General features: G+C 40.7%; 3 protein-coding genes and 1 long non-coding RNA gene across 4 annotated transcripts; 1 reads left to right on the forward strand and 3 right to left on the reverse strand.

Annotated features, from left to right (window-relative positions):
- Window positions 1-13,515: 13,515 nt before the first annotated feature.
- TMEM81 (transmembrane protein 81) lies at window positions 13,516-23,663 on the reverse strand. Its single transcript, XM_044005141.1, has 3 exons — window positions 23,623-23,663; window positions 22,485-22,562; window positions 13,516-14,851 (listed from the first exon to the last, which is right to left on the reverse strand). The coding sequence occupies exon 3, from the start codon at window positions 14,672-14,674 to the stop codon at window positions 13,889-13,891; it is 786 nt and encodes a 261-aa protein (XP_043861076.1). The 5' UTR covers window positions 14,675-14,851; window positions 22,485-22,562; window positions 23,623-23,663; the 3' UTR covers window positions 13,516-13,888.
- Window positions 15,372-56,155, reverse strand: RBBP5 (RB binding protein 5, histone lysine methyltransferase complex subunit). The gene is given in 16 exon segments (XM_044005142.1): window positions 15,372-18,820; window positions 22,485-22,562; window positions 23,623-23,852; window positions 24,350-24,419; window positions 33,026-33,067; window positions 33,070-33,142; window positions 37,714-37,785; window positions 37,882-37,997; window positions 38,000-38,034; window positions 38,271-38,390; window positions 44,026-44,135; window positions 46,751-46,913; window positions 47,297-47,437; window positions 50,908-51,080; window positions 51,341-51,366; window positions 55,995-56,155. Coding segments are annotated over 16 exon segments (1,497 nt in total). The 5' UTR covers window positions 56,014-56,155; the 3' UTR covers window positions 15,372-18,791.
- A 358-nt stretch (window positions 56,156-56,513) lies between these two features.
- Window positions 56,514-68,770, forward strand: LOC122725605. Its single transcript, XR_006352746.1, has 3 exons — window positions 56,514-56,707; window positions 63,524-63,630; window positions 67,512-68,770. It is a non-coding gene; the product is annotated as an uncharacterized LOC122725605 (long non-coding RNA).
- A 986-nt stretch (window positions 68,771-69,756) lies between these two features.
- On the reverse strand, window positions 69,757-127,980 carry DSTYK (dual serine/threonine and tyrosine protein kinase). Its single transcript, XM_044001896.1, has 13 exons — window positions 127,573-127,980; window positions 101,172-101,560; window positions 90,030-90,708; window positions 88,238-88,470; window positions 87,731-87,814; window positions 86,636-86,812; window positions 85,398-85,527; window positions 84,770-84,926; window positions 84,254-84,386; window positions 80,948-81,061; window positions 78,765-78,879; window positions 74,857-74,991; window positions 69,757-74,424 (listed from the first exon to the last, which is right to left on the reverse strand). Exons 1-13 carry the CDS (start codon window positions 127,886-127,888, stop codon window positions 74,237-74,239), a joined length of 2,850 nt encoding a protein of 949 aa, XP_043857831.1. The 5' UTR covers window positions 127,889-127,980; the 3' UTR covers window positions 69,757-74,236.
- Between the last annotated feature and the right edge of the window lie 8,982 nt (window positions 127,981-136,962).

Here is a 136,962-nt window from a genome sequence, read left to right on the forward strand (position 1 = left end):
TTTTGCTTTTCTCAATTAATAAACATTTATTTTTCTTTCCCTCTTTCTTCATCTCACCTCCTCACCACTGGAAAAAATTGGAAAAAAAAAACAACAAAGTAAAACCTTGTTAAAAAAAAAAAACATGCAGAGTCAAATTTTTTAAAAATCTGCCAGTGGCCATGCCTGAAAATGTATTTCTCTTCTTGAACCATGATTCCATCATCTTTTTGTGAGGAGGTTTGAAGCATGCTTCATCACAGGTCCTTTGTACAAAGTTCCCCATTTTTTTCTGAAACTATCCCTTTCATCATTTCTTCCATTATATTCACATTTGTTCAGGCATTTCCCAATATGGACACTCTAGTCCTCCCTTTTCCACTTCAGATCCTTTACAAGTTGTCTGTCCTCCCATGAGTAAATAAATACCCTATCTTTCCCTCTCTGCTAATCTTGGTCCCTTCAAGATAAAGCACAAAAATCTGAAATTGTCAGGAAGTCTTTCCTTATTAGTTTAGGACAGTTTACCATCCTAGAAGACAGTATTTTTAGAAATTGCTGATGACTTTTTATTTTTTTTAATAATTAACATTTTTATTTAAAGTTTTGAGTTCCAAATTTTATCCTTCCTCCCCTCCCCCTCCTCCCTGAGATGTTAAGTAGATATAGGTTATACATGTGCAATTATGTAAAACATTACCATATTAGTCGTTTCGTATAAGCAAATGAATAAAAGAAAAAAATGAAAGTGTTCAGTCTGTGTTCCATCAATATCAGTTCTTTCTTTGGAGGTGGATAGTATGCTTCATCATTAGTCCTTTGGAAGTGTCTTAAATCATTGTATTGCTGTAGTTAAGTCATTCACAATTCTTCATCAAACAATATTGCTGTCACTATGCCTAATGTTCTTGGCTCTGCTCACTTCACTACACATCAGTTCATACAAGTCTTTTCAGGCCGGTCTGAAATCGTCGGGCTTGTCATTTTTTATAGCACAATAATATTCCATCAATATCATATAACACAGTTTGTTTAGCCATTCCCCAGTTGATGAGCAATTTGATTTCCAATTCATGGGGGTGACACAGGGGTGTAGAGGAGGAAAGGAACATTTTGGATAAGAGGAAAAATCCTCCTGTCTGTTACCTTTTTCTCCAAGAGAAAAGAAAGACACCCCACCCCCGCCCCCCATACACTCAAAATACAGTTTTGGCAGAGGGGATTGTAGCTGAGTTGAGTGAGTGAGTGTGTGTGTGTGTGTGTGTGTGTGTGTGTGTCCCTGTGTTAGTGGGAAGGGGGTGGGGGAGAGAGGAGGGGGGGAGGGAGAAAGAGAGAGAGAGAGTTCTTCTCTTGGGAGGGGGTGGGAGTGTGCCGCCTCAGGTAGCAAGAAAGTCTTGGCCAGGGCAAAGGAGGAAGTTAGGCGGTAGGTCACAACCTTGCCACAGCTTACTCCCAGGGTCCCCAACACCAGTCCCAACGGCTCCCTACTCCAGCCTACCACCAATGACAGCTTTCAGCAGCCTGAATTGAAATAAACAGAATTCGGTCTTATCCGCTTGGTTTCACCCCGTAAGTCCCTAGACTGCAGCTTGCCACTCCGACATCTCCCTCCGCCTTTCTTTAGTTTTGTTGTGCTGCCTCAGACTCCTCGCCCAACGTCAGCAGCGGTGGCGGCGGAGGCAGCTGTAGGGGCAGCAGCAGGGTCAGAGGCAGGAGCAGCTGCAGGAGTAGTAGACCGAAGCCGCAGGAGTGCCAGAGGAAGGAGGAGCAGCAGTCCCAGCCACCACCTGCCATGGCTGCTCCACTTCCTACTCCCGGGCACGCTCCGCTCACCGCTCCCAAGGGCTTCCTTTTTTTTTTTTTTTGGTGAGGCAATTGGGGTTAAGTGACATGCCCAGGGTCAAACAGCTAGTAAGTGTCAAGTGTCTGAGGACGGATTTGAACTCAGGTCCTCCTGACTCCAGGGCTGGTGCTCTATCCACTGCACCATCTAGCTGCCCCCCTACTCTTTCTAAACTCAGAAAACACCACCCCCACCCAGAGCCTCCCCCTTCCCCACCCCAAATTATCAATAGCCCTAGAAATTCTCCTCAGAATACAACGGATGTTTGACAACTACCGGAGTAGAAGTTTTGGCCCTCTTCCTTTCTTCTCTCCCCCCCCCCCCAAGCCTAGACGTCTCCTCTCACGGACCCCCACCCTTCTCTCTCCCTTGTATCTTTTAGTTATTGGGGGGGGGGAGTGGATAGCCCTGCTTTCACCAGAAGAACGGCAGAGAGGGGAAACTTCAACATCAAGAAGGGAGGAGAATAGATAGATAGATAGATAGATAGATAGATAGATAGATAGATAGATAGATAGATAGATAGATAGATAGATAGATAGATAGATAGATAGATAGATAGATAGGTAGATAGGTAGATAGATAGATAGATAGATAGATAGATAGATAGATAGATAGATAGATAGACGGATAGATAGACAGATAGACAGATGATAAGTAGGTAGGTAGATAAATGAGTGCGTGAATAGATTAATAAATACAGAAATGAATAAATAATTAAATGGATGAATAAACAAACAAATAAATAAATAAATTCCCATGCACTCTTTATATAGATGGATCAGAGGCTTAAAAAAAAGTTTAAAATTGTGACTGTCGGGGTACCAGCAGGGTGAGTATTCCATCTTCCTAGTTCCCCTAAAATTCCGCCAAAATTTTGCTTTTTGGCTCATTGTTCGTCTCTTGTGATTAGTCCTTGATTCTCCCTGAGGAAATGTGCCTGTCTCAGGCTGAAAGCTGCCATTGGGGGAGGGAGGACTGGAAGGGGGGAGGGGAGACAAAGACAAAGAAAAATAGAGAGACATAGAGAGAGACAGAGCGACACAGAGAGAGAAGGAGGGAGCGAGGGAGGGAGAGAGAGAAAGCCCGGTTAGAGTTGGGGAAGAAGGAAGGAGGATGAATGGGGATGGGGATGGTTCGTGAACTATGTCCTAGCGACCCGCCTGAAACCTGTTTTCCCCGTACCTTGTGGACTTTGAACACTGGTGTGCGTACCCGGGCAGCTTCTCCCCTGCCAAACTTTCTGCTCCCGTTCAGGTGATGTCTCTTTCTCGCTTGCTCAGAATTCTTTGTGTTTCGCCACTTCCCTGGAAGTCTTCTTACAGGGGATCAGGGAAACCCTTTGCGAACCCTAACCTAGGTCCTCACTGCCAGTTCATTGTTCCTTCCTCCTTTACTTACTTGTCCTTGTCTCCCCAGTCCAACAATAACAGTAATAACAAATCCTCGTGGATGAACTTTCGTCAGGTTTGCTACCTTTCCCTGCCTGTTTTAAATTTCTATTTTGAGCATACACTTAAACTGTGCAGGAGTAAAGATGATGACCCATAGATGTGCCTAGAGATGTAGGAACCTTGGGGTCTATTTGTTTGAGTGTTTGTTTGTTGGGTGCATGAACAAATCCAGCAGTTCCCTTTTAAACTGGAGGCACGAAGAGTTTCCAATGACTTTTAGAGCACGTCCACCACGGCATTCCGTATTTAATAATTTTAATGTGCCACGGAGCGAACAACTTGTGGAGTTTGCCAGAATCCGTAAAATTAGCCTGGCATTGTCAGAAGAATTATACTGGCTCTCTATGGATGCAGTGGAAAAGTTACAGTTCACCCTTCCCACCCCACAACAAACACAGCGTGACTACAGAAGAGAGAGACCGTTCTTGGAAACAGTCTTCCTTCCATACTAAACGAGGGGGCTAAGACTTGACTTTTTTCTTTTTCGCGGTTTAGTTGTATTTGCAAGTTGACGGTTTGCATGATTGTTTAATCTGCATTTTAAGGCATCCAGAAATTTTTACTTAGTAGCGCTTAAATATTATCCTTTCTTTGTATACAGAACTCAGAGCAGCTTGGAGTTACTAGGAGAGTTTACTGAAGGCCGAGCAGATGGGCAAAACAGTAAGGGAGAGTTTAATTTTTGCAGATTATCACAGAGTAGATTCTCGATGCGTTTTCCCTATCTCCTTGCCCTAAGGGAAGAAAGTTTGTGCTTCACAATGATTGCGTGGGTTTGCCTCCATTCAAACATTCTTTCTTTGCCTCCTTCCTCCTTGAGGTGTGCGAGAAGATACTCAAACCGTTCAAGAATACTAATCCGAGGACAGCTGAGGAAGGTGTAGTTTCTTGCCTGGTGCAGTACAGAAGTGCAGAGACATGTGTTTTGGTTTCAAGACAGTTCCACGTGGAGGATCTCTCTGTCTGTCTTTCTCTGTTTCTCTCTCTGTGTCTCTCTCTCCCTCTCTGTCTCTGTCTGTCTTCTCTCTCCTCCCTCCCTCCCCTCTCTCTCTGTGTCTCTCTCTCTCTCCCCCCTCTTTTCTCTCTCTTCTGTCTCTCTCTCTATTTCTCTCTTCCCTTCTCTCTCTCCTCTTCTCTTCTGTCTCTGTCTCTCCTCTTCTCTTCTTCTTCTCTCTCCTCTTCTCTTCTCTCTATCTCTCTCTGTCTCTGTTTCTCTCTGTCTCTCAATCTCTCTCTGTCTCTCAATCTCTCTGTCTCTCAATCTCTCTCTGTCTCTCTCTGTCTCTCTCTGTCTCTGTCTCTCTGTCTCTCTCTCTCTCTCTCTCTCTCTCTCTCTCTGTCTCTCTCTCTCTCTCTCTCTCTCTCTCTCTCTCTCTCTCTCTCTCTCTCTCTCTCTCTCTCTCTCTCTCTCTCTCTCTCTCTGTTGTATACTTGTTCTATGTAAGGAGGTAACTGGATTCTCTGTGTTCAGACCCAGTGAGCTGTTGGCCATTAATTTGCCTTTCTGGCTGTCAATATAGACACTTCTAAAATCGGACACCTAAGAGAACCAACAGGTTAGATTTCACATTTAGGGCTCATATTTAACAGTTGTCTTTTCCCTTTACCTCTATCTGGCTCGCACCCAGTAATGAATGTAATTGACTGAGAGAAAATTATCTTCGAGAATGCGGCACTCTTATCAACTGCAACTGTTTGCATTCTCCATAGGTATTTGTAAATTTGAGCGTCAAACTCCAGCGGAATTTAGGTGGGAGCTTTAATAACGTTTAACACAACAGTGTAATGCCAATCCTAGGCTTCTGAAGTTTCATTTGAATTTAGGAGACTGACAATATTAAAGGGCGTTGGTACTGTTGTTTTTTAACCTATACGACTCAAGGGGTCGCTAACAAAGATTGTCTTATAATGCCTGATATTGAACAACAAAAAATACGTTCTTGATTTTTGTAGGAAGTTACCTCAAGCCCTAAGCGCCCCAAACGCGGTAATCAGAGACAGCCTTAAAAAAGAAAAATAGGGAAAATATTAAATAAATCTTTAATATTTGCCATAAACGATTTTAAGGAATAAATGTGTTCTTAATTATTCATGTATCTATTTTAGGTAAAAATTAAATATCCCAAGTAAGTGATAGAAAATTAAACTAAAAGGAAATGTGCAGTTTTATGAGGGATGGAATGACAGAAACCGTTGTGTATGTAACCAGGATACTAATTTTTATGGCGGCAAGAGAAAAAAAATTTAATGAGTGCCCTATGTTTATTATGGATTATATACCATAGAAATAGTTTGTACCAGATGCTTGAAAGGTTTAAGTTAATCATTCACAATTAAACTGCTAGACATTGTTGCACATGAAAGTTTATCTCAGTTTAGTCTTTACAACTAATACAATAATATTATTCTTTTTTTTAAAAAAAAAAAAAAGACCTATTTGTGGAGTGCCTTGAATGTCAGGCAAATTAGTCTGAACTTTGCTCAGGAGGTAATAGTCATTCAAGATTTTTGAACAGTTGAGTAGCACAAGATCTATTTCTTCCTTCCTTCCTTCTTTCCTTTCTTTTTTCTTTTTCTTTCTTTCTTTCTTTTTTTTTTTTTTTGGTGGGGCAATGAGGGTTCAGTGCCTTGCTGGGGTCACACAGATAGGGTCAAATGTCTAAGGCTGGATTTGAACTCAGGTCTTCCAGGGCTGTTGCTTTATCCACATAATATCTATTTCTAAAATAGATTATTCTTCTGAGACAGACAGATTACAAGGAGGAAAAAAGACTCATGAATTCAGAGGCTATTAAAATATTTCAGGCAAGTGGCAAGGGATCTATGTGTACTAGAATGGGGACAGTGAAAATAGGATGGTCAAATGTAGAGATTTTGTGGAAGTATAATTGTCAGAATTTGACAACTTATTATATGTGAGGACAAAAAAGTCAGAGATATGAACATGGTAGACTGGGGAAATGGTGGCACTATGGACAGAAATTGTGAAATCCAAATGGAGAGCAGTTTGAGGGGTAAAGAGAAGCTGGGTATTGTACATGTTGAATTTAAGGTGTCAATAGGACATCTAGTCAACAATGCCTTGAAGGGAAATGAAGATGTGCAGTCTAGCATTTCAATAAGAGGTCAGTGCTACACACACACACATATATATGTATGTATATGAGTAATCTGATTAAGATGATAGCTAAATTCTTGGGACAGAGTGAGATTTCCATGGTTATCTAGTAGAACACGGCTAATTATCAAAAGCAACAGAGAAAGGAAGATGAGGACTTGAAAAAAGGTCACTGAATTTGACAATGAGATCATCAGTGACTTTTTTTTTGTAAGGCAATTGGGGTTAAGTGACTTGCCTAGGGTCACACAGCTAGTAAGTGTGTAAAGTATCTGAGGCCGGATTTAAACTCAGGTCCTCCTGAATCCAGGGCCAGTGCTCTATCCACTGTGCCACCTAGCTGCCCCCATCAGTGACTTTTGAGAAAATAATGAGAAGGGAAAATTATTCTTTCCTCCAGGTAAACCTGTAATGGTGTTAATTTATGAGAAGGGAAGGGATAGGAAATGGGGAAAAGTGAGCAATCACTTTAAGATAGCATATGGTTATATTGTATAGAAAAGATTCAAAATGCTGTCCAAATTTAGAGCAAAGAATTAAAACTGCCAGTGATGGCTTTATGGAAGATGTGGATCATGAGTTGAGTCTTGAAGGAGAACAAGTCAGACTAGGTGGAAGCCCATTCCATTTCTGATATTCTATAGTTCTATGGTTGTAAGCTCAGACAACAGAAACAAAATAGTGGTTCTATTGGTCATTTTAGATTACAAGGCAAATAAAGCAATGACTTGCATATAACAAGATCAAATGCATCTCTGTCCAATAAATAAAGGGAAGTTTTCAAGAGAAGCTGTTTGATGATGGAGGAGAGGCTATTGAAGTGATTTTGGCAAGATGTGATGAGTTTTGAAATTAATCTGGGGGGCAGTGAGCAAAGCAAAAGAGCCATAGACAAGAGATGTAATGGAGGTAGAAATGGCAAAATTTGGCAAATGGTTGCCAAATGTGGAGTTTGAAGAATGAGGAATTGAGTGTGATTCCAAGATTACATACCTAGGAGACTGGGAGAATAGTGTTAACTTTGACTATAACAGGGAAATTTGAAAAGGGCATAGATTTAGGGTTAAAGATAATAAGTCCTAGCAAGGTGAGTTGGAGAAGTCTCTGGAACATCAAGTACAACAAATAGCTACTAATGCGGGATTGATGCTCAAGAGAGAAGCTCAAACTTGATTTATAGATGTGAAAGTCATCTGGTAGAGATGATAATTAAAACATTGGGGGGCAGCTAGGTGGTGCAGTGGATAAAGTACCAGTCCTGGATTCAGGAGGACCTGAGTTCAAATTTGGGCTCAGAAGCTTGACACTCAGTTGCCCTGGGCAAATCACTTAACTCTCATTGCCCCACTAAATAAAATAAAATAAAATAAAAAACACTGGTAATAGATAATGTCACCAAGAGATGATCTGTAGAGAGATAAGAGAAGAGGACTCAAGACAACCTTGCAAAATGCTCGCACAAAGGAGAAATTGTTTGGATAATAAGCCAACAAGAAGATTAAGGAAGAACAGGGGTAGGAGATTGTGTATCCATTAGGGAAAACAACAAGTAGAACAATTTTGTTGGAATGTAGAGAGGACAGCAAGCCTGAAAAGCTAGGCTGGAGCCAGACTGTGAAGTGATTTTAATGCCGAGCTGAGGAGTTTGAATTTTATTCTAAATACAACAGGGATGCACTCAAATTTCCTTATGTGGTTGAGTGAGGGGAATAGGGTGACATCATCAGATTTGTGCTTTTACATACATTATTTGGTCAACCAAATGGAGAACAAACTGGAGAAACTAGAAGCAAAAGAGCTAATGATAAGGCTGTTGGGATAGTCCGTGCAAGAAATTATAAGGGCCTGACCTTGGGCTGTCATTATGTAAGTGGAGAGAAGGGGACAGCTGTAAGAAATTTATGGAGGAATGATTTGATTTCTGCTTACTTAAACCTATAATACATGAATAGAATGCTTTCTGTTCACAGAGAAAACCTGTACATATATGCTACCTTAATATTAACACATAATTATACAAATGAAGTGATTTAGTTGTATGACTTGCATAGAAATTGGCCAGTTAAACTTCCTGAGCCTGACTTTTTTTTTTTTGGTGAGGCAATTGGGGTTAAGTGACTTGCCCAGGGTCACACAGCTAGTAATTGTTAACTGAGTCCAGATTTGAACTCAAGCCCTCCTGAATCCAGGGCCAGTGCTCTCTCCACTGTGCTACCAAGCTGCCCCTTTGAGCCTGACTTTTATATTAAATCTAAATTACTTCTAAGTGTTTGTTAAAATAGTTGGAATATGTAGTGTGGGGAACCCATCCTACTCATTTGGTCTTTCTCCTGATAATAGCCAAGTAACTAGAGAACAGAGCCAGGAGACCCATGATCTATTTCTGGTTTGGCTACTAGCACAACGTGTGATCGGAGGCAAACCAATAAAGTTCTTGTTAAGGAATGCAAAATGAGGTATATGCAATCCTCAATCACCTAGGCTAATGGATGGGGACAGAATGGATAAAATAATTCTATTTCCTTCCAGTTTATAAAAACTGTAAATATTTCTATTTTTTTTTTTTAGTGAGGCAATTGGGGTTAAGTGACTTGCCCAGGGTCACACAGCTAGTAAGTGTTAAATGTCTGAGGCCAAATTTGAACTCAGGTACTGCTGACTCCAGGGCCAGTGCTCTATCCATTGCGCCACCTAGCTGCCCCTCAAATATTTTCTTAATTCCCCTTTTCCCAATGAGTCAATCACATCTGTAACCCAAGTATTTTTTTTTCCAAAAAGGAACAAAGGCCAAACAAGACAAAGAATTTACTGATACACATGTCACTCCAAGAATTCTCCTAACAAAGTTCCCACACCCAATTTAATTACTTCCCTACTGTAAAAACACTTTCCATGTGCATTTATTCTAATAGTTTCAAATCCAAAACCAACACACTATAAAGCTAGCTAAATAAATGTATGAGATTAGCCTTAGGTTCCAGTGCAGGTGCCACTTTTTAAGGCAGTGTATCTACTTCATTTTATGCTGGTATTCCATTTTGTGTTCAGTTTTCACTTAAAACTTGTTTAGAAAAGAATTATTTGGTTGAGGCTGTGTTAGTATCTGTATGTGTGTGTGTGTGTGTGTGTGTGTGTGTGTGTGTGAGAGAGAGAGAGAGAGAGAGAGAGAGAGAGAGACAGACAGAGACAGAGACAGAGACAGAAACATGTTTCCATAAATGTGGCTTTCTAGTGTGATGAAATAATGAGATTTAGCAGACCCACCGGGAGATTAATCTAGACTGATTGAATCAAGTGAGAGTGATTAACTGCTGATTAGCCTACTTCAAGTTAACTGGATTGTAATCACGACTTGAGAACACCTTCAGAACCAATGGATTTGGATGACACCAACCAATCAGCTTGAAGCAGTGTATAAGGACCGCCTCTGTTCCAGACCTATAAAAAGCTTCCACAATCAGTTTGCTGGAGAGAGTTCGTGATTGAAGCAGAGGACTTGAGGAAGAACCAGACCAGGCTGGAACTCTAGGCTAAATAGGTTTTTTTCTTAACTTTCTGCGCTCCATGGGAATATCTGTATGCTTTAATAAATGTTTAATGCCCAAGGACTGGTGCTAAAGCTTCTAATTTAGGGTGACCACAATTTAGATTTTAAACATCACACTAGGTGTATTTGTGCTTTTCTATTCCTGTATGAAAGACAGGTACCTGCACACACACACACACACACACACACACACACACAAGTCATCCCTCCACCCCATCTTGCCTTTGTTTTTCATCTTAAATTCACAGGTTTCTGAATTAACAGATTTTCCCTCTACTTAAGGTCAGCTACAAATTCAGAAATCACATAATTCATTAATTTTGTTACTTTTTTGGTTGAAGTGCTAAATTATTTAAACAATATTGTTTGATTTTTAAAATCATGATTTTTTTAATTTTTTATTTTTTATCATAAAAGTATTTTATTATTTTCCAGTTACATATAAAGACAGTTTTCAACATTTGTTTCCGTGAGATTTTTAGTTCCAAATTCTTCTCCCTCCTTCCCTTCCCATCTCACTCCCCAAGAGAGAAAGCAATCTGATATAGGTTATATATGTACAATCACATTAAACATCTTTCTGCATTAGTCAAATTGTGAAAGAAGAAAGGGAAAAAACTCAAAAAAGAAAAAGAAAACAGCCAAAAAGTAGAAACAGTATGGTTCAATCTACATTCAGATTCCACAGTTCTTTTTTCTGGATGTGGAGGACATTTTCTATCATGAGTCCTTTGGAATTGTCTTGGATCATTGCACTGCTGAGAAGAGCCAAGTCTATCACAGTTGATCATCACACAATGTTGTTGATACTGTGTACAATATTCTCCTGGTTCTGCTCACTTCACTCAACATTAGTCCACTTAAGTCTTTCCAGGTTTTTCTGAAATCTGCCTACTCATCATTTCTTACAGCACAATAGTATTCCATTACATTCATATACCACAACTTGTTCAGCCATTCTCTATTCTTTGCCACCACAAAGAGAGCAGCTATAAATAGTATTGTATATGTTGGTCCTTTTCCCTTTTGTATGATCTCTTTGAGATACAGACCTAGTAGTGGTATTACTCAGTCAAAGGGTATGCACAGTTCCAAATTGCTCTCCAGAATGGTTGGATCAGTTTACAATTCCACCAACAATGCATTAGTGTTCCACTTTTTCCACAAATTCTCCAATATTTATTAAAAAATCATGATTTCTAAAATGAAAGATTCTTCTGTTCAGAATGATAAATCAATAGGGTAGATTATTAAATACCTCTATCATCACCACCACCACCACCATCACCACCATCATCATCAGGAAATGTTCCCCCACTTTTCCAAATCCATCTCTTCCTTTATGGCTCAATTTAGGTACTACTATCTATGAGCAGCCTTCCCTGATCCTCCCATCTTATTTTCTCCTTCTTCAAAATTCCTAGGATATTCTATGGATTGTATCTTTATTGTTACCTTCTGTTATGTTCATTTGGGTACATATCTAGACAGTTGGATGGTACAGTGGATAGAATATTGGAGTTGGAGTCAAGAAGAACTCAGTTACTTCCTTCTTCAGACTTACTAGCTTTATGACCTTGGGTAAGTAACCTACTCTCTGAAAATGGGCATAAAAATAGCACTTACCTTCCAGAGTTGTTGGTCAGCTAGGTGGTGCAGTGGATAGGGTACCACCAGGTCTGGAGTCAGGAAGACTCATCTTCCTGAGTTCAAATGTGGCCTCAGCCACTTACTGTGTGACCCTGAGCAAGTCACTTCACTTTGTGAGCCTCAGTTTTCTCATCTGCCAAATGAGCTGAAGAAGAAAATGGCAAACCACTTCGGTATCTTTGCCAAGAAAACCCCAAATGAGGTCAGAGAGATGGATCAAGATGGGGGCTGCACTAGCCTCAAGGGCTATGCCTGCTAAAAAGAAACCAATTTATTTGTTTTCTTACAGCAGCACAAGCCCTTTTCTGGATAAAAAAGTTAAAGCTAAAGGGATTAAGTATTGAGGAAAGCAAATCAGGGCAATTTGAATGGTCACAGGACATCTATGCCACAGGAAGTGTTTGCCCTTGGGTAAAAATTCACCTTAACACCAAACAGGTAAAGGTCATGGGCATGGAAGCTCTATGTCTGAGCCAGCCTTTCCTTGGTACTTGGTAGTCCCTACAATGGCACTAAACCCCAGTGATTTCCCTTAGATGTCTCCAACTCAACATGTCCACAAGAGAACTCATCATCTTTCCCTCCAAACCCTCTTCTCTTTCCTATTATTGTCCAGGGCACCACCAAGTGTACAGTCACCCAGGTTGACAGTCTGTCATCCTCAATTCCTCACTCTCACTCAGTTATACCAATCAGTTGTCCAATTTTCTACTTCCCTTCTACAGTATATTCCCTTGCCTTCACTCACAGAGCCACCACCCTAATTCGGGCCCTCATCACCTCTAGACTATTGTAACCCTTCTAAGTGGCCTAATCTCAATCTCAATCTCAATTTCAATTTCAAGCGCTCTCTGTCTCTGTCTGTCTGTCTCTCTTGCATCCTCCATTCAATTGCCAAAATCATTTTCCTTAAGTTCAGGCTTGCACCCTCTCTCCCCCACCAAACTCCAGTGGCTCACTATTATCTCTAAGATCAAATATAAACTGTAAGGTCTTCACAACTTGCTCCCTTGTCTTTTGTCTTCTTGTACACTATTCCCCTCCTACTCTCCTAGCACTCTGCAATCCTGGCTGTTGCATCTTGTCTTCGCTTTTGCAGTGGCTGACACAACCCCCCCCCCCCCCATCTTGGAATGCTCTTCTCTCCTCTCCTCTGCCCGGAAGAAGCAGGTTAAGTGGTTTTAGTGGATAGAGCGATAGACCCAGAGTCAGGAAGATCCTAGTTCAAATGGGGCCTCAGATACAAGCTGTGTGAGCCTGGGCAAGTTTACACTGCCCCAACTGTAAAATGGGAATAGCACCTTACCTCCCAGAGGATTATGCTTAGCATGGTGCCTGGCATGTAGTAGATTGTTCAGGCTTTTTTTCAGTCATATCCAATTCTTCATGACCCTATTTGGGGTTTTCTTGGCAAAGATACTGGAGAGGTTTGTCATTTCCTTCTCCAGCTCATTTTACAGATGAAGAAATGGAGGCAAACAGGGTTAAGTGACTTGCCCTGGGTCACACAGCTAGTCAGAGGCTGAATTTGAACTCAGGTCTTCCTGACTAGGTGCCCCTGAATGTAGTAATACTTGTTTCCTTTCTTTGAATTCCTGACTTGCTTCATGTCAAATGTTTCTGCCTTCAGGAGGCTTTTTCCAGTTCTCCAGCTGCTAAGGCTTTCTACCTCAGATCTAGCCTACGTATCTGGTTTGCTCCTATGTCTGTATAGTCATCTCTCTTTCCCCTACCCCCAGAATGTAATATCCTTGAAGGCCAGTATTGTTGTACATCTTGCCTTGGAATCTCCAGTGCCTGGCACGAGACAAGCACTTAATAAATGCTTGTGGACTGATCTAAGTGATCAGGGACACCACCTCCAAACTGTGGAGTAGGAAAGAAAAATTTAAACCCACAGTATAGATGCATATGAGGCAGAAACTTTTTATTAAGGTGGAGACAGAATTTCTAGCTAAAAAAAATATCAACGTACAATCATTCTGTTCAAACATCTAACAACGGGAAGAAGCATTAATGCTGGAAACAATTACAGCAAATTTTAACAGGTGCAGAACCAAAGCAACTTTGGTGATGATCTGGGCTTTCCCCTGGAGCACAGGGCACTGGGGCTCCCAAGCGCTCATGTAAAACTGGGAAGATGGGTGAGACAGGGCAAGTTTGGCAGGAAACAAAGCACATCGGATTTCTCTTCCCCACAGATTCTATGGGGATCCCATGGTTGGAGGCAGGAGTCTCTCCCAAGAAGGTTAGCATTGCTGTCAGGCTTGCAGACTTCAAGGAATGGTGCCAGACTATTATATTTCTGCCCCGATCTCTCTTTTGGAAGTTTTCAGCAAACAGTAAACAGCTATCCTCATCAGCACAGCTACAATTACCCCCCCTGAAATCCCCATCCCCAGTGCTACCCAAACCTTTCTATTCAGCAATGACTGTTGGGGATGGATATGTGTATCGAGATCCAGCTCCATCCCCTTATCTATTAATTTCTGCCCCTCGGTCAGGGACCGATCAAAGTTGAGGTTCACCAAGTTGGCCGGAATGACCCTCAGTGCAAAGTAGACTCTCTTGACAAACCTCAAGTTCTTCAGCAGTTGGACATCACACTTATAGGTGCCTGAATCACCCTCTCGGGCAGGATTGAGCATCACAGAATGGATGTTGCGCCGAAAAGGTTTAAACAACTCATCGTTGGTGGAGATGATGCCACGGGCAAACATCCAAGTGAAACGGAAAGCTTCATGCCCATACAGGAGGATGTCTGAACTCAGACAGGTCAGCGCAAATTCCTTCCCAACAGCAACGGTGAAGTGGACCATCCCACAAATCCAATTGGTCAAGCATTCAGTCTGGTGAGTCTCACATTTCCTCCTGACACCATCAGGGCCCACCTCACAGGTGCTCTCCTTCTTATAACCCAGGCCACAAGTGACTGTGCAGGGTGTAGCATTGACGATCACTCTCCCATGAGCCAATGTCAAGTTTTCAGGGATTCTCAATACTTGGCGGGATGTCACTATTATAGGTTGGGAGAAAACAAATGCCAGTGTTCCAAGGATGAAACCAGTGTCTAATGTCTTCATGCTTAAGTGAGAACCTTCACTGACCTTCAGTCAACAGCCCACGAGGCCATTTTGGGTAAACATTAATTAAAAACCTTTCTGAACTTCCTGCTAAATTCTCTTCATTTTCACATTCTAAATTTCGATGACATATCTTCCAGAGTCAAAAGAGGTGTTTTTCCAAAAGTAGAATGTGACCTAATAAACAAAATTCCAAGCTTTAACAACAAGAGAGCATGCAATGCAAAACAAACCATATGAAATATTAATACTTATTGTTACTGACCATTTTACCATGCTTCAGATATCCCTTTCATATCCTTGCAACTAAATGGGGTTTCTTTGGAAGAAAAGCAACAAAAGACTTCATAATTTGAAGTGAATTTTAAATTACTATGACTGCTGGGACAGCTAGGTGGCGCAGTGGACAAAGCACATGCCCTGAATTCAGGAAGACCTGAGTTCAAATCCATCCTCAGACACTTGACACTTACTAGCTATGCGTCCCTGGGCAAGTCACTTAACCCTCATTGCCCGCCCCCCAAATTACTATGACTGTAATAGAAAGCAGTGTTGGGGCAGCTAGGTGGCACAGTAGATAAGAGCACTGGCCCTGGATTCAGGAAGACCCGAGTTCAAATGCGGCCTTAGACACTTGACACTTACTAGCTGTGTGATCCTGGGCAAGTCACTTAACCCTCACTACCCCACCAAAAAAAAAAAAAAAAAAGGGCAGTGTACTTTCCCACTACTCCTGGAACTCTGAACAGGATCTATAAATAACAGTTTCTAGGTACCCAATTAGCTGCCCCAAAACAATTATTACTCCTTAAATTTGCAAGAAACACTAATGTGCCTTAAAATTAAAAAGATCCTAAAATTCTCTTGTATTGAATACTGGAATAGTCAGACTACCTAGGTTGTACATGTGGCTCTACTAACAAGCTATGAAACATTAGGCAAGTCACTTAAATCCATCAGTCTGTTTTCTCAAGTTTAAAAAAATACCATTTGCTCTGCCTGCCTAACAAGGTTGTTGAGGATCAAATCTCAAGTGGGAAAGGATTCGATAAATTTATTAGGAATACAGGCCCTTAACCAAGATTTTATAAGCCAATCCCTTCTTTTTTGCAGAGGCCCAGAGAGATGCAGTTTGCTCAAGGCTACAGTGAGGCTACTAGAAATAAAAGTAAAAATTGGTGGAGACAGAGGCTGAAATACCATTTAAGAATCAATGTTTATCAGCAAAACAAGGATATTTAATGTAATTACCATTTTCCTTTCTCTGTACTTTTATATCCCAAAAGTAATGAAGTTATTTTCTATTTGAAAGGAAACTTAATTCGCCCAGACTTTTTGCTGCTTTGCTTTAGTCCTTGAACAGCAGTGGACGGGGTATGCTTATGACAAGGTTGCTGTGAAACAGTTATGATGTCACAGAAGGATTCTCAGAGTCACAGTAATGGGAAAGGTTAAAGAGGAACATTTTAAAGTGAACATTCAGTTTGGAGAAGCCTTGAGGTATTTACAAAATGTGGGCTTTTTTATTTTAAATGAAGCATCCTATTCAGATGTGATGAGTTGTTTAGTTTATATAGCTTATTTAATTGAAAGAAAGGTGACAGTAGTGGCAGGAAGAGACCCAAGTTTATCTTCAAATTGATACTTTATATTTAGATAAGGATAAGATGTCCAAACCAGGAGACCTTTAGGACTGAAAAAGATGATTTGTTTTGGAAAACTGAAGTTCAGAGGTAGGAGAATGAACTATGTTACCTTCCAGACCTATAATTTCAACATCCCTTCATAAACCGAGGCCCATGTCTTCTGTACAGCAAAACAAAATGGCAGACACACTGAGGAGCAACTGCTGTTTGTAAACAACTATGAACAACTGTTCTTTAAGTAAAACAATTGTCTTTATTTACAAAGCATCAATCACTTTAGCAAGAACTATTCAAGTGACCAATTTTCATCTTTTACAAAACTACAGAGCATTTAAAACCTTAAAAAAAAGTGACGAGAGGGAAAACACACACACATATGGGGAGATGAAAGGAGGGAAAAATATACATATACTATACAAATGGAGAAGCAGTCAAATGAAACAGACATGAAAACAGACAAATGAAACGGACAGCAAGTGTGAAGAATGGAAGGAAACATTTGAGTCACAAAAACAAATCCTGAAGATGTTGTCAAGGGCCAACTTAAAGGAGCTTAGATTGGTACTCTCAGATTTGGATAGGGAAATACCTCAATACCCAAGTACCCAGGCAAGGAAATTCAAATTACAAGGTAGATGGTGACAGGGTGGAAAAGCATTTATGTGAACTGGCAGACTAATACAGAATACAATCCAAAGAAATGACAGTGTTCCTAATGATGTAAAACAGAAACGTGTCCAGTAGTCCACACAATTACCTCTACTACCGAGTAACTCATATAAAAGTAGTCTGGGTAACAAGAGTTTCTGGAAAGAATAGTTACATCAAAGAACATGGATTTTTTGTCACATACCTTGAAAAATGGACCTTTCTCTTACATGAACAAGTGAAATGGGAAGGAAGGCTCTTTCAGACTTTTTTTGTTTCTCCTACTGTCCCTCAAACATCCTATCAAATAACCAGGTTTATCTCTTTCTTGGATCATCTACAGGCTCAGGTGGGTTCCTCCTCATGCTATAGTGCAAACAGTTCTAAAGCTTTCCTCAAGAAGTTAACAGAAAATACTAACTTCAAATTAAAATAGATATATCTAGATGAATGCTACACCCAGGGCTATGGATCCTCATTCCACATTTTGCTTTCCTAAAATGAACTTTTGAGACAATAAGTGACAAGACATAAACAGAACAGGCAAGATGATGTACATGGGTTCACAAAGGACCAGAAATGGAAGTGGAAAGAACTCTGGGCAGTCTTCAGAAATCCAAAGGTTTCTCATGTGCACACATATTTAATGTGCCACTCTTGTTCAATGAATGGTGGTGAAGAAGCCGAGACAACTGAGAAGCCTTTCACAGAAATGAAGTGACCAAAAGAAAATGTTAATAGAGGAACTGTAGATAGGAAACTGAAACTGCTCACCAACACAGACACAGGCAGGGGCAACACTGATGTTTTTTTAAGGGAAGGGCAAATCCATGGACAGTGATGAAAAAAATTTCACTTTGAACTTTGATTTGAACTACATTGCTGCATCTGATTTTGGAAAGCTCCATTTTAGACCTTGCATAGCTACTTTTTCATAAAAGAAGGCTCAGAGACACCTCTGTTTGGTTTCTTCTCTAATAGTGCTATGTACACATGACGGCCAAAAAAAAAAAAAATCCCTCATGCGCTACTTTGCCCGGGACAGGTGAAACTACCTGTCTTCAGAAACATGATTTGGAGAGATTAAATCGATGCTGAGGGCTAAAATGGAAAAAACAAAAAGTTTTTTAGAAGAGAACATTTTACATCCCAACTTCTTGGGGAAAAGGTTCTATGACAGTCAAATTGGGTTTCTTATCTATGTCTTCCCTTTCTCATGGCTCTACATTTTCCTGAGCTTTTCAGATTAGAAGCACTTCGTTTTCTTGCCTGTTCTTAAAAAGAATGCTCTAACATGGAACACAGGCCTTTACATGCTGAGTGGGTTAGGAGACAAAGGAGAGAAAGTATGCAACAGATCCTTTTCTATGAGACAACAGCAGGGAGAGGAAAAGTTACGCAGAAGAACAATTCACTTGAGGACATGCGCTAAGGGATGAGAGGGAACAGGAGAGGGGAAAGGGCACATCAAAATGATGTTTAGTTAAGAAAGGTCATACAAAGGAAACGTAGGCGTTGTTCCCGCAGCATAACTAAGCAGAGAAGCATTCCATCTAAATGAGCCAGGAGTCCCGTTCACATCTTTGCAAGTCCTCTTTTCCTGAGTCTATTTGGAGTTATGCTTTGAGAGGGAGGAAGGGCTGGGGAGGGTCACTCTGCTTTCATAATTCACTTCATTCAAAAATAAGCATCACTCCTTCCACCTGCTGAAAGAGGCGGAGAACTTGGTTTTAAATCAAAGTCAGTCTCATCTGTCCGAGTGCAATGTCCGAGGCTGCATGACCACAGAGTGGGCAAAGAATGGAGAACTCCCAATGTCGTCTTCATAAGAGCTCTGAGATTGCTCCCCCTGCTGGAGAGATTAAGATGGAAAAGGTTCCATTAGTATCAATTCATCCCAGTTACTGGTAAGAATGGAGAGCTTGACAGATAAGATGTGGTACAAGCATAAGCATAAGTGGGCAAAATACTATTTTCCTGATCTAGAAAAAAAGATTTGTAAACTCTTGGTTACCCTTCAGAGACCCACCAATAACCAGAACCCCATTTTAGAAGTAAGAGTGCTCATTATGTTGACAAAGTGGGAAGAGCATCACTGGCTCTGGAGTCAGAGCCTGGCTCCAAATCCTATCACTTAGGTTCACTGCCTGTGTGACCTTGGGCAAGTCACTTCCCCTAATATCAGTCTGTAAAAGGAGGTCAGACTAAATGGACTCTGAGGTCCCTTCCAGATCTATAGCTATGGTCTATGACCTTTCTACACCCTTTTCCACCAGGGGAGCAAAGTTGTTTCACTTGAATTTTTACCTTTTCTTCCAAACTCCCAACCACATTTACAATGATATGTGATCCAAGGCAAGCAGTGAGAAAGGAGAGGAAAAGCTAGGGAGCCTCACAATTAGCATCTAAATAGTTACTTCCTAAATCACCAACCAAGAGTTAGTTAGTTAGGCCCTTTCCAAAGGCCTCAGAACACACTACTTATGGAGCATCCTTTAATCACCCCAAACTTCACCTCTGCAGAAGTGTCCACAAGGCTCTTACTCATTTACTAATAAAACAGCAAACAGAATTCTAACTCTTCAAATGAAATGAGCATTTCCATGATTAATAGAAGCTGTTCAGTTTCTAGGGACATCCTTAAACGGACAGCTAAGGATACTGGCAAAGAAGTGCAGAAAAAGAACAAAGTTAAACTGTCCCTGTCCCACACCATAGTGGGGAGAAGGAAAAGTGGGCTTTAATGTCACTTGAAGAAAAAGTCATTTAAAAAAGAAGATTCATGCTAGGATGTGAGGGAACCGACCCATTTACAGAACTGACTCAGAAGGTTAAGTTTCAACTTCAGAACGACACAGCTGGATATGGCATATATTGGCACCAAAGACTATATTTACATTTGCTGAAGAACAGACTGATGTTAAAACAAGATTCAAGCTGAATCATCTAACTGAATGTCACACTGTTAGAAATTCAGTTTATACTTCTTTCAATTCAGAAGGAACAGGAGGTTTTGATACCACCTTCCCTTATATAGCACAACATGAAGAAAATAGTCATGTATCTCTTAAGGCGAGAATAAAAAACTCTAAGATGAATGACAGACTCCACAGGTCCTTGTCACTGTGAGAATGGTTTTACTCATTCTATTCTGAGTCCCTTTGCTGTTACTGCTCAAAGGAGACCAAAACAAACAAAAAACCCCACACCCAAAACAAAATCACACCCACAAAACCAAAACCCCAAACCCAAACTTCAGGCCACCAAATAAACCAAAAACCCTGTAGACAATTACAGAATTCAGATATCTTCCTCATGAATGTTCATTACCAGATCCCAGAAATTGGGTTTTCTGGATTTAGATCAGTTTTCACCAATAACATTACAGCTAACTCTTAATTAAAGAAATGACTTGATCGGGGCAGCTAGGTGGCACAGTGGATAAAGCACTGGCCCTGGATTCAGGAGGACCTGAGTTCAAATCCAGACTCAGACACTTAACACTTACTAGCTCTGTGACCCTGGGCAAGTCACTTAACCCTCATTGCCCTGCAAAAAACAAAACAAAACAAACAAACAAAAAAGAAATGACTTGATCAAGTCAACTGTATTAAGAATAACCATTTAAGGGGCAGCTAGATGGCGCAGTGGATAGAGCACCGGCCCTGGAGTCAGGAGTACCTGAGTTCAAATCTGGGCTCAGACACTTAACACTTACTAGCTGTGTGACCCTGGGCAAGTCACTTAACCCCAATTGCCTCACTTAAAAAAAAAAAAGAAAGAAAAAAAGAATAACCATTTAAGATGGTCAATGTACTACCTCATACAGAGTCTCCTTCTGAAGATAGTTTGAGTTTTATATCCTTATTCTCCTGAATGCACAATACAAGTCCACTGAGACAAATAAGCAAGAAAACATAAGCAGAGCAGACAAGATGATGAGCAACAGGGGTTACAGAAGACCAGCAATGGAAGTGGGAAGAACTTGGGGGGAGGTGGGTGGCACGGCAAGAAAAGCAGCAGCTGCTCCCAAGGACACAGACAATTAGGTACAACACTAAGGGTGTCTACAATACAGTAAAACTTAGGCAGTGGAGCTCAGAACATGCCACTCTGGTGCATGACTCCCAATGTCATTTCAAGACTACTATCATTTATGCTGAGCTGAAATTTTCTACACTCTCCAGGTAGCCATGAAAGAGGCACATAGAATCAAAAATAACCCTTTCGACCAAACATCAAATTTCAGAAGGATCCATGCAGTAGTTTTGATTCTGTTCAAATGAACAGGGCTTGTGATTTCATCTCTGATGAGAACTGCTGGTGAGAAACCCAGCTCTACCAATGCAGATGGGCATCTCCTCTGCCATCTTGTCTTAGAGAGGTGCCTGGTGCCCTGTGAGATTGTGACTTGCCCAAAGTCACACAGCCAGGATGGGTCAGAGGTGGAACTTGAACTTACATCTTACTGATTAAAAGGCTGACTTTCTATCCACTACACCATGCTACCTTTCTAGCCTGAATAATAATATTATTCCCTTCTTTTTTAAAGTCCATCAAATATTAAGATCACAGGATTGGTCTCATAATAGAAGCTGTTGTTTATTTAACATGCACTCTGGACTGCAGGGGAAGAACACACCAAATTAATAGAAGCTATACCTAGTCAGAAAAACTGGAATATTTCCCCAAACTGTTCTAAATGAGGGCTTAGGAAAAGTGGCCTTATTAATATATAAGAAGAAATTCAAACGGTTCCTTTGGTTTAGGATGAATTTGTTTTCCCTACAATACATAAGACTTAGTTTAGATAGAGAGATAAACTCCTAATAAAAAAGGGCCATCCCTCCCAAATTTCGAATACCATGAAAGTGAGATGGCCCATCGACTGACAAAGCCAGTTTCAAAAGGCTTAGGCGTTAAGATCTTACACGGACACTGCAGCCTCTACATCCCAGTAGCTGCTTTTCTGGTCAGCTCCTCCCAGGTTTTCTCCTCCCATTTTCGGGTCCTGACATCATGATGGTATGTACCTCAACAACTTCATCTTCCTTCCTAGCCATTCTGGAGTGTACAACCACCAACTTCATTATTGGCACTGGGCTACTAGGGGGGAAAAACAAACAAACAATGCTGGGACTTTGGCAAAAGGTTCCATTTGGCTTCCTGCCTAAATTTTTGTTTCTTTTACTCAGAGTAAAAACTTGGGAATAAACAGAGATAAGGAAAACAAACAAAATATGGCTTCTCCTGCCCTCGGCAGCAGCTTAACCCTTTGGGAGTGAATGCCACTGGTAGGTAAAGAAGGGAGGGAGGAGTGAAGAGCTGCGGTCAGGCGTCGGGGGCTGGACAAAGCAAGGCCGCCGCTGCGCAAGCCGGGCGCGCCCACCACGGATCCTTACCTGTCAGGGGCTGGCTGGGCTCCGCCTGCACTCTACCCTTCGCTGCTCCTTCCAGAGGTAAACCTCTGTCCCCTTTGTAGAGTTTCGGTTTAAATGGAGAATCTTTCTCTTTACCTTTTGATCCTTTCGGCCGGCCTGCTTGCTTCTTCTTCGATTTGCCATCCCCCTTCACCCCCAGTAGCGGATGGACTTCTGCAAAGGAACAAATGGGAATGGGAAGGAGTCCACACAAACCAATCCAAATCTCCAGCCCACTACCAAAAACAGTGTACAGGGTGCCACTGCCAATCAGGAACTTTGTGTCTGTGTTCAAAAGATGAGGCTAAATCTGCCCGAGTTCTTACCTTTTATAGAACTGTGAAAGGTGGGGAGCCATGAGTTGAGGAAAAGCTACTCATCAAAAAAAAAAAAGCCAAACCCAGCCAGTTTCTCAAGAAGAAGGCTGCAGAGTATAATAACTCAAATGGAGGCTATGGTCCACGTTACCATATATTGTGGGGAAAAAAAAAAGATGCAACCACAGGCTTGATTCTAACCACTCTGGTGGAGTAAGAAGAAAATGCATCAGGGAATTAGGAGGTCTGGCCAAGCAGCTGTGTGACTATAGGTAAGGGATTTCTCACTGGGCCAAAGGAAAATGCTGGTGTTATACCAGACAATTCTTCATGTTCCCTAAAGCTTAGACATTTTCTTGATAATATAAATGTTGAGAAGGGAGGGGCAACTCAGTGACCCAGTGGATAAAGCACCGACCCTGGATTCAGGAGAACCTGAGTTCAAAGTTGGCCTCAGAAACTTGACACTTACTAGCTGTGTGACCCTGGGCAAGTCACTTAACCCTTATTGCCCTGCCAAAAAAAAGAGAAGGGAAGATATACATGTTTTTTGCAGGCATTTAAGGGCCAGATCAGTAAGAAAGGTTGCTTAGTCATAGTACAAAGGTGGATGCTAAGGGAAAAACCTGTCCTGATATGACAAACATAATCAAATACTCAAAACAAGGTATTGCTAAATTAAGATTACATTTGTAGCTAACACTAATAACTGTTCTTTCATGAGACCAACCAGAGGCCCACTCTGAGCTAGAAGCTTACTAGCCTGCTGGCCAACATTTGGCTCCAAGTTCACTATAAGAAGGCAGTCCCTACTGATACCGTAGGTACTTTAGGAAGAAAAAAGAGGCAACCAAGACGGTCATTCATGTAGCTGAGTGAACAGTCATCTCTTAGGCACCAGAAGAAACAGGCCTCACCATCATTAGGTACTCCTTGAAGTTCAATGTTGGTTGTTTTGGTTTTCTTCTTTGGTGGCTGGGGTCCATCTGCTGAGGACTGTCTCTTCTTCTCTGAACCAGCTCCTTCTTCCATCAATGAAGTTTGGACAGCATCAGGTGGGGGCCCATAAGGATTTTCCTCTGGGTCTTCTACCTCAGGGGCAATGGGTAAGTATAACAAAGCCTTTGAATCTTCCAGCTCCTCATCACTGTCAGGGAGGGAAAGAAAGAGGGTAGGGAAAAAACAAGGTACTTAAAACCACGTGTAGTTTTAACCAACAAATATTTATTAAAAACCAACTATGAACAAGGCACATAATCAGTTCTTAAGACATAAGGCAGGGACTCTCCCTAAGTCAGGATCAACTCTCCTAGGCAAGAAAATGAACAAGAAAGCAAGTGTCTAAAATCTCAAAGGAGATGAGGAGGAAGTGATGGCTCAGGGAAGTTCAGTGGCAGAACACTGATAAGTAATTAAGAACAAAAGGTAGGAGGAGCCCAAGATGTTCTACTATTTTTTTTTCTGGTGGGGCAATGAGGGTTAAGTGACTTGCCCAAGGTCACACAGCTAGTAAGTGTCAAGTGTCTGAGGACGGGTTTGAACTCAGGTCCTCCTGAATCCAGGGCCAGTGCTCTATCCACTGCGACACCTAACTGCCCAATGCTCTACTTTTGAAAGCAAATACATAAGGCCATTTGTGCTCACCTGCTACAAAAGGCAGCTATAGGATCTACACTAGTGACATCTACTTCTTCATCTTCTGCAGCATCAGCACCTACAATACAATTAAAAGGAGAATAGATTTAAATGAAAAAATGAAGACTCAGATTAATATCTTAAATAAAACTATCACCTATTTTCTCATCTATAAAATGGAAATAATATACTACAATGCATTTCAGGTTTGTTGTGTGGAAAGTGTTTTGGAAACCTTCAAGTGCTCCACAGGATGTGAGCTGTAAGTGCTATGTGAGCATGAGGTGTAATTACAAATACTATCAGTGTAATCTAAGATTAATTTCTCACCATGTACCGGCTCATCACCTACATAGTTTCTCTTATAATACAAAGTAAAAGGTATAGCAAATCTGAGGTTGATGGCTGAAAAAGATACTCAGTCCTGAGGCCCAGCACTAGCAGATGACATTGTGATGATCTGCAGCACTTTATAAGTCACTTGACATATTTTGTATTCTTAGAAGAATGAAACCTACCAATCACACATTTGAGTACACAAGCACCTTGAGTGTGTGTAGCCCTGTGCTAATTACTGTCAAGGATACAAAAAATAGGACAAAGTCACTGCCTTCAAGGAGGCTCCTATCACATTCATGCATGTGGGATGAGATTTCACCCTTGGAATTCAGACATACAAAGCTTGTGTATGACACAGGACCTTCCAAGAATTCACTATAAAACTGATGAAATAAGACATCCATGCAAGGTAAGGTAAGCACACAAAATGCCAAAGCAGTTGTAAAGACAAGAGCTACAGCAGATAAGGGAGGGAGGAAAGGCTCAGTTAGCCAGTCCCAAATGTGAAGAATGGTGATCCAGTTGGCACTTGGGTCATCCCACATCTTCTCATTCTCATCCTCAATAGCAGCACTTATATAGCACTTTCCATTGTTCTTGCAAAGAGTATCACATGCATCTCTAGTGAACCTCACAATACTCCTGAGATTTATTATCTTCATTTTACAAATGAAGAAAATGAATTTACACATTTACAAATAAAAGGCATTAAGTGACAGGGTCATACAGCTTTTAAGTGGCTTATGTGGAATCTGGACTCCGGTGTTCTTGACTCCAAGTCTGGCACTCTATATGTTGAGCTACCTAGCTGCCAAAATAACGTGAAAATTTGTCATGTTTGTTTTGTCTAAAAGTATTAGTGGGTACACTAAGAAATAAGCAACATAGTCAAGGATCAAACAATTCCAGAAAGCAGTCAAGTCACATTTCCTTTGAGAAACATCTATAAGATTTTTAAAAAATGAGAATAGTTGTTGGCATGTGGGAAGAGACACTGATTCCCTTTTAACTGGTCTACCAGCTCTAAAAAGCAATTTTCAACTGTGCTAAGAAACTGACTAAAATGCTCAGACCTTTTGATTCAAAGACCCCACCCTAGGCATGTACTATGAGGAGGTAAGAAGAAAGGCTCCACATATTCCAAAATACAGCAATTTTTACAGTAGTTAAAAACAAACATAACAAAAAACTAGAAATAAAGTAGCTATCTACTGACTGGGGAATAGTTAAATAAATTGTGGCCCATTATTATAATGCAGTGCTCTAATAATATACATAATGTCAACAACAATCCAAACAGAAACAACAAATGAAACTGAATGCTGTAAAATTATAATAACTATGTTTCTCCCTTATTTGTAGAGATGTGGGAGACTAGGGGTGTGGAACTCTGCATAGGATATCAGAGTTGGTTGGTGTACTGATTAGTTTTGCTGAACTTTTCTCCTATTCTTTATAATAAGGCATAGTTCTCTGAGAGGGAAAAGGGAAGGGGGAAAGAATGAGCTCTGTGGGATGTTGATCTAAATTGATTCTGAAATCTGGACAATGAAAATTCTTCATCCACTTGGCCTTTCCTGTGTGGACAAATCCTTTGAATAATTACACATCTCTCCCAGGAGGCTCAGCAATGTATCAGGGCTTGATGCAACCATCAAAATGTCATCAGAAAATAGTATCTGGGAGATATCTCGATCTATAAGGAATCTTTCTTCTATCTAGACTTTCTACAGCATTTCTTCTATCATCACAGGGGTGGATGCCTAGGGAAGAATAAACCTGTATTATGGCCCACCTAATATTTATTTTTCAGAGGACTATTTAACAGTTACTTCAGTTTTTACATCTTCCAGGAAATCTTGAATGACCTTGATGTACAAATAGGAGACACCCTGCAGCAAATAAATCCAGTACAGAATGAGGAGGAGAACTGAGTCTAAAGGTGGTAGACCAGGACCAAGGAGCAGACACAGAATCAAGCAGAAACTGTGTGGATTCAACCTCCATCCTGGTCTGAGGCCTACAGCTAAGAAAACAGGGCAGAGTTCAAACTAAGGGAGGTCATACAGCTTCATACATCAAGTTGCACCTGCCAATGAGCTGATGGGGCCCAGGCACAGCAGCAGTCTACTGGAGCTCCAACCAGGGGCAAGTCTAAAATTGTATCACCCAGACCCAAACTAGGGTCAGAAGGTTGCAAAGCTCAGACCAAAAGGTAGCAATCAGACTCTGTCCTAGAGCAGCCTGCTTTGGGTACACTGAGAGCTTGCAAGTCCCCAGTCTGAGCTGCCACTCATTCAATATCCCAAGAAAAAAAGCAGCAAGACCTAAGATAATATAAAATAGGACCAAGTGAGACCCAGAAACTCCTTCCAGAAGTATGAAGAACATGACTTTAATACAAACTCCAAATTCTGGAAGTAAGGATGGAAGAATGAATAAATAAGAATCCCACCAGAAAGAGCTTTCATGGTGACAGAATACCTGAGACACAAACCAAGAAAAGAATGACTCCAAAACATCTACAAGTAAAGCCTCAAATAAAAACACAGTTTGGACACAAATTCAACTAGAATTCTTAGAAAAATTAAAGTTAAAAAAAAAAAAGGAAATTAAAGTGATTTATAAATAAGAGTGCTAGAGGAGAAATTTTTGGGAAAAGAAATGAGAACTATGGAGAAAAGACTTGGAAAGAGAATTAACAGATTAACACAAGAGGTACAAAACCCTTACCCAAACAATACACTCCCTGAAAATTAGAGTAAGTCAAATGAAGTTAATGACTCCATGAGACAACAAGAAATATAAAGTGAAAAGACTAATATTTTTAAAAAGAAGAAAATGTAAGGTCACTCTTAGTAAAAATAATTTACATGGAAAAAAGATCAAGGAGGGATAATTTAAAAATCAACGAATTACCTAAAATCCACAATGAAAAAAGAGCTTAGACATTCCAAAGCTTCCAAGTCAAAGAAAAATACTGCAAGCATCCAGAAAGAAGCCACATTAGATATCACACAAGATTTAGCACCATTGTAAGTGGAGATGTTAGAATATATTGCAAAAGGCAAGCCAAGAATGACTTACGCAGCAAAACAGAGTATAATCCTACAAGGGGGAAAAAAATGGACTTTTAATGAAATATAAGACTTGCAAGCAGTCCTGTTGAAAAAAATAGAGAAATTTTGAAATACAAGTATATGAGTCAAAAGAAAAACAAAAATGTAAACATAAGAGTTCAATCAAAAGAAACTAAACAAGGATGAAATGTTTAGATTCTAATAGGGGAAGATGATACTAGTGTCCCCTGAAAACACTAAAATCAGATGGGAGTTAAATTAGACAGAGAACCTGGAAGTGGTTTTATTGACCATAAGGGCACAAAAAGAAAGAAAAAGGAAGAAAAAGTTAAAGAAAGGGAGAAGAAAAGAGAATACTAGGGGAAAAAATGGGAGGAAAGATGGAGAAAATCATCTCACATAAGTGTGACACACAAGTAGAAAACTATGCAAATAAAGAGGAAGGTATCTGGGAACTAACAACTCTCAAACCTCACTTTTATCTGAGCTAGTCGAGAGAAGAGAATAAAAAACAAGACAGTTACAAAAAAAGAGAAACAGGAGGGAACAAGGAGTGGGGACAATAACAGAATAACTTCAACAGATTACATAAAGCACAGAGCTCTGGCACTAAGCATAATCTTTCTCTCTTGCCACTCTTTTCTTCTTTGTAAAGAGGGCATGGGAAGTAAAGAGAGAAAAAAGTGTAAGAGGAGAATAGGATGGAGAGAAATACACAATTAATGATCATCCCAAGTGTGAATAGGATGAACTCACTCAAAACAGAAAAAGATAGTATCGACATGGATTAGAACGCAGCATCTAAAAACACATTGGTTACAAAAAGAAACACTTGAAGTAAAGATATACAGAGAGTTAAAATAAAGGGATGAAGCAAAATTATTTCGCTTCAACCAAATGTAAAAAAACAAGGGGTAGCATGATCTCAGATACTAATGAGACTTAAATATGCCAACAAATAACATAGCATCTAAATACTTAAAGGAAAAGCGGGGGAAAAAACTACAAGGAAAGTCAGACAAAAACCAGATAAACTATAATAGTAGAAGACAGACCTCAATCTCCTCCTTTCAGACCTATAAAAATCTAATCAAATAAACAAGAAAGAAGTTAAGGATCTGAATAGAATTATAGCAAAGTTAAGATGTGATAGCCTTCTGGTAATTAATGAATGTCTGGTAATCATTGAACTTATCAGGTATGTAGAGCACCTTTACAAAAATTGAAATGAGAGCCATATCAGTGAAATTTGTGGCAAAAAATTTTCCTAGTTATGAATTTTCCTTCCAAATTTAGCTGTACTAGCTTTACTTATACAAAACCTTTTAAATTTAATGTAATCAAACTTATCCATTTTATCTTCTGTGATGCCTTTTATGGCTTGTCTGGTCATGAACTTTTTCCTATGCCCAGATATAAAAGGTGACTTTTTTTTAAAATTTCCTACTCTATTTTTGTTTATGAAGTCACCCTTTATGTCTAAGTCACGTATCCATTTAGAATTTATCCTGGTATATCTGGAATTTATCTTGGTAGGTGTTAGCCTATATCTAGTTTTCTGTCAGAAAGCTTTCTAGTTTTCCCAGAAATTTTTTCTTGAAGAGTTCTTACCCCAGTCGTTGGGGTCATCAAACACTAGGCTGTATTAGTTTGCTTCTGTATGTTATATACCTAATCTGTTCTACTGATCGACCTATTTCTTAACCTGTACCAAACTGTTTTTGGTAACTAAATGCTTTGTCCCCATAATTTGAATTCTGAGATCTGGTACTCTTTTCTTCCATTTTTTTCATTATGTCTCTAGACCTTTTGTTCCTCCACATGAATTTCACTGTGGGGTTTTTTTTTTTCTGCTACTATAAGTAATTCTTTGGTTGTTTAATTGGCATGGTACTGAATAATTAAATCAGGCAGTCTCGCAATGATCAATGGAACAGGGAGAAGTACCTTCTCATATCTCTTCTTTGGGCCAAATTTGGTCCTCATAATTTTCAACATTTGTTTTAAAAATTGTTTTGTGGTAGTGATTCTTTCATTTATACTGTTGTTACTTTGTATACTGTTTTCCTGCATCTTTCTTTTTAAAAATGAACATTACTTCATATAAGCCTTTATTGAAATGGTTTTTGCAGATCTCTTCCATTTTCTTCTGTTTCTTGTCTTTCCATTTTATCCTTGAACGCCCTTAGGATGACTTTGTTTAGTTTGCTATTTTGCCCAACTCTGTTTAAATTGGTTTAACCCTCCATTATTTTCCTCTACTACATGAGATAATGTTCATAATCATCAATCTTTGTAAGATTGTAAGATGAATTTTGCAGATGAATTTACGTTTCAATCTGGTGCTACAGCTGGTAGCCAGATCACTCTGGTAAATAAATCTAATGTTTGCTGACTAAGGTGTTTTCTGAGTTCTTTTGGTCTCCTTGAAAGTGGCGATTAATTTACAGTGATTAAACTTCTGGATGAAATTAGTATAGTTAGAGTGGATGTCATTTCTTTCTTTTGCGGGGCAATGAAGGTTAAGTGACTTGTCCAGGGTCACACAGCTAGTAAGTGTCAAGTGTCTGAGGCTAGATTTGAATTCAGGTCCTTCTGAATCCAGGGCCGGTGCTCTATCTACTGCGCCACCTAGCTGTCCCCATGGATGTCATTTCTGTTATCCATTTCTGGTTTTCAATAACTTGTCAGGTTATTGAGGGTTAGTCTTTTTTTTCCCCATTTTTTTTGAGTATTTTATTATTTTCCAGTTACATATAAGAGTTTTCAACATGTTTTTCCAGGACTTTTAGTTCCAATTTTTTTTTCTCCCATTCTCCCTTCCCTCCCTCCTCCCCAAGACAGAAAGCAATCTGATATAGGTTGTATACGTACATTGAACATATTTCTACATTAGTCATCTTGTGAAAGAAGAATCAGAGCACAAGGGGAAAACCTCAAAATAAGGGAAACTAAACAGTCTAAAAGTACAAACAGTATGGTTTGATCTGCATTCATAATTAACAGTTCTTTTTTCTGGGTGTTGAGAACATTTTCTATCATGAGTTCTTTGAAATTGTTTTAGATCACTGCACTGCTGAGAAGAGCCAAGTCTATCACCATTGTTCATCCACAATGTTGCAGTAACTGTGTACAATGTTCTCCTGGTTCTGCTCCTCTCAGTCAGCATCAGTTCATGTAAGTCCTTCCAGGTTTCTCTGAACTCCTCCTGCTCATTGTTTCTTCCAGCCACAATAGTATATTCCATTACATTCATCTACCACAACTTTGTTTTGCCAGTCCCCTATTGATGGGCGGTTTCTCTTGATTTCCAATTCTTTCCACCACAAAGAGAGCTGCTATAAATATATTTTTGTCAATGTGGATCATTTTCTATGGTTTTCCTTTGGGATACAGAGACCTAAGCAAGTGGTACCACTGGGTCAAAGGGTATGAAACAGTCCCCATTAGCCTTTTGGGCATAGTTCCAAATGTGCTCTCCAGAATGGTTTGGATCAGTTCACAGCTCCACCAACAATGCATTAGTGTTCAAATTTTTCCACAGCTTCTCCAACATTTATTATTTTCCTTTTTTCTTGTCATATTAGCCAATCTGATAGGTGTGAGGTGGTAGCTCAGATTTGTTTTAATTTGCATTTCTCTGATCAATAGTGATTTAGAGCATTTTTCATATGGCAATAGATTAGCTTTGACTTCATCAGAAAACTTCCTGTTCATATTCTTTGACCATTCTCAATTGGGGAATGACTTGGATTCTTATAAATTTGATTTTAGTTCCCTATATATTTTAGAAATGAGGCCTTTATCAGAAATGCTGGCTGTAAAAATTGTTTCCCAGTTTTCTGCCTCCCTTCTAATTTTGGCTGCATTGCTTCTGGTTTGTACAAAAACTTTTAAATTTAATGTAATCAAAGTCTTCCTATCTTGCATTTCTAATATTCTCTATCTCTTGTTTGGTGATAAATTGTTTTCCTCTCCATAGATCTGAGAGGTAAATCATTCCTTCCTCTCCGTAATTTATCTATGGTATCACCCTTTATGTCTAAATCTCACCTCTCCCTCCCCTCCCACCCCCGGGCAATGAAGGTTAAAAAGACTTGCCATGGATCACAACGCTAGTAAGTGTCAAGTGTCTGAGGCCAGATTTGAACTCAGGTCCTCCTGAATCCAGAGCCGTGCTTTATCCACTGAACCACCTAGTTGCTCCCCTTTAATCTAAATCTTGAACCCATTTTGACCTTATTTTTGTATAAGGTGTAAGATGTTGGTCTATGCCTAGTCTCTGCCATACTATCTTCCAGTTTTACACCAGCAGGTTTTTTGTCAAATACTGAGTTTCTATCCAGAAGCTGAAGTCTTTGGCTTTAGAGGGTTAGTCTTAATAGTATGCCATATGCTTTTTACTTTACAAAGTTCACACTGATGCCTCATCATGACAGGAAGTTCTCAAAGCCTGTGCCAAAGAGCATGAAGTCTGGCAGATTCTACCATAATGAAAGACTTCAAGTATGGCCTAGTAAAAAACCAAATCTGTTTTCCAGGTTACCAACCTAGCTAATCTCAGAGAGCCACATCACCAACAGGCCTGCCTATATAGTGGTTGAAATTGTTGTGGCCATGGCAATCCAGAAAACAAAGAAGAAAAAATGTTAAATGGCCTTTCCCCCCATCAGTTTGGTAAGTGGCAATTGCAGAGAAGATGGGGAAAAGGAACAGGGAATCAGGATTCCTAGATGGTACACAAACTTCCATTTGACTGTTGACACTGTAAATGTGATATCTTTGTCCCACAGTGACCAACAACTGAACATATGCTGGAGAAGCTGATCACGGGTAATTTTAACATTAACTGGTATAATAAAACCAGAAATAATGTTGGAGGGATGGCTCACAGGTATTCCCTGAAAAGACAAAGATAGGAAGTGGAAGGATGGATTTTACCATATGCCCAAAGGCTATAAGAAACATTATGTTATGGGACATTTTGGCTATCATGTATTGCAGTACTAATGACAAATATCTGCAAAAAGCCCACCATGAAGCATTATGTCTATAAAAACTTTCTTCAAAAAGATAACTGGTAGGTGCTAAGCACCAAATCACACCATAAAAAAATGAAACTGAGTATGTTTTAATTAACAGGAAAAAACTTGCTAGTGATGTGGTTAAATGATCTTATCCCTGTCTGTGCATGGTCAGATAGAATTGTCAGAGTTAAGACCAGAATTTTTTTTTCCCAAAAAACATGGTGATTGAGAAACAATACCTGTTTGTTCCGGCTCACTCTTATCTTCATCCTCAATGTCAACTCTGACTCCCTTTCCTCATACTCCACATTTCGTCCAGCTCTTTAAAGTCTGGTGCAATACGCACTCCAGTTTTCCTATACCACAAAACACAGAGCACTCTTGTTCACATTCCTGCTTTAAAATTTAAAGATAAAATACCACCTGGCAACCAGAACCTTGACTTTGTAAATTCTATTTTATGGCACAGAAACACAAAAACTGCCTTCAAGTTTTGGCAGAAAAGTTCTTAAAATCTTCCCTTCAGTTACTTCACAACTAAAAACTGCTGATCTTCAAAAACCTATTTTTCTCTACTTTTGAGAATTAAGTTCCAGTTCAACTACAGAAGATTTTTCTAAAAAGTTTACTTATCTCCAGGACTTAAATTCGTTTTCAGAATAAAATAAAGGCACAGAGTTTGAGTAGTATCCTTTGTCAGCCAAACACTGCAGAAATTTTTCCTAAAAGGCTGCTAACAATATTTTAGTTGTTAAATTCAATGGCCTTTTCTCAGTGTTCATCCTCCTTCACCATTCTGCAGCTTTCAAACATTATTGACCCTTCCCTCTTCCTAGATATTCTCCTCTCTTCTCTTCTGTAATACTGCTCTCCTCTCCTGGTTCTCTTCCTGTCCAACTATTCCTTTTTTTAAAAAAAAATCATTTTTATTATGAGCTCGACAAACAATCAACATAAATAAAAACGTTACAATAGACAAAGAATAAAAAAGAGGATTGTACATGAAACTATGAACATTTTATGTCGTTTTTAAAAGCATGTACTATCAATTTAACAAGGAAGTAACAAAATTGTTGGGTTTTGTTCCCTGTTCTAAATTTGTATTTTTGTGTCTTATTAATAGCTCTTTTCTTTATCTCAGTCATTCAAAATCAAAAACTTGCCTTGTAAAAAATAAATAGAGGCAAGCAAAATAAATCACACTGGACACACGTGAAATTAGCTATCTTCTTTTGCCCCTCTAGTCCCGGACTTCTCTGTCAAAAGGTGGAAAGGCATGGGTCATTACTAGTCTCCTAAAGTCATAATTAGTCACTGTTCTGTAACAGCTCCTTCTTGCTTTCTCCACTAATTAAAATAAAATCATCAACAAGCATTTATTAAGTACCTGTCATATGCCAAAAACTGTGCTAAACACTGGGGAGGGGTGGAAGGAGGGGGAGATATATAACATATAGAAGTTTATCTTATCTCATAGCTAGCATTTTCCAAGGGCTGTCCAGGTGATCTCAGTTGATCCCTATGAGGCAGGTGCTATTATAATCCCCATTTTACAGATGAGGAAACAGGCTGAGATTAAAGATTCAATGACTTGCCCAGGGTCAAACAGCTAGTAAGTGTCTGAGGCTGCATTTAAAGTCAGATCTTTCTGACTCCACATTGAGCATACTGACCGACTGTACCACCTAATCACAAATATGAGTGATAGGAAAAGTCATTTCAGGAGGGAGTGCAAATCATTGTGGAGGATCAGCAAAGACTTTCTGTAACAGGGGAACCCAAGATGGCACTGGAAGAAATTAGGATTCTAAAGAAAGGAGTACATTCCAGGTAGCGGAGACCCCCTTGTGAAATTGTATGGGAACAAAATGGTATGCCTTCTACAAGAAAGAGCTAGCAGGGCAGCTTAAGTAGAACGGACAGTGTATGCAGGGTAATAATGTGAAATAAGACTAAAAGGTAGGTCAGGCCAGCTTTAAATTCCAGGCTGAGAAATTAATCTCTTATTCTAGAATTAATAGGGAAACACTGAAGCTTCCTATTAATGTTGACGTATCATTTCACACCAATCACATTGACTAATATGGCAAAAGAGGAAAATGATAAATGTTGGAGAAGATGTGGGAAAATTGGAAGATTTATGCATTATTAGTAGAGTTGTGAACTGAGCCGACCATTCTAGAGAGCAATTTGGAACTATGCCCAAAGGGCTATAAAACTGTACATACCTTTTAATCCAACTATACCACTCTAGGTCTGTATCTCAGAGAGATCATAAAAAAAGAAGGACCCACATGTACGAAAATATTTACAGCTGCTCTCTTTGTAGTGGCAAAGAATTGGAAATTGAGAGGATGCCCATCAATTGGGGAATGACTAGACTAAACAAGCTGTGGTATATGAATGTGATGGAATACTATTGTACTATAAGAAATTATGAGGGGCAGCTAGATGGCACAGTGGATAGAGCACCGGCCCTGGAGTCAGGAGGACCTGAGTTCAAATCCTGCCTCAGACACTTAACACTTACTAGCTGTGTGACCCTGGGCAAATCACTTAACCCCAATTGCCTCACTTAAAAAAAAAAAAAGAAATTATAAGCAGGCAGATTTCAGAAAAACCTGGATAGACTTACATGAACTGATGCTAAGTGAAGTGAACAAGAGAGCATTGTACACAGTATCAACAACATTGTGTGATGATCAACTGTGACAGACATAGCTCTTCTCAGCCATACAATGATCTAAGACAATTCCAAAAGATTCATGATAGAAAATGTTCTCCACATCCAGAAAAAGAGTTATGGAGTCTAAATGCAAATTGAAGCATACTATTTCACTTTTTTGTTTTTCCCTTTCTGGGGTTTTTTCCCTTTTGTTCTGATTCTTTTTTTTTTCCTTTTTTTTTTTTTTAACAACAAGACTAATGTGGAAATATGTTTAATGTGGTTGTACATAGAGAACCTAGATCAGATGTTGCTGTCTTGGGGAGAGGAGAGAGAAGGGAATAAGAAAAATTTGTACTCAAAATCTTACAAAATGATTCTGAAAACTATCTTTGCATGAAATTGGGGAAAAATACTATTAAGAATGGGGGAGGATAGGGGTAAGGGGAGTGACATGGTTAGATCTGTGTTTATAAATATCAACCTGACAACTATGTTGAAAAAGAAACGAGAGTGTAAAGAAATTAGGGAAACATTTCAATAATCCAGTGAGAGAGATACAGCTGAAATTTAGGGAAACAGATGTGTAAGTGGAGGAGAAGAGAAAGAGATATGGTAGGGGTAAAAATCAACAAAACTTGCAACCATCTGGAGATAGATTGAGGAAAAAGGGAAAAATCAAGGGATTACTCTAAGATTTTAAACCAAGGTACCTGGAAGGATGGTTATATCATGCACAAAAATGGGGAGGTCTGGAGGAAGGATGGGTTTAAGAGGAAATATGAGTTCTGTTCTGAACATGTTGCTTTGAGATGTTGTGGTACATCCAGCTGGATATAAATAAGGACTGGATGTATAGATTTGGGGAGTCATTTGCATTTGGGAGATGTATATGGATCTGTGATTTCTCAAGTGTAGGGAATTCCTAGAAAGAAAAACTCCTACCCATTCAGATAAGCAATTGTCTGCAACTTTGTAGATACACAGAATTCCTACTACACTGAGGAATAACTGACTTGCTCAGGGTCAGTCAGTATGTGTCAGAGGAGGGATTTGGACCTGTCACCCTGACTCTACAGTCAACACTATCCAATATGCCATACCTGTAGACTCAGAAGTCATCTGTGCAAAATGAACACTGAACCCACGAGATCACCAAAGGAGAAAAAAGCCCAGGACAGAGACTTGGAAGATGGCTACACTTAATGTGGCCTCCAGGAAAGGAGTTGGCCAGGCAGGTTAAAGAGGAAAAAATTAAAAGGAGGTCACGGGTGTGATCAATTGCAGAAAAGAGAAGAATGAAGAAAAGTCCATTGGATTTAACAATTAAGAGTTGACAGGATCCTAAGATGTTAGCTAGAAAGGATCTCAGAGGCTATCTAGTACAAAGGGCCAAGGAAGCCAGAGCTTTCTTGACTTGCCTCAAATCGAAACGATAGAATTTAGCTGGGATAATTGGTATAAGCCTCAAGAGAAGCAGGTTTAGTTGAGTAGCAGCCCACAGTCAGACAAGTTCTTCCAGAATCTCCTGTATCGGTCCCCTTCTCTTTTATAACTTTATAACTGTTTAATAAAAGGAACGCCCCTCCCGCCCCACTTCCCTGTTAATCCCCCATGTTTGGAACACTCTCCCTCCTCACCTCTGTCTCTTAGTTTCTCTGGCTTCCTGCCAGATTCAGCTCAGATCCCATGGTAAGCTAGAGGACTTTCCTGGTCCTCCCAGGTCATAGGTCTTTCCTCAGTAATGACCTTCCACTGGCTCTGGGTATATCTAGCTTACACCTCGTTAGTTACATGTTATTTCATTCATTAGAAGGTGAGCTCCCTGAGGGCAGAGGTTCTGCCTTTCTCAGTATCCCCCAGCACAGTGTCTGGCACATAATAAGCATTTAACAAACACTTGTCTGTCTGGCTAACTCACCAGAGCCAGAAGGGCCTCAGAGGTTCTAAAACCCAATGCCTTCATTTTAAGATGAGAAACTGAGACCCTAAGAAGTTAAATGATTTGCTCAGAGTCAGACAGGTACAGAAGTGGGATTCAAACCCAGATCCTCTAATGACAAATCCAGCATTCTTTTGACTTTAAAGTTGTCTTCATTTACATGTCTTACCTAATCCTTGCTTCCCTCCATCAAACAAAAAGGCATAATCAGATGCAAAGGCTAATAGAGCTAATGAAAAAATTATATATATTCACCCCTAGAAAGAATGGAAGAGACCTGGCTTTAAAGTAAATGAATACAAATAAAACCAGTTTCTTACCACTTGATTTTGTGCCCAGATGGATACTACTCCACTAGAAATGGATGCTATTATGGGTCTGACAGGATGCCACTGTATTTAAATAAAGAGGAAAAGGAAACATTTTAAAAAACGTTTGTTAAGGTTTTTCTAGACAATGTGCATGACAAAACTTCCCATTCTACTCACAGCTACATCCAACAGAAGCTCTCCTCTGGTCCCATGAAGAATCTTTACCAAGTTACCAATACTCTTCTCCCAGATATATAGGGCATGCTGTCGGGCAGAGCCTGCAACTATGTATTCCCATCTCCAGAGAAACAGCATTTCTTCCAAGGTGTCCTAGAAGTTGAGAGGAGAAAATTACACAGGAATATAGTTACCATCTGAAAATATCCAACCTTTTTCCCTGCGCCTAGGATAAGGAAAGTAAAGCAAATACCAAAATGCCAAGAAGAAAAGTACAAGGGCTCTGAACCATGGCAGAAAGGAATTTATCACTACTAGGAACAACTCCAAGGTGTATTTTATGTGAATTTACCTCTGGCAACATTTCTTCTTAAATGTAAGACATATACCTGTTTACCAAATCCTGCAGTTTCTGCATGGGTTCTGGTTCTCCATCTCTGCCACAGGTTAAAATTTCCCTGCCATCATACACTCGAATTATTCGATCTGCTGTATTTATTAAAAAGCAACTGCAAGAAAAGAGGGAAGAAGAAAAAAATTAAGGCCAGAGGAAACTAATGGGTTACTATTAATGCTCCCCTAGACTAGCAAGAAATTATAGAATCTCAGGTGGAAGGGACCTTAAAAAAAATCACCTAATTCAAACTACCACCAAGAATTGAGTCCCCTGCTCTAACAGCCCTTACAACAGAGGTGTCAAACCCTAAAAAGAAAGGATTCCTGCAGGCTACCTATTGACTTAGGCAACCACAAATTAAATATGTTGTACTGTTTTTTTTAAAAAAAATGTATGTGTTAACATTTCCCAATACATTTTTCTTTTTTTTTCCAATTACATTTTAATCTACTTGGGCTACACTCAAGAATTTTGCTGACCTCTGCCCTACAACATCTTATATAACATTTAGTCTCTGCCTGAACTCTTCCAATAATCAGAAATTCATTACTTAATAAGGAAGCCCATTTTTTTTTTTTAGTGAGGCAATTGGGGTTAAATGACTTGCCCAGGGTCACACGGCTAGTAAGTATAAGTGTCTGAGGCCAGATTTGAACTCAGGCACTCCTGATTCCAGGGCTGGTGCTCTATCCACTGTGCCACCTAGCTGCCCCCCATTTTTTTTTTAGACAATTGTTTGTCTATCATTTTTTCATCCAGACTTCCTGCAACTTCTACCCACTGGTTCTAATTTTGTCATTTGGGACCAAGAATTAGTCTAATCCCTTTCTTCTATACCAACTGTTAAAATATTTTTTTGTGATGGCTTTCATGTTCCACCCCCAAGTCCTTTCTTTTTTTTTCAGGCTAAATATTCCGAGTTTCTTCAACTTATGGTCAAATGAGAAGATTTCAAGTCCTTCCATCACTCTGTTCAATTTCATCTAGATGTTATCACTTAGATACAGAGCCCAAAACCCAATACAATAATGCCAAAAGTGTTTTGACCAATAAAGATCACTGTTACCAGGGGCAGCTAGGTAGTGCAGTGGATAGAGCACCGGCCCTGGAGTCAGGAGTAACCTGAGTTCAAATCCGGCTCAGACACTTAACACTTACTAGCTGTGTGACCCCTGGGCAAGTCACTTAACCCCAATTGCCTCACTTAAAAAAAAAAACAACAAAAAAAATAAAGATCACTGTTACCTAAGATTACTTTAGCTTTCTGACAGACATATGACACTGTTGAATCATATTAACTTCACCTCCCAGAAGTCCCTACCCACCAGTGTTTGTCACAAGGACTCCTTGTGAATATGTGTCTCATCTCCCTATTCCAAAACCTCTTAAGGTCAAATCTCCACTCCCCTACTTGTATGCCATGAGTGTACTAACCATAGTGAGTGCTTCAACACTGCCTATAATTGCAGTGAGAGTTCTTTTACCTTACTATGTCCACAAAATTGCATTTAAGAATACAATTGTACCTTTGTCATTGCTAGAAAAGTTCTACAGAGGATAATTTTCTAAACAAATCAAATTTTCCTCCTACAAGTGCTAAAATTTTTATTTGAAGCATCCAGAGGCATCAAGGACAGACAGCTTCCCTAATAAAGCCCTGAGGTGCTAAGAAACTCAGCCTGTATCATGAAATAACCAGGAAGAGGTTGATCAGTGTTGGGTACGTGAACTTACAGCACTGAGATGACCCAGGTCCTTGGGCTCAAAGGTCTCTAGCACCCTGTCCCTCAAAAACCCAGAGGGGCCCTGCTCATGAGGTGGATCTTAGCATAACCAGGTGACCCAGGTTAAGTTCAAGAATGGCTAAAAACCCAATCAAAAGAAGGGAAGGAAGCAGAGCCTAGCACGGGCACAAAGAAACTAAGGATGGAGAGATGATAAAGACTATTATAAAAAACTGTGATAGATGCAAAGAACTCCAAAAATCTAACCTCGAAGGAGGAAGTAATTCTCTAACACTTGCAAGCAGAGATTTAAAGAAAAAAGTGTATTTTCCACAAGGACTACATGAATACATAGAAGAAATAAGACAACATATAAAAATGATATAAAACTTTGGAGTAAAAAATGGGGAAAATAGTGTAGAAGACAATGTAATGAAAATCTTATTCAAATAACAGATTCTCTGAAAACCAGAATGGACTAAACAGAAATGAATGATTCTATAAATCAGCAGGAAATATTAGAACAAAATCCAAGAACTGAAAAGAGTAGTGATATCTGCTATCAAAAACAAAAGACCAGGGGCAGCTAGATGGCACAGTGGATAGAGCACTAGCCCTGGAGTCAGGAGTACTTGAGTTCAAATCTGGCCTCAGACACTTAACAAGTGTTAAGTAAGTACTAGCTGTGTGACCCCTAGGCAAGTCACCTTAACCCCAATTGCCTCACTAAAACAAACAAACAAACAAACAAACAAAAAAAAAAAAACCAAATGACCAGGGACAGCTAGGTGGTACAGTGGATAGAGCACCAGCCCTGGAGTCAGGAGGACCTGAGTTCAAATTCAGCCTCAGACACGTGACACCTATGAGCTGTATGACCCTGGGCAAGTCACTTAACCCCAATTGCCTCACAAAACAAACAAACAAACAAACAAACAAAAAAACCCAAAAACGACCATGGCAACATGTCAAGGAATGATAATTTAGGAATCATCAGACTTCTTAAAAACTGTGGAAAGTATATTTCAAGAAACCACAAATGAAAATTACTGTAATCCATTAGAACCAGTAAACAAAATAAAAAGAACCCACCAATCATCTCCTGAAAGAACTTCCAAAAAAGAAAAATTTTAAGAATGCAATAGCACAAATGCAAAGGTTCCACATCAAAGGAAAAATACTGTAAGCAGCCAGAAGGAAAGAGTTCAAATATCAAAGAACTATACTCAGGAACCATTTAAGACCTGGGTGCTTCCACTGTAAACAGAAGGACATTTTGGAATACACAGCTAAAGAAATAAGCTTAAAATCAAAATAAATTACCCTGCAAAACTGAGTATAATCTTATGGAGAAAAAAATGGCCCCTTAATGGAATACATACCTTCAAGCATCGCTGTTTTCCCATTCAGTTATTCATACTGTTCTCTTATCACCTTAAGCTCTATCATTAATAGTTCCACACCTTTCATCACAGCAGTCATCAAAGAACTCCCCCAAAAGATAAAGCAATGTTACTGTCAAGGTCACTGGTCTCTGCCGTTGTTTTAATGCAGTTACCCACCATTTTTTTCTCTTTCCGGTGCCCACATAGGCTAGGGCAAAGCTTCTTAAGCTGTGGGTTATGACCCCATATGGGGATGCATAACTGAATGTGGGAGCTGTGAAAAATCTGGCAACAGTATACTTATTTATATATCTATACACCCCAGGTCATGTAAAAATTTCTTGGGCAAAAAGGGCTCTTGAGTGGAAAAAAATTTAAGCCCTAGGCTAAGGCACATCTCCTTAAAAAGTGAGTAGTCATGGGCAGACATTAAATTACTAGACAGTAACAAACGGTTCTATAAAGCCCCCAAATCCCTAACAATATTTAGAGATCAGGCCACCAAGTCCAAGCAGGCCAGATGGAAGGGCCTGGAGGCCATGGAAAGGTCTTAGCATAGTAAAAACTACAACAAAAACAAAGACCCAGCTGTTCTATAATCCATGTAGTAAAGAGACCAGCTATCACTATTTTGCTAATGTCTTTGTACCTGACAAATCCATTTTAGTTACTTGCTTTTTAATATGCTGTGGGACAAACAACTAAATTTTTAGAGTTGTGTCTAAAGTAAAAGTGGTTCAATTCTTCTGCAAAGTAATTTGGAATTATTCAACAACAAAAAATTTGATTAAAATGCCCATACTCTTTCACTCAGAGACTCTACTTGTAAGTCTATGACCCAAGATGATTACAGACAGAAAGGTCCCATATATGCCAAAATATTAACTCTTTTTGTGGTAGCAAAGAACTAAAAACAAAATAGAAGCCTATCAACTGGGGAATGGCTAAACAAATTGTGATATATGAGCAAAATGGAATATTAATATTGTATAAAAAAATACAAATAAGAGGAATAAGGAGAAGCTTGGGAAGACTGATTTGAACAGATACAGAGTAAAATAAGCAGAACCAGAAAGACAATATAATACAATAATGCAACAAAACAAATGAAAGAATAAAATAAAACTGAATGTTGTGTCAAGTAGTTGAGAAAGCATATCTTCCTCCTTTCGTTGCAGAGGTGAGTACCTATGAGTGTGGAATATTGCATATACACTGTCAGACAAGGTCAATATTTTGTTTAGTACTGCTGAACTTTTAAAAATCTTTTTTAATGAAGGGGATGCCTTGGCTCACTGGGCAAGGGAAGGGGAAAGATAAATTTGGAAATGAACACAATATAAAAATAAAAGTCACCAATAAAAATAAAGTTTTTAAAAATAAAGAATAAAGAAATGTTAAGTTCTAGAGACTTGTAAGAATAAAGTATATAGGTTTTATTTAGTATATAACGGCTGTAAGAAACTGCTCATCTGTAATACAAAAAAACAAATAGAAAATGTGATTCTACAATCTATTTTGACTGATTTGCCTTCCAAATAGTTTCATTTGCAAGAGTAAGATCCAAATAAAATAATGTATCTATTACTGTAATTGCTTAAATAGCATTAAGTTTCATGAACTTAGAAACTGACTTCAAAAAGTCTATACATTGGGGCAGCTAGATGGCGCAGTGGATAGAGCACCGGCCCTGGAGTCAGGAGTACCTGAGTTCAAATCCGGCCTCAGACACTTAACACTTACTAGCTGTGTGACCCTAGGCAAGTCACAACCCCAATTGCCTCACTAAAAAAAAAAAAAAAAAAAAAAAAGTCTATACATTGGGGCAGCTAGGTGGCGCAGTGGACAGAGCACTGGCCCTGGAGTCAGGAGTACCTGAGTTCAAATCTGGCCTCAGACACTTAACACTTACTAGCTGTGTGACCCTAGGCAAGTCACTTAACCCCAACTGCCTCACTTAAAAAAAAAAAAGTCTATACATTTATAAAACTAAATATAAATAAAAATGGTAAACAATGTTGTAGAATTTCAAGGAAAACATGCATATATTGTTGGAGGCAAAGCAAACTGCTGCCAACTCTCTAGACAGCAAAGAGGCTGAGACAGAACACAAGGCAAAAAACTAGCCATATCCTTTGACCCAGTAAATTCAATATTAGGACTTTAAAGGGGGAAAGAACCTGTTTATATGAAGACTTACTATATACTCAATCACTATCAATAAGTATCTTAAAGGTCAGTTGAATCTTTAAATAATAACAAGGGATCTATTGTGAATGTCTGAGTCTCAGCACTACATAGAATTTACTAGGAAGGTTAAATAGCTTTAATTAAATGTAAGAAACAAAGTGCAACTCACACACACACACACACACCCCTGAAAACATCCTAAATGTAATCAAATTATCACATTACCATAATAAAAACATACAAAGAATGCACAGAAATGTGGAAAAATCTATATAAAATAAAGTTAAAAAAGGAAAGCTAGGCACACACTGTCTCCACTAAGACCATGTGAAAATATTTATGACAGTGAATAAGTTGCTACTGGAACTTCCACATTTTATAATAAAACTAAATGAAGACAAAACAAAAAGACTAAAGCTGCCCTGAGTAAAACCAGGGCCTGACTCACCTTCCCTTCCGAGCAAACTCTATTGATTTTATAGCTGTGGTATTGCTGGTCCCGGTTGTTACTCTGAAAGAAGCAACTAGATCCTGGGTGTCTGTTTTTAGGACCAAGATCTAAAGATTAAAGAAGAAGAAAATGAACGTCCAGAAGACCTGACTCTTATTGGCAAACCAAGGATCATCTTTTTTGGTAATCTACATGGCAGTCAGTACTCATTCAGAAGTCTAAACCCTATGAGATATACCACGTCAATCTCGTCAGCCAGCATTTCACTGACCTTTCTTCAAAGGGCAGTGTGAATATTCTCGAGTATTTATTTCACCAATAAGGTGATAAGATACGGTTCAAGGATAAATCTGAAATTGAATTAAGCACCAAATGATAAGGTTTGTCTAAACTGCATTCTTTTTATGTTTCCAAGTGAGAGGAAAGAATAAGACCCTAGAAAGACTGCTACATTGTAGCTTTCTTTATTGTCTAAACTGTATTTATGATTTCAAAGAACCAGATTATAATTTTGGCTCTTACATTTATATGAATGAGAAATAATTATTGAACCTCATCTGTCATTTGTCCTTCGTTCTCCAAGAAAACCATGACACCAGGGTGATGTCATTGCTTACACTAAAGTGGATTTAAGTGAGGGAAGGCTGTGCAAGGTCACCCACCTCACTCTCTCCAGTCATCTAGACAAGTGGAGATGGCCCTGGATGTCTGAAACAATCAGGGTGAAGTGACTTGCCCAGGGTCACACAGCTAGTAAGTGTCTGAGGTCACATTTGAACTCAGAACCTCCCAACTTCACAGCCAGTGCTCTATCAGGACCTCATCTGCCTATTTCACCAGGGTGTTATAAGTGACATATAAACCTTAAAGTGCTATATAAATGTGATCTTTTTTTTTTTAAACCAGACCTTTGGTTTCACTGGCACAGGGAGCTCTCAATGAAGTATTTCCTCTACCAGTATACCTGATAACTCAATTAAAAGATTTACAGAAATACTTCTGGAACCAACAGTTCAAAAATGTACTAGTCAAGGCTGACAAGGGCATATGTCACTGGATTCGTATGAAAGGTACACACAAGCTGTTTTGCATAGTTCGGAACTGTGTTGCTGTTATGACTACAATCATATCATCCCTACTACAGGGATATCGATCTCTCTCCTAATCCCTTTTGTGCTTCTCAAATCTCTAAAATAAAATTTTTGTTTGATGTTGAATTGTTTTAATTTTCTTTGCACTGCTTTGATTCCTTGTGTGACCTTAATCTGTTTTGGCTTTTATTTTCAATTATCGACTAAAGGTATCAGGAATTTCAGCCTTTCAGTAGACTTCATTAGCTTCCTCAAGCTGTCATGGATGGTTTCTGAAACCTTTCTTTAAAAGTATTCCTTGAAAGCTCTACCTGTCTTCCTTTTTATTATTATGTTATTCGTCTAATCTTCACCTTTTTGGGCAGAGTACAGATAGAAACAGAGTCCTGAGGCAATTTGCCATCCTGCTTTTTAATATTTTAATGTTCTGCAGAATATTTTACAGGTGAATAAAATAATTTGTTATATAAACTATACAGCATCATCATTATAACAGCAGCATTATCAGACATTAGCAAGGTCTGAGGTCATATTTGAACTCAGGTCCCCCTGAATCTAGGGCCGGTGTTTTATCCACTGCGCTACCTAGCTGCCCCACAAAACAGGCATTTTCTAAAGAAGCCATGAAATCAATGGCCAAAGTGTCCAAAGCCAAAAAAAAACAAAAACAAAAAACCAACCCACAACCCAGTATATGTATTTATTAAACTGCAAGTAGAATAATAATAATAATAATAATAATTTGCTCCAGTAAAGGTTCAATAACCTTTCACTTTACAGATGAGGAAATGGAGGTCAGTGAGATTAAGTGATTTGTCCAGAGTCACTTAGCACCCTGCCTAATGCATAATAACACACTATTTTCTTAAAAGGAAAGTTGACTTGAATTACAAGCTGCTTAAAGATAAGTCATTTTGTCGTTGTTGTTAGATTAGCATAATGGATAAACAGCTGACCTCGGAGTAAGGAAAACCTGGGCTTAAGTCCTACCTCTGTAACACATTGGACAAATCACTACACCTCTCTTTGAGTCCTCCAGGCAACTGTACTCAATGGGTGTCTTCTATGCCAATGAAATCACAGGTCCAGACCAAAAACAAAATTTTGTTATTTTCATATACTTTTTAAGCATGTATATACTTCAACTAAACTAACAGTGTGCCTTAGTCTTGAAGCCTTCAATGATCTACTTCACTAAATAGGAAGAAGTTTGTTCTCTGCTAACTTACACATATCTCCTTGGATCTTTTTTATACTGTTTTATTTGGAAAACACTTTTTTTTTTTTCCCTAGAGAAGGCCTAAAGGTAATCTTCAGCTCAGGTTCCTGGGATTTGAATTAATGATGTTTTAATAAATCTGACTCTCTTCCTGGTGAAAAACCAAAGGAAAACAGACAAAAGAATTTGAGTAGGAGGGGAAAATTCAGAACACAACTGCTATAGATAGGTCTGTGCTATTAGCTCACTGATCTCAAGAATATAAGAAAATCCAACTAAGGAGATAAGACAGCCAAGTATGTATAAATAGGACCAATACGCAATGCTGACTTGGAGAGAGTAGCAAATTCCTACAACTGAATATTTTTGGCAAAGCTGTCTTAATTCTAAAGATCTTGCCTTGCATACTCACCTTCCCTTTTGCATTCCCTGTATAGATATATTCCCCTCGTCTGTCGAAAGATGCAACCACATTCAGATCAGAATCATCATCTACTGGCAAGACAACATGTTTGGAATCAGAAAGGGTCAACATAACAGGAGCTGATTTCATGGGACATACAAGAACTTTGTTCCTGTTTAAAAAAGACAGATGCAAAAGGTTAGTGCTTTGGCCTCTAAAAATTAATCCTCCCCTTTCCCTCCTACATAGATCATTATTTATTGACCCCTCAAATATCCCAACCTCCTAAAATCTCAATTAAGACAGTCATGCTTATTCTATGTGCCCATTTTTCAAGTTTAAAAAAATCTGTCCTATTTTAAATATAAAACTACACAATAAAGCAAGTTATCATTAGTTGCATCTCTTAAAACTTCGAGGGCACCAGCAGCCCACAGAACACAATCAACTAGAAACACTTTGCAGGGCTGACTCCAAACTAAAATGTTCACCAATCCAGAGTTAACCCATATAAATTAAGACCCCAACCCAAGAGATAACTTTGGCTAAACATACTGATCTCGGGGATGATACTGGACTTTCAGGATAGGTGAAGGGAATCGAAACCTCTGATCACAGTCCCCAGATAAGACATCCCACTGTGACACAATGTTATCAGTTGATGCACTCACAAGCTTGTGACCATCTCGACTCCAGCTTACACACAAAAAAAAGAAAAGAGGTTACTTTTTATGTATTGTAAGTTACAACATACAAGCTTTCAGTTTTTTATTTTCACAATATGTCCAACTGTGCATTCTGCAATCCTCTTCTGTCTTACTGGTAAGTTTGTTCAATTCAGTAAATTGGCATCTATTTCCCTCCATCTTAATTTCTTATAGTTATCCTTTTTATTTTTATAACCCTGTCTCCTCCTCAGAGTCTTGTTTTGTTTCTGACCACTTCCTCCTTTAATTTACCCTCCCTTTTATTCCTGCCCCCCCCCCCAACCCCCACTTTCTCCTGGCCCCTTTCCCTCTCACTTGAGTAAGATGATTTTCTGTATCCAATTGTGTGTATGTATATTCTTTCTTCCTTGAATTAGTTCAGATGAAAAGCAAGGTTTAAGTGTTGCTCACTTCCATAATCCCCACCGCCTCACCAATCTCTCCCATATTGTATAAACTTATCCTTGTGTGCTTCATTTATGTAAGATTATTTTCCTTATTCTTCTTTCTTCTTCCCCTCTCCCAGTGCATCCCCCTTGTGTGACCATTCCATTCTTCTTTTGAGATCATCCCAACATAATACACCCATGCCTTCTCTCTAAGTAGGCTCCCTCTAACAGCCCTAGTGATAAGATTCTGATAGGGTTACATGTATCAACTCACATAGGAATAGAAACAGTTTAATCTTATTTAGTTCCTTATGATTTCTCACTCATGTTTACTTTTTGTTTTTCTTGACTGTGTTTGAACATCAAATTTTCTATTCAACTCTGGACTTTTCATTAGGAAAGTTTGAAAGTCCTCTATTTCATTAAATATCCATTTTATTCCCCTGTCTCATAATACTCAGTTTTGCTAGGTAGGTTATTCTTGGTTATAATACTAGCTCCATTGCCTTCCTGAATATTCAATTCCAAACCATTCCTTTATTGTTGTAGCTGCTAAATCTTTTATGATCTTAAATGTGCCTCCACAGTATTTGAATTCCTTCTTACTGGCTGTTTGCAAGATTCTCTCCTTGACCTAAGAATTCTGAATTTTGGTTATAATATTCCTGAGAGTTTTAGAAGATGACCAATGGATTCTTTCAATTTTAATTTTGCCCTCTGGTTCTATACTATATAAGCAGTTTTCCTTTATAATTTCTTGAAATATGATAACTATACTTTTTTTTGCTCATGTCTTTCAGGTAGTCCAATAATTCTTAAATTATCTTTCCTTCATCTATTTTCCAGGTCAGTTGTTTGTCCTATAACACAGTTCACATTTTCTTCTATTTTTTTCACTCTTTCAACTTTGTTTTATTGTTCCTTGATGTCTCAAGGAATCATTAGCTTCCATTCAGCCAATTCTAATTTTTAAGGATTTCCATCAGTATTTTTTGTGCCTCTTTCATCAAACTGTCAATTCTATTTTCATAATTTTTTTTGCGTAGCTCTCATTTCTTTTTGTAGTTTTCATCTACTGCTCTTAAAATTTGACTTTTTAAAATAATTTTTTTGCTTTTTTGTAAAAAAAAAAAATCTCTTTGAACTCTTTTAGGGATTTTTGTTATGCTTGTGTCCAATCTGCATTTTTCTTTGAGACTGCTTATAGATGTTTTCACATCACTGTTTGTCTTAGGCCTCCCTGTCACCACAGCAGCTTTTTATGGTCAAGTTCTTTTTCTCTATGTTCACATTTCCAGCGTATTCTTAACTCACAGCATTGAGTCTTGCTCAATTCCAAGGGGATGGAGAAGTGGTGAATGTCTGGCCTGAGCTTCTTTTTTTTTTTTTTGGTCCTTCTGCGGCTTTCATAATTCTGTCTAGGGACATTTGAGTTTTTGGTGCTTCCAACCAGTGTGACCTAAGAAGTGGTCTTTTCACTGCTCTTCTAGTCTGCAAAATTCCTGACACAATTTGGGTCTGTTGGCTTGTGTTGAGATTTCTATAGACTGCTGTCTATTCAATCATGGTTAACCCAAGGAGAGATTCTACAGATTCAGAGTGACTGGATTGTTTGCTGGCTCTCCACTGGTTTTGGTTTCCTATCCTGGCTTATTCCATTGAAGGCTTATGAGTACAACTGAAGAGTGAAACCTACTCAGAATATTTTTATATGAATAAAATAAAATTCATAGGATTACAAAGGCAAGTAATTACATGGAAATACAGTTATCAAATTGTTATCAAAGAAAGTACACGGTTCCCAGGTTAAGAACTCCTGGTCTAGTTCCTAGGTACCATCTATGCAAGCCCTGCTTTTCCTAAGATTCCTTCAGGATTTTTTTTTATTTCTGCTTTTGATTTCAATTCTACTTCAGACATCACCCCTCACCTCTGGTCCTTCTAGCTCAAGTTATCTGCCTGGTCTTGGCTTAGTCAAACCAATTCTGACTTCTATTTGCACATAAACTTCTTGCTTACCCTCTGTGAGAAAATAATTATTTTTTTTTGGTGAAGTAACTGGGGTTAAGTGAATTGCCCAGGGTCACACAGCTAGTAAGTGTTAAGTGTCTGAGGCCAAATTTGAATTCAGGTCCTCTTGATTCCTGGGCCAGTACTCTATCCACTGTACCACCTAACTGCCCCAAGAAAATAATTATTAATAACGAATTTCTTAGGGCCCCAGAGACCTAGTTTTAGTTGCTTTCTCCCCCTCATACCAGAAAGTTGAACCCCCAGCCAGGGATGAGCAAAAGAAATGGAGACAGACTCTTTTGTCTAGCTAAATTGAGCAGATGGGATTAAACCATACCTAAGACTGGACTTCAAGCTTTGCCCGAGGCTAGAGTTCATTTTAATTTGAACCACCCTCAGGTCATATCAACCAATGGCATTGGATGATGCTAACCAATTAGCTTTGATCCATGTATAATGACCTGCTTCTATCAAAAGATGATAAACAGCCTAGACCATGTGAGGGTCACCATCTTGGCTCGGGCTCTTGGCTTGGAATGCAGTCGCTTGGTGTGCACTCTTCCTCTTAGGCCTTGAGACCACTTGCTGGCTCTCTGAGAGACAGCATGGGTCCTCTAGGACTTTTCTGATTGTGCTAACTGCCATATGGTCAACACTTTACTAAATTGATAATAAATGCATACTACCAAAACAGGTGCAATAGCCATTAATATATAAATAACAAATAATTTTAGAAAAAACAGTTGCCACAAATATATATATTTTTGCAGGGCAATGAGGCTTAAGTGACTTGCCCAGAGTCACACAGCTAGTAAGTGTCAAGTGTCTGAGTCCGAATTTGAACTCAGGTCCTCCTGAATCCAGGGCTGGTGCTTTATCCACTACACCATCTATCTGCCCCCACAAATATTTTTTAAAAAACACACCTCTACCCCAAACTTCCCAAAACAGGGAGGGTTGAATTGGTACTATAAACCCTACTCAGTCATAGCCTTTGCAGATCACAGGGAGAACAATACACATCTCCAGTTTAAAATGTCAATAAAAGATGTCTTACCATAAGGAACAGACAGGATGGATGTGGGCACTAATTATTTTAGCAATGCCTCTTGTCAAGAAATCCCAGATGACAATTCGACCATCATTACAGCCAACAGCAAGCAGCGTGCCCCATCTGTTAAAGGTGCAGGTCAGGGCCATACTGATGCAGTCCAAAGTTCCATCAGCTTCCTAAGGTACAAAGCAAATATAGATAAACAGCAACAGCGAGATACTCCAATTCCAGACTTCTCACTCAGTTTAAATATTTTTCTTTACTTAAATTGTCAGTCACAAAAAGTTATGAGAGCTCCCAATGAAGAGTTAGAATAAGACCATCACCATACTGGATATCTCAAACTACTGTCATGAGGATCTAAAAATGTGTGTTCCCCAAAAGTTGGTACTCTACAATCACTAAATAAGAAGGAAGAAACTGAAAGCTTACTCACCTCTGGGTAGTTCTGTCCAAAGGACTCTGCAACAAAGGAAAGAAAGTATGTTAATTTTTTAAATAGCAGCAACATATTTCAGAGTACCAATGAAGGAGTACTGTCTCCTAAGGAAGTCTATTTCACTTCATTTTAATTATTAAAAAAGTTTTTATTATACTGACCCAAAAATCTACCTCCTTGTAAATCTCACACTGTGATCCTCTACAAAGAAAAAATCTAACTTCTCCTTCTGCAAGACAGCCTTTCAATCTTTGACCACTGCTACTAAGTCCCCCCCAGGTTTTCTTTTCTTTAGGTAAAACATCCTTACACTTCTGCCCATATGACATGCTTCAAGCTAATTTATAAAGATACTCTAAAATAGAGGTTCTTAACTTTTTTGTGCAAAGACAGAGTCTAGTAAAGTCTATGCATCCTTTCTGAATAATGACTGAAGAAAATAATAAATTTCAATTAAAAGTTAGTGAAAATAAAGAAGTAACTTTTTCCCATTCAAGTTCAAGGACTCCCAAAATCCATTCATGGACCCCTTGGGTGTTCTGTGTGTGCCAGCTTAAGAACCCCTACTCTAAAAGCACCCAGAGACAAATAGAATATTTGAAACATGGTTTACCCAGTACAGACTATAGCATGACTATTATATTTCTTTTTCTAGACAGTATAATAATGCCGCAAAAGTCTGCACTTTTGCTAAAGTTTTGTCCTAAAGTCTCATTCTAGCATGGAATTGACCCCACATTCTCAGTAGAGCAACAAGATCTGGCAAGTCTAAGCAAGCCAGAAAAATTTCAAGGCCAGGGCCAGGGAAAAAGGTTCATCAACAGAAAGTATTGTAATTCTGGCTTAAGCAACTCATGAAAACTAAAACAAGAAAAAATCCCAACCTACATTACTGAAACTAATATCTACCCAGATGAAATAACAATTGACAGAACTTTAAAGCAAAAAGGGACTCCGGTTACCATCTACTCCAATTCACACCAGAAAAAGAACCGACAATAAAACACATTTATTAAGTGGGTCCCTGGACTTTGCTTGAAGACCCTTAATGAGAGGTAACCCACTATCTCCCAAGGCAGTCCACTGCACTTTGGGAGAGCTCTACTTGTCAGCTTTTTCTGACATTAAGCTTGAATTTGCCCTTTTTGTTGGGCATTTACTTCCTTTAGAGACCTGATGACATGTTTACCTAAAGTCACCAGAGACAGAAGAGAAGATCTCTTCTAGCTAATCACTTTTATCTGAATTTTGGGAATCCATCTTTCATCTCTCTGCTTCATCTTCCCCTAAACCTCCTTCACCAACCAATTTGAGCATAGTGAATCTCTTTACTTGTTCCTAGAGCCATGCTGCATCTCCACACTTGTATTTGTCACTATTCTCCATGACTGCCAATTCTACTTCACTCATCTAAATTCTACCTGCTTCTTTAACATCCAGCCAAAGCCCCAATGAATCCATTACCACTCCAATGACTTCTCTAAATTCCTATGAAGAAAAAGAAACCAGCATTTTTGGCTTACACATTGTGTTTCTGATTCATATTGAGCTTGCAGTTAGCAAAAGCCCCCGTATCTTTTTCACAGAAAAGCCACATTTCCATATGATTTTTCTCAACTTAAACAGTAGTCTAGGAAAAGGGCTTAGTATTCAACAGTAATTCTAGATTTTATCACGTTAGATTTGGTCCACTGTGCTAATGTGTTGAGATCTCTTTACATACTGGTTCTGTCATTCAAGGTTGTCCTTTCAGATTTCTATAATTTAAAAATGTGATTAGTATTCTTTCAATGAAAATATCAAATAGACCTCCCTCAAGGTTAACACCCATTAATTGACATTCTTTTCACTTGAAGGCTCAACATCTAGTTGTGTATTTATTCAGTCCACGTTTCTTGATCTCACATTCAGGGATATCATGAGTTACCTAGTCAAATGCCTTACTGAAACAAAAATATACTTTTACTTATGGCATAAAAAAAATCAGAACCCCAAAATATCTTTTTTGCAGGGCCCAGGGTCACACTGCTAGTGAGTATCAAAGTGTCTGAGGCCGGATTTGAACTCAGGTCCTCCTGAATCCAGGGCCAGTGCTTTATACAATCAGTGCCCAACCTAGCTGCCCCCCCAAAATATCCTAACATGTCTACAGTCTCATAAACTGTTACAACAAGTTTAGTAACTTTATCTAAAATAGGGAACTGAAGTTAATTTGGCATGAATTGTTCTTAGTAAACTAAGCTGGATCCAATCAGTCGACAAACCTTGGCACCTGCCATTTGCCAAGCACTGTGCTAAGTCCCAGGGATACAAAGAAAGGCAAGAACACTGTTTCTGCCCTCAAGACCACATTCTAAGGAGGAGGCATGGAATTAGGTACATACAAGAGATACATACAATATGTAAATAGATGCATACAAAATATATAGACAGCAGATGGAAGGTAGACAGAGGGGAAGGTACTAGCAACTGAAGGGACCAGAAGATAAGATTCGAATCTTGAAGAAAAACTGGGAAATTAAGCAGCAGAGATGAAGCATTCCAGATATGGCGAAGAGGCTAGGGAAAAGGCACAAAAAAGGAAGATGTGTGTGAGGAACAGCAAGTAGACTAGTGTAGCTATTATATCACTGAGTTCATGGAAGGGAATAAAATGTTAAGTACGTGGGGAAGTTTAAAAAGGAGCAGGTTGTGAATGGTAGCTAAACAAAGGACTTAATATTTGATCCTTGGAGTAATAAGGTGGGGTAAGAAGGAGCTATTAGGCAAGAAGGGCAGACCTACACTTTAGGAAAATCACTTGGGTAGCAGAATACAACATGTAGTGAGAGATATGAAGCAGGAAGGACAATTTAGGAGGCTACTGTAATAATCTAGGAGAGAGGTGACAAGGGATTGTGGCTTTGTGAATGGAGAGAAAGAGACATATAATACATGCTTTGAAGATAGGAATGTTAAGAATTGGTAACAAATTGGATATGAACTGGAAACATTGTGACAGAATTATGAGCTGGAAGGGACTTAAGTAACCATACAGTCAGAACCTCAACTGAAACAAATCCTCCCATTATAAACATGCTAGAAAAAAAGATGATAAGTCTGCTAAAAGACCACCAAAGAGGGAATACTAATGATTTCCTGAGGCACTCCAATCGATCCACTTTTGGACATCTCTGAATGTAAACTCCAGGAAGGCAAGGACTATTTTTCATCTTGTCTTTGTCTCTCCCCATCCCCAAATACAGTGCACCATCCTCCCAGTCACCTAGGCTTCCACCCTAGGTGTCACTCTTGACATCTCATCCTCCATGTCCAATCAGTTGCCAAGTCCTGTCCATTCTACCCTCGTACACACCTCCTTCTCTCCTTTGAAGCTGCCAGAAACCATGGTCCAGGCCTTCATCAGCTCACACGCAGACTACAGAAATAGCCTGGGGTGCTCTCCCACTCTAGTCCACCCCCCCCCCACTCAGCAACCCAAATAATTTTCCTCCTGCCACACCCACCTATTCCATAAACTCCAGTGGCTCACAGTAACCTTCTGAATCAAATATAAAATCCTCTGTCCATTTTTTTAATGCCCGTCACAACCTGGACCGTACTATCTTTCCAGTCTTCTTACATCTTATTCCCCTCTTCATATTCTTTAGATGAGGAAGACGAGAAGGATTTAGAGAAAGATGAGTGAAGAGGAGGTTAAGTAAGGGTACAATGACGGAGAAGTAGATGGTGAAAAAGATAAAGATGAACTTAGTGAAGAAAGCAGACAAAAAAGAAAAGGAGAACCTAAGAAGAGAGAGATGAAAATAACCTATCTTTGGAAAACCCTATTTTGAGACGATCCTATTGTGATTTGACTCTTGGAATCCAGTGACACTGGCTGTTCCTCCCACAATACACTCCATCTCCCTACTCTCTGCATTTTCACCAGCTATTTCCCAATGCCTGGAACTTTCTTCTTCACCTCCTGTTTTCCCTAGCTTCAAATCCCAATTACAAAACCACTTTCTACAAGAAGCCTCTTCCAAGCCCCCTTCATACTAGCGCCTTCTCTCTGGGAGCGTACCCAATTTCTCCTGTATGAATCATGCTTGTTGCCTGTATCTTGTCTCTCCCTTTACCTCGGGGTTCCCTAATAGCTGGGCCTTTTTTTGCCTGTCTTCGGTATCCCTAGCACATAGCACTGTTGCCTGGCACTAAGAGGCGCTTAACAGATGCTTCCTAGACTGTCCGTGGCAGGGACTGTGTGATTTTTTCACACCAAGACACCGTAAATGGAACAGAAATTTTGATGAAAATGTTATTTAACTACTCCGGGGATAACTCCCCTCAGTCTATGAACTCCTCGAGGGCTGAACTCGGACAGTCTCTTCCTTCCCTCTCTCCACTAGGCACGAGCAGCCTGAACACACGGAGCCCTCGGCAGGCACATATTTAGCGTAGGGTGTACGACACAGAATGGTTGGAACACACGAGAAGTGCCAGACAAACGCAGACCTACACTTTATCGCCATCACCACCCCCCGCAAAAGGCACAAACGCTCAAGCCGCCTACACGGCGGGAGCGCAGGAAGGACTCGCCAAATCGCCTTCTGCCGGCGGCCGGCGGCGGACGCCGTCCCCTCCCCGAGTGGCTCCCGCGGCTTCTCACCTAACAACTCCAGGTTCATCCCGGCGGACTATCACAGGCAGGGCTCAGGAGCCAACTCCGCCTCCACCCACCCCGCGCTTGGGGCCGCGTCTAGGGAGCGGACGCAGCGAATGTTCACAGGCGCTGGGGACTTCGGCAGTTCGGAGGACCCCGCAGCTCTTGCTCCCGCTTCCGCTTCCTGCCCCCTTCCCGGGCTGCGAATCAGGGCTGTCTAAGACAACGCCTAAACTGGAAAGAAGCCCAGAGGGTTCGCGGGATAAGCTGAATAAATGATCTTTCAGAGGCTGTCAAGATAAGATTCCTGCCCTGTCTGCAGGGTTTCAAATATCAGTGGCTGAGCTAACAGAAAACAATGGAAGCGACTGCAGAAATCAGGCAAAGTTCTAGACAAACAAGGTGCCTTATGAAAGTGTCCCGTGTAGCAACGTGAGACACCATCGTAGCGGTTCCGAACGGAAAGATGCAGGGGGAAGTAGAGGAGGACAACCGGAAAAGGCCTGGAGTGACAGCCTGACGGCCGGAAATGCCTGTGTGCGCATAGCTGCCCGCCCCTCGAGTGCGAGTAAGGGTGTGTTGGCTCTGCGTTTCCGCCTCCTTCTTGCTCTCTCGTCGCATCCCCAGAGCAGGCGGGCCCCGGAGTCGCTTCGCTGCCGAGGTGGAGGCTCAAGGACCGTGTCCTTTGTCCGAGCATCGCTGCGGTGCCCGGCCGCGCGGTGAGGAGATGGTCCGAAGGGGCGGAGGGTGGTCCTCGGCGGGGGAGGCAGGGCGGACCCTGGATCCGCTCGGAGGAGGGAGGCAGGGCCTGCTCCCGGTGGGGGTGGGGAAGGTTTGGGAAGCGCTACCCCTGCCCTCTCCCCCATCCCAGTCGGGCGACGGGGCGACCCTTCCCCGCCCTAATGCAGGCCAGAGTGAGGAGCGAGATCCCGGAGGCCGAGATCCGCAGGGTCCACCCTCTTTAGACCTCACCTCCACGTCCGTCCTTAATGTTTTCCTACCAAGCACTTGGTCCCCAACCCTCCCAGGCAGACAGGATAACTCCCCATTGGATAGATATGGAAGCTGAGGCCCGGAGGTCCCACGGCTAACGAGGGAGCAGAGCTAGGATTAGAACCTACATCCTTTGCTTCCTCTCCTCCCCGTTCACTTCTTGGACTTGAATCCCTTCGCACCTCGGGCGAGCTTTATGGCTGGGCAGGAGCAAGAGAACTTTGATAAAACTGCCAGATCCTGTCAGTCAGTAAGCTTTTTTTAAACGCCTACTATGTGCCGGGCACTGGGCTAAGTGCTGGAGATAAAGAGAAAGGCAAAAGACAGTCCCTGAGTTCCTTGGGGAGCTCACAGTCTACTGGGGGAGACATGAAGCAAGCAAATACAGGTACAGACTAGCCACATGCAGGATCCATAGGAGGTAATCAACCAAGAGAAGCCATTAGAATGAAAAGGCATCGGAAAGGTTTCCTGTAGAAGGTGGAATTATTGCTAGAACTTGAAAGAAGCCAGCATGGGGAGGGACCAGATTCAGGGTATGAGGGAGAGCCAGAGAAAATGTCTGGTGCAGACGGCACTGTCTTGTCATTAGAACAGCAAGGAAGCTGGTGTCCTAGGATTGAAGAGTGCTTGGGAGAGTGGAAGTTTTTAAGACTGGGGTTGAAGGGGATGAATTATGGAAGGCTTTGACCTGCCAAAGCCTGTACTCCACTGCTATAACATTTCCATAACGTGAATAACCAGCAGCAAAGGACTTTGGAGATTAGGAAATGTTGTGTGTCTGAACAGTATATCATTTGTAGCAATTATCAAGTACCTGTTTTGGGCAAAACCGAATATTTTAGGTGCTCTGTATTACAGAGGCCAAGGAGTTAAACTAGATAGGTATGGTTGTGAAAAGTAGTAGAGCCCCCTCATTTTGAAATGCTTTAACTAAAATACTTTCTGTGGAGAATTCTGCCAAGGGAGTAATAGTTTTCAGAACTGTGCCTTCTGTTGGTCCAGTTTTCAAAGGAGATAGTCTTATCATAGTAAGTAGTCATAATAACCCAGCACTGCCTGACGTTTACATGGTACTCAAAGATACATTATATCATTTGATTCTCACAGGGACTATGTGAAGTATGTGCTATTTTTTAATTAAATGTTTTTGTTTTTTTTTTAAATGAAGATCTACCTTCTCTTCTTCCCAATCTCCCCTTCTCCCCTCATCGAGAAAGAAAGAAAAACAAAACCTCTATTACAAACATATATAGTTAGGCAAAATAAATTCCTGCCTTGGCCATTTCCAAAAAAATACTATGCTTCAGGTAGCACTCTGAGTCCAGCTCTTCTCTATCAGGAGGTAGGTAGCCTTTTTCTGTGATAATCAGAGTTCCCAAGTCTTTTAAAGTTAATTGGTGTGTATGTGTGTGTGTTGTTCTGGTAGTTCTGCTCACTTCATTCTGCATCAGCCCATACAAATCTTACCAGGTTTCTATGAAACAATCCCCTTCAATATTTCTTTTTAAATTTCTTTATAGAATTGAGTTTTATTTTATTTTCAGATCCAAATTCTTTCTTTCCCATCTCTTGATCCCCCACACATTGCGAAAGCAAGAAAAACAAAATCCCTACTACAAACACATATAGTCAAGCAGCCAGGATAGTGGATAGAGCTTGCCAGTTCTGGAATCAGAGGGACCTGAGTTCAAATCCAGCCTCAGACATTTACTGGCCATGTGACCCTGGGCAAGTCACTTAACCCTGTTTACCTCAGTTCCTTATCTATAAAATGAGCTGGAGAAGAAAATGGCAAACTACTCCAGTATCTTTACTGAGAAAACCCTGAAAGGGATCAACAAAAATGACTCAACAACAACAATAGTCAAGCAAAGTAAATTACTGCATTGTCCTTATCCAAAAACAAACAAACAAAAAACACTGTATGCTTCAATTTGCACTCTTTAACCCAGCACCTCTCTATAAGCACTTGGTTAGTATGTTTCATCTTGAGTCCCCTGGAGTTGTGGTTGGTGATAGTGTTGATCGGAGTTCATAAATCTTTTCAAAGTTGTTTTTGCAGTATTGTTGAATTAATTGTTCTCTGGGTTCTACTTACTTTACTCTGCATCAATTCCTAGAAGTCTTCTGAGTTTTCTCTAAAACCATCCCTTTCATCATTTGTTATAGCATAATGGCATTCTATCACATTCGTATACTATAATCTGTTCCTTCATTCCCTAGTAGATGGGTTTCAAACACAGGTCCTAAAACCAAGGCCAGTGCTGTTTCTAAATACTAAATTTGTTACAGAAGTAGAATGTGATGTATAGAATCAAATGGCAAAATACATTAGACATCGGGTACCCTGGGTGAGGCCTTCAGTAAATACTTGCTTTTTTATTGGGGACCCTGGCACAGCTTGTCACAAGGCATGGATATTTTGGTTACAAGGTCTGGGACTACTATACCTCAAGATTCTGAAGTAATCTCTAAATATAACTAATCTGCTAAACCATTATCTTTGAGAAAATGGTAGGGAAAGGCTTAAGTGCCAAAAGATGAGAGATAAGCAGAATGTCCAAATATTCAAAAACAGGAAGATTGGAAGGTTAATATTAATGCCTAATAAATTTCTAGAACTAATTATTAAAGGAATGGTTTGTGATCACTTAAAAATGGAAGAAGTGATCGGAAGAATGTGCATGAATTATCTTAAGAACAAGTTGTACCAGACTATCCAGATTTCCATTTTTGGTCATGGAATGCAATGGACATCATGAACCCAGTAAAGGCATTTGACTAAGTTTCTTATTTCCTTATGGACAAGATGGAGAAATATGGGCTCAGGTTCAAAATTGATTAAATAATTGAACCCAAAGAGGGTCGACTAATGGATCTTTGCCAACGTGGAGGGAGTTTATAGTGGAGTTTACCCTCCCAACAACCAGGGATCTCTTGTTTTGTCCTATTCAGCATTCTTATTAGTGATTTAAGATAAAGGTCTAGCAAATTTGTACAACACAAAGCAGAGGCATACTAATAAACTAATGGTAGAATTGTTATCCCAAAAGATTTCAAAATGGAGGAGCAATGGATTTTAGTTAACAAAATCACATTTAATGGGAATGAATGTAAAGACTTGCGTGTAAATAAAATCAACTGCACAAATACAGGATAATGGAGATATGGATATAAAATGGCTATTGTGAAAAAGCTTTCAGGGGTTCTAAGGGATCACAGTGGGATATGGCAGCCCAGCAAGCTAACACAGTAGCAACCAGAGAAGGGGGATAATCCTGCAGCACACTGGTCAGACCCCTTCTAGAATAGTGGGTTCAATTTTAGGTACCACTCTTTTAGAAGGGACATTAACAAGCTGGAATGTATCCATAGAAGAATACCAGGATGGTGAGTAGCCTTAAAACTATTTCATGTGAGGACTGGCTGATTGGGGGTGCTTAGCCTGGAAAAGAGAAGAGTAGAGTAAACATGAATCTTCAGATGTTTGAAGCAAATCCATTAACTTCAGTTTTTTCATCTGTAAAATGAGGACATTGGACTAGATGATGGCTATGGTCCCTTCCAACTTTAAATCTTAATTCTCCGACTTTTTAGATTAACCAAGGAGTGCTGAACTAAGAGTAATTGATGAAAGTTACAGGAAGACAGGTTTCAAGATCTAAATATAAAGCAAAATATCCTTAAAATTAGAAAATTTTCAATTTCTTTATTTTAGTTATTTTCCCTAGTGGTAGAAAATATTGATAAAGCTATTATCATAATTAGCTCCCATTTATAGAGCATATCAAGGTTTACAAATTGCTTTTTCACAACAACCTAAGGTAGATATTCTGATTATTATTGTGCTTAAAGCTACACACTAAGTAATAGGACTCAAACAAAAGTCTTTTGCCTCTGTCTAGGATTCTTTCCACTATGTTATGGCAATTTATACTTATTTCTTCTTTGGCAGATACAGATTTTGACTACTGGGTTGTGGGGAATGTCCTTTGTAAACTTTAAAGCACTATAAAAATATAAATCATCATTATACTCAAGGAAAGAGACATTCAGTCAGGGAGCCAGATTTCCTTTTTTTCTTCAATATTAAGTAGCCATAGTGTGCTGCGCCAGTTCCCCTAAGGACCTCCTATGAGCCCTCCCTGATGCTGGCTATTTTCTCCTTTGTTCAAGTTAACTAAACAGGCCTCCCTGGATCAGGACACTCCCTGGCAGCCACCAGGAATCACAAAGAATGAGCCTAGGGAAAGGAAATGCTACAACAGAATTTATAGGCCCTAGTACTGAAAGAGTTTGGGAGCTGTTGGATACCTAAAGCACGTGAACTGAGGAGAGGAGAAAAGGCTTTCTGAGAACTGACATAATAGCATCCGGTTGGACTATGCAGTGAAATCACAGACTACGATTATTGAGGGTTAGAGAAGAAAATTCATTTGAACCGTAAAGGCAGCTCAACTCTAAGTTATATCGGAAGAAAGAAAGATCTGAGGGAAAGGAGACAGTAACATCCACAGAATTATAAGATCATAATTAGAAAGATCTTCTGGTTCATTTTGTCTACGATGAACCGGAGGCCCATTTACAGCACCCCTGACAAGTAGTTATTTGGCCTTCATTTAAAGACACTGGAAACACATTCCACTTTAGGGCAGTTGCAAGTGTTAGGAAGTTTTCCTTATTTTGAGATGAAATTTGTCTCATGTAATTTCCAAATATTGTTCCTAGTTCTTTCTGCTGGAACAAAGCAAAAAATGAGTCCACCCTTTTGATAAAAAGTTAAATATTAAAAAGTCCTTAGTTTCCCTAACTTTAGCTTGATCAAATGAACTGAGATCTGGGCACAGATGTTGCCTGTGTGGTAAAAAGTTTTTAACAGTTGGTTAGTGAATACGGAAAGACGCCAGTTTTTAAAGGACCACCCTTTAGGGGAGGAGACCGACGGCTGTGCATGGGCTACGCATGCCAGCCGGGCTGCTAAGCACTCTACTTCCGGGGTGCGAGCTTAAAAGGCAAGGAGAGAACAGAAGTGGGAGCTCTTTCCTGCTCTCCTGGCCCAATGACTAGTGCTGCACAAATGGACGCTGACTGGAGTTCGACTCGGCCCGGCTCGCCGTTAGCAGCATGTGCCTGACACGGCTCTCCCCTCCCCAAAGGTGGCCTTGGGTTTTGGGTGAGTTTTATACGGAATATAGACTAAGCTTAGACTTAAGACTATTTGTTTTGTATTTCTACTTTCCTATCCGTCTAATCAACATCACCTTGTAATTACCAAACAATAAAAGCTCTAACTAGAGACCAGAGGCTTCTTCCATTTACTAGTCTGGGAAATAAAGAAGGGAAAAGTTACAAAGGGAGGTTAATGCTCTAGTATCAAATTTTAAATCTCACACCTGTCTCTCACCCTTCAAAACTAGTTCTTGTCAAATAGCACATCATCCAAAATTTAGAAGGGACAACCACATTTATATATTTCTCCATTTAATAACTTACACATCAACTCTTGTGGTATACTGGTAAGTCATTAATGATACAAAAATGAACTGTGGAAAAAGCCCTGTACTGGGCGTCAGATACAGCTGGCTCCTGGTCCCAACTTTGATGTGTGACCTTTTGTTCATCTGTAAAATCAGGGGTTTGGACTAGATGATTTCTGAGTTCAGCTTTCCTTTGAGTCTGAAGCTTTAGGCCAAAGAATAACAAAATGATGCTAAACAAAGATTGCTTGGATCACAATGTTGTGTAGTATAAGGTGGAGGAGGAAAAGACTAGAGTCAGTAACATCAGTTAGCAGATGATTGCAATAATTCAGGTGAAGGATAATTAGGGCTTGAATAGAGCAGTAGCAGTGGGACTGGAGAGGACTTCCAGAACTCAAAAACCCTTTAAGAGTCATCAGGACCCAGGAAAGGATGGGAAAAGTAGGAAATAAAATAGAACAAATGTCGTGCTTGTCCTGAAACTCACCTACTCGCACCCAGTTCTGAGGTGTTTGCATTGCAGCAGCTGTAGAGTTGGTCTGAAAAGTACTATAGGGTAGAGGAATCATTTGATTTCAGCATCCTGAAATACTATTAGAAAGGGGTCAGAGAAAACAAGAAAAGGATGGAGAAAGCATTCCTGTAATATCACATCATAATTTGTCCCCTGGGCTAAAACCTCTATCCCTGTCAGGGTCTTTCTTGTGTCCTTTTCATGCGTCACTGTTTTCAGTGACTGGTTAACAAATGGTGTTCCCTACTCCCACTTGGCTGACACTTAGGTGGATGAGTGTAGAAGATATAGCCGCCTTATTTTGCAAATCAGAAAACATAAGGGCCAGAGAGGGGGAGTGATTTTCTTAGAACCAAATAGCTGATTGGTGCCAGAGCCAGGCCTGGGGCCGAGGTCTCAGTCCTAGTAAATGCTCTTTCTGGCTTTGGCTCCCAGAAGTCTCTGTCCATCAGTTTTTCTCAAATAGTGCATACCTTATTAATGTTATTTCCTATTGCTTCCTACTACAAAGACCTTCTGTTTTGTTTTTTGGTCTGTCCCTATAGGAAAAATTATCCTACACTTATCAGCATTCTTCTCAAGCTTTTTATCCACCTCTAAGATCTACAACAACTTGATGCAGTAAGAAGTCAACGAGCTCTTAGTGATCCAGGTAATACTGCTGCATCTCTCATGGTGCTGCCACCCAAAAAGATAGAACATCTTGCATGTAGTAGGTGTTAATATACTTGCATTTAGTAGGTATTAAGTCCTTGGTGGGGATGATGTCATCATATCATGATGGAAAGGACTTAAATATTTATTAAATGCCTAGGTAGAAGACTTTTTCTACCTAGGCATTTAATAAATATTCAAGTAGATGAATTTAAAGTAGTACCAGTGATACACAAAGTGTAGTGAATCAACCAATTACTGTTGAAGAATCTGTCGTGCTGTGGGTTATAAAAAAGTACAAGATACTCCCTGCTTCTGCTGGTCCAGGATGCTCAAAAAGCATATATAAGCCATTTTCAAATGTGTTCATTATGACCATCTTTAATGGATTTATGACCTTAAAAATATGTAGACTCATTCCAGCTGTGCAGATGGAAACTTACTCACTTATCCTGTATAACTGATGTGCGCCCTCCCACAATGCTATGTAGTTGTTCCACCCAGTGTGTCTACATAGACTCATACGAGGTTATGTCACATGTCTTGAAGGCCTTTCTCCAGCTCTTCTAACATTCTATTCCCAACACAGTCTATCTGTTATTCTTTACTCTTTACCAAAGTTATCTTTGGTAACAGGCTACAGATTATTTGAGACCATTGTGTGTATATCCATTGCTCTTTTAGCCACCCAAAATTTTGACTATCCTGTGATCAAAGTATTTTCTGTGCTTCTCAGTCATATACATATCACCAGAAAAGTATTGCTGTTAAAAAGATAGGGCTTTTGTTTCATGGTGCAGCTTGGGATTGTTGAAAATACTGCAGTTTCCCAAATTAAATCCCATTCAATTCACTTCTATTTGTAGTTCTATGCCTATTCAGAAGATTTATGCTGATGATCTGTCTCAATAGATGTCCCATCCAACTGCATGTCATGGTCTAGACAATAGGCATTCTTTATCTGTTTTGTTTTTGTATGGATTAAGAGTGATCATGCCTGTCACTGAAGAAGTCCTGTCACATTCATTCACCTTGATCAAGTCAGCACAATGCCATCTCTAAAGATAAAAGCTAGGGATGATTAAAAAAAGGGTTGCAGAAGGGTTGGTATGAGACTCAAGCTAGGATGATCCCAAGAACAATTGCATAAGAAATGGGAATACAACAATAAAGAAACAGGAAAATGGAGCAGCACCATCAGCAGTTCTATAGCTATTTATTTTCCTCATCAGTGATGTCATAACCATCACACTTGGATTCTAATCCAATAAGTCCTTGGTGCTCATGAGAACATAAATGGTATTTGGGGAGATGGAGCCAGGAAGAGTATTTGAATAGTGCAGGTTTCCAGGATCCTGGGGGTGGTGTTATTTTCAAAACTAATGCATTTCCCCATGATACAACTCACTCTATTTACCCAAAATAGCTAAAATTTTGAGTGTTTTCTGACAGCAAACAAAAAGTCAGCTTGACAGCTCTTTATATACTTGAAGAAACTGCTGTATTCCCCTTAGTCTTCTCTACGATGACTGGTGAAGACTAAAGCCCTCATCTGGATGTTCTCCAGCTTATCAGTGACCTCTTTAAACTATGGTTCCCTGAAACAGTTATCCAAGTGTGAGCTAACCGGAGCAAAGCACAGAGGTACTATCACTGCAGCCCAAGATCACATTAGCTTTTTTGGCTGCCATATCACACTGATGATTCATTGAGCCCCACATTTGGGGGAGGAGAGGACAAGCTGCTAACAATGCTTCCCTCATCCTGTACTTGTAAAGTGTTGGTTTGTTGTTGTTTTTTAAATTTTATCATTTTTTCCCCAATCATATGTTTTCATTCTTACTCCCCTAATTCTAACCCTCCCCCACCCCCTCTTGAAAAACAAAAGAAATGAAGAGAAAGAGAAGCTTTGTAACAAGTACACATAGTATATCTCATTTGTGGTTTGTAATTGCATTTTAGATTTCTAAAGTCTTTTAAAAATGTTTTTCTTTTTGTTGTAGAAATTGTTCTTCTTCCCTTCTACTTTGTTGTCATAAAATTATTCTGCACATTGGACCACATCAGTTAATAGAATTCTTCTGTTTCCTCTGAAATAGTCCATTTCATCATTTTTTATAACACAAAATACTACTTTTTATTCAATATGCCCTATCTAGCCATTCTGAAATAAGTGGATATTTCCTTAATTTTTTACTACTACAAAGAGGACTCATAAATCTTTTTGTACAGTTAGGTCTCTTTCCTTTGTTTGGGATCTCTTCATCAAAAGGTATGGTTCTTTGGGGACCTAGTTCCAACTTGTTTTCCAGAATGGCTGGACCAGCAATGCATTAGTCTGCCTCTTCTCCCACCACCTCTTTTTTCTGGAGTAGATGGTTGTAGTGAAACCCTCTGGCCTAAGAAAAAAGTTCATTCAGTGGCCAAGATTCTGTTATCTCGTTTGATCCTCCCAACTCTGGTAGAGGTAGGTGTTGTCATCTCCATTTTACAGATGAGACAAACAGGTTAAATGGCTTACCCAGGGTCACACAGCTAGTGTCTAAGACCAGATTTGAACTCAGGTCTTCCTGACAGTAGGCCCAGAGCTCTCTATCCATTGTGTCACTTCACTGTCTCAACAAATGCAGTGGGTAAAGCACTGGCCCTGGATTCAGGAGGACTTGAGTTCAAATTTGGCCTCAAATACTTGACACTTCCTAGCTGTGTGACCCTGAGCAAGTCACTTAACCCTCATTGCCCTGTAAAAAACAAAACAAAAACCCCAAATGCATACCTCAGCAAGTACTTATTTGGGGATTTGCTTTAACTTCTCTTGACAGGGAATTTACTACCTTCTTAGGCAGCTGCTGTCACACAGACAGCAAGTAATAGACCAGAATTTTAATTTGGGTCCTCCAGTTCTTTTATTCTTAACAGATATCCTTCTCTTTGTTGGACAATATAGTTTCTATTATTTAACTTTTAAAACTGCTTAATAGTTCTGTATGCAACCACAGGAACTGGAAAGGAAAGCCAAGAGAAAGATATCTTTGCTAAGAATAGAATGAACACTGGATTTGGAGCTGGGAGACTTGAATTTAAATTTTTTTCTGATTGATTGAAATTATAAAATGTATGTGTATGTATGTATGTATGTATGTATGTATGTATGTATGTATGTATAAAACATTTCCTTCCTAGGGAGCACAAGGGGTGTGTGCATGTCTCCCAGGTGTTCACACATTCCAGAGCAAGTGACAATCCCTCTGTTGCTGGGATTGTTAACCACTACCAAAAAAGTCAGTGTATAAAACTAAGGGTCCCAACTTAGAATATTTAGAACTTTGTAGGCATTGTAGCAAAAAAAAGTGTGTATATGTATACATAGAGATTGTAGATTAATGGGTCCCCTCAGAGTATGGTAGATGTGACAAAAATATAAATGTAAGGTAATTGGAAAACGTTGTTTAAGAAAAAAGTGTTGGGGGGCAGCTAGGTGGCACAGTGGATAAAGCATGGGCCCTGGATTCAGGAGTACCTGAGTTCAAATCCAGCCTCAGACACTTGATACTTACTAGCTGTGTGACTCTGGCAAGTCACTTAACCCCCATTGCCCTGCAAATAAAAAAAAGAAAGAAAAAAAGAGTTGGGATTTCCCACTAGCATAATGGTTGCTATTGTTGCCTTTAGTCTCTTATGGTTACATAGCCAACAGTTTATCTGAAGGCTAATGCTGAAGGTCTTCCCTCCAACAGCGTATGTATCTCAACATAGATACTAATAAAATTACTATCATGTTGAGAATTCATAAAATTTGATATTAAGATTAAGAACCATTCCCCTTCAGAAATTAATAAATATCAAAAGCTAACTCTTCAGTTTGTTTTGATTTTCTAGTAAAACTGTTGCTTGAGTGAAGAGCCTGGAAAATTTGAGTGCTGAGAATGAGCAGACGAAGACAGAAGCATAGTTCAGAGGCTGAATAAAGGATTCTCAGAGGTACAACCACAGCCAAGAGGAGGCAGTTTGAAAACTATACCTTTTGGTTTACTGCCTAGGGGTGGCAAAGCTACCCCTATGAAAAAGTATTTCTCCCTTTTCCTAAGAGACCACTAAAACCATATAGGAATGTGTATGTGTATTCATTAAACAGTGAAATTGAGATTTTTCATTCATTTTCATCATTGAAATAAAATCAATTCACAGTAAGACTATATTTAAAGAGATACATAAATGTTATGTGAAATATCTTTGAAGATAATCAGTGTGATTGTTGTTATTGAATGAGAACTCACTAATTTTTCTGTCCTTGGAGTTAAAGATGTAACTACAAAAGCAGGACCAAACACCAACCAATTTCTAAGCTTTGATTTTCTTACTGTCCCGGTGAAAATGCTGCTTTGCAATGTAGTTGAAAAGGGAGTAAAGTTTGTATTGTCTTTTTGGAGATATAAATAGGCTGTCTTCACTTTTATCCCAAAATGAATTCCAAGCATCAAAATAAGTTATTATTAAATCTTCAATCTGAAGACAGTTCTGCCAGATTTTCTTCTTCAGTGACCCTGAGGTGGTTGGTTGGGTCATATACAAATGAAATCATGTTTTGGTAATTTACAAATGTATCCAATTCAAATTTTTCCCAATACCAGTCACCTGATGGACAATAATTATTGCATATGCAAGAAAACATTACTAAAGTCCACAAATAATACTTGGGATGTTTCTCATTTTCCAAGTCTGATTCATTTAAGAATTCAGAAAATGAAGGTAACATTTCATAAATAACTTGTCAATACTGCCATTTTTTTTAACCTTTTCCTAAATGTCAGTTTGATGGCAAGCTTAGGGTCATAATACCTTTTGAGACTTAAATTTAATTCATGTATAAGTGAAGATACCATTTACAAATATTCTTCCTACTGAAAACATTTAACCAAATTAAAACTTCTAATTTTAAAATATTTCAATTTCAAAGGGAAATTCAACTACAGTATGAAGTGGTAAATCTGTATGCTTAAACGTCATCTTTCACAAATTTAATGTATTGCTCTTAACAAAATTTACAATTTGGCCACATTGTGTAAGAACTTCATTTAACCATGGAAACCTGTTTCCTGCTTTGTGTTCATGGTGAATAAAACAATGTATAAATCTGATTCTGTCTGAAGCAGCTTCTTGATTTTTATGCTCTTATATCAAGGGATACATGAAAAAGCATTCCCTTCCACCCAGGCCTGTGCCTTGACTTTCCATTCAAGAAATCATGGGGGATTTAGGGCCTTTGCAATGACTAAATTAAGTTGTGGAATTAACCTTTTTTGTGGAGTCAGTTTTTTAAGTACATAAAATTTTTAAAAAGGCTATGATTATCAGTTTTTTTTCTTAAAAAAATGATGCAGACTGGCTCTAACATGGAATATGATACCACTACAGAAATGCCTCCATTCCAGGGAAAAAAGAATTTTCTGTCACTAAATATGCATTTAGTAAAAAATGACCTTAAAAAGTTTCAGCTGCACCAACCCGCCATAGTCCTCAGCTCTAGAGACATCAGCTGAGCTGGTAAGTCATATGGTCACCCAGGAACAGTTTCCCATTAAAAAGTGTGGGGGTTCCTCCCTGCACCCTGGCAGAAAAAGACCTAGGGAGTCGAGTGTATAGGAAAGTAGCAAGAAAAATTGGCACCAAGAAGAGGAGGAGGAGGAAAAGAACTGGAGAAGAAATTCACACAATTCACTTTTGCCCACCAAGGCTGGGTTAGGTCCTAAGTCACCTGGGCCATTGGTGCTTCTGTTTGCCCATCTGTAAAATTATACTGTTGGAGAGGGTGTGTGTGTAACCATATTTTCAGTGTTTTTTAGTCCTAAAGCACTGTGTTAATGAGGTCATTTGCACAAAGGAGAGACCAAAATGTTTATTAAATGAATGAAACCCAATATTGATCAGTCACCTGACACTAATGGCGGTGAGAAACACTGGCTGAGTTTTCTCTTTGGAGATAAACCATTTCACCAAAGGCAGAGGCTAACTCACTTGGATGTGTATCCCCAGCACTTCCCCTTGGTTAGTAAGCATTGATTGAGCGGGGATATCACAAAGAACATGGGAGAAATGCTACTCCAAACCAAGACAGAAGCAAAACTAAAACGTTAATGTGACCTTTATTATACAGTACATGTGGTGTTTGGTGTATCCCGACATGTATACAGAATAGTCTATAAAAACCAAACCTGACCATTCAAAATTACACTAAATGAAGTCTTAACCCACAGTCGCGTCTCTTAAAAATAAACACACGGTATGGCCCTGCAGTAACAATGTTATGAAAAGAACTTGGTGTAGCACAAAATAGGTCATAAGAATTGGAGTTTGTAAAGTAATTTCTTTTGTTATTGCACTTTTATCCTAAACACTTAGTTTGTTACATTTTCCTTTAACACTGTAATAGACATCAGTCCTTTAAATTTAAGACACAAACAAACAAAAAGTACGACACAAGCAAAGACACTAGACACCAAACTGTTTAGACCACTCTTTTTCCTTGGCTCTATTGGCAAGCTGGCTTTCTTAGTGCCAGGTGCCTGCCTCTCTCTCTCTCTCTCTCTCTCTCTCTCTCTCACACACACACACACACACACACACACACACACACACACACACAGAGCCCCTATGATTACTATAATTGAACTGGATGGTAGTAAAGCACATAAATGAACTTAAAAGTAAAACCTCTTTAAGAGCAGTAGTACTTACTACTTGAAGTCCTGAAGGAATTTTCAGTTCCTCCAGTCCTTCCCCAGCCCTAGCTCCAAACCCACTGGGAATCAGCAAAAAAAATTCTTATTTTTAGAAAAGGTAAAGGGTTGTTTTCTAGAAGTTAAGCCTCCACAAAGGGGAAAAAAAAAAAAAACCCAGTCAAGATAGAAAAGCAGCTATTCAGCATCAGAGGAGGGCTGCTGATCCTGCCTAACAAGGCAGGACATCGGCATCGCCGTGTACAAATCAAATTAAACGCTAAACACCTGTTCTCTCCAAGAAATGGCTACAAGGCCATCACTATTCCCACAAGTGCCAGAAGGAACACTGCTCCTAAGTGGCAAAAAGATGAGTCAGTGAAGAAGTTCTGCTCCATGCAGTGGATAACCCATAAATTGTTTACAATGATCAGACATGGAGTACCTACCAGCCTTCTGCGCCTGTGTCACCCTGTTTTACCACAAAGCCTTTCTAAAAGCTGCAGTAAGATCCATTTGGTCTCTGGTGACCCATTCAAAGATGTTAAAATGTAGTAAAGAACAGAATACTCTAGCCAATAGCTCTGGCTCATCTAACTTCTAGGTCTGGCATTCTCATTCCCATTCATCACAGATTTATGGTTCTGAAATTTAAAATAATTTGGGAACAACACTTGGTCCTCTAGAAGATAATGCTTTAGAAAATGACTCCATCTTTGGAAGGTCTCTCAACAGCCGGCACCTTCCTAACAAGGCTGGCATCCAGAGAACTAGAACGGTTTACTGAGGAAAAGAGGCTGCTCTGTACTATGAGCAAGAGAGCAAAGAAATTCCTGTGTAACTCCTTCTATAAGCATTCTTCAGCTATCAGTAGTCTGAACGTGCTGCTGGGAATCGGCAAGGTTACAGGCTGAGATGGCCAACCTCTTAGTATTCCTTACTTTCGACTGACTTAGAAGAAAGACTTGATTATTTAATGTCAGGCAAGTGTTCCAGGCTGAAGCTAACTAGCTTTGCCACTTTATTTAGAAGACAGTACAGAAAAGGATAAATTCTCCATGAGTTCCTCTTCCCTCCCTCCCCCAACCACAACTGTCCTCCCTAGGCTGGGCATGTGTGTAACCCCAGATACAGTCTTCACAACACCTGCCAAAATAGCATCATTTAGACTTGAATGGCCATTGCATTAGGGAAGAGATATCACTGAACAACCTAGTGTCTCCCAAAGTATACAGTATAGTACAATTTATGACGTTTGTTCACCTCAACAATAATGTGATGTCAGAAGGTGAGGAAACACAGCAGACAATATAAAATCAAAAGCAAACATAGTCATTCCTGTAGTAAACTGGCTGAGTGTTTTAAGTAATCCTCCAGACATCCATGACTCTGGCTAGCCTGGACACTGCACACCTTGCTTTTCTCATATTTGTTCTGTCCTTAATTTCACTCTAGCTCCTGGTGTGGGGGGGAAGTATACATATATGTATGTACATGTGTATATATTTGCAGGTATGTAGATATATACCATATATGTTTGGATATATACATATTCATTCATATACTCACACACACACACACACACAGAGGCGTGTACTAGAAAAGAAACATTAAGAGACCAAGCCAACAGAGATTGGATTGAACAAAAAAATCTGGTATATGGGGGAGGAGTATACTGATGTGTGTGAATGTAGCCATGAGCTAAGGACTTCAGAGGCTGTGGGTGTCTGTGTTGTGAGTGCTAAACTCAGTCTAGACATTTATTTTTTAAACCCACTTCTAATTATGACTGATTAAAATGTAAGGGGACATAGTTACAAGGCAGAAACTGTACAAGACTTTCAAAAGTCCACAGAGAACAGATGTCTGTGCTGTTACTTTTTTCTGTGCATTCTCTACTTTCCAAGATACTAAATACAAACCCTCACCTTCCCTAACTGGAGACTTAGGTTCCCTATACCACAAATTTGCTGGTACCTACAGAACCCAAAAGGAAAACTAGTTAATACTGGTAAGAATATAATAGCGTGGAGTAAACAGTAGATGCTGAGGTTCCAAGTCATTTTCTTAAACTAGGAAGAGCTGCACTAGATGGTTCACTACAAGAAGTGTGATGCCTATGGACTCAAAGATACATAGTTGACTATGTCTTCAATTGCAACTGAAAGTTCTTGATTATAATAGGAACTTTCGAGGTGTGAGGCACTGCAGCCCCTGCTCAAGACAGCTAAAGAGTCCATCAGGCTTTAAACTCTAGGTCCTAGCACTCTCCTTTTGCTATATGTTAATAGGCAAGCCAATCTTTCTATCTAGAAAATTCCAGCAACAAAGGCACCATTAATTTTGCACTTCCAACCAGAAGGATTCTGGTTGCAAAGTGTTCCAGACATTTTAGGAACAAAACAGCAAAACAGCTTACAGCTGTTGGGACACAGGGACTGAGTGACAGGCAGGAGCTTTTTATCCATCCCAGCCAACCAATCCTGTCCATTCTGTCCTCTCCTTACTCTTCTTATTGAAAAAAGAGTTGGGTAGCTGATACCCTGGGGTCCAGAAGAGCTTGAAGCCAAGACTTAAGTAGGACTGAGGTTACATCGGGTCCTTCACATACCAGAACCGGATCTCTTCCCCTTCCCCTTCTCTGTATGAAAACTCCCCATGGACATTTCTATGTTCCATTGCTAACTGCAAAAAAAAAAAAAGGGGGGGGGGTTGACCCTCCCAGAAATATATATATGCAGTAATTGTGCACGCTTAAGGACCTGCTACAGTGCTCTTTTTTTTTCCTCATCTGCTATTTTGTCTTCTAGCAAATGATATTTAAAAGAGAGAAAGAGAACAAGCAGTAGAAGAAAGCTTGGCTAAAACATCTTTGACAGTAAACAAGATTTTAAAATGTCAGTGTGTTAGGTTCAAAAAATAAAGAGAAATATTTGTTTTTCAAACATGTAAAACACAAACTAGTTATCTTTACAGGAGGTCTAAACACAAGTAACCCCCATAAGAGTCAATGACCTCCAGGGTGTTTCTTATTTCTTGGGTCTCACCCAAACATTTTAAACTGGGTTAGATTTACCCAGATACCCCCTCCCCAACCCACCCCCGAGTATCACTATTATCTGAAGCTAGCCTCAAACCCAGTAGAACAAAAGCTCGTCTGCAGGCTCTGCGGTTAACAGTAATAGGAACCCCTAACAATTCTCTCAATGGAGTCTTTGGGGAAACTAAAGTGGTGTAACGGTAAAACCTCCTCCCCAAATGTAAACATATCTGGCAATGCAAAGAGCACCGCTGACTTTATTTACAGCCACACAAACTCGAGGCTTCAGCTCTGGTTACAGTCAGCAGGAACCAGACACATCTCTACAGAGTTCTCTTCTCCCTGTGGCCACCTTTCCTCTCCCTAAATTCCATCATCTAAGTACTTGACATTTCTGTGATTCTATCCTGACCACTGGATGGAACCAAACTAATTAAGCCCTGACAGAGCAAAAGTCAGCCAGATGATGTACTGACATCATAGTACCCCATCCAGTACTTTGGAAAAATTTATGCATCTTAGAAAAGATGGGACATGCTCTGGCTCCAAAGGCCTAATCTCCCATTCCTTGGCTTTTCTCTGTGACCTAGACTGTCTTTTTCTCAAAGAGACAGCTTGGATCATTGGTGAATACAAAATGGACAAACATGCTGGGACAACAATCCAACTTCTCACAGCTGACTAAAGTCCCCAAAGTTTGAAGTTGTCTCAAGTTACACAGCCAAAAACAGTTCCCTCAGGTGCTTCCTATGATGTATACAATGTCAAGTTCTTCCTATGACCAGGGAGTTTAAAAACAAAAGGAAGAGGAAGAGAGAGGGCAGGAGAATGAGACAGAGAAAGGGCCTTCAAGTAGAATCATCCAGTCCTCTGCTTGGTTGCTCCAAGTTTGAAGTGCACATCCGGTCCATGATACCCTGGAGCATGGGTTGAACAATGCCAAGAAGAGGCCGCCGGGAGGGATCACCATCCCAACAGGCTTCCATCAGCTGCCAGCATTCCTCATCAAACACTGGGAGTCGCTCTGGACGGGTTCCTGAAAGAAAGAAATATGGACAAGATAAAATTGTCAGTCTGTAAGAATGCGATTACAAATGAAAGACATCTATCTCTCATAGCTTCAGTGCCCATATGACCCAACTGGAATGTAAGATGAGAAATAGTAGAATGAGGGTTATTTTTGAAGTTGCAGGAAGATTTACATTAGATACAAACTACATAATGGAGATGAAAAAGAAACTAGAATAATAAAGGAGAGGGAACTATCTTTTCTGCATGTTTAGGGGAAAAATATTAATCATCATTTTTCTGGGAGAGGGAAATACAAAATTCCTTAGGGAAAGGAAAATGGATCTCTCGCAGTCTGGGAATTCTAAGAATGGTGCCTATCTAACGCAGTCCTTAGTCCCAGACACTGTGGTTAGCAGCAGGAGACAGAGACCATGTGGGCAAGGCTTGGCATTCCTACCTCTTCGCACATTGTTCCAGAGGTGGTCCTTGCTGGCACATCTTTCGAATGCTTCAGGGAGCTTTACGGAGCCTGAGCAGATATACCAGAAGAGGATCCCAAAAGCATAGACATCCACGGAATTGTCATACTTCCCTAAATTAAGAGAGGATAAGAGTAAGCCAGTGGGTGGGGCAGCAGCACAATGTACTCACAAAGACCTATTTGTATAGAACTTTATCCTTTTTTTCCCCAAAGGCCTTTCAGATCTGTGACTTCAAGTGTCACAACAACCCTATAAGGCTGCCAAGGCAGATTTTTTTTTTATCAACATATCACAGATGTTGAAGCTAAGGATCATGAAAGTTAAGTGACTTAGAGGGATACCTATAATTAGCAATAGCCTGGAATAAAGCTTAATCAAGCAACAGAATAAGCAAAAGCAGGGAGAAAAGAATGAAGAGTGTTTTCTGATACAATGGGGGAAAAAAAAGGAATGAAAGCAGAAAAAACTGGTTTAAATGGCTAATAACTAGCAGCATTTCAGGACGTTTTTTTAAAATAGTTATTACATATTATAGTTACCACTTATATTACATACCAAATTTACAGTATATGTTTTGTCCCCTAAGTAGGCTGTAAATTCTGAGGAGGACAGGGACCCTTTCTACCACAACTTTAGATCTCCCACAGGACCTAACACTATACTCTGCAAATAATAGATGTTATAAATATTTGTGGATATGTCATCTCATTTGATTCTCATAACGACCTTGGGAGATGGGTGCAATTATTCCCACTTTGCTGATGATAAAGCTGAGAGACAGAGAGGTTGGATGACTCTTCGGAAGTCACACAACTAGTATCTGAGTCAGGATCCGGGCACAGATCTTCCTAATTCCAGGTCCCATGCTTCTACTGTACCATCTCACTGCCCCTCCAAAGAAATAAACCGTTTGTGCCATTGAATCAAAATGTCTTTGAAGATAGAGAGTTTGCTCTTTGTAAAGAAACAAATTTTGTTAAATAAAATATTATGTTACATGTAAAATGCCACTTTCAGTTTACAGAACTGAAGAAATAAAATAGCTCATTTCTTTTAAATAAATGAAATGAATGAATGAATGTTTTGGGAACTTAAATTGAACTGAATTTTATTTATTTTTTTAACTAAATTTTAAAACAAGAACATGCTAAAGAAAGAGTATATACTATGAAGTAGGTTGGATGGGACCAGACTATATAGAATATTGAAAGCCAGGCACAGCAGTTTGGAGTTAATTTAGTGACCAAGCTATTGTTGTTTCTGGAGCAGAACAGTAACATCATGAAAGTGGTGTTTTAGAAGAATTGGTCTCATGAAATGAGATGACAACAATTTTATACAATAACAACATTACAAAAACAAACGGCTATGAAAGGTTTAAGAATTCTGTAATGGAATGACCAACCACAATTTCAGAGGACAGATGATAAAGCAGGCTATCCATCTACTTCCTGTCAGAAAGGTCATGGACTCAGGATGTAGAATGAGACATACATTTTTACATGTGGCCAATTCATTTTGCTCAACTACACATATTTGTTACAAAGGTTAATTCCTTTTTTTTTTCCCCAGAAGAGATGGGACAGAGATGAAACGGAGAAAATAAATGATTGTTTTGAAAAATAATTAAGTAGAAATGTTTAAAAATAAAAGAATTTGAAAAAAAGAAGAATTCATCTAACAGAAACCTGAAAGAAAGACTGAAGTGAAACTACTTAAGGGAAGAAAGCTCAATAGGAGGCTGCTAAAATAATCTAGTTATAAAGGCCTGGATTCAAATAATGATAATGGAAACCTAGAGTAAAGGACCAATTCGAGTCATTTTGAAGGAAGAAATGTCAAGGCAAGGCACAGGACTGTTCTAGACAGCTGAGCCTTGGATTGTTCCGCTTTGTAAAAGGCTGTGGGAAGAGAGATGCTGGAAGAAATATCAACTAAAGGAAATTCTAACTTTAGATTCCCCTTCCAGTTTTCCTGTCCTAGGCATCCAGGCTCAAAACTTTAGAAACAACTTTGAATCATCCGTCTTTCTCCATATCCAGCAGTAACCAAGTCCTGTCCTCTCTTCCTTTAAAATTATTCCAAATGTGTCCCTTCTCCATTCCAACTACCACTACTAACCTAATGCTCTTACTTTTATTTCTGTCATAACTTCCCTAGCCTGGCTCTCTGTGCTAGTCTCCAATTTCTAATCCACATTACACATTTTTGTTTTTCGTTTTGTTTTTGTGGGGCAATGAGGGTTAAGTGACTTGCCCAGGGTCACACAGCTAGTAAGTGTCAAGTGTCTGAGACCGGATTTGAACTCAGGTCCTCCTGAATCCAGGGCCGTAGCTTTATCCACTGTGCTACCTAGCTGCCCCCCACATTACATATTACTAAAACCATGTTACATAATACATACTGCTTTAAAAAAAATTAATCCTTTACAAGCCTCTCACAGAATCAGGGAATATTAGAGCCTGACTGGGGATGGGGATGGGGATGGAGAACCTGACAGATCATCTAGTCTAACCCTTCCACTTTACAGATGAGGAAACAGATATGATGATAACGTACCCAATGCCATACGGTGGTTGACGGCATCCTCCTGCCAGTCTAATTTTTGCTCACTACCCCACAACTTGTTAATCATGCCACTCCTTTGTTCAAAACTAAAACAAAACCTTCACTGTCTCCCTACTGTCTCTAATATGCTTCCCTGCCTGGATTTCAAGGTCTTCCATAATGAGATTAGTTCTCCCAGGACTTGTCAAAAATTAACCTGTTGCTCTAGCCTTGTCACTCTGCAGTCATTAATGCGGTCCCCCAATCCCAAATCCCTGGAAATGTCTTCCCTTTGCCCCTTTGCCATTCAAATCTCTCCTATGCATCCTTCAAAGTTCACTTCAGATTCTACCTTCTCCACAAGGCCTCCTCTTTGAATGCTCCAGCCTTCAATGATCTCCCCCGTCTGATTTTGTAAAAACAATTACAGTATAACATGCATAATTTGCATTTAATTATTTGTGGCATTTTATATTGGTCACTCATTATTTCACCTACTTTAGCACTGTAATGATTGGAATGACGCCACCTGCTGAAGACTTACTGTAGAAATGAGGTGAACGTCTCTGAGGGCAAGACCATGCATCTTTTCTTTGGGGTCAGGTGAGAAGAAGAAGGAAGAGCCTGGCGCTCTGACTGGGGCTCTTTCCTGAGGACGCTGGTGGAGAAGGGAGCTAGAAATGCACTCTCCCTTTAATAGATAGGAATCTAGGCCTTTCTCTCTCTCTTTACCAAATTCTTATTCTCCTTAATAAATGCTTAAAAGCCTAACTCTTGCTAAAGCTTATAATTTATCGGTGACCACTCATTAGATACTTTAGGCAGACTAGCTATAATTTTAGCTTTAACAGCACAATCTCTCTTGCTAGGTTATAAGCTCTTGGAAGGCAGCGGCTATGGCTTATACTTGATCTTCTCCCCCCGTGGTACCTATGCACAAGCCTTGGCCCATAGCATTTGTGTTAAATACAGTGCCTGATGATTGATTCACTAATTATGCAGCAGCATATGAGAATGGTACCTGAAACGTTTGTTGCTGGTATACTGTTGTCCTGATAATTCCCCACCCCTTGACTGACTGACTGACTCTCTCTCTCTCTCTCTCTCTCTCTCTCTCTCTCTCTCTCTCTCTTTCTCTCTCTCTGTGCTTCTTTCTTCTTCTCCTATAGCTTCTTCCTCCTCACTCTTTTACTCTTCCCCTTGTTTCCTTCTCCCTTACCTATGTCTATGGCACATCAATTGTATTCGACGTTATGGATTAGCTCTTTTGGTAATACTCAAAGCTAAGAAAGTTGCTGAACCATATCCTAAACCCTATTGTTTCCAACAGTCTCACCTGTGAAGAGCTCTGGGGCCATATGGATTGGGGTACCCACGATGCTACCAGACATCATGGCCTCAGGCTTGCAAAAACCCAGGTCGGTGATCTTGGCTCGGTTCTGCTTGTCAAGCTGCAAACAAGGTAAGGCAACAGTCAGGTGAAAATACTCTTCCCCAGGGCAGCTAGATGGCGCAGTGGTTAAAGCACCGGCCCTGAATTCAGGAGTACCTGAGTTCAAATCCGGCCTCAGACACTTGACACTTACTAGCTGTGTGACCCTGGGCAAGTCACTTAACCCCCATTGCCTGCAAAAAAAAAAAAAAGAAAAAGAAAAAGAAAATACTCTTCCCCTTCCAGCCTCTTGCAAAGAGGACCTCCTGGACTTTGAGTTATCAAAGATCCAGAATTAGAAAGGATCACAGTGGCCATCTGTGGCCCTCCCTCTTCAACACCCTCAATGTGTTCACTTAGTCTTTGCTTAAAGCCCTCCAATGAAGGGGAAGCCCAGTACTTTCCACACCATTCCATTTCTGTATAGGTCTAATTGTTATCAAATTGTTCCTTACATCAGGCTCAGATGTGTTTCTTTTCACCTTTCAGTTACTGCTCCTGGGGCCAAAGAGAACAACTATAATCCTTCTTTCAGGTAATGAGCCTTCAAATATTTGAAGACAACTCATGTTCCCTTGTTTCCAGACTAAATATCATTTAATCTTTCAAACAATCTTCAGATGATATGAAATTAAGGGCACCCCCCCTTCCATCCTTGTTATTCTTCTCTGGATGCTCTCCAGTTTTTTAATGTCCTTCCAAAGATGTGGTACCCCACACTCAACACAGTAATCCAGATGTGGTTGGACCAGGGCAGGGAACATGAGGATGGTCACCTCCTTTTTCCTGGTAGGCAAGTATAGTCTAAGCATAGCTCTCAGTATAGCCTAAGATTTCACTGGCTTTCCTGGAAGCCCTACACATCACACTGTTGACCCATATTCAACTTACAGTCTACTAAGATTCCAAAACCTTTTTCAGATGAACTGCTACCTAACCAACTCACATGAGAAGTGAGTTCTTTGAGTCCAAAGGTAAGACTTGTTCATTCTGACCCAATTGTTTAGCCTATTAAGATCTTTTTGAACCCTGACCATCATCCAGTGAGTTAACTATCCTTTCCAACTATCATCTGAAAATGTAACAAGTACGCTATCTATGCCTTTATTCAAGTCATTGATAAAGATGAAATGGGGCCAAGCACAGATTCCATCAGGGACCCCCTTCTCCATTTATACTGAGCCATCAGTAACACTCTTTGGGTTCAGCCATTCAAAATCGAAATTCACCTAACTATGCTATGGTGTCTACTTTTTCCACAACAGCATTAAAGGCTGGATCAAATACTTTGCTAAAATCTGTATAATCTATAGCTGTATAACAATCTCCTGACCTACCAGTGTCATGATTGCATCATAAAAAAATAACATTAGTTTATTGAAATGGGTAATTTTTGTCTTCCAGTTATCCTGGACTTCACATTCACTTGCAAAACAAGTTCATCCGGAGCAGCATTTCTGATCCTAACTGCCCCCTCAAGCCCCAAAATATATACCACAAGGCTAATGATTAAGGCAAGAGGGGGCTCCCTGAGATCACTTGGGCAAAGTCATGAGTCCCAGTTGCCTTCTCCCTTACAAATCCAAAAAAATATCGAGTCTCACAGTTCAACTTGACTAAGGATTTCCTAGGGATAAGGCTACACTTGAAGGAATTTTGAGGACCTGCTTCTTCCCCAAAAAACTGTTCTCTCTATACCAAGAGTCACCAGAAATATATGGCACTGATGATGAAATATCAAAACTCCTTTCAAAGAAGACTGGATCAAAAGAGAATTTTTTGTAATTGGGATAACAAGCTTAAAACAAAGTTATAACTGTTTTTGCCTGCTAAGCTACCTAGTCCCTCTTTCGGCACAATTTCCATTTCCAGCCAAGGCAGAACAAGCCAGGCCTCAGGCACATGGAAAACAGCTTGGATTCTCTCCACTAGGACACTCCCCCTCCCCAAGTGTCTCTGGCCACAAGTCCAAGATTTGGCCTGTGGTTAGCATAGCTACCACCCCTTCACTTCAATTCTCCCACCCCAATTCCTTCTCTCAGGCCCTTTAGCCCACAAGAGCAGGTGTCCTAGGGAGAAGCCCTTACCAGAACATTTTTTAATTTGATGTCACGGTGGACAAGCCCCTGGCTATGCAGAAAGCGGATTCCCTCCACTACGTCCAGGGCTATCTGCAGGCGCAGCTTCAGAATCAGCCCAGCCTGTGAGAGACAACAAAATTCACTGGTCATCGTCAAGATAACTCCCCACTCCCTGGTTGTTCCAATAAATGAAGACATTTATGAAATGTTATCAAAGAGACAAGTGTACTCCAGTATAGAAAGAGAGAAATATAGACTGCGGGTGAAAAAGAACAACAACAAAAAGAGGAGTGAAGAAAGGAACAGTAAGCTTTAATAAAGACAAGTACAAATCAGATCCCATGCAAGTCACAATGAGGTAAGCTGGACAATTCCCACATTGGCTAGGACTAGGTCCGACCAAAAGATTGAGGGGGCAGTATCACTGATAATACCTGGACCAAGAAGGGAACCTGGACAAACAACGTAACTGCCCTTCAGCCTTAACTGAAAGCATTTCCACATCTCTCCAACAGATTTCCTCTTAGTGCTGCACAGAAGGGGCTTGTTTTACCGCAGCTGGCCCAGATTTGGTCTTGTGGGTTACAAATACCCCGAACTGTCCATAACACTCTGGCTGGTTGCCAACCCAGGACTCCCTACATTGTGGCAGATAGATATTACATCACCCACATGAAGTTCTAATGAAGCTTCCTGGCCCATACCAAAATGGATGATGGGAACTGATCCTAGCTTCTCAGGAATGGAGAGAAAAAAATCACTGAGTATTATTTCCCACATTAAACCAATGATCAGCTTCCTTTTTCACAAAGTTCCTGGTCCCTTGTAGCATTTCTACATTTTCCCCCTGGCCTGCTGTTGAGGCCTCCATATGCCAGGCACCATGTGGATTCAGTGGGAGGGGACCCACCCAGATGCTCTGTGGTAAATGCTTTCCTCTTCCCCCACAGCTCCCACTATAGCGGGAAGGGGAACTTCTCTGCAGGCAGATTAAGAAAAGCTATGCACTTCCCTTTATTGTTGTTGCTTTAGACAAAGGAAATTCAACATCTAACTCAAAGCTCTGCCATAATTCTTGTCTTTCATTCAAAAACCTTCAAAGGTTAAAAAGACTACTCACTCCTTAGCATGCTATTCAAGGCCCTCCATAATTGAGGCCTAGCTTATCTTTCTAACCTATCTCCCATTTCACTAAACAAACCCCCTGCTTCAGTCTGAACTGCTCCCCCGTCCCCCCAACCAACTCTGGACATTTCTTCCACTGTGCCTTGGATCACTATTCCTCCTGCTGGAGGAATCCTTCTCCTAGGCCTCTCTCTGTCCATCCAAATCTTACCCATCCTTTAAGGGCCAGCTTAACCATACCTACACTATGAAGTTTTCTTTGTCCATCCCAGTTCATGCTTGGGCAGAAATCTAGTCAGAGGGAGAGGGTTCTGTGCTGCAAAGCACATGCTCATATGTTCTTAGCATCTCTCAATCATATACTGGTTTGTATTTTGAATTATCTTTCCCTATGGTATATCTCTTCCTCAATGAGATTTTTGGTTTTTGAGCATAAGGTCTGTGTTGTTTATGTCTTTATATCCCCCACAATGCTACCAATATTTATTAAGTGACCTACTATGAGCAGAGCACTGTGGGGAACAAATATGGTGAGTACTGTGCAACGCTTGCTTTTATAAAGGAGCTTAAAAAATGGAAAAGAGGATGACAGCTGAGTGAAGCACAAAGCAGAAGGAAGATTAATTCCATGAAAGGGACACACAGAGTTATGGGTGTTCAAAGGAAGGAGAGAACACAACTGGCTGAAGGAATCAGGAAGTGGTATTTGAGATGGGCTTTGAAAAATATGTAGAATTTCCATAGGCAGGAATTGAGAGGGTGAGGGGTAGAGGAGCATTTCAGAGAGAGGAAGCAGCATCAACAAAGCTCCTTTGTGTTCAAAGTGAAGAGTCTAATCTGGCTGGTTGTACAGGGCATGGGAAGACAGGGGTGTACAGAGAGATAAGACCAGAAAAGTTGGTTAGAGCCAAACTGCAAACTGCATGCCAGGCTGAGGAGGTTAGATACTATTCAACAGGCAATGGAGAGATACAGAAGGGTGGTTTTGTTTTTAATCAGGGAAGTCAAAGGACCAGAGCTTTGCTTTAGGAAAGCTAACCTACTAGTGGCATATAGGTTACAGTGGAAGGGGGAGAGACTGAAGGAAGGCCAGTTAGGAGGCTACTGAAATCATTTAGGTAAGATGTAACAAGGGGATCAACTACAATGACAGTTCTGAGGGTGGGTAACAGAGACACTGATTCAGCAGACTCAGTGGGACTTGACAAATAACCTGATGTGGAGGACGAACGAGAGAAAGGAGCCAAAGATGACTAAGGTTTTGAATCTGGATAACTTAGATAATAGCTATACACAGAAACAGCAGCTGAGGAGGAGCTGGTTTTGAGGGGGAAGATAACAATGTCAGTCTCAGGCTTAAGTATGAAGTACCAGATACATAACCAGGTGGAAATGTCCTGTAGACAATTGGAAAACTAGGACGAAAGCTCAGCAGAGCTGCCAGGGCTAAAGATAAAGATCTGAGAATCATCTGCACAGTTGCAACAGCTAAAGCTATGAGAGATCCATAAAGAACAGTGGAAAGAGAGGTGAGGTGGCCAAGGGAAAGAAAGTGGATCAAAAAGAAAAAGCTCGGGGCAGCTAGGTGGCTCAGTGGATAAAGCACTGGCCTTGGATTCAGGAGGACCTGAGTTCAAATCCAGCCTCAGATACTTGACACAACTAGCTGTGTGACCCTGGGCAAGTCACTTAACCCTCATTGCCCTACCAAAAAAAACAAAAAACAAAAAACAAAGAAAGAAAAAGCTTAACAGTTTCAAGAACAATGGACAGGGTGACAAGGAATTTACTAGTGTCTTTTGGGAAAGCCCATTCAGATGGTAAACACAAAGCAAAGTGCTTTATATGTAGCAGGTGCTCAATAAATGTTTTCTGACTGAACAAGGAGCCACTTACCTACCCACTAAGAACCTTAGAATCAGGAGAGTCGTAGGAAGACTGTGCATTACACTAAGGAGTCTGGACTTCACCACTGATAAATGACAACACTCTCAATATACTACATATGCCCTGTAGCAAGGAACCATCTCTGAGATTAAAATATCCAATGAGGTCTCACAAGGGAATCAAAGAAACTAACCATACTTTGTGAAAACCTGCAAGCTCTGAGAAGGGAGGGAAGAAGAGTAAGAAGGAGAGCCATGAATTGAGCAGTCAGGCTGGCCTGCATTGTCTCCCTGCCCTCACCTTCAGCCCTGTGTATAGGTCCCGGTGTAGCCGCTCCATGATGAGCAGCACCGCAATACTGGAGCCACCGCCGTAGTTGTAGTCGATGACGGAACCGTGAAGATCCACCAGACGCTCATGCTTGGGCAGAGACCTGGTAGGAGGGAGAGGGGTCTGGGCTGCAAACCACATGCCCCATTCCTGCAAGGCATGCCGGGCCTCAGGGAAGACAGGCCCTCTAGATTGGTCCAGAGGACCCAGGCCAGGAACCTTAAAGTAGTTGAGCCTCTATGACTAAGGAGGAAGGTAACAGAAAGAGAGGGAAAGGAAACTGGAACAGGAAGGGGTTTAGGCTACCAAGGCAGCCTTGGCCACGGGAGGAGTCCAGTTTTAAGCACTGGTCTGCAATAACCCAGCACTGAGAACTGCAGCAAAAGGACACCAGCAGACATCCCCTATGCTTGGGGTAGAGAACTTGAACCAGGCCTCCGGCTGCTTCTGTGTATCTTTGCCCAGATAGAGGGAACCATTACCCACCTCATGTAGTGAAACTCCAATGCCAAATCATTCCAGTGCTTCTCATCCGGAGGGACGACGGACTTCAGGGCACAGGGGAAATGGCCTCCCCAGTTGTCACATAGGTACACCACACCATACTGTCCCCGGCCTAGCTCCTGGCCCAGTTTAGGTTTACCTACAAGGCACAGAAACAAAGGATGGCTAGGGCCCAATGAGCTCTCTTTGTGTGTCTACTCAATGCAGAACCATGTCTATAACTGGCGTCATTCTGAGACCTTCTAAAGTGATTTATCTGGTTTAGTTGATACATGTTGGTGCTATCTAGGTTGTACTAAGGGGGAACTTTGGTAGTTTAAAAATAAATTAAGGAGCACCGGCCCTGGATTCAGGAGTGAGTACCTGAGTTCAAATTTGGCCTCAGACACTTACCACTTACTAGCTGTGTGACCCTGGGCAAGTCACTTAACCCCAATTGCCTCACAAAAAAATTAATTAATTAATTAATTAAGGGCATACACTGATTCACAAGGATGAAAAAGAATTCTTAGAGATCCCTGGCATTGGTATTTTCACCAGGGTTAAGACAGAATTAGCTGGTATCCAGCCCCCTCTTCTATCCTGCTCAGGGGAAATGAGAGAAACTCACGATGCAACAAGACATCCTGCAGGGAGCGGCTCTCCAAGGAAAGGCGGGCCAAGCGTGGGGCATGATCTTTCCGAACCTTTAGCCACAGGTCTTCAGTTTTCTCTAGCCGGCCTGAATGACCAACTTCCAACTAGAGAGTAAACAGGAGAAACATGACCATGACCTGCCTGCTTAGAAGTCTGGTTAAAGGCAACTCCAATCATGACCCTCCTCCCCCTTGAAAGAACAAGCAGATGCTACCATGCTAGAGCAAGCCAGGATGCCTGTTTCCTGGGTTAGCTTGAGTGTCTGAGGATCTTTGTTCGAGACCTGACTCTGCTTTTCCTTAAGTGTATCAGACTAAATGTCATCCAAAGTCTCCTGTGGCTCTAAACTTATCACCCTATCACCAGCTCTCGCTAGTGTCCGAGGCAGCTGGCAGTACAGGGGATAGAGTGCTGGACCTGGACTCAGGAAACCCTGAGTTCAATTCCAGCCTCAGATATGTACTAGCTGTGTGACCCTGGGCAAGTCATTTGACCTGTTTGTCTCCATTTCCTCATCTGTAAAATGGGGATAATAGTACCTACCTCCCAAGATGGTTATGAAGATCAAATGAAATAATATTTGTAAAGCACTTAAGACAGTGACCAACACTTGGTAGGCACTTAGTAAATATTTTCTTGCTTTCTTCCTTCCACATCTTCAAAACAAAGGGATCTAAATCAACTCTAAGGTCTTTTCTAGCTAGAAATCTATGATCCTTCTATAACACACCACCTGGAATGCTTTGTGACTTGGATATGGTCCTACTCCCTGTCTTGACTCTTCTCTTGCTCACTCTGTGAGACACGGGAAATCGTTTGAGCTTCTCCCTCCCCATGAATTAGGTTTAAACAAATACACATGTGGAAAATAAACAGCCTAATCATGACTTCAGAGGACTGAAGCGTGCTTTTGGCTAAGAGATGGCAAGTGATAGGTGCAGAATGAGGCTATCCTAAATTGCCACTGAGCTGACCTGTTTTGCTTAATTATCTGTTTTTATGACAAAGAAGGGTTCTACTGAAGGTCCAGAAAAGTTATCAGGAAGCAAGAGTAATATTTTATAAAGAGTATCAATAGAACATTTATATAACATAAACAGATAAACAAATTCACAAGTAGAACAAAGCCAAACTGAGACATCACTAACAGAGGCATGACTCTTTCTGAAACAACTAGGCCCACCTCCGCCTACCCCCCACCCCCAGGCCCACCTGCCGCAGGGAGGCTGCAAATGCCTCATGGGAGCTATTAAGCCGGGTCCGAAACTGACTGCAAATGCTCTTGGCCAGCTTGGAGGCACTGAGACTCTCAATGGCATCCTGGGCCACCTTCCTCTTCCATTCCGGAGTAACAGCAGGTGGACTTACCCATGTGATTCGCTGGATTATCTGTCAAGACAGAAGCAGTGAAATCAAGAATGGATAATTGGCAGAAGCTGCAAGAAGACCCCAAAGCCAATAAAAGAAGGCACCAAAAATGAGGAAGCATATGAGATTTGGGACTCTAATCCTTATAATACAGAATAGTTAGAATTAAAACTGGGGACACCAAGAGGGACTCTTAAGAGGTATGGGAGTTTGGCCTCCAAGCTCTTAAATCCCAGGAAAAATCCATTCAGTACCATCAAGTATGAGGTGTGGCTGATGAAGTCTCTCTCTGGAGTTCAAAGAAGAAACATCGAGCCTAAGTCCTACAGCAGGGACCACACCCACTGTCTCAGGTGACACAACAAAGCCCAGGCAAGAAAAATATTTACCTGGTGGGAAAGGGAGTTCTAGTGGGGAAGAGCAGAGGTCTGTGGCTGCCTTAATCAGAGAAAGACCCTAGAGATCTGGGACAACAAAGACTCTGGGGTCTTCAAGTGGATGCTGTTTTAGTGAAAAGCAACTAGGTGGCACAGTGAACAGTCAGGAAGACTTCCTGAGTTCAAATCTGGCCTCAGACACTTACTAGCTGTGTGACCCTGGGCAAATCACTTCACCCTGTTTGCCTCAGTTTCCTCATCTGAAAAGTGAGCTGGAGAAGGAAATGGCAAATCACTCCAGTATCTCTGCCGAGAAAAGCCCAAATGGGGCCACAGAGAGTCAGGCATGACTGAATAACGACTGAACAACAAGCTGGATTTGAAGTAAAAGGATCCTAGTTTGAATCCTAGCTCTATCAATTACGACCTGTGAATTTGGGCAGATCGCTTGTCCTCTCTGGGCCTCAGTTTCTTTATCTGTTAAGTGAGGGGTTTTAGTCTACGTGCCCTGTAAGTTCGAACTTTAAATCTATGCTTCTGTGATCCCGTCAGTCACTCATACCTGTTTGATCTGCTCCCACAGCATCCTGGTTACCGTTGACCCTGAGTGAAATGTAACTTCAACATGATAGGCAGCATTTAAGATCTGAAAGAGAACACAGAATGCCAAGTTGCCATGCCCTGAATGAAGTGTGTGTTTCAGAAAAGGAAATAAAAATATTTGCTTCAAGAGCATGCCCTAACCTCAAGGTCCTCAAGTCTGTCCTTTATGCCAATTTAGTAAGAGCAAGGTCAATGATCCAGTGCTCAGGAACTGACAGCCCCAGGGCTTTTTTCCTCTTCCCTCTTTCTACTTTTCTGCCATTTTAATGATTATAAACACTCCTCCCCTAGGTGGCAGACAGATGGGTGGGGGGAAATGACACCCAAGTTGGAAGTGTTAGTCATTCTGGGGAAATGGATTGAGTAGAAGGAAAGCTTGTAGCTATAAATTGGGGATTTGGGGGCAAATGCCACCAATTTTTGTCACCAATATTTCTTTTTTAAAAAAAATCACTCTTTTAGGTACCTGTTTGAGATAGTTACTAGTGATGTGGACTGAAACATCTTGGGACTTTTCCAGGCTCTGCAGACACCGTTCTAGGGTTCCCACAAAGCTCTCCCGGAGATAGTCCACTGAGCTGATCAGTTTATTGGCCACAGCCTGGTTAAGCTGAGAGATGATGAGTTCCTGGATCTGACGAATGCAGCATTTGATCTCTCTGGTGCCCACTGGCTCTCCATTCTCGGGTATGATGACATCTATGGGAGGTAAGGATGGAAGCAAGTCAGCAGATGGGGGAGAGGCAAAGACATAATGAATAGAGGGCTCACCTACATCAAATGTTCCAAAGAATTTATACTGATAGTGGCCACAGGAACACATGTGCGGTAGAGAACAACTCCAGGCATGAAGCATGAAGATTATTAATGTAAACTAGAGGCCATGAAATTAGAGACATCACATACCCTCCTACATACTCCCACACACTCAATGCAATTTCTGTAGAGGGTATAAAGGAGACAGAATCTTGATAAGAAAGGGGGACAATATTTAGAACACTACTATTAATCACCTTGGTCTTCCTTCCTACACCCCCTCCCCAAGCATGCCTCAGTATCTTCTCCATGAGGGCAACTCATTAAAGCCACTCCTTTACCTGTTTTTGAAAAGTCTTATAGGAAACCTAGCCTGCTAACTTATACTCCATAAGTCTAGGTATGGCATCTCTATGTACAACAGACACAAAATAATGTGCTATTCTTCACACACACAAAAAAATGACCTATTGCTCATAAATATTCCGCATGAAGCTATTTCCCCTATAGTGGTGAAAGATTATAATGAACTATCCATGCTCCCTTGACAAATTCTCTTATCAATCAATATACATTTATTATTAATAACAGGACATGATGTTGGCAAGACACCTAGCTAGAAGTAAGAGTATAGTCTGTGGTCATAGAATAATAATCATCATCATAAATAAAAATAATAGCACTTACATAGTGTTATAAGGATGCAAACCACTTTACAAATATTTTATAACCAAAAGACTCCAACTAGCCAATATAGGGACTTAATGGGAAGAATTTACTTCATTAAAATGATCTTATAAAGTGGAATTTTGTGTAATTTCCCATTTGAGCAGGGTTAAATAGAGCCTGTGTTATTTGTGGACTATAACGCAGCATAGCATGAGTAGCAAACCAAAAGCCAACAGAACTAACAAATTTAATAACCCCACGGACTCAGGATTTTCATCTACTTTGACTGATGTTCAAAAGGAGTAGGAAAAGAAATGAAGTTTGCAATGCTGGTCTGGGATGCCCTCTTGGGGTGGGATTTAGGGAGGCCTTGGTGAGGCATGAAGCTGAAAGTTAAAAGGCAGGAAGAATCAGAAAGCCTGGGCTATACTAGAGAAGGCTGAGCAGTGACTTAATAACAATCTTCAAACACATGAAGTGATTATATGGAGAGTAGTGAACACCTATCCTATACTTCCACTGGGGTCTGACTAAACAAGATAAAAACAGGCTTAGACCACGAATTAAGGCTAGATGTTAAGAAGAATGTCCCAAGATTCAGACAAATGTCTGACTACACAAAGTTATAGAATTTTCTGGAAAGATCTTTCAGAAGGCAGACATTGTCATCTGGCTAGACTATTTAATGCAGAATCCCTGAGAGCAAGGGCAAGGCAAAGTTGACCTACTGATCCCTTTTGGCTCTACTAATTCATATGCTCCAAACAAAGGGTCAGAAGATCTAATATGCCTGGCCTCCTACAGAGTTCCCCAGAAATCACTTAGAAACCTACCTTTGAACTCCATGTTGGCAGCATCTTCCAGAAGTTCTTCCTTCATGATATTGAGAGTCTCCACAATCATATCCTTCATCTCCTCCTGCTTGCGGTTGGCAATGTTCATTAGTGATTCATACAACTCATTTTCCTTCTTTCGAGTGTACTCGAGACGCTTGGGAGTGATCTGCAGGTCCCGTTGCATGTCAAAGGCCTGGTTGATAAAGATATCTAGACACTGGCAGTGTACCAGGTTCAGAACAGTAGCTGCATCTACAAGGTGCGTTTGTAGCACCTGATGAGTGAATGTGTTCAATTGTCTCAACTTATCACTCTGTTCCACCAACATGCTCTGAGCTTTGGCATTTAGGCCAGGAGTCCCACAGTTATAGTGACTATCATTCAGGTAGTTCAGATCAACTAGCTGTCGATGAAGTGGTGATCTTTCAGTCTCCACTCTTTTCTTGGGGGAAGACTTGGGGGAAATCAGCTCAGAGCCCAGCTTCGGCACTTTGAAAAAGAATATAGGTAAAGAAAGCCGTTCCCGTATATCTCTCAGGTCTTCCTCATCTCCTTCTGAGAGTTCATCCTTGCTGATGGCAAAAATCACCACAGGCAGGACACCATTCACTAACTCACCTAGAGTGTCCACTGGGGGCTGGAACCCTCGGCACGGCACGACCACAATGTCTACTTCCTGGAAAGTGGAAGGGGACTAGATCAACACCACTCTACTCCTAATTACAATCCTCCACTGAAACAAGAATGTGGTTGCCCTAAACGTAGGATCTATCAGTTCTCCACCTCCTTCTCCTAATAAGGACAGTTTTTGGTACAGTCCATTTAGGGATCCATTCGTATGAAGACAGTTTAAATGACAACAACATAAAAAGTTAAGATGAAAGGAAGGAGGCCTCTTTAGTCTCTACTTCCCCCACCTACTTAAAGCTACTAAAGTCAAATGAGGCTGAAGGAAAAGGAAAGGACTGCACAAAGGATAGGATGAGGAATAAACTAAGCTGGTAGGATAATAAAAACTCAGGCCGACTGATCATGGCATTCATTATGAAAGTTAAGACCAGACTCTCACAGAAGTTTATAAGTAACCTCAAACTTCAGCTGCTTCAACCCTGACTCCTTATTTTTACTCTGAAATGACTCTGAGACACCAAGCAGAGAGATGAAGAGGGCTCCTATGCATTTCGAGGACTGTCTTGGGTAGCTCCAGATTCTCTTTCTCTTGCTAGCATCTCAAAGCATCTGACATCACAGGTGTTCCTGTCTCCTTTACAGTTGACTGAAGTCCCTGGGATTCTTCCAATGTCTTTGCCTAGGGCAAGTTCCTGCTCAGGAGCATTAACTTGAGGGGGGTTGTATCATATATACAACTGCATGGGATGCCCACACACATACTCATGAAGTTTCTAAGGTTTGCAAACTTGTGTACTTTACAATGTCTGAAATGAATTGAGCATTAGTCTGTCCAAACTTCACATCCCTAGCAGTTTTTAGATATCTGGATTTCCAAAGACCAACATTCACTCTCTTTCAGATAGATAGTGTATCCCTTCCTTCCTTTATCTGAGCACTCAACCTCCTATGCCCTTGTCCCCTAAACAAACCTCTGTTCCCGAGTTTGTGCTTCTTTTCTAGACTGGTAAGAAAGATGGAGAAATGCCAAACTAATGCTTTCACTCATTCTTCTTTCCATGTAGCAGGTTCTTTGCAGTTTTTACAATTTTTCTCATCCCACACAAACCCTAAAGATGTTGGCCTACTGCTCACCCCAAAGTGGCTCCCCAGGAAATTTCTTTCAGTTCTTAAATTGGTGATTTTATTCAGTTGGCCATTTTGACTAAGTTCCCTTATGCTGAGATGTGTTCTAGCAATCTCAGTGTTTGGAATATAAGGCCAAACTGCACAAATCCACCTACTCTCCAACCAAGGCTGTCATGCCAAGATGAGATTAGCAGGCCCATCTGCACCAGGAAATGCACTAGAACTATTCTGCTTAGAAGACTGGTTTGACACCCCTCCCCTCTGTTTAGTGCAAGCCCATTTTCAACACCCTGAGTCATATATCCTAGTGCCTAATTCAATTCAGTAAAAGAAATCTAAATGACAGTAAGAAGGAGCAAATGCACAAACACCCTGGGAAGAAACTGTGTAAGTTTCCAAATCAAAATGAAATTTCCACATAAGAGTTGAATTGGGATATTTTCCAGGGTAAACGTGGAGGTGAGGGAGGATAGATGACTTTTAAAAATGAAAAACCCCCAGTTAAAAAAGAAAAAGCCAAATCTCTGGGTTTCTACAGACTTCTCAAGATATACATGTACCATATATGTGTATGTAAAGCAGAATCAGACATTTTATTTTCCAAATAAAGGTTCTTCAAAGCAAATTTGAATGCCCACATATGCAAATTTATCACAAAATGGGCTGAAAGTAATTTCCAAATTCCCCAGGAGACCCTCAGGCTAATACATTTGGTCCAGGTTGAGAGGCCTTCCAAAACACATCCTGTATGTAACAAAAGGTAGAGGAAATAGTTATGTTATCCAATTTCCCTTCTCACCTCCCTAGTCCCTTCATTAACTTACTGAAGTCTACTTACTCTGATCATCAAGAGAGTCAAAAGAGAAGGCTTGCTGCTGGCATAGACTTGGCAAGTCTACAAATTAGATTGGGATGGGATATGTGATTCTGCAATAATCACCATGAAGAGATGACTCATGCCAACGGCCGTAAACAAAAGGGGAAGCCAGAGCTGTCTCCAGGAGACAGGGAGTGAAAAATAATAATTAATACAGTCAGAAGTGAGCCAGAGAGGTACGTGACTGTGTGATGGCCCAGACGAGAAAGGAATGTGACCTGAAAGCCTTTCTTTACGATTAATCTTTAACCGCTTTCCCAGCAGAATATGAAGACCGACTCATATCCCATCCATTCAGAAGATCCTTTTTTATCTGAAATTGGAATTTGTATCTTACCCAAATAATGAAACACAGCAGAACTAAGTAAGAAATTTTACTTTTACCATGGTCAGAAAAAAAGAATTTTCAGAGTGTCATAAAGTTATCTTATAATCCTCATTTAAAGTCATTACAAATTCCTGAAAAGATTGCTCTTAAAGCGTACCTTCCTAATCCCATGGATAAATCAATTCCCAGGTTACTGAAACTGCTCTGAAACGATAAATTTTGTTGGCAGGATCTTTCAGTCTCCATTCTTTTCTGTAATGAGTCAAATACCATTCAGAAAATTTCAAAATTCACCTTTTTTTGAGGGGAAGGAGAAAAAAAGGGAAATGATGTCTTGGAGTGCTAAATATTTCTGAAGCCGTGGGGTCATAACCACTCTGTAGGAGAAGTAATGTTGAAACAGCACAACTCTGACCCTGAACAATTTCTTACCTGGTCTATCTCCCAATCTCACTTCTAGCTTCCTCCAACCCTAACTTTCCTTGGTGGAAGTATAACTGTGAAGTGACAGTCACTGATATTTATTTTAATTACAAGAAAATTCACCTGTCTCATTCCTGTAGATTATCCTCAACACTTAAATATCACTCTCCTATCTGCAAACCGTGAGCCTCTTGAGAAAAACACTTTGATGGGGCAGCTAGGTAGTGCAGTGAATAAAGCACCAGCCCTGGATTCAGGAGGACCTGAGTTCAAATCCGACCTCAGACACTTACTAGCTGTGTGACCCTGGTCAAATCACTTAACCCTCATTGCCCTGCAAAAAACCAAAAACCAAAACAAAACACTTTCACTCTTGATAGGTCTTACTTGTGTAGCTGACCAGTTTGACTCTTTCCATGAACTTTCCTAAAAATGGTGTGCATTTCCTAATACAAATCCTACCTTGGAGCTCTGATTACTATGGAAAACTCCCTGTAAGGACTTCCTTTGCTTAATGTGCTCCACCAGATACCAAAATCTATGTAAGATGACCAAGAACCAAGAAAGAACTGGCAACCAGTTTCTCCCCCTGTGATGGAAAAAGTCCATGTGGTAACCCAGAAAGAGGGACACAAGGAAGGCTTGTGAAAGTGGGCATAATTTCTACCTCAAGTACTTAGCATTTTACAAAAGAAAGAGGTCATCTTTATACAAGCAGATAGACATTTGTAAAGGTGCTGGACCTACCTCACAAATATCAGGTGCTGGAAAGAAAGGTATCTTTTGTATGTTCTGCTCTATAGTTAATTAACATGGAAAGTGATGTGCATTTTTTGGAGGGCGGAGAATTGCACAGTATTCTTTACGATAGCTGCTTAAAAAAATAACAGACACCCGTGATAATAAAGACAATAGTTCCTCCATTTCCCATCACTGATAAATGACCCCCTTTTTTTGGGCAGGGCAATGAAGGTTAAGTGACTTGCCCAGGGTCACACAGCTAGTAAGCATCAAGTGTCTGAGGCCAGCGAATTTGAACTCAGGTCCTTCTGAATCCAGGGCCGGTGCTTTATCCACTGCACCACCTAGCTGCCCCCTAAATGCCCCTTTATGAGATATAAAATACAGTGAACCATGAAGGGCTATGCAGCTTAGTGCTTGGACTTGGAGTCCAGAGGACCTGAATTTGAATCCTGCCTCAGATATTTCCTAGCTGTGTAATCCTGAAGCAAGTTACTTAAGCTCTGGGAGGCTCAGCTTCCTCATTTGCAAAATGGGGATAATAACCAATTCCTTCACATGGTTGTTGTGAAGATCAAATGCACTGACACGGGAAAGCCCTTTACAAACCTTAAATCCCTCTATAAATGTTACCTCTTTTTATTATCTTCCCTATTCTCCATCTCGACATCACCATGTCCGTAGCATCAGCATCTCCTTTGCTTCTGCACCCTAAGGACCAGAGGCCTTTCCATCTGGCTTTCAGCTGAGACTTTCCTATGTGTCGTTTTCCCATTAAAATGGGAGCTCCTTAAGGACAGGCACTGGTCTTATTTGTCTATTTGTCTCCCTAGCACAGCACAGTCCTGTGCACATAGTATATGCTTAATGAATGCTTCATTCATTCATTCATTCATTCTAAGAAAAGAACAAGAGAGAAAAATATAAGGAATCTTCAAGTTTGAAAAAAGAGAGATGTTTCAAAGAATGTGAATTGCCAGACCTGGGAATGGGTTACAGATACTGGGGTAAATTACTTCTTATATCTTTTTTTTTTTCTTGGTTACTTCTTATATCTTTAAAGGCAATATATGTAAAAGTTATATGTTGGCCACAATGACTACAAAGTACATGCCTGTGAAACAAGGCTCCGTTCTCTTTGGCCTTCCCTTTCAGGACCAGGAGATCAGGAAAGGAAGTCAAAGAGAAAATAGCACCTTTAACACCCTAAGAACCTTGTTTCAGCAGGCTAAAAGCACACACAGCTGCAAACCAAGATTCTGGGAGCTGACTGCTATTCAGATGACGCAGTCCCAAGGAAAAGGTGAAAAGAAAGTTGATACAGAATGTTATGAACCTAGGATTAAGAGAGAAGAAATGTGAAAGCAAAAGAGAGGAAGCAGGGGAGATGGGACATACAATAAGGCTTGGGTTGTTTGAAATCTTTCTTTAGATTATCTTTTAGAGGAATCACCCTTAACACTGAAGACTAACATTTCAATCTCTTTACTTTTACATGTTAGGAAAACTTCTTTCCTTCAGGTGGTACTGTTATTAACATTTAGCAGAAAAGAAAAAGGACTTTTTTTTTTTTGGTGAGGCAATTGGGGTTAAGTGACTTGCCCAGAGTCACACAGCTAGTAAGTGTCAAGGGTCTGAGACTGAATTTGAATTCTGGTCCTCCTGAATCCAGGGCCGCTGCTCTATCCACCGTGCCACCTAGCTGCCCCCAAGGACTGATATAATATTGTACTGAAACAAGAAAACTATTCCTCTCTCAACCCTAGAGATCCTCAATTGAATCAAAGGTTTGACTAAGAATACTATACTATGCTATATATTGATGTAATATGTTGAGGAGAGGAAGGAAATACAAAAACAGAGAAGATAGGTGTCTACTTTCTAATAATCTATCATTGTATCGTATGCTTAAACTTCCCTATTTCTTTTCAATACATCTCTAATTTCTCCCCTTTCCTCTTACCTCCTAGTCAAAGTTTCTTTACATTAAGAATATTTTCTGAATATTTTTCTTTTTTCCTCTCTCCCATACATATCTCTCCCTTCATCTTTATTTCCCATAACATTCCTTCTTAGCCTTAACTCTGCATTCCTCCTCCAAAATCTTTTTTTTTTTTTTTTTGCTGTGGGGTACCCTCCAGAATCCCATACTTTCCAAGCCGGAAAGGTTCTTAGCAGTTACCTAGTGGAAAATCTACCTAAAGCATGATTCCCTTTATGCCATCCTTAGACAGTGATGGTCCAACCTATGCCTGAACATCTGTGACTGGGCACTCATCACTTCTAGAGGTAGCTTACTCCATTTTGGGATAACCCAAATTGTAGGAAATGCTTCATTACACTGAGCTTCAACTTGTTTCCTTCTACTTCTGCACTGTGGAGTCAACAAGAATAAGTCCTCCCCCATAGGGCAGCTCTACAGAAGACAACAATCTTCCAAAATCCTCAATCCTCTTTTCTCCAGATAGAACATCCCTTTACAATATAGCCTTCCTCATTTCTAACTCCAACCCTGCCCCCACCCCCCCCCCCACACACACACACACACACTTACTCTCTAACTAGAGATTACAGCATAACCCTCCTGGCCTTATTTAGTTAGCAGTGGGCTAAAAGCTAACAAAATAAGACTAAGAGAGAGGCTCATTTCCCGGCAGGGAAAAAAAATATAATGAGAGTGTTTTTATAACTTTTCCATAAAGTATAACCAATTGTTAATTTAAGTAAGCTCTTGTACCTCCGTATCAGGCATTAGTGTGTGAAAAGCCTTCTGGGAAATGCAAAATTACAATTTCATTGAGAGATATTAGTGAATAGAGAAAATTTTATTTCAGACAGTCATATAATTAGAGATGAAAGTATTGATTTAAACAGCAATTTAAATTAATTTGCTAATTGGGATCTTTCTAACATTACTGCTCAGGAACATTTAGTCCACCTTAAAAAATCCAACTATGCCCCACCTTGCACCTTCAATTCACAGCCAAATCAGTGGGGGCAGCCTGACAAGGAGCCAGGAAGCTCCTGCTACCAATAAATGGGTTAGTAAGTAGCAAAAGAAGAAAAAAGCTCAGCTGATGCAAATGTATCAACACAACATAATAAACCTGCCCCAGAAATGCTCAGAGAATCACAACTAACATCTTGAAAAAAATCCAAGTCAGACAAGCAAATATAATCTCTGCTTTGACTCTCTAGCCCTACTCCTCTTCTGATCTCATAATCACCGTACCAACAACACCATACGTAGCACTTTTCTATAGTGTTTCACAGTTCATAAAGTACTTTCCTCAAAATAACCCCGTGAAGTGGCAGTGCAGAGTCATTATCCTCATTTACAGATAAGGAAATGGAAGCAAATCGAATGAAAGTGACTCGTCCAAGGAAAGGGCAGAGCCACAACTCAAACTCAGGCAGTTCTAACTTTAAGCCATCCTATGAAAGGAAATAGTCTCAGAGGAAGAGGAAGGGCTCAATGGCAAGAACTAGGGGAGGGAATAGGTTCATTCTTTTAAAGAAGAGAGGGTGAGAAGAGGGACAAAATGTAGCCACTAACAAATGGTTACACAAGTGGAGAAGTGCATTAGTATACCAGCATGTAACTGGTGAATATAGTATGAACAGATCCAACTAGGAGACCTGTCACTTCATTGTCTGATCCTGCTGATAACTAATGCTACCCAAGGTTTCAGCTTCCCCTGGCTTGGCAATGTCCTTCTGGTGTAGAACTTTCCAGTAAGAAGTCCCAGTTAAACTGTACGTGGATTTGAAACAAAAGACAGCACAACGGCATTTTTGTGTGTTTTCTTTTGGCCAGGCCTGTGATTTAATTAGTGAGGGTGAGCCTCAGTGAGGAAAGGCCTTCTACCAAGACAAATCAGCAATTGTTTTGCAACTATCTTTTAGAGTTGCTTGGGGCACCTGTTAAATGTCACAAGTCAAAGTTTCTTTAATGATACATTATCCTTATTTTGGTTATTTAATCATTTTTCTATGTCTTATTTTAAAGATTTCATATATAGTTATAACTAGTTAATTCTAGCCCCACATGGCTAATTTCAACAGCTTGTTATTTCCAGCAGTCTACTAAAGTGCCAAGCATGTAGTGGGTACTCAGTAAATGTGCTGAATTAAATTTAGCTGGGGCGGTCTTAAAAAAAAATTAGTAACCACCAACAAATATAATAAAATGCTTGAGTGTATTAGGTAGCTGTAAGTAAACTGCTGAAATTAGCCATGTGACTTAGCCTAGAATAAACCATTTACTGCTAATCCATGAAGACTTGAAAATGAGGCAGGAGAAGAATGAGCATTGTATGAGAGAGAACATGAGGATGAAGGGAAGTTCTGCTTTGATAATCTGACAGTTCAAAATGAACATTCCATTTTCCCCTTATTCAATATTGGCTTCATTTAACCAAATATTTCTTTGATTTGCCACCCTTTCCAAATCAACTGGAAGGGCTGTTTGGAGCTCACTTGTCCTAAATGTAACTAGAGCCAAACAAAGAGATCTCTGTCACTACGATGAGAAATGTGCAAGAGGGCTGTTAACTGCCCCAAGCAGAGGGCTGAATTTCTGGGCCTGGTCTAATTCAGGCTAGTGCCTGAACACTAGATAGGATGATTAGGAGCCATCCTTCATCCTGGGGTAGGGAGGCACTGCCACCTCCCCCCCAAAAAAAACGCACTTGAGGTATTTAGATAGCCCAATGTGGCCAACTGACTGGACAGCAGACAAGGAAATCCACTCTCAGAACTTCAGTGTCTTCCACATCAAAGCTGGGAAGAACAAAGCAGAGTCCAGGGAAGCATTTGGCAAAAAAAGTTTCATGAGGTGCCCATCAACTGGCAACTAGGTAGTATAGTGGAAAGAGTCTTGGACTTGGAGTCAGGAAGATCTAAATTCACAAATTCCCTCGGACACTTAACTGACCCTGGGCAAGTCACTTACTCTCTCAGCCTCAGTTTCCTCATCTGTAAAAAAAAAAATGCACAGCAGCACTTCCCTCACAGGGTGTTGTGAAGATTAAATGAAATAACCAAGACCACCAGAAAAGAAAGGAAGGAAGGAAGGAAGGAAGGAACCCAGGGCAGCTAGGTGGCGCAGTGGATAGAGCACTGGCCCTGGATTCAGGAGGACCTGAGTTCAAATCCGGCCTCAGCCACTTAACATTTACTAGCTGTGTGACCCTGGGCAAGTCACTTAACCCCAAATGCCTCACCAAAAAAAAAAAAAAAAAGGATAGAGTCAAAGAAAGAAAGAACCAATGCAAAGTGCTATGCAAACTTTAAAAAACTATATAAATGCTAGTTATTATTATTGTTATTGTTATAGTACACAAAAATAATGGCATATATATTCTAATGGTATATGTTATTATGCCATAAAAAATTATGAAAGGGGTAGATTAAGAGAAACCTGGAAAACTTGTATAAACTGACATAGTGAAGTTAGAAGAACCAGGAAAACAATTTATACAATAACAACAATGCAATGATAAACAATTTTGAACTTAAGAATTCTGATCCATTAGGAACCACAGTTCCAGAGGACTAATGAGGAACTATGCTACCCCACCCCCCTGACAGGTAGGCAGATGAGATATATATTTGTGGACATGGCCAATTCAGAAATTTGTTTTGCTTGACTATGCATATTTATTACAAGGGCTTTTTTTTTTGTCTTTTAATCAGCGGGGGAGAGAAAATAAATGCTCACTGATTGAAAAAATATTAAAGAAGAAAATCTGACAAACCACATGAAGCAAAAGAGACAAGGCACAGAATAGAGATCAAGAGTCTGGTGACTTGATCAAGCCTGGAGGGAAAGGAAAAACAGAGACTCAAGTTGTACTGGCAGAAATCTGCACTTTGGGAAACCATCATAGTCAATCTCTTCCCTGTTATATTGGTCTGAGTACTTAAAATACACCAGGTATAGGTATAGACTAACCTAAATGGGCATGGCAGCTCTTGGAGACTAAGCTACAGCAGATGGGGATTTGTGCCCCTTTAGAAGCCAGTTGGCCTCATCCACTTACACAAAATCTCCATTACTTCTGCTGAAGTTGCTCCCTTCCTCCTCCAACATGCCTCAAGTGCTCTCTCCTATGCCCCATCACATTCCACATTGTTTCATTTGTCTATGCTCCTTGTGAACAGGGATTTGGGTCAGTTTTCATTCTGCCTCACATCTAACAGGCACTTAATAAATGACTGCTGAATTTAACTAGATTACTAGGACCCCTCTATCAAGCCAGTCCTACCCTTACCTCATAGCTATATAGTCTATCCTTACATCTAAGCACCTTCTAAGGAAGAGGATATGTAATTGATGAGTAACTGATAGCTGGTTCCAAGGAAAAACTCTCAAACTTCTGCTCCCAATCTTAAGCTCTCATTGTTCTAATGAACAATATCACCCTCTCTTCTCTCTCTTTCTAGAGGGGTAGCTAAAGGCAAATTTAACAGCATTTTCTTCAAAAAATAACCCTGATCACAACTGCTCTTCCAAAGTTTCCAGGAAAGAGGTCAATATCGTTCTCTTCATTTCAAAGTGGAGGGAGCAGAGACATGGAAGGGCTAAGCAGCGTGCATGAGTTCTTCTAGCATAGCAGCAATACTGAAGTCAGAAATGGAAGCAGGGTCCCCATCTCATTTAACTCTCTTCTGTTCGCTAGGTCACACTGCCCTCAACTTCTGACGACCATCTTGGAGAACTCACAATCCATTTTAGCATTAAATGCACAGCATCACCTTCCAATCTACTAAAAGCAGGGGCAATACTCCACTGATATGTTGTTTATGTTTGCTCAACTACTTTTGTTCTCTCCTTTTTTTTTTCTTTTATTCTTTTGGTTACAAAGGATATTTTGCTGAATAGAAGGGGGAGGGATATATTGGGAAATGAAGTTGATATAAAAACAAATTTAAAATGTTAGAGCAAAAAGAAAGCAGAGAGAGAAGGCTGGATGTAGGAGCTCTGTATGCGTGTAAGTGTATTTTGTACCTGTAATAAAACATGGTGCATTGTCACCTCCAATTCTGCCAAGATGTGGGCAGGGTCCTCACTGTCCTCATGGACCTCCAGGTCCTCCTCAGGAATGGTCTCCCACTTGCCCTGGTGGGAGGCCAGAGTGTGCACTAGTTCATAATGGCCGGGCAGCGCCAGACTGACCCGAGTCTGATTCCCATTAGCGAAGTGGAGGCGCCGACGCTTACAGCTGTCTTCACTGCCCCGCTTGGTGGTGGGAAGTATCCGCTCCCCCAGTAACAGGTTCAGCAGCTGACACTTTGTATTACAGTCCTGGCCCAGGATGAAGATACAGGGAAGGCAGTTCACCATCAACTGGAGGTACTCTTCTTCACGGGGTGGGAAGGAAATGCAGCTCAGGTGTCCTAGGGATCAACAGGAATGAACAGGGATGGAAAAAGAAACAGAGATTCCATTAGGATGCCAGTGTTTAATAGGAGAAACCACCAGGGCTTTCTCAGTTTTAAAAACCATCAGGAAAATAGCCTGCCCTATTAAAATAACTTTCAAAGGGATTCCATGAACACTTCATAGGATTTTTATCCCTGATCATAATCTGTGATTTCTATCCAGGGTAAAGTAACAGTAAGCTAACCCGCCCTTCTCTTAATAGATGCCACAAAAATGAATTCAGAAACAAAAACAGAGTCAACATAACCCAACTTCTCCGAAAGGCAAAGCTGGCTAGAACATGCAAACTTCCCAGGACAATTCGAGTCCAACAATGAGAAAAGCACCCAGCTATCCAACAAAGAAAATCCAACATATGTACACAATGTGTCCCCCCACGTCCCTTACAAATGTCTTTATTTCTGAAGAGTTTATGCTATTTTCATCAATTTATATGATAAATTATATATACATGTATAAAAACGCACATACATACAATCCTATCACATTTAAATGAGGATAAATCTTAGTTAAAAATAAGCTCTGGGGGCGGCTAGGTGGCGCAGTGGACAGAGCACCGACCCTGGAGTCAGGAGGACCTGAGTTCAAATCTGGCCTCAGACACTTAACACTTACTAGCTGTGTGACCCTGGGCAAGTCACTTAACCCCAATTGCTTCACCCAAAAACAAAACAAAAACAAAAAACAAAACAAAACAAAAAGCTCTGGAGGCTTTCCCAGTTCTCTCCTGGACATGCAGTGATGGCAACACAGCTATTAGCCCCTCCTACAATCAAAAAGAGCCCAATTAAAGATCAATGCCAGTTTCATTAGATTATATTCCTTCAGCTCAAGGCTAGTGACACTGGATGAGAACAAGAGGGCAGTGGCCTACCAAATAGAATCCAGCCAAATCTAGAAGAGATGAACTTTCTCTTCAGTCTCTTTTAAAACAAAACAAAAATTCTTCTTCTGTATCACCCTTCTCTCTCTCTAAATAACCACTGTTCCTCAGGACGGCTGTTCTGTTTCCCAAATAGGTTCAAACACCAGCAGAGGAAAAACCTTCCTAATGCACAAAAGCAAGTTGGGGCAGCTTCGTGAAAGCTGGCACAGGTAGCTCTGGGTTGGGTCCCTGCTTCCCACCCACCCACCTCCAACATTACTGTCACACCAGAGAAACACAAACCTCTCCTTGCCTTTGGATACACAAAAAGTACAGTTCTGGGGCAGCTAGGTGGCGTAGTACATAGAGCACTGGTCTTGGAATCAGGAGGACCTGAGTTCAAATCCGGCCTCAGACACTTAACACTTACCAGCTGTGTGACCCTGGGCAAGTCACTTAACCCCAACTGCCTCACTTAAAAAAAAAAAAGTGCAGTTCTAGAGATGCGAGATCCCTGCCCCAATGTCCTTGTCCACACTGAGACCCAGGGGCAGCACTCTCTCACAGGGCGCTCCATCTGGGAGCATGAGGCCTATGCTGGGGTACTGGACCAATACCAAGCTGCTCACTTTGTCCAGTGGAGTTGGAGGAAAGTCTGGCTCATATAAGGTATCACACTTCCAAATGAACCAGCCTGGCTCTGAAGTACTTCTGGCTGATCCCCACACCTCCTTCTCCCTCACATAATTCTGCATCAACATGAGGAACACAAAACCAAAGCTACGCCTTCAATAAATCTGCTCTCATCTTTGGCAGCAGAAGCCTCCCCATACTATTTCTTCAAAGCCCCTTCCCTTCATTTTCATAAACACATCAACCTGAAAGCATTTCATCAGCAATAGTAGAAATGAAAATGCCAGAGAACAGTAGCTGGAATAGGAAAATCAAGCATTCTCACTCTCCCAGTGGAAAGAAAGGTCCTCTGAAGACCAAAAAAAACAAAAACAAAAACAAAAACCCCACCATTTACCAATGCCTACTCTTTCCAAGGTGGGCAAAACACAATGACAAGATATGGTCTCTCCCTTTAAAACTTGAGGACAAAGGACACAGGTCTATTATTCTCATATTCCCTTTGCAAGTGAAGATGGGAGCTCCTTGGGTTTGAACCTGTTCTTGGCCAGAAACAGTCTTAGGCACAGCAAGGTAGGGGAAAGTCACACTTTGAAGTGGTTGAATAGGCAGCAAAATCTAAAAGAGACAGTCCTCCTAAACACAGCCGAACAAGGAAAGGAGAATGCTGACCCCTTATTTGTTTTGCAGAATTTTATCTACAACAAAAGCCTCCACCTGAAACACCAAGGAGCCCACTGGGCTTTTGGCATGCCCCAAATTTACCTAGTCTTTCTTTCCCAACTCTCCTGTAATAGCCTCTGTCTGGGCTTCTGACTCACCCTAACTGACTTCTAATGAGAAACTAGATGATCTACAGGGTCCCTTTCAACCTAAGATTTCAAGTCCCAGCACTGAAAAGCATAGGCTGAAAACAGATCTGTGATGACTAGGTACCAGAATAGAGAGCACTTAAGAAACCAACACCAGGGGCAGCTAGGTGGTGAAGTGGATAAAGTACCAGCCCTGGATTCAGGAGAACCTGAGTTCAAATCCGGACTCCGACACTTGACACTTACTAGCTGTGTGACCCTGGGCAAGTCATTTAACCCCCATTGCTCCACCAAAAAAAAAGAAAAAGAAAAAGAAACCAACACCAACTAAAACTATGCTCATGCTCAGGATCAGCAGGGAGAGGTCTAAAATTCTCCTCTGAGGCGGTGTCCAGTATATGAGGAAGACAGAAAAACACAGCCCATCTGCCCAAACCACAGCAGCCACGCCCATTTTATTCATCTGGCCTAAACTACCACCTCAATTCCTGATATTGAAATCTGTACTGGCAGCGAACAAACACACTGAGGAATCAGCCCAGAGACCACTGATACGGTCACTTCCACTTTTATTTGTATTTTTTAATTTAGTGCATTTCTCAGAGTTCTCTAAGCAACAAGGGTATTCACTCCAGGAGTATAGAGAGCATCTCACTAAGTAGAACACAGCTGACTTGCTGAGTAGTTCTCTCCCTAAGTATTCAATCCCTTTGCTTCTACCACCTAGCCTATTTAAAGTTCTTGACCATAAGAAATTAGGCAGAGGCAATGGAGATGGAGTCACTCCTTAGCTTCTGTGGTCAAAGGTTTAGTAAAAGAGGAGATTTCCACTATTGGCCTGAATGACTTCAAAGGTTATGTAAAAATGTAAAATACTAAGGATTCTTTCTGACCCACTATAACTATAGACCAAAGGGCTGCTGAATTATAATAAAGGAGTCTTCCTATTCATTAAAAAAAAACCTTCAGGCACACAGTTTAAAATCTTCAGGCTGGTGGTGGGAGGGAAGAACAAAACCTGTTTCTGACCTGGAACAGCTGCTTTATAGACAGTTAAAGAACTTCCAAGTTAATCAGGTTTCCTTTATAATTAATACAACAGCATCTGCATATGGTACTGCCAGAAGGTAACAGCATGACTTCTTAGGGGCCAGTTAACACTGCCAACTCCCAAATGCTTTCCACCGACCTCCCCTGCTAGTGGAGCAGAACTGTGGTCCTCCAAACAACAGAATAGGAAGTGAAACTAAAGCCCTCATCCCAGCCCCTCAGTCAAGTAAATGGACCTCAGGTTCTTCATGTCTAAAAATGAGAAGGGTAGGTGAGGTCACCTCAAAGTTGCCTTTCATTTGTAAAAGTTTAAAGGACTCTCCAAAGCCTAGCAAAGCAATTAAATTGTATCTACAGAAAAGGCAAACTGTTACCCACAGAGAAAAACAAAATTGATATAAAAACCAGGGTTTGGATGTTTTTCCCCCCAACAAAAATAATAGCTAACATTATATAATACTTTAAGGTTTGTAAAGCACTTTACAAATATCATTTCATTTTATCTTCACAACAATTCTGGCCAATAGATGCTATTCTCATCCCCATTTTACAGATGAGAATAGCATCTATTGCTATCTGCTGAGGCAGATAGCAGTGTGGTGACTTTCCCAGGGTCACACAGCTAGTAAATGTCTGAGGCTGGATCTGAATTCAAGACTTCCTAACTCCAAGTTCAGTGCTCTATCCACTAAGGCAACTTAGCTGCCTTATGAAATTTATGAAGTAGTCTTGATGCACTGGAGTGCAAGACTTGTGAGGAGAACTGGATTTGAATCTTGCTTCCCACTAGTTGTGACGAAAGGGGTCACTTAAAACCACTCTGGGGCAGCTAGGTGGCGAAGTGGATAGAGCACCAGCCCTAAAGTCAGGAGTACCTGAGTTCAAATCTGGCTTTAGACACTTAACACTTACTAGCTGTGTGACCCTGGGCACGTCACTTAACCCCAATTGCCTCACTAAAAAAAAAAAAAAAACCACTCTGAGGGGCAGCTAGGTGGTGCAGTGGATAGAGCACTGGCCCTGGAGTCAGGAGGACCTGAGTTCAAATGTGGCCTCGGACACTTGACACTTACTAGCTGTGTGACCCTGGGCAAGTCACTTAACCCCAACTGCCTCACCAAAAAAAAGAAAGAAAGAAAAAGAAAAAAACCACTCTGAGCCTCTGTTTCCTCATCTGTAAAATGGAGTTCATAGGATGAAAGATTTAGAGCTGGAAGCAACCTTAGAAGTCCTCTGGTCTACCCCACCCCCCCATGTTATAGATGAAGAAACTTAAGACTAAAGAAGTTAATTGACTTGACCAAAGTCACTTGGTATTAAGAGGAAAAGCTGATGGATGAAGCCAGGTCCTCTAATTTCTGCATTGGACCATTCTGCCTATTTGATACTCCCCCTATTACTATTCAAAGCTGTTGAGAAGATCAAGGAAAGCCACATTTGGATCTGTTGGGGAGTTTAGGGAAAAGTAGAATATCTTGTAAGGGATTATTTCTAAATGGACCAAAGAACTCCTTGGGTCTCAATCTCTGCAGAGAGGAATAAGTCAATTCCATTCAATTCGACAAGCATTATATGTCCTTGCAATGTGCCAGACATCACACTAGGCACTGAGGTCAACAAAACACAGATGAAACAGTCCTTGCCCTCAAACAGCTTATACTATGCTAGGGAAGAACACCATAACAGCTAAGCAAATAAAACACAAGCTACAAAGTCAAGTTCAAAGTCATCTGGGGGGGGAGAGAAGGTGGAATGGGGGATGGAGAAGAGCACTAACAGCTGGAAGATTCAGAAAATGCCTCCTGGAGTCTGGGCAAGTTTTACACAGAACTCTATAGAGGCTTCAGAAGGTAAAGCTGACACTCAGAGAAAACCATCTAAACGGCATTTCCCAGGCTAGGGCCCCCAGCAATTTCATACTTGAAAAGTTCCCAACTCAAATCAGACCAGTGTGCACCATCAGTAAAGCCGACAAGAATCAACAGCAAAAACAGGCATAAAAAGGCTACCAGCACTGCCAGGTCACCAGATGGTCAACATTTCACCGAAACTTTGTGATTGCAATGAAATGCCACCCTGAATCCTACAAGAACTTTTCTTAAGAAAATGAATTTCATATGTTTAATATGATTATACATATATAACCTATATCAGATTGCTTGCTGTCTTGGGAAGGGGGGAAGGAAGGGAGGGAGGGAGAAAAATTTGGAACTCAAAATCTTACAAAATGAATGTTGAAAACTATACTTACACATAATTGGAAAAATACTATTAAGCATGGAAAAAATGCATTTCATATCAATTTTCAGGGAATGTTGCAGCATCTTAAGCTTCAAGCTAACAATTTTCCTCTTAAAAGCAAAAATAAAGAAACCATCCTACTATCCTCCATGTGGTAATGGGTAACCTGTTACAGTAGGTTAACTGGCATGTCAGCAAATAAGAAGACAGTGCCTTTTTTACAAGTACAGGAATTAATCTTTATAAAGCCATTCTGATTGTACCACTCTCCTCAATATCTATGGTCTAAATCTGTGAGATGCTGAACAGAGTTAAGAATTCAGGTTGTAGCCATAGGCAGAGTAAACCTAACCTGACTACATGGGATGGAACTGGCTACCCTGGTACCAAATGGTAGCATTTTCTAGCCCACTAAACTAATTAGCCCTAGCATCTTCACCAAAAAAAAAAAAAAAAAAAAAAAAAAAGACTGGTCGTGATGTTTTGTTTCTCACAGACTGTGTGTGCCAAAAAAGAAGGAAAAGAAATATTTCCAATGGGAAAGACATTAATACTGCCTGGCAGCACAACCTCCTGTCACCATTCCTAACACAAGCTCCAGAATGGCAAGCCACAAAATCCCTGGCAGCTGAGGTAGGCAGAAATCCTACTATCTAAGAAATGGGTTTCTTTATCATTTTTTCTCCCCTCTTTATCATTTTCAAACAAGCCCCCTGAGCCCTGAGCCCTGAGCTATCTCTAGTCACAGAACCTTAAATTATGGGGAAAATGAGCCAACTCTGAAGGGCCAAAAACCAGACCTAAGTTTGGATGGCCTGAGTTTTGGGAAGTAGAGATTTTCAGAACCCACTGCTGATCAATTAAGTAGAAGGTGTTGTGGGTTGTAGAAAGTGTTCTTTGTAGACCATAGTTTGAATTGAACCTGGAGCAGGCAACATTTGTGTTGGAGACATTTCTACCAATAACCTTTTTGAATTCTAACTTCCTTCAATACTACTGCCCCCTAACAAAAACACCTCCATGCCTCACAGCAGAGAAATTGCCTGACAGATCTGCTCTAGCAGGGCTCCCCACAGGGACCCACCTGGAGCCAAGGGTTCACAGGTAAAAAGACAGAAGGGGGTGTTTCAAACACCCAGTGCTCATTCCAATAGGGCGTCAGTAAAGCTTTCTGGCCCCCTTTCTGTGGGTATTGGATTTCTAACCTCATTAAAACTTTGTTTCTCCTTAACTTTTCCGATGCCCATTGAAATGAAGAAGTCTGATTGCACTGGTATCTTCTATTTTAGATGAGCACAACCCCTGGGAGGAAAAGAGATATTCTAAAGAACAAATGAACTATATATATATATGAAGCATCTCTTTAAGTTGGCTCTCAAAGGGCAACTTTTATTAGCATCTGGGAGGAGGCAGATTCTTCCCAAGATCCCTTCCCTGTGGGAGTCATCTGAGTTCAGGAAAAATTCAAGTAAAAGTCAATCGACAAAGGCCTGAGACTGGCTTTCAGGTGTTCCTTCCATGCTACTGAAGCAGATTCAGAGTAAGAAGCCCAAAAATGGCAGATGGGGAACAGCAGTGCATTTCAAAGGATACGGTGAAAGAAGCTATTCCCTTGAAATAAACTATGGAGGACTTCTGTGAAGTATAGAGAAGTCAGTTTCCCAACGGTATCTCTCATCTCATCATTCAGAAGAATGACCCAAAGGACGGCTGAACTAAGTACAAGAATATCTGGGTCTGGGGAAAAGAATAAAAGAGGCCATTTCATTAAACAGGCCAACTGCAGCATGACCCACCCAGGAAAGCAAACAAGAACCTGACTGTATGTGTATCTTCAACATCCATATCTTACCATCTGGGATGCTAAGACAACAGAGAATTTAAGTGACTGACCCAAGGCCAGACTAAGAATCCAAATTCTCAGTTCAGCATCTGCTCTGCTAACTAGAGTAACCCTATTCTTCAAGAACCAGCCTCCAAAATAAGCCAGTGTTTTGTAACCAGAATAGGCGTAGACTGCACTGTCCATTAGCAGGCAATAACTGATAGAGACAGGTAGGGGGCACAATACAGTGCTGAGCCTAGAGTCAGGAAGACCTGAATTCAAATATGGCCTCAGGAACTTACTAGCTGGGCAAGTCATTTAATCTCTATTTGCCTCAGTTTCCTCATCTGTAAAATGGGGATAATAACAACAACACCTTTCACCCAGGTTTTTGTGCAAATAAAAAAAGATGACATTTGTAAAGTGCTTTGCAAACCTTAAAGCGCAATGTATTCATACTGCAGAACAGTAGATGCTCACTGATGCAGAGCCTGACCCTGAACTGGTTTGCAGGTATTCTCACAGAATCAGAAGCAGCAGAATATACCTTCCAGGCTCAGAGAAACCCTTGCCTCCCCCAAAACAGTCCAGGGCTGCTCCTTGCCATCACCAAGCAGGCTACTGCTTTGCCTCAGGCTTCCCCCACTTCCCTTCCCACACCAACACAGTAAGGGCCAACAGAGAAAGCCAGTTGTTGGTACAGAGGCAGCTGAAGCAGGCTCCCCCAGGGGTTTCCTATGCATCAAACACCCTGGTGTCTTAGAACAATTTTCTCACATTACTTAACTTTGGCACATCAATGAACAGGAAGGATTGGTTTTCTCACTTTTTCCTGCATGTTCCTCTGTAAGTGCCCTGTTCTTTGAGGTTAAAACCAGAACCAAAGTTCTATGGAAAATTCCTGAGAAGTAAATCCCACACTGATTTATTCCAAATCCCTCTAACTTTGATAGAGAAAGTGCTTATACTTGTACACTAGCTGCTTCTTTGACCCAGACTTAGTTTCTTTTCTGAAAGGCTTAGTCTGATAAGCAGATTCACAGAAACTATGAATTCATAGCTCATTCCTCATTAGGCGGCAGAGGATGAAAAAGGAGATTAATCTCAAACCAGTCTAGCCTGAATAGACACAAAAGCTCTTGGTCTTAAGGAGCTTAAGTTATCTCCTCATCCTTTTCACATCTGAGGAGTAGGAGATAAAATTCTATTTTTAAAAGTGTGACTTTTTCAAAAGGAATACAAGGTGCTTTTATAAATGTATTAACTGTACTAGACATCATCTTTCAATCCAGCCATTACATTATTAATCTGGATAAATTATAAGGGAAAACAACCCTAAAGTCCTCTCTACTGTCTATCCTCCTATCCAAATGATACTACCCTGCAAGAATGGAGGGCAGTACATAACTCCCCTCTTAGACACCTGTTAGATAAGGTTTGGGATGGGTCAGGATAGAAGCCACAGAATATATTCAACTCGTTCACAAAGCCTGCCGACGGGCAGGATAAGGAATGGACCTGTGATTTCACTGGTAAAGAACTTCCTCTCTCAAAGTAGATCAGCAACTTCCTTGAAACTTAAATAATCTTAGAGTTAGTTGCCTAGAGCACTGAGCCTGCTGAAGATGATGGAAAAATATAGTAATTTTTTATATGGGTACTCCAACTTATAGTGAGAAAAATGAATTTTAGGAAGTTCTATATAATCCAGTGAAACTGAATTTTAGAATTGGAAGGGACCTCAGAAGTCGGGCCAATACACACCGGGAAGGCATACTCACTATAACAAAGCCAACACAGAAGTGGTTGTCCAGCTTCTGCTTGAAGACATCCCCAGTGAGAGGAAACTAACCATCTCCTGCCCCCTCCACATAGGGGCAGCTCCAAACGTGAGGAAGTCCTTCCCGACTTCAAGCTTAAATTGAGCTCTTTGCAATTTCCACCCAATGTTCCTAGTTCTGCCTCCTGAGACTAAATAGTACCAGTCTAATCCATCTTCCTTTAAATACCTGGGAAGCTACCATATGCTCCTGAGTCTTTTCTTTCCTAAGGCTAAAAATCCTCAATTCTTTCACCAATCCTCTTAAGATGGAGACTCAAACAAGCGTTTTTGAGCAGCTACCCTGTGCCAAGCACTGTGCTAAGAGCAGGAGCAGTCTCTTGCCTCAGAGTTTATCCAATGGAAGAGACAACTATGTACAAACAAGATATAGACAGGATAAACTGGAGATACTCTTAAAGGGAAGGCACTGGCATTAAGAGAAACAAGGAAAGGTCTCCTGCAGAATGTGGGATTTGGGCTGAGATTTGAAGGAAGCCAGGGAAGCCAAAAGGCAAAGAGGAGGAGGGAGAAGATTCCAGACATGAAGGAGAACCAGTAAAAATGCCCAGAGTCAGGAGACGGAGTGTCAAGATCAAGGAATGGCAAGGAGGCCACCATCACTGGAACACAGTGGTACAATAGAAGGGGGTGAAGTACAAGAAGACTGGGAAGGTAGGAACAGGCCAGGTTATGAAGGGTTTTAAAAGCCAAACAGTTTATTTAATATTTGATCCTGGAAGTAATAAGGAACCCCCTTCAGTTCTTTATTCCAGTCACCCCCATTAAACTGGGGGGGGGATGACATGGTCAGATCTACACTTTAGGAAAATCACTTTGATAGTTATGGAGAAGGTGGCCTGAAATAAGGGAAGGTTTGTGGATGTTGCGAAGCTAGAATCTACAGGACTGGGCAATAGATTAGACATGGGGGAGGAGAAGGTGGAAGAGAGTGATCTGAGGATTATAGCTCAAGCCTGGATGACCTAAAGACCAGTGGTGCCCTCAACAGTCATAGAGAAGTGAGGAAGAGGGAAGGGTTTGGGGGAAAGAGAATGAGTTCATTTTGGGACATGTTAAGTGTAAGCTATATAGGAGGCCTCCAGTCCAAGCTGTCTGACAGATAGCTGGAGATATCAGATTGGAGGTCAGGAGAAAGGTTAAGGCTCCATAAAGAGGTCTGCACATCATTTGCAATGAGATGAGAACTGAATCCATGGGAGTTGATGAGGATCTCCAAGTAAAATAGTACAGAGGGAGAAGAGGGCCCAGCATAAAACCTTGAGTGCTTGATGGATGGGACCTAAAGGAAGTTCCAGCAAAGGAGGTTGGGAAGGAGGATTCAGACAGGTAGAAGGATGGTTGCCCTCCCCAGGATGCTCTTTAGTTTATCAGTGTCCTTACTAAACTACAGCATTTAAAACTGAACCCAATACTCCTCTTGTCTTCTAACCAGGCTGGAGTGCACACAGAGTATCACCCCCTTTTTTTCCTGGAAGTTATTGATTAATGTAATTAATCTAAAACTTCGTCCTATTCCCACAATGAAAACTGTTGAGTCTTCATACCCTGAGTGGCTCTTCTTCAGAATTCTGCAGCACCATCTGGCCCCTTGGGAAGCTTTTTTCAGTAATCCTGACTTTATAGGACTGGCCAAAGGTTATCATGCACTAGATATAACCAATGTCCTATGTCCTCCACTCAGAGTGGACTTCTAAAACCTCTCTTCTACTAGAACCAAACTCTAAATTAGGCAAGATATGGCAGATAATCTTAGGATGCCTCCAGTCTATACTAAAATCAGACAGATCTCAGAGAAAGAAAGGAATGGTTCACAGATAGAATGCCACACCACATCTAAGTCCCCTCTGTGAAGTAGTATCTCTTTAATGGGCTTTCTATTCCTGGAAAAAACAGGACCTCCCACAGTGATCAACAGAACATACCTTGTTCAAAGAGAATGAAAAGCCATTGGGAGGTCCAGCCTTCCTTAATTTTAACTTGGTAAAAACAAAAGTTACACAATTTATAACCTCATGTTAGCGTCTCTGTGAATAAACTGCATCACATGTAGCTTGTAGACACCTGAAGATAAAATATTTCCAGATAATATTCTTCCTGTGTAGATACTATAGTTGTGCTATACAAACAAAATCATTACAATGATTCCTCTGTTTTGGAATGGGTGACTGCTTCCAAGTCAGTTCTCATTCATGTCTTTTCATCTCTCATATCTTCCTCATGGTGAGCAATGATTACCATGTGACTGAGGGTAGGTCACCTCACCTCTCTGGCCCTCTATTCCCTCACTTCTAAAATAAGGAGGTTAGACTGAATGACCACTAAGTTCTAAATTGAGGGGCCTACAGAAACTTGGGAGGTGATAAGTCTTCTGTAACTGGAGCTGCTTAGGCAAAGGATGGAAAACCACTTGCTGCAGATCCTGTAGAACAGGCTAATGCTTCAGGGAAGGGCTAGGCTAGATGGCTTCTCAAAGGTCCTGGCTCCTCAGAGATTGTCTTGTATCACAACCTCTGCTTCTCACCACCCAAAGACTGCTACAGCCAAGTGCAGAGGCTCCCCTCCCTGCTAGACATCACCTAACCATCATCACAAAGGCTCTACAGAATAGGAGGCCTCCACTTTTTCTCTCACTCTCTGCTTAACCCCGTACAATCTGGCTTCCAACCTCATTATTCCATCCAAACTGCTCTCCCCAGTTACTCACCATTTCTTAGCTGCCACATCTGTGGCCTTTTCTCAATCCTCATTCTCCTTGACCTCTCTGCAGCCCTTGACACTGATGACCACTCTCTCCTCTCCTTGTTCTCCTACCTATTTCACCACTCCTTCCCTGTCTCCTTTGCTGGCTCCTTCTCCAGGTCACACCCTCTAACCATAGGTATCCCTCAGGCTTCCGTCCTGGGCCCTCTTCTCCTCTCCCTCTATACTACTTCACTTGGGGGTCTCATGAGCTTCCACAGATTTAATTACCATCTCTATGCTGATGATTCCCAAATCGACCTTTCTTGCCCTAATCTCTCTGCTGACATCTCATAGCCCATCTCCAAATGCCACTTATACATCTGAAGCTGAATATCTAGTATATATCTAAAACTCAGCTCATTATCTTTCCCTCTATACCCTCCCTCACCTGCTACCTTCCTTATTACTACTACAGAGAGCAGCACAATCCTCCCACTCCCTCAGGCTTGCAACCTAGAAGTCACCCTGGATTCCTCACTATCTCTTACCCACCCACACCCAAGCTATGGCCAAGGCATCTCTCAAATATGCTTCCTTCTCTCCTGATACTGCAACAACTCTAATGGAGATGCTCATTACCTCACACACATGCCAATGGATCTGCCGCCTCAAGTCTCTCCTCACTTCAATCTATCCTTCATCACCACTAAAATGACTTTCCTACAACACAGGTCCAATCATGTTATTCCCCCCCCACCCAAATCAATAAACTCCAGTGGCTTCCCATTGCCTCCAAGGTCAAATCCAAAATGCTGATCCCCTCCTACCTTTTCAGTCTTCTTACACTTTACTCCCTGACACATATTCTTTGATCCAAGGACACTGGCCTCCAGGGGGGTACACAAGCAAGACACTCCATCCCTTAGCTCTGGGCATTCTCTTGAGCTGTCTCCCATGCCTGGAACATTGACCATCCTCTGCTCAGATTACTGACCTCCCCAACTTCCTTTAAAAGTCCTAACTCAAATCCCACCTTCTACAGGAAGCCTTCCCCAACCCCTCTTCACTCCAGTGCTTTCCCTCTTTGAATAATTTCCTATTTATCCTGTATATAGCTTGCATTGTATATATTTGTTTGCGTATTGTTTTCCTTGTTAAATTGTAAGCTCCTTGAGGGAAGGAGTTGTCTTTTGCCTCTTTTTGTATCCCCCAGCATATAGCACAGTGCTTGGCACATGGTGGGTGTTTAATAAATGTTTTTTGATTGATTGGAAAATATTCTAGAATCAATGAGGACAATATTGATGGCTCTATCACAAATGAACCAGTTACTTTCAAACAAGGGAAAATTAGATTCCACTCCATTATAGCATTGGGCAGTAGGGCAATAGGAATGGCAGTATATGTATGAACCAGCAGTAAATGCATCTCTCTCATTCAGAAAATAAGTCAAAGTACATACTATTGCAGGTCAAAAGCACCTTTCTATCACCTCCTAGAATAGTAAACCTAGCTCCCCAAAGGACAAAACTTTGGCAGGACTTTGGGGGAAAAGGTCTCATTCTTACTAGGATCAAAAACTCATACAAACTTTTAAGAGATTATGGTAATGAACAGTTAAGTTTCACATAACTAATTATACCCTTGGACCCAGTGATTTCACAATTAGAGAATCATTTAAAAAACCATTTAATCATTTAAATTAACCACTTAATCATTTTAAATCCTTTTTAAAAGAACCTATATATCTATAAAAAACATTCACAACTGTTTTGTCAAAGCAAAAACTGGAAACAACTTCAACATTCAACATGGAGAAAGGATGAGTTAATTCATGGTATATTCATGTAATTTAAAAATAATAGACATCATCACTAAAACAGACACCATTAAAATAGTAAAAATAAAGAATGCATGGAAATAAGATCTATACAAAACTATGCAAAGCAATAACGGCAGAATCAGAACCATTATACATATTGATAACATTTTTTTTTTAAGCAATGCAACTTCAGATAGACTTGGAAGGGGACAGAAAGAAAGCAAATACATTTTTTGTTTTCTATTAATCTGGTTACTTCTTTGTAAGATGAAAGCGGGGTTATGTTTATTTTTATTCCTCATTTTACATAGGTTTGGTTTTGTGGATGGCTATTCTATTCATAACAAAATTTTAAAGAATATAATCTTTGTAATCAAAGAGCAATATGATTAATTGCATTCCAATGACTATAAACCATGTAAATATGATCAAGCAACAAATAAGTTTATAGTACAATTCATGCCTTAACTATCAATTTTCTCTGTTTGGTTTCCACGTGGGAATCTGTTTTGAGAAGCAAATCTTAAGATTCTGCGACAAGCAATATTTTTGGTTCCCTTGGCCTCATGAAAAGAGAAGCAGTGGAATATGGGAAAACAGAATCCTTTGTATCAATTTGGGAATCCACCAAATGTGGATTAAACAAAAGCAAGTTTGGGAGTCTAGTTTGATTTTTATAGTTTATAATTTTGGAAAATTTTGCAAGGGTGAACTAACCACATCACAAAGCTTTTAGTAAGGGTGGGCTTTTACTTTTGTCTTGCCCTGGCAAGACAAGAAGGAATTACCTAGTCTCTTTTGATGGAGGAATCAGGGCTATCCTGAATCCTGGGGACAGATTATCCCTGGGAAAGGGAGACTAAGAAAGAAAAGACAGCAGAGAGCCCTTGGGCTTTGTAGGTCATTCCTCACAGGGAGCCTGAGGATGCAGCAAGCTCAGCAAGATGGGGTCTTCAGTCCCCTACAGACTAGGCACTGGCAGTTACACCAAGAAGTCAGGGAGGTGGCCTCTTCCGATGCTCACAGCAGTCTGAGGAAGTTTTCCATTGTGCTGCTCTGGCAAGCTGCCAGGCCCCAGGTTGTGCCTGTTTCATACAATTTAGAGTTGGAGAGGGTCTGAGAGGTCATCTAGCCATTTTACAACTGAGGAACTATGGCCCAGAGAGGTTGAGTGACAACCAAGGTTACACAGAGAGCAAATGTTGCAGAACCAGGATTTGAAGCCAAGTTTTCTGACTCTCGATCCAGTCTTCATTACTAGCAAATTCTTCCTGCTGTCAGTGAGCATTTTTATGCTTTTATGTAGGAATAATAACTTTAGCTAGGGAAGGAATGAAGATGGAAGGAACAAGGAAATAAAAACTACTGCCAGAGAACTAGAATTGGAGTCTGGGGACCTGGTTCTGGGTCTAATTGATTAGTGAGGATGGACTAAGTATTAACATGTGCCTACTTTGTGCCAGGCACTCTGCTAAAAGAGCTTTACAAATACTATCTCATTTGACAGCCTTGGGAAAGTCATTGAACCTTTCCAGACCTCCGCTTACTTATAAACAGGAGAAACTTACTTCTTTCTGTCCCTCCCCCAAGGCATACACACAGTATGGGAGGAGAGGGGACTACCTGTTTAATATTTAGAGGTGCTACATAACTGAATGCTATATAATCATAACACCCAAGCTTGGCCCCCCAAAGGAGATATTCAAAAATGCCCCTGCCTCCCATCTGTGCAAAGGTAAGGAAGGGAAAAGGAGTAGTGACTGACCGCTCCAAAGTTCACAAGATCATAGCTCTAGGACTGAAAGGAAATCAGAAGAAATCCAGTCCAACTGCCTGAATTTACAGAATATATTTTCAGACTTGGTCTATGTACAGGTTACTCATGCTGAAGTAGGTTTTTTCCCCTTTCTTTTTTATTCCTTGCTACAAGGGATTAATTCATGGGGAGGGCAGAAGTGAGATCAAATAATGATGACATAAAAACAAAAAATATCAATAACATCTTTAAAAGAGGAACATACTCTGAAAGGAAAAATAAGGTGCTCCATAAAGTCAAGGCAATAATAGCAATAAATAAAAATAAACATTACAATGGACTTTGTCATGAACATAAAAGCAGCTGGGGCTGTCATTAAGTCAAGGCTACAACCCCATTCTAGCTTAATCACCACCATGGCTGTAGGATACAACTACAGCAGTCTATCAAAAGAAAAATGGCCATGCAAAATGGAACCGTTTGATTACATTAAATTACAAAGGTTTTGCACAAATAAAACCAATGCAACCAAGATTAGAAGAAAAGCAGAAAGCCGAGAAACAATTTTCACAGCCAGTGTTGCTGATATAGGCCTCATTTCTAAAATATACAGAGAACTGAATCAAATTTATAATACAAGTCATTCCCCAATTGAGAAATGGTCAGAAGATATGAACAGAGTTTTCAGATGAAGAAATTAAAGCTATCTATAGTTGTATGAAAAAATGCTCTAAATCACTATTGATTAGAGAAATGCAAATTAAAACAACTCTGAGGTAACAGCTCACACCTATCAATCAGCTAATATGACAAAAAAAGGAAAATGATAAATGTTGGAGAATATGTGGGAAATTTGGAACACTAATATATTATTGGTAGAGTTGTGAACTGATCTAACCATTCTAGAGAGCAATTTGGAACTATGCCCAAAGGGCTATAAAACTGTGCATATCCTTTGACCCAAAAATACCACTACTAGGTCTGTATCCCAAAGAGATAATAAAAAAGAGGAAAGGACCCACATGTACAAAAATATTTATAGCAGCTCTTTTTGTGGTGGTAAAGAATTGGAAATTGAGGGGATACCCATCAATTGGGCAATGACTAAACAAGTTGTGGTATATGAATATAATGGAATACTATTGTGCTGTAAGAAATGATGAGTGGACAGATTTCAGAAAATCTTACAAAAATGAATGTTGAAAACAATCTTTACATGTAATTGGAAAATAAAATAAAATACTACCAAGAAAAAAAAGAAAGAAAATGGCAGCTATTCGTAAACAAGATCCAATTCTATAATAAGATCTGCTATATATAAGCAAATAATTATTAATGGCCTAAGGTTCAGATTAGCAAAAAATGACTCAAACCCAATGCTCTTTCCATTCGACCTTTGTGTGTTCCTCTAAAGTATTTTCAAATACAAATTTTGCAGAAATCAAATAAAAGTTTCCATCCAAGTACACTGTACATCTTTTCTAACTTCTTTCAAATTCTATAGTCCAGTTTTTATTCTGTGTGACAATCACACAGAGAACAAAGACCAGGTGTTCAATGATAATAATGAAGGTGGTGGTGATAACAATTACCATAATTATTTCATTAGAAGAAAGGGAAAACGTTGATTGAGTTCTACAAATTATATCGTTTAGAGTTTTTTTTTCTTTTTTTTTTTTTAATGAGGCAGTTGGGGTTAAGTGACTTGCCCAGGGTCACACAGCTAGTAAGTGTCAAGTGTCTGAGGCCGGATTTGAACTCAGGTACTCCTGACTTCAGGGCCGGTGCTCTATCCACTGTGCCATCTAGCCGCCCCTGTTTAGAGTTTTAAGACACACATGGAATGCCAGGCTGAGGCTATATACTTTTAAATTATCCTAATTTCCTCAACCTAAGATCATGATTGAGATAAACTACAATATCAAGATTCCCTACAGGTCCTCAAGATAAACAGTATTATCTCTGTAACTCTATCCCTCCTTTCTGAAGAAGAGTTCAACCCCCTTATTTTAATATTTTAGTGAAAATCACAGAATCTTAGAGCTGGAAGGAACCAACTCAAAGGTCATATAGAATGTGGGGGGTCACAAAACAATTTGGCACCAGTAACAAGTTATGTATACCTATTTTACATACCTATATACCCAGAATCGCTATGGCCAAAGGGGGTTGTGAGTGGAAAAAGTTTAAGAAGCCTTGATCTAGTCCAACCTGCACCTGAATAAGAATCTATTCTTGACCAAACAAATTGTCGTCTAGCCTTTGCCTAGAAGTGCCGTAATGAGAAGAAACCCATTACTTCCACAAACCACTTTATTTGAGTTTAGGTCTGTTGAGAAATTTTTCTTACACAGAGCCAAAACCTGCTTTTTTCAACTTTCAACCACTATCAACCTGTCCTAAATCTTTTCTTCTCCAGGGAAAATATCCCAAATTCCTTCATCTACTCACATGAGAATTTCCTTTTCTTTCCTCTTCCTCAACTTACATCAATCACTTTACACCTCCTTCACCTTACATCAATCACAAGATGCCTTTTGCCACTCTCTCCTCCTTCACAACTGTCTCACACATAAGGCAGTTCTTTTCCTTGCTAACTCCTCTATATGCACAAGCTATCCTATTCCATGTGATTTTCAAGTGGATTGCCCCTTCTTTTATCCACACTCTCACTTTTCTTCAGTCTTTCCCTATCTATTGGCTGCTTCCCTACTACCTACAAACATGTCCATGTCTCCTCCATCCTCAAAAAGTCCTCACTTTATCCATCCATTTCCTGCTAGCTGTTGTCTCCTATTTCCCCTCCCTTTTGTGGCTACACTCCTTTCAAAGTCCTTAAAAGGTGTCTCCACTTCCTTTCCTCTCACTCTCTTCTGAATTCTCTATGGTCTGGCTTCTGACCTCATCATTCCACTGATACTGCTCTCTCCAAAATTACCAGTTGTCTCAATAGCCAAATCCATTGGCCTTTTCTCAGTCCTCATCTTTCATGGCCTTTCTTCAGACTCTAGCCCTGTCAACCACCCACTTCTCTCTAGCTTTCTGTTACACTACTCTCTACTAGTTCTCCTCTTACACGTTTGGTTATTCCTTCTCATTCCTTTTTTCTGGATCTTCATCCAGATGACACACACTAAAGGTGGATGTCCTTGGCCCTCTTCTCTTTTCCCTCCATACAATTTCACTTGGTGATCTCATCAGCTCCCATGGATTCAATTATCATCTCTATGCTGATAATTCTCAGATCTACTTCTCCTGCACTTACTTCTCTGATCACCTCTAGCTTTACATCTCCAAATGACTATAATGAACATCTCAAAGACATCTTAAACTCAATATGTCCAAAACTAAACTCATTATCTTTCCCATAAAACCCTCTCCTCTTCTTAACTTCCCTATTACTGCTGAGGGCACCACCATGCTCCCAGTCATCCAGGCTTACAACCTAAGTGTCATTCTAAACTCCTCACTTTCTCACCCCCTTATCCAATCTGTTGCCAAATCCTGTTGACTTTCTCTCTGTAACATCTTTCACTTACACCAATGCTTCCTGTGACAATGCTACACTCTGGTACCAGCCCTCCCTCGCCATGTCACACAAGAAGAAAATGGAAATAGCTTGTTGGTTGGTCTGCCTGCCTCAAGTTTCTCCCTCCTCCAGTCCACCCACTATTCAGCTGTCAAAGTGATCTTACTAAAAGCACTGGTCTGACCATGTCACCCCAAACTCCAGTGGTTCCCATTACACCAACGCACATTCTGACATCCAGTAACACTGGCCTCCTCACTGTTCCTAGAACAAGGCTCTCTATCTCCCCACTCTGGACTTTTTCTCTGGTTCTCTCCCATGGCCACAATGCTCTCCCTCCTGTCTCTGTTTTCTGGCTTCCTTGGCTCCTGTCACATCTCAGCTAAAATCCCATGTTCTATAGGATCCTCCTTAATTCTAGTCCCTTCCCTATACTGATTTTTTCCAATTTATCCTGCATTTTGCTTATCTGTCCATAGTTGTTTGTATGCTGTCTCTTCCATTAGACTGTAAGCGCTCCTAGAGGAAAGGGACTATCTTTTACCTTTCTTTGTATCTCCAGGGCTTAGCACAGTGCCTGATATATAGTAGATGCTTAATAAATGTTGACTGATCCTCCTCTGAACACTCTCTAAGCTCATCAATGTCCTTCTCAAAACAATGTGCAGAACTGAAGACAACATTCTGTATGGTGTATAACTAGGGCAGGGCACAATGGGACCATCACCTCCCTGGATGCAGCCTGAGATGACACTGGCTCTTTTGACTGCCATGTCATACTGTTTACTCATACCGTGCTTGCAATTTGGTAAAAACTTTCAAGCTTAAGGTGAAATGTTATTCAATGCCACCTCCCCATCTTATACTCATGAGGTAGATTGCTTTAAATCACGTACCCATGTGTAAGACTTTACACTTCTCCCTATTAAACTTCATCTTATTCAATTCTGCCCAGCATTCTCACCTGTCAAGATATTTCTGGATCCTCATGCCAAACTAGGCCTCCCCATTTAGTGTCATCTGCAAACTTGGCAAGCTTGCCACCTATGTCTTTATTTGAAGCACTAAGAGAAATGTTAAACAGCACAAAGCCAAGGACTGATCAGATCCCAGAGTCATTCCACTACAGACCACCTCCCAACTGACAATGAACCATTAATGAGTACTCTCTGGGTTCATCTAAGGGGGTCTGAATCCATCTAACTGTACTATCATCAAGTCTACACAAGGTCCATGAGAATAGCATGAAAAATTCTGTCAAATGCTTTCCTGAAATCCCAATAAACTATCTACATCATTCTCCCAATCCACCTCTCTAGTAGCCCGGGCAAAAAAAGGAAATGAGGTTAGTCTGGCATGACATGTTCTTGATAAAACAATGTTAGCTCTTTACAGTCACTCCTTCCTTTTCTATATGTTTACCATCCCTTTCATGGTATGTCACATAATTTTTCCAGGAATCAAAGTCAGACTCACTGGCTTAATAGTCTGTAGAATAATATTTGTAAAGCACTTTTCAAGCCTTTAAAGAGATCTATAAATGCTGTTTTTATTATTAACTCATTGTTTTTTATCCTAGAGATATTTTCCTTTTTCTGGGCTGGTGGCAACTCTGCTATTCTCCAGGCTTTCAGAGATTACTCACAGTAGTTCCACAATCTGAGACAAGTGGGATGCAGTACACCTGCACCTAGGCTTAGTAGATTTGACATAAAGGTGACTAGGTGCTTCCTTACTACTTCCCTATTATCTTCGAGTTTCAGTTCTGTAGTAGCCATTTTATTCTTCTTAACAAAGAAAGACAACAGAAATACAATAAAGGTGAATAGTATTGCCTTCTTTTTGTTGACATTTATCATCACTCCACCTACCCTAATCACCAGTCATTTCTTTCTTCAAGCCTCCTTTTTATAACCCAATACAGGAAAAACAAGCAACAGATTATTGGGCTTAGCAATGATTCCCCAATGGTTCCAGCTCATTCCAACCTTCATCTCTCCTTGCCTTAGTCTTACAAGGCTTTTGTATTATTCTCTCCTACAAGCCCTTGCCTTCATCTACTATCCAGTTTTTAAACTTAAAATTAGTCTTTGAGGTCTCTACAAATCCACAACAGTCTCTTTAGACAATATCTCCTACCTCTTATTCCTCTCCTTTTCCTCCTCACACTAACAAGGAGAGTTGATATAGAGGATAACTACCTTTCTCATATTATTCATCCTTTGTTTCAAATACGGCAAGTGACATCAAAGGATGATGTCTTGACTGCTTTATGAATTGGATTTAAGTGAGGCAGAGTTGTACAAAGTAGTCAGTCTCACCCTTTTTTCCAGAGTCATCAAAGTCCAGTGGGCTAAACCAAGTTGAGGGTAACTGGCAGGCCTCAAACCTGTTGGTGAGCTAGGGGATGTCTACCCCAAGCATGTGAAGACTTTCCCTGGTGGAATGAGTGAAAGACCAATTTGTTCCATTAGCCCTGAAGGTGGCTGAAGCAGAGACATTGTGGAAGGCTTAGAGCTTGGTCAGACATTGAAGATGCCAAGGTCACCCACTGCACCCTAGGCCATCACCTCCTCTCATGGAGAGGTAAAAAGAAACTAAGAAAAAAAGCCTAGCAATTCCCCACTCCCAATCTGATCTACCCACTTAGCCAAGCTGCTGCTGAAAAAGACCACATTTAGGCTCCTCTGCTGGATCATCATTTAGGTCCAGTGCCTATGAATCCATACCCCACAACTGTTGTGAACTCTCTTCTCTTTTTTCTCTATATTCTTCTCACTCGATGATCTATCTCATCAGCTCCCATTCAACCACCATCTCTATGCAAAAGGCTCCCAAAGCGACCTGTCCAGTCCTTATCTTTCTCCAAACTTCTACACTTCTCAAAATCAACACGTTCAAAACAGAACTAATTACATTTCCCCCTTAATCCATTCCTCTTCCCTACAGTCACTTTTTTCTACTACATCACAATGCTAATCACTCACATTTGAAACCTTGTCATCTTCCTCAAATCCTTCCTCTCCCTTGACCTACACAGGCCCGGTCTTGTTGGCTCTATTTCTACAATATTTCTTGTACGTATCCCTTCTCTCCACTGACAAAACCACCAGGCTAGTTCCAACCCTCATCTCTTCTAGTCTGAAATATGGCAATAGCCTGAATAACTAGTCATCCTGTATCCAGTCTCTTCTTTCTCCAACCCATTCTCCAGAGCTGCCAGACTAATTCCTAAAGCAGAAGTCTGACTATATCACTCCCCAGGGGCAGCTAGGTGGTGCTGTGGATAAAGCACTGTCCTTGGATTCAGGAGGACCTGAGTTTAAATCCAGCCTCACATATTTGACACTTACTAGCTATGTGACCCTGGGCAAGTCACTTAACCTTCATTGCCCTACAAAAAAAAAAAAAAAAACAACCTGAAAAACACAGAATATGTCATTCCCCTCCTCAGGAAGTTTCAGTGGCTCCCTACTGCCTCTAAGATAAAATGCAAATTCTTCCGTGTGGGTACTGAAAGCCCTGCCCACCTGGCTCCAACCTCCCTTTCCAGATTGATTTCACGTTGATCTCCTTTACATATTGTACATTCCAGCCAAACTTGCCTTCTGGCTTTCTCCCCAAAGAAAACCTTCCATCTCCTGCTTCCCATACACCTTTGTACAGCCTCTGTCCCAGAGGTAGAAAGCTGTCTCATCATCTTTGCCCAGAGTTTTGTGGCACTTCTTTTACAGCTGGGCTCCAAGCCATTCCAGAGTCCTCCAGTTGTCAGTGATCATCCCCATGACTTTGTATTTATAGTAATCTGCATACATGTTGTTTCTCCCCATGAGAACAAAAGCTGCTTGAGAGCAGGAACCATTCTACTTTTGTCTTTGTAGTTCCAGCACTTGGCCCATTAAAGGACTACAATCAATGTTGAATTGAATTAAATGAGACGTGAGGAAGAATTTCTTAGTGAAGAAGATCCCTAAAAAGGGTGAGAGAAAAAGGCTGTGGAATTTTCTTCTCTGGGTGGGGGTGAGGGGAGATGCTTCCAAAGTGAAACACATTCTCATCTGGCCCTTCCTACCATATACTTCACAGAGCAAAGTGGAGGATAGCTGTTCTCACTATATCCATTTTCAGATCAGCAAAGCTCTGAACACAATACATAAACTACAAACCCCACAACAATTAGCCCTTCCTCTACAGTATTCTCCATCACATATAAACTGAGGTTGTCACTGACACCAGCAGGTCAAGCAGAGGAGGCTCACTTAAAACTGGTCTAAAATTTTACCATCTAATAATCTGGATACCCTCTAACTTTCACCCTTAATTCTAGATCCTTAGACAAATTAATGACATGTGTACAAATGGGTTCCAGCAAAGCAGGCATACTACTAAGAAATACAACCTAATGATCTAGCCATTTCATTATGTTAAAATGCTCTCAGCCCCTAAATTCACAGGCTATTTTACTGTCATTATTCTTGGCACACATAAGTGCAATCTATAGAACTCTTTCAGTTATTTCATAACTAAAAGTTTGTATTTAACACATCCTGGGAGCCAAGTAGACCAGCTCCCCCAATACCAGGTCCTGAAGTAGGCTAGAAAGAAAAAGGTTGAAGACTATCACCTTAAAAACTCTGGTCATGTGTGAGTACTTTGGGGTCTTTGTACTGTCCCAAGGAGAAACAGTACTGAAAGGTTTAAGAAAACAACTCAGGAGTCAGGTTCTGAAGAAGGAAATGAAGAAGGGAAGTCTTATTAATCACTTACTATATGCAGGCACACTGCTAAACTCTGAGGATGCAAAATATAAGGAAAGTCTTGGGGAGGTGGGAGGGAAAAGAGAAATTTTGGAAATCAAAATCCTACAAAAGTGAATGTTAAGGGGCAGCTAGGTGGCGAAGAGGATAGAGCAACAGCCCTAGATTCAGGAGGACCTGAGTTCATATGTGACCTCAGACACTTAACACTTACTAGCTGTGTGACCCTAGGCAAGTCACTTAACCCCAATTGCCTCACACACACAAAAAATGAATGTTAAAAACATTCTTTACATGTAAAGAATAAAAAATAAAATAATATTAAGTGGGAAAAAAACACAAAGCATAAGCAAAAAGAAAGGCGGCCTATGTCCTCAAGGAGCTTACATTTTTTTTTTCAGAGCAACTAGAGTTAAGTGACTTGCCCAGGGTCACACAGCTAGTAAGTGTCAAGTATCTGAGGCTGGATTTGAACTCCGGTCCTCCTGACTCCAGGGCCAGTACATTATCCATTGTGCCACCTAGCTGCCCCCAAGGAGCTTACATTCTAATGGGAGAAGACAACATACAAAATGGAATCAGACAAAATGAGGTCACACTTTCCTCAAAAAAAAAAGTATAATTTTTGACCCAGGCACAAATTTTGGTTAATCACCAGCACCAAACAGACTTCCTTTGTTAAAATACCCCAAGTGGCCAACCAGGTTGTGTAATGAGAACAAAGTATTAACAAAGTCCTGCACCTATTATCTACAAAGCTAATAATAACAACTGACATTCACATAGGGCCTTCTACTTGCCAAATTACTTCATCTGATGCTCACAACAACCCTGAGAGGTAGCTGCAATCATTACTTCCATTTTACAGATGAGGAAACTGAGACAAATGGAGGTTAAGTGTTTGGTCCAGGATCACACAGCTAATAAGTGCCTGAGACCAGATTTGAACGGAGGTTTTCCTGATTTCAAGCCCACAGACAGCTCCACCACTATGCCACCTCGCTGCCCCAAGAACTGAGGGCCTCTGATGCCTCAGCTGAAACTCTTTATGGACGCCACCAAAAAGAACCCCACAGGATGAGATGGCATGGATGGGTTGCAATCTGCCCTAGTAGACAGTGGAGCTAAGGAGGCCTCGAAAGGACATACATGACCTTCCCCCCCCAAGCCCAAACAAGGCATTCCTTCTTTGACAATACAGCCCACAACCTCAGGGCTACTGAACTTCATTCCATTTCCCTTCCATCTCCATGAATGCCCGGGCTCCCTTCTGCCATTGTCCCGATCCTCCTTTTCCATCTCCTGGCTTCCTTCAAGTCCAAAAGTCCCACTTTCTCCAAGAGGTCTCCACGGTGCCCCTCCAGCCCTAGGTAGCTAATTCTTTTCAAGTTCTCCTTGTTTGTCCGGAGTTGTCGGCACGCTGTCTTCCCAATTAAACTGGGAGCGTCCTGAAAGCAGGCGGTTCTTTTGCCTTTCTTTGTTGTCTCCGGCACTTAGGTACACAGTGGGCGCTTAATAAATGCTACCAGGCTGACTTCTCCGAATCGTTTTTTTTCACTTTGGGACATCCTACACACCCTGCCTCCTCCTTCCTGTCCCTCGCAAACCCACCCACCCCGCCACCAGTTCACAGCTGGATTAACCCCAGCCTTTCTCTTTCCAAACTCAACCACCCCTCTCCCCACACTTCTTCCTCCCAGGAAACCATCCTTTGGCAACCTCGAAGCCTTTGGGGGACCGACTGCCCCAGGCACCGCCAGCAATACCCCCCCATTGCCTCTGACCCTGGCACCCTGCAGGGCCCCACCTTCTCCCTTGACCCTGGAACCCCTCAGGGTTTCCCCAGCCCCTGACCCTAGCACCCCGCAGGGCCCCTCCAGCCCCTGGGCCTATCACCGTGCAAGACCCCCCCAAGCCCCTGACCCTGGCACCCCGCAGGGCCCCTCCAGCCCCTGTCCCTGGCATCCCCCAGGGCTCCTCCAGCCCCTGACCCTGGAACCCACCCACCCACCAACCCCTCCCCCAGCCCCTGACCCTGGCACCCTGCAGGGCCCCGCCCCTCGGCCATCCCGCGGCGCCCCCTCCGCATCCCGGGTGCTCGAGGAGCCTGAACGCCTGGTCCCCAGGGCCCAGAGGCGCGTCCCTCCTTACCCGCATGCAGGACGGCCTCGGAGACATCGCCGTCGGCCGCCGGCCCCTGGTCGGGGCCGCCGCCGCCCGGGGCTGGGGACAAGGTGGGGAAGCTGCAGTCGTAGGAGCACTGGATGTCGCGAAAGAACTTCTGGGTCTCGCTCAAGTTCTGCTGCAGCCGCTTCAGGTAGAGACGGTGGTGGGCGAAGGCCCGGCCCAGCTCCCGAGCCAGCCCGATGCCACCGCCGGAGCCGGGGCCGGGACCCGAGGCTGGGCCGCTCCCGCGCGGGGCCGTCCCACCCCCGCTGCCGCCGCCGCCGCCGCCGCCGCCCTCCATCAGCTCCGACCACTCCAACTTCGCGGCTCGGCCCCAGGCCGCCGGCCCGCCCGGCCTCCCGCCTCCCTTCTGCCCGCCCCCCAATGTGGAGAGAAGGGGGAGCCCCAGCCTCGCTACGCCCCAGCCCGCCCGCCCGCCCACCGGCTCCACGCCGCCCCCTCACCCCCGGGCCTTCGTCACCCGCAGACGATAACAAACCAGCCCGCAGTGAGCCCACAACGGAACCTTTATTTACTCTGCCCAAGGGAGCGAGGGGGAACGCGATGGGAGGAACGCCGCTCCGCGAGGCAGCCTGGGACTTGTAGGCCGAGGTTGGGCTGCAGGAGCTTGAAGCCGGGAGGTGGAAAAGCGGCGATCTCTGAGATGCTACATGCAGAGGGTCTTGGGCGGGTGAGCCAACTCGAGCCTACTGTTAAATTTTCAATGTGAGCATTTACGTCTAGGAAATCAGCTTGATTTACTGTTTTGCTGATTGTCTAGACTTAAGAAAGTGAAGGAGAAAAAGTGCTAATAATGGAAATTAAAGTTCCGGCTTACATCCTCACCTCCCGCCCCCTACCAGTTGTTAAACATTTACCAGCACACAGAATCCAGCTTATAAATATGTTATTCTTTCTTTCTAATCCACAAGCTTCAATGTCTCAATTCAGTTCAACAAATATTTATTAAGTAAATACTGTATGCAAGTCACTTTCACACATGGGGCGTCTGTCCTGAATCAAAAAACCTCGTTTCAAATCCTCCCTCTTATGCTTACTAGCTGTGTGATTAACCTCTCTCAGCCCATTTCTCCAAAAGATTTTTTGTGAGGCCCAAATGTGTAAAGTTCTTAGCAAACCTTAAAACACTCTAGAAATGTTAGTTATTCTTTTGATTCAGTTAAACTCCTCCCCCCCCACCACCTGTTTGCTTAATCTCTGTTAATCTCAGAAGTGAGTTAGACAAAGTCCATGAACTATTTTCTGGAGAACTTTAATCACAGGTATGACAGTAGGAAATATGGCATATGATGAGCTGGATTTAAACCCTACCTCTGCTACTTACAGCCTGTATTACCTTGATAAAGTCATTTCCCCTTTATAGATCTCAGTTTATTTATTGTTTTGTTTTAGGTTTTTTGGAGAGGATGAGGATTAAATGACTTGCCCACTGCACACAAATAGTAAGTGTCTGAGGCCGAATTCGAACTCAGGTCCTCCTGACATAAGGGCGAGTGATCCATCCAGTGTCCTATCCACTGCTCAAGCCACCCAGCAGACCCCACTTTCCTTATTTGTAAAATGAAAGGATTTGGCTGAATCAAGGGTTCTTTACTTGAGGTCCACAGACTGTCTATGGGTAGATTTCAGAGTTCATTTCCCATGAACCTAGATGGGAGAAATATTTTTATAACTGTATTTCAGTATAATTGAGTTCCTTTATAACACATAAAAACATCATCCTGAGAAGGAATCCATGGTCTTCAGCAGACCGTCATAGGAATCCATGACAGAAAACAGGTTAAGTACTTCCAGAGAAGATGGCCTCCAAAGTTCCTTCCACTTCTAGATCTATCTATATTCCTATTATTCTATGACTAATGACTTCTAAGTTTCTCTAGATCTCAATCTTTGTTCTTATGTTCTCTTCAGTCTGGGATGGTTTAGATGAAAAAAAAACTGACAATGTTTTTATCAGCTCTGGTCTCCAAAGATAAGACAAATACCCTCTCTTACACTTGCCCTCCTCTTCTGCTCAACTGCATTAATGAATGATATTTCAAATTTTTATTTTTTTTCAAATTGCAAACAAAAAGATTATATTTCTGTTTCATTTGTTTTTACATTTTATGATAATTTCCATATCAAGGTTTATTAAGTTGGAGGATATTTATTCATAAAACTCAGCTTTTAAATGTACTCTAATTAATTATGCATCAAAAATCACTACTCTGCTGCTGATGAATATTTCATCAGTGGCATTCTTGGCTGTCAAGATTCAGAGCAGTGGAAGAAAGGACAATCAATTAAAAGGAATTTATAAAATCCTGTCCTGGGAAAATTCATGGTCAGGCCCAAGAGAAGAGTAGAATTATTTCCAGGACATTTTGAGAGAAATCTATCCCAAAGGATCCATGACAAATGTCAGATGCATAAGATGGCACCAATTCAATTCCTATTGAAGAAGTCAGATACATCTGTTTCCAAAGCAGGAATGACTTTTTAGTGTTGTCTGCAGTTGATACCTAAATAAAACCCAGTTTTGTTTTGTTTAATTCTGTACTGGGAACACTGAATTATTTAGTATGTGTCTTAAGCTCAAAGATATGGGTCATTTCACACCTGTAAGAGTAAAAAGTTGGGTGCTGGGCAAGAATAATCCAGTAAGGGATCTTGAAAGTGAAGATGAGAAAGTTAATGAAATCTATTCTTCTTAGACATAAAAATATTTTCCCTCTACAAATTATGGAATAGCCATCCTGGCTGGTTTAACCCCTTTTGGTCTTTTGCCCTTCTTTTTTATATATTTATTTAATATTTTCCCCCAATTACATGTAAAAACAACATTCATTTTTTTAAAATTTTGAGTTCCAAATCTTTTTCCTACCTACTTCATTTAGAAAGCAAGCAATTTTACATGGGTTATACACGTGCAGTCATGTAAAAAAACATTTTCATATTAGTCATGTTCTGAAAGAAAACAGACAAAAAATAAAGAAGGTAAAGACAGCATGCTTTGATCTACATTCATACTCCATCAGTTCTTTATCTGGAGGTGGATAGCATTTTTTATCATAAGTCCTTCAGAATTGTCTTGGTTCATTGTATCATTAAGAATAGCTAAGTCACTCACAGCTGATATTTGTACACTATTTCTGTTACTATATACAATGTTCTCCTGGTTCTGCTCATTGCACTTTGCATCAGTTCACATGAGTCCAAGTTTTTCTGAGAACATCCTGCTCTTCATTTCTTGTAGTATTCCACCACAATCATATACCACAACTCATTCAGCCATTCCCCAGTTAATGGACATCCCCTCAATCTCCAAATCTTTAATACCATTAAAACAGCTGCTATAAATATTTTTGTAAATATAGCTCCTTTTTAAAAAAATCTATTTGGGATACAGACCTAGAAGTGGTATTGATCGGTCAGAGGGTATACACAGTTTAGGGCAGTTAGGTGGTGCAGTGGATAAAGCACTGGACCCTGGATTCAGGAGGACCTGAGTTCACATCCAGCCTCAGACACTTGACACTTACTACCTATGTGACCCTGGGCAAGTCACTTAACTCCAATTGCCTCACAAGAAAGAAAGAAAGAAAGAAAGAAAGAAAGAAAGAAAGAAAGAAAGAAAGAAAGAAAGAAAGAAAGAAAGAAAGAAAGAAAGAAAGAAAGAAAGAAAGAAAGAAAGAAAGAAAGGAAGGAAGGAAGGAAGAAAGGAAGGAAGGAAGGAAGGAAGGAAGGAAGGAAGGAAGGAAGGAAGGAAGGAAGGAAGGAAGGAAGGAAGGAAGGAAGGAAGGAAGAAAGGAAGGAAGAAAGGAAGGAAGAAAGAAAAAAAAGGGTATACACAGTTTTATGGCCCTTTGCTTTGCCCTTCTATCTAACAGTGCTTGGTAGACACAGAATCGCTTAAAATGAGCTGAGTCACTAGAATAAAAGCAAACTTATATTGCTCAGGATTTCTTATATTCCTAGATCACAACTATATTGTGTATGAGTATGAGACTTTTTGCAGGGAAAAATACATAGCTGAGTATGAAACTATTTTACATGGAAAGAAAACAATAATGAAATCAACTTTTATTTCATCAGAAAGCAGTTGAGAAAATACATCTCACTTTGTGAAATACAAACTCTCCCAAAGCTAGAGTTTGGTAGTGGAAAAAAACTCCGAGGATATTCATAGGCCCAGTCATTCAGATAATTGTACCCCATATCTTGAATAGGAACTATATAGCATCATCTTTTTAACAAATAATTTTTATTGAGATCTTTGGTTTTAATATCATTTAGATGTTTCATATCCCTCTTCCTGCCTCTTTCCAGAGAAACATCCCTTATAATAAAGAACTTTTTTTAAAAAGAAAGAAAAAGAGGGGCAGCTAGGTGGCGCAGTGGATGAAGCACCGGCCCTGGATTCAGTAGGACCTGAGTTCCAATTTGACCTCAGACACTTGACACTAGCTGTGTGACCCTAGGCAAGTCACTTAACCCTCATTGCCCCACCAAAAAAAAAAAGTGTTTTGTCAACATTAAGGTAATATAAAAACATAAACTATTATTAATATTACTATCATCTTGATCCCTGAAGACCAGTTTTCAGATAGTGATCCTCTCTTTATTTAACTAGGCAGTTAGAAAGAAAGAGAGAAAGAAAGAAAAAGAGAAAGAAGAGGGAAAATTTCAGTAAAAACAATTAGCCACATCAAACAGGTGACATTAAACACAATATCCCTGAACTTCTGTCAGAAACTGGAGGGACTGTCTTCCCATATGTCTTCTCTGGAGCCAATCTTGGTTTTTATAATTCCACAAAGTTGTTTTGCTTTATGGTGATTGTGCTTTCCATTTACATTGTTGCAGTCAACACATATCAAATTGTCCTAGCTCTGCTTACTTTAGTATGTATCAGTTCATGTAAATCTATGCTTTTTCTGTATTCTCATTGCTTCTTTTTGTTTTTGTTTTTGGTGAGGCAACTGGGGTTAAGTGACTTGCCCAGGGTCACACAGCTAGTAAGTGTCAAATGTCTGAGGCAGGATTTGAACTCAGGTACTCCTGACTCCAGGGCTGGTGCTCTATCTACTGTGCCACCTAGCTGCCCCCATTCTCATTGCTTCTTACAGCGCCATAATACTCTATTAATTACATTCATGTACCGCAATTGTTTGTTCATTCTTCAATTGATGAACATCTATTTTGTTTCTAATTTTTGCTACAATAAAAAGGGCCAGCAAAAATGTTTTAGGGGGCAGCTAGGTATTGCAGTGGATAAAGAACTGGATTCAGGAGGACCTGAGTTCAAATTTGGCCTCAGACTCTTGACACTCACTAGCTATGTGATCCCGGGAAAGTCACTTAACCCTCATTGCCCCACCCAAAAAAAAAATGTTTTTATACATATGGATCCTTTCTTTTGAAAGTGACCTCTCCAGAGAATATGCCTAAAAATGGAATGTCTAGGTCAAAGAGTATGGGCATATTGGCAATGTTGAAGGAGATGTGAGAGATAGGCACACCAATGCAGAGCCATTAATATGTACAACCATTCTGTCAGTCAACAAGTCAATCAACAGTCAACAAGAATTTATTAAGTACCTGCTATGTGCTTAGCACTACACTGCCATTGATACAAAGAAAGGCAAAAGACGGTTCCTGCTCTCGAGGAGTTATAGTCTAATGAGGAAAACAACTTGAAAATAGCTTAGTATAAACAAGATATATACAGGATAAATTTGAGCTAATCAACAGACATAAGCCACTTACATTAAGTGGCATTGTGAAATGTTTCTTGTAGAAGGTGAGCTTTTAGCTAGGACTTGAAGGAAGCAAGGGCAAGCCAGGAGACAGAGGTGAAGAGGGAGAGGATTCCAGGCATAGGAGACAACAAGTGAAAATGCCAAAGTTGAGCTAAGAGATGGAATGCCTTGTTCAAGGAACAGCAAGGAGGCCAGGGTCACTGAACCACAGAGGATGGGAGGGGGAGGGGCAAAGTATAAGTAGACTAGAAAAGTAGGAGAGGAGCAGGTTTAAAAAAAAAAAAAAGGCCAAACAGAAGACATTCTAGAGGTGATAGGAATACATTGGAGTTTATTGAATGGGAGACTGGGAGAAGGAAAGGAGCAGAGAACATGGTCAGTCCTGTACTTCAGGAAGATCAGTTTGATAGCTGATTGGGAAATGGACTGGAGTGGGGAGAGACTTGAGACAGGGAGACCAACCAGCAGCTATTACAATAGTCCATGTATGAGGTCTGCTTCAAGGTGGTGGCAGTGTTAGGGCAAAGAAGGAGGCAAGAGATATTATGAAGGTAAAATCAACAAGATTTGGCAACATGTTTGATATTGGAGGTGAGAGAAAGTGAAGAATCAAGGATGACACCTAGGTTGAGAGCCTAGGTAACCTGAAGGATAGTGATGTGCTCAAAAGTATTAGGGAAGTGCAGAAGTGGGGAGAGTTTTCAGAGAAAGATGAGTTCAGTTTTGAATATATTGAATTTAAGATGTTTGCAAAACATCCAATTTGAGATGTCAGTTTTTTTAAATAAATGCCTTATTGATGTCTTTTTCTTTTACACCGTTATTTCCCAATGGCACCCTGCTGCCACCACCAATAGTCCCTTTCCTCTTAATAGTTGAGCAAAACAAATACATTGGCCATATCTAGCAGCATTTTCCTCATTTCACAACTATAATCCACCATCAACCCAATGTGTAGGAAGGAAGGAAGTCTATTAAGATCTGTCCTCTGAAGCTGAAATTGGTTACAGCACTCATCAGAGTTCTAAAGTGTTTTGAAGTTCTGAAGTTCTTTCTGTGTAGTTTTGCTTTACATTAAGGTCACTGGGTCAGTTGTTCTAATTCTGCTTACTTTGAGCTACATCTGTTCAAGCAAGTAAAGTCTTCCCAACTTTCTTCGAATTCTTCTTATTCATTGTTTCTTACAGCATAATAATATTCCATTATATTCATACTCATTAATTCATTTACCCACTCCCCAGTTGATGGGTACTCACTGTTTCCAGATTTTTGTTATTACAAAAACTGCTGTTTTGTAGAGAATCTGGTAGTATAGGAATTTAGGCTGGACATTTCAGCCAAACTGGTAGCCCTGAGAAGTATGGGTCTTGGTATGAACCCAGCAGAAACTGGCACTCTTGGCCTTGAACTTGAACTTAGTGGGAATAATGTTATGTAGAAATTGAGTTGAATTGTAAATCTTATCCCTGTCCCCTCCCCAAAGACTGAAATGGTGTAAGAGGGGAAATATGCTCTTTTTTTCCCAGGAAATTGGGATTAAGTGATTTACCCAGAACCACACAGCTAGAAAGCGTCTGAGATTATATTTGAAATCAGGTCGTCCTGATTCCAGGGCCAGTGCTCTATCCACTGGACCACCTAGCCAACCCAAGGAAGAATACACTTCTGAAGTGTTGGAGGGAAATGTAAGTTTGTTCTTGCTATATTTTGAAGTAAATATACCTTTGTAAAAACAACCCCAAAATGTGCTATTATAAACATAAGTCTTTTCCCTTCATCTTTGAATGCTTTGGGGTAGATTTTTTTTTAGCAATGTTGCTGGGCCAAAGTTGTTTGATGAAGTGACTTTCAGTCACTTATATACAGCTATATAACTTATATACAACTATAGTTCCAAATTGTTTTCTGGAACAGTTGGATCAGTCATAGCTCTTATATCTGTACATTAATATGCTTTCCCCTACCCCTCCAACACTTACCATTTCCACATTCTGTCATCCTTGCCCATTTAATGGGTGCTCACACCCAGAGTTATTTTAGTTGCATTTCTCTTATACGACTAGTAACTTGAAATATTCTTTAATTTCATTGTTGATATTGTCCAACTTTGTTTCGAAAGACCAGTATCATAGAGCACAATGGGATAAAAAGGACACTGGATTTGGAATCAGAAGACCTGATCTGAGTTCCAGCTTCCTTACTTACTCGCTAAGGAAAAGTCAGTTTAACTCTCTAAACATCAATTTCCTTTTCTGTAAAATGGGAATAATACTACTTGTCAAGCCTGTCTCACAGAGTTGTTATGAAGATCAAATAATATAATGCAAGATAGAAATTTGCGCCAGCATGTTGGAGGGTACTGTAAAAGGCAAGTATGGATTGATATTTTTTTAAATGAAAACAGCCCTTTGTTCCCATATCTCTCTGGGTAGGATTCCCCCGTGCCCTTAGGCTATGCGATAATCTCTGAAAATTATTTCTGATAGAAGCATTCATACTCTAGAATGAGATCTCACATGTGATAGTATGATTCCGTCTTCCCAGGAGAAGCTGTTTGAAACTATTGTCTTTCCTCTCTCTTTTAAGTCACAAGATCAGCAGTGTTGTTGTTTTTTTCTGGCTATTGACGTCTTTTTTTCTGGTTTATAGAGTAGTTTTCCATTCTCTTCCTGGGAACAAGATTGGGAGGTAGCCAGGCTGAAAGGACATAGGGAGAGCATGGAAATTCTATGTTGGCTAATAAATGAAATTTTGGCCCCAGTTTCCCATCCCGAAGCAAATTGTATCCATACCAAGATATATTTCATCAAAGAAGGGGAACTATAGCCAGCAGAGCCAGAAACTGTTTTTATCATTGGAATGACCCCGTTAGCTGATAGGAAAATGGGGTGAAAAGGCCAGAAAGATATAGTGGAAGACTGATTCAGTAATGATCTGAAGAGAGGTGCCAGTGAAATTGGGGAAAGCCAGAGAAGGATAAATTTTAGCTTAAGGATTCAGATATTCATCTTTATGCTACTGTAGACATGCTTTTTTTTTTTTTTGCCGGGCAATGAGAGTTAAGTGACTTGTCCAAGGTCACACAGCTAGTAAGTGTCAAGTGTCTGAGGCCAGATTTGAACTCAGGTCCTCCTGAATCCAGGGCCGGTATTTTATCCACTGTGCCACCTAGCTGCCCCCAAACATGCTTTTGATATGACTTAGTAGATAAACAGTGCATATTTTTAGGAAATTCAAGAAAAAAATGTTCTTCATTGAAAATAAAACATAAAGCATTACAACATGGTAAAATTATTTTGCTCCATAATCTTTCCCGGTGTGCCATCCAGACCTCTTCACACACCTGGAAGGCTGTGTTCAGTTTGGGGGCACTATATTTTGAAAAGAATATTTATACAGTGGAAAGTATCCAGAATAGAGTGACTGAAGTTGTGAAGAAAACCTAGAGATCATGACTTACAAGGATTGGTTGAAGAAATTGGGAACAAAGAAGATATGGAGAACCATAACAACTGCCTTTCAATACTTGAAAGGCTCTCATAGGGAAGAAATACCAAATGTGTTTTGCTTGGTCCCAAAAGGCAGAACTGGAAGCAATGGGCAGAAGCTG

The sequence above is a fragment of the Dromiciops gliroides genome, chromosome 4 (genome assembly GCF_019393635.1).
Source record: "Dromiciops gliroides isolate mDroGli1 chromosome 4, mDroGli1.pri, whole genome shotgun sequence".
Lineage (NCBI taxonomy): Eukaryota > Metazoa > Chordata > Mammalia > Microbiotheria > Microbiotheriidae > Dromiciops > Dromiciops gliroides.

Excerpts from the sequence above, each read along its gene's own strand:
- TMEM81 (XM_044005141.1), bottom strand. The coding sequence starts at position 14,674 with ATGAAGACATTAGACACTGGTTTCATCCTTGGAACACTGGCATTTGTT.
- DSTYK (XM_044001896.1), bottom strand. The coding sequence starts at position 127,888 with ATGGAGGGCGGCGGCGGCGGCGGCGGCGGCAGCGGGGGTGGGACGGCC. Across the intron at positions 101,561-127,572 it reads CGAGGCCGTCCTGCATGCGG|GACACCTGAGCTGCATTTCC; the intron begins GTAAGGAGGGAC and ends GTTGATCCCTAG. Across the intron at positions 78,880-80,947 it reads TCAAATTAAAAAATGTTCTG|CTTGACAAGCAGAACCGAGC; the intron begins GTAAGGGCTTCT and ends CCTTGTTTGCAG.